Source organism: Artemia sp. Qi Xiang Cuo, chromosome 2 (genome assembly GCF_049724085.1).
Source record: "Artemia sp. Qi Xiang Cuo chromosome 2, ASM4972408v1, whole genome shotgun sequence".
Lineage (NCBI taxonomy): Eukaryota > Metazoa > Arthropoda > Branchiopoda > Anostraca > Artemiidae > Artemia > Artemia sp. Qi Xiang Cuo.
In genome coordinates, this window is record NC_142795.1 from 85,903,189 (window position 1) to 86,047,367 (window position 144,179).

A 144,179-nucleotide genomic window follows, 5' to 3' on the forward strand; every position below is an offset into this window, starting at 1 on the left:
TTCCCTTGTTTTGCCCTTTGGAAAAACCCAATGTAGTTTTATCCCCCCCCCCCTTTGGAAGGATAAAAATCAATGCCTCGGAGGACCATCATCAAACTACAAAGCCACAAGGACCCTAAGGAACGGAGTCCAATTGCTCTCTGCGGAACAAGAAGGAGATTAGGCAACTGCAGTTTATATAAATTTTCTTGTGAATTTTATCTCAATTAATCAGCAGTTGTACCGAACCAATCCTGCTCAATTCATCCTCAGGGCTATACTGTGGTGTTTCTCCTCCCCATAGTATAGTGCAGACGGCTTGATATCATTCTATTATCCCTTCTTGTTTTAGTTTTGTTTTTGTTTAAAGCTTTTTCCAATAGGCAATGATTAGAAGTCCTCCAAAAAAAGGTCCCCCCAGATCCCACTTCAAATAACAGTGAAACTGATACCCATCTCGGCTGGTCAAGCTCACTATCTCAAAATTCAAATGATAGCTCAAATTCTGAGAATAGAACAATGATAAGTGTAGGGGCTAATGTCACCATAAATGATGATAATGGGTTTCAAGAGGTTCTTTCTAGAAGCTCTAAAAAAAGAAAAAAAATCTCCCCAATCAAAAGCATTTCCCCTCTCCCTGCCCAAGATCCTCCCTCCCAAAACTTAGGGATCTACCGTAGAATTACTCCTACTACCTTCTGTGAAATAGAAAAGATTGCTGCAATAAGAGTTGCAATTTTCAAACTTCTAAAATCAATGTTCTCTCTTAATATTTGCCGTGATGGATCTCTGCTAATATCTGTCCAAGATCAGAAATCAGCAGACACAATAATTAACCTATAATCCCTTCTGAATACCCCAATTAATGCATCTAAATGGAACCCAAAACAATCACCAACAAAAATAGTAGTTTATAATGTTCCCCCAGAAATATCCATTCAGGAGTTAAAAGAAGGGCTCTCAGATAGGGCTGGAAACACATTCCCAGTTTAGGATGTTACCAAACTTGGAAAACCTAACTCTAATGGTCTAAAAAATAGTAGACCCGTCTTATTCACACTGAGGGAAAAAATAAATATCCCAGAAAAATTATTCCTATTTGGGCAAATCAAACCACACAAGGAATACAAACCTAAGCCTATCCAGTGTCAAAAGTGTCTCAAACTGGGACACACGACAAATAAATGCAATGAAATTCTCCTACAGTGTAGTAATTGTAAAGTATTCCATCCTAAAGAGTTGACAACTTGCAACAACACTCAGCCTACATGCATCAATTGCAAAGGCCCACATAAATCTACAAATAAATCACTATGCCCTGCATATAAGAAAAGACCTCTAACACTCCAAATAGTAACAGAGAAGGCCATCCCATGCCCCTTTGCAGCAATGGAAGCAAATGCTGCCCAACAATACCAAATAAAGCCTGTAATGTAACCAACCAACACCCTCCAGTCAAACGCCCCTCAAGCAGCCAGTACCCCAGATGACACATCATCTTCTAAGCCCTCTCGCTCACATCCCTCTCAGAAGGACTCAACAAGTCAACAAGCCTCCTTGTCCGGTGAGATGAGGTCAGCCTGCCCCCCTCTCCCAAGAAGAAACAAACCAGAAACACTACCAGGAATTAATTCCTTAACTGACAAACAGGATGCACAACCAAACATGCAATCCCCAAGTATATGCTTATTCATTCTAAACTGTAATGCAGTTCAGGCCATGAACATACATCAACTACAGAAAACAAAAATCATTGCAGAATTGGCAAAAATCTACATCCCTGATGGTATGCTCATTCAAGCAAAAAAAGATCTTGCTTTACTTTCAACAAAGCTGAACATTGATAAACAGTCATGTGAAAATTAAATCAACTACACAACACATATCAATACTCCAGTGGAATGTAAGATCCCTCACAGAAAATAAGTTAAATGAACTAGTATCTTTGATGAATAATAATTCCATTAATATTGCTTGCCTCCAGGAAACTCATTTAACCCAAAAACAACAAACTAAGTCTCTGGGATATACTATCCTGAGAACGGATAGATCATCAGAGAGAAAAGGAGGTGGGGTAGCTTTATTAATTAAAAATAATATAAAATTCTGTGGCATCAATTTTCCAGATTTTGCAAATGATGTTGATGCAATTGGTATCAGTGTTTGGCTGAATAATATAAAAACCTACATAATAAGCTTTTATAACCCTAATGGCCAAACTACAGATGCCATGGATTTCTTCAATTATATAAATAATTCTGATATGTTAAAAAATATCAATATTTGTGGAGATTTCAATGCCCACAGCCTTTTGTGGGGGAATAAACCAGCAAATAAAGCTGGTAAATTCATTGAGCTTATGACTTCAAATAATAATGAATTAGCTGTTGCTACCCCTCCAAACCTGAATACATATTTCAACCCCAAAAGTGGTAGATTCTCCACAATTGACCAACAAATTGTGTCTTTAAATATTTTGAATAAAATTTATATAACTAAAATTGATAGTCTCTGTACTGACCACGTTTGCTCCCTAAATGAACCTGCTGAAACTCTATCACATACCTCCAAATATATCAACACTAAAGCAAATTTGTCTATGTTCCAAAATAAGCTAAATGATGAAATTACAGGTTTCACCCAAAATTCATGCATTTCAAACACAACTGTTGACACACATGCTGAAGTCTTGACATCTTTACTAATAAATACAGCTAATCATGCTATCGCCTGGACAACCCCTAGGAGAACCTTCCCTAAGAAAACTTCTAAAGTATGTTGGACAAATGAGTGACTAAATAAATGGAGGATAAAAAAGGCAGCTAGGAGAGTATTTATAAAAAAAAGCATCACCTATTACATATTTTAAAAAATTACAAGTAGAACTTAATCTAAAAAGGGCTATAATAGATGCTAAATATAATTACTGGAATAATTTTGCAAATAATCTCTCCAGAGAAATACATGAGCCAATTAAACATAAACTCGTAAGCCACATCTGTGGCAAAAAAACTTCCCCCAACCCAATCCTGTATGAGCTTATACATAATAATACCCATTAGGACAATGATAATGAAAAAGCAAAGCCATTTGCAACTCTTTTTGTTAATAAGCTAACATCAAATAATCAAAGCAAAATTTCCCCATTTCCTATGAACCCAAGTTACCAACCACACCCAGGATCCAAGTATATAACTAGCCCATTTTCAATCCAGGAAATGATTAATGCAATAAATCATATTAGGACCAAAACTAGCGGAAGCTATGACAATATACACCCTACATGGATAAAGAATCTCACCCCTTCATACAAACAAGAACTGCTAAATTGTTATAATCACACTTGGGCACCTTCTATGATCGCGAATATATGGAAATGTTCGTCCCTCCTACCAATCCTAAAGAAAAATAAACCCAAAGATAACCCTGAGTCCTATAGGCCCATAATGATTACTTCTGTGATGGGGAAAATAATGGAGAAAATGATATATCACAGACTCCTCTGGTTTGTTGAAAAAAATAATATGATCCCTCACACTCAAACTGGATTCAGGAAACACCATTCCTCAACAGATGCCTTCATTTTGCTAACAAATGCAATCAATGAATCTTTCTCAAAAATAATGTCCTACTTACAGCTTTCCTAGATTTTGAAGGGGTAAATGACAATGTGAACCACCAAATCCTTTTAAACAAACTTGCAAACCTTGGAGTACCCCCTAACCTAGTATCTTTTATTAAATCCTTCATAGAAGAGCGAAGTTTCATCGTTTGTGTTGGTTCAGCCTCTTCACCCCAAATGACAACAACCAAAGGCCTACCTCAGGGAGCAGGCCTTAGTTACCTCCTGTTTGCCCTATATCTCTGGGACATGAACCTACCCCACACATATCTACAATATGCTGACGATCTCGTGCTATGGTCATCTGGCAACACCTTTGAGATAGCACAGTCAAATCTGCAAAAGTCACTTTTCCAATTTGAAAAATTCTCTCAACATTCGGATTTACCCATTGCACCTACCAAGTCAAAAATAATCCTTCACCGAAAACGAAACCATCTTAATACAAAACTAACTCTAAATAGAACAATTATTCCGGAAGATAATCGTATTAATTACCTAGGTTTAATGCTTGACCAAAAACTTAATGCCCACATACTCATTCCGAACTCAATAAGAAAATGCTATAGAAAAATAATTATACTAAAAAGACTTCTTTACACACCCTAGGGAAGTGAGGAGAAGACCTTAATCCAGTTTTATAAAGCACATATACGACCCCATATTGACTATGTGTTTATATTGACAATCGGGTACGGTGCATGTGCAAAGACGCATATGCAAAAAATTGAAACGACACAAAAATATATAATATGTTTCATTTTTTGCCTTAGGAAACCCACAAGAACCAAGTTTGCTTATGGAAAGTGTATTAACAACAATAAGGGAGAGACGTATCTTTCTCTTGACAAAACATCTTAAAAAAATGGAATCAAATAGCTCACACACCCTACACAATTGGCTAAGAAATCCAGTCATGTATAGAGGCATTGCAGATGAGTATGCCAATATTCAGAAGAGGTTCCCCATACCAGCAAAGTTTATTGCGCCCACTTTCCCCCAATCCCCTCCCTTGAATTGGTCAAGTCCCATAATAAATACTGACTTCTCAAAGTGGAATAAGATTTAACCCCCATTGCTTTTGTCCAGAAAAAATTTGCAGAACTTGATACAATTACCTATAAAAATCACTTCCAAATTTTTTTTAATGGGTCAAAAATGAATGAGAAGGTTGCAAGTGGTGCTTTCCTTCCTCACCTGAAAATTGCAATGGGCGAGAGATTATATAATTATTTATCTATAATGTCTGCTGAGCTAAATGCCATAATCATGGCATTAGAACACATTAAGGAAAACCAACCTTTGATTGCAAATTCAAATAATATTATCTTATATTCCGACTCTTTATCAAGCCTTGAGTTGCTGGCCTCAGCTCCTCAGTATAAGTCGGACATTGATACTTATCATTGTCTCAGTATTATAGATAATATTGCTTCAAGTGGCATAAAAATTTATTTTCAGTATACTTCTAGCCACTCTGGTATAAGTGGTAATCATCAGGTTGATGAAATAGCAAAAAATGCTATAAAAATTGACCAGCCAAGTGGGAGACGAATCCCAATTAGAGATATTTACCGATGGAGGCTATCAGATATTAATTTTAATATGATTAATCCTATCCTTTCCCCCTTTCCCAATAAGTATCTTTCTAATATTTATCATAGAATTCTTTCTGGAACAAATGGACTAAATTTTCTTGCATTCTCATATAAGTTTTCTAATTCAAGTGGTTCACTTCCCCTGTCCCCTCTTTGCAGGCATTGTAATATGAATAATGAAACAATTGACCATTGCCTATTTGAATGTAATATGCTCACGTCTGCACAACATACCTTGCATTGTAAACTGTTAAAATGCTTCAAACACCATAAAATCTCACTATCAGCCAAGAGCCTAGCCAACTATACCTGCACACTCAGCACAGAAATTGATATCTATCATCTTATATTTGAACTCATTGAGTTGAAAGATCTACTGAAAGATATCTGAGAATATCTAATAAGTAAGAGACAACCAAGCCAGTAGCTCTGTTGCCCACAGAGTGAAGCAAAAAGAAAAGGGCTAAATAGTATCAACTGAATAGCCCGCCTGCTGTGAATTAGAAGAAGAAGAATAGCTTCTTGACCAAAAACGCTATTTCATGGGGCGTCATTTTTTTGGCAGGGAGGGGAGGGGGTAAGGGAGCAATCTGCCATAACATACAATCTGTCATCTGTAGAACGTGTCCATGCAATATCAAACTTTTTCTTATTATACCCCTAGAAATCTCGATTTAACCACACTTTTCGTACAGCCTACTTTTTGAAATACGGTCCGTCAGCCGGGTGCCCAGAACAATCCGTATGCAATTTCTCTGGGAAACATCTAGCAAATCTTCATCAGCTTTTTGTAACGCCCATGCTTCAGAACCGTATTTGACCACTTTTATCACTTTAGCTTCCAACACCCTAATCTTGGTTTGTAGACTTGGTTCCTTAAGGTGTTCTAATGCCATGATTATGGCATTTAACTCAGCAGACATTATAGATAAATTATTATGTAATCTCTCGCCCATTGCGATTTTCAGGTGAGGAAGGAAAGCACCACTTGCAACCTTCTCATTCATTTTTGACCCATCAACAAACATTTGGAAGTGTTTTTTATTGGTAATTGTATTAAGTTCTGCAAATTTTTTCTGGACAAAAGCAATGGGGGTTAAATCTTTATTCCACTTTGAGAAGTCAGTATTTATTATGAGACTTGACCAATTCCATGGAGGGGATTGGGGGAAAGTGGGTGCAATAGACTTTGCTGGTATGGGGAACTTCTTCTGAATATTGGCATACTCATCTGCAATGCCTCTATACATGGCTGGATTTCTTAACCAATTATGTAGTGTGTATGAGCTATTTGATTCAATTTTTGTAAGATGTTTTGTCAAGAGAAAGCAACGTCTCTCCCTTATTGTTGTTAATCCACTCTCCATAAGCAGAAACTTGGTGCTTGTGGGTTTCATAATACCAAATATGAGACGTATTATATCATTTTGTGTTGTTTCAATTTTTTGCATCTGGATCTTTGCACATGCACCAGAGACGATGAGCCCATGGTCAATATGGTGTCTTATATGAGATTTATGAAACTGGAGTAAGGTTTTCTCCTTACAGCCCCAGGGTGTGGAAAGAAGTCTTTCTAGTATATTTGTTTTTCTATAGCATTTTTTTATTGTGTTTGAAATGTGGAGGTGAAAATTAAGTTTTTGGTCAAACATGAGACCTAGGTAATTAATATGATTATCTTCTGGAATAGTTGTTTTATTTAGAGTTAGTTTTTCATTAACATGGTTTCGCTTTCGGTAAAATTGGATTATTTTTCACTTTGTAGGTGCAATGGGTAAATCTGAATGTTGAGGGAATTTTTCAAATTGGAAAAGTGACTTTTGCAGATTTGACTGTGCTATCTCAAAGGTTTTGCCAGACGACCATAGCATCAGATCGTCAGTATATTGTAGATTTGTGTGGGGTAAGTTCACGTCCTGGAGATGTAGGGCAAACAGGAGGTAACTGAGGCCTGCTCCCTGAGGTAGTCCTTTGGTTATTGTCTTTTGGGGTGAAGAGGCTGAACCAACACAAACTATGAAACTTCGCACTTTTATGAAGGATTTAATAAAAGATACTAGCTTAGGGGGTACTCCAAGGTTTGCAAGTTTGTTTAAAAGGATTTGGTGGTTCACATTGTCATATGCCCCTTCAAAACCTAGGAAAGCTGCAACTAGGACATTTTTTTTTTAGAAAGATTCATTGATTGCATTTGTTTGCAAAATAAAAGCATCTGTTGAGGAGTGGTGTTTCCTGAATCCAGTTTGAGTGTGAGGGATCATATTATTTTTTTCAGCAAATCAGAGGAGTCTGTGATAGATCATTTTCTCCACTATTTTCTCCTCATGGGAGTAATCATTATGGGCCTATAGAATTAAAGGTTATCTTTTAGTTTATTTTTCTTTAGGATTGGTAGGAGGGACGAACATTTCCATATATTGGGGAACATAAAAGATGCCCAAGCGTGATTATAACAATTTAGCAGTTCTTGTTTGTATGAAGGGTTGAGATTCTTTGTCCATGTAGGGTGTATATTGTCATAGCTGCCACTGGTTTTGGTCCTAATATGATGTATTGCATTACTAATTTCCTAGATTGAAAATGGACTACTTATATACTTAGAACTTGGGCATGGTATGTAACTTTGGTCACTGAAACATGGGAACAGTTAGTTCCTGTTATTTTATGTTAGCTTATTAACAAAAAGATTTGTAAATACTATAGAATTTTTATTATCGTTGTCATAGTGGGTATTATTATGTACAATCTAATAATAGAGTAGGTTTGAGGAAGTTTTTTCCCCACAGATGTGGCTTATGACTTTATGTATAATTGGCTCTTGTGTTTCTCTGGAGAGATTATTTGCAAAATTATTACAGTAGTTATATTTAGCATCTATTATAGTCCTTTTTAGATTAAGTTCTGCTTGTAATTTTTTTAAATATGTAGGGTTTTTTTGAATGAAATTTTTAATTTCATCATTTAGTTCGTTTTGAATCATAAGACCAATTTGCTTTAGTGTTGATAGATTTAGAGGCATGCGATAGAGTGTCAATAAATTTATATAAGTATAAAACTATTAAGAAGTGGTCAGTGCACACATTGAAAGTTTTGTTTATATAAATTTTATTCAAAACATTTAAAGACACAATTTGTTGGTCAATTGTGGAGAATCTGCCACTTTTGGGGTTGAAATATGGATTCAGGTTTGAAGGGGTAGCAACAGCTAATTCATTATTAATTGAAGTCATAAGCTCAATGAATTTACCAGCTTTATTTGCTGGTTTATTCCCCCACAAAAGGCTGTGGGCATTGAAATCTCCACAAATAATAATATTTTTAACGTATTAGAATTATTTATATAATTAAAGAAATCCATGGTATCTGTGGTTTGGTCATTAGGGTATAAAAGCTTATTACATAGGTTTTTATATTATTCAGCCAAACACTGATACCAATTGCATCAACATCATTTGCAAAATCTGGAAAATTGATGCCACAGAATTTTATATTATTTTTAACTAATAAAGCTACCCCACCTCCTTTTCTCTCTGAAGATCTATCCTTTCTCAGGATAGTATATCCCAGAGACTTAATTTGTTGATTTTGGGTTAAATGAGTTTCCTGGAGGCAAGCAATATTAATGGAATTATTATTCATAAAAGATATTAGTTCATTTAACTTTTTTTCTCTGAGTGATCTTACATTCCACTGGAGTATTGATATATGTTGTGGAGTTGATTTATTTTTCATATGACTGTGTATCAATGTTCAGCTTTGTTAATAGTAAAGCAAGATCTTTTTTTGCTTGAATGAGCATATCATCAGGGATGTAGATTTTTGCCAATTCTGCAATGATTTTTCTTTTCTGTAGTTGATGTATGTTCATGGCCTGATCTGCATTACAGTTTAGAATGAATAAGCATATATTTGGGGATTGCAAATTTGGTTGTGCATCCTGTTTGTCAGTTAAGGGATTAATTCCTGGTAGTGTTTCTGGTTTGTTTCTTCTTGGGAGGGGGGCCAGGCTGACCTCATCTCACCGGACAAGGATACTTGTTGACTTGGTGATTCTATCTAATAGGGATGTGAGCTAGGGGGCTTAGAAGATGGTGTTTTATATGGGGTACTTGATGCATTGGGGGCGTTTGACTTGGGGTTTTGGTTGGTTTTGTTACAGGCTTTATTTGGTATTGTTGGGCAGCATTTGCTTCCATTGCTGCAAAGGGGTATGAGATGGCATTTTCTGTTGCTATTTGGAGTGTTAGAGCTCTTTTCTTATATGCAGGGCATAGTGATTTATTTGTAGATTCATGTGGGCCTTTGCAATTGATGCAAAGGCCCACATGAATGTTGGCCACAAAGGCCCGCTGAGTGTTGTTACAAGTTGTCAACTCTTTAGGATGGTATGCTTTACAATTACTACACTCTAGGAAAATTTCATTGCATTTGTTTGTTGTGTGTCCCAGTTTGAGACACTTCTGATACTGGATAGGCTTAGGTTTGTATTCCTTGTGTGGTTTGATTTGCCCAAATAGGAATGAGTTTTCTGGGGTACTAATTTTTTCCTTCAGTGTAAATAAGAAGGATCTACTTGTTTTTAGACCATTAGAGTTAGGTTTGCCTAGTTGGGTAAAATCTTCAACTGGGATTGTATTGCCAGCCCTATCTGAGAGCCCTTGTTTTAACTCCTGAATGGATATTTCTGGGGGAACATTATAAATAACTATTTTTGTTGGTGATTGTTTTGGGTTCCATTTAGATGCATTGATTGGGGTATTCAGAAGGGATTTTAGGTTAATTATTGTGTCTGCTGATTTCTGATCTTGGACAGATATTAGCAAAGATCCATCACTGTTAATATTAAGAGAGAACATTAATTTTAGCAATTTGAAAATTGCAACTCTTATTGCAGTAATCTTTTTTATTTTAAAGAGGGTAGTAGGAGTAATTTTAAGGTAAATTCCTAAGTTTTGGGAGGGAGGATCTTGGGCAGGGAGAGGACAAATGCTTTTGATTGGGGAGATTTTTTTCCTTTTTTTAGAGCTTCTAGAAAGGACCTCTTGAAACCCATTATCATTATTTATGGTGACATTTACCCCTACACTTATCATTGTCCTATTCTCAGAATTTGAGCTATCATTTGAACTTTGAGATAGTGAGCTTGACCAGCCAAGATGGGTATCAGTTTCACTGTTATTTGAGGTGGGATCCGGGGGGAATTTTTTTTGGAGGACTTCTAATCATTGCCTATTGGAAAAAGCTTTAAACAAAAACAAAACTAAAACAAGAAGGGATAATAGAATGATATTAAGCCGTCTGCACTAAACTATGAGGAGGAGAAACATCACAGTATTACCCTGAGGATGAATTGAGCAGGATTGGTATGGTAAAACTGCTGATTAATTGAGATAAATTTCACAAGAAAATTTATTTTAAATTTCTTGGTTGGTCGATATTCTTCTTATGTTTCAGCAAACGTTCGCTTTAAAGTCGAGACTATTCAGCCCTTTTCTTAAATAACAGTGCTAAATAACAACTGTTTACTGTAAAAAATAAACAACAGTACTTGAATTTTTCTACACCTTCTTTTGTTCGTTACCTGTTAGTTTTGTAGAACCGAAGCAATCTGTACTTTTTCGCTCGGCTCCTGCAATGGAAAAAACATGTGGAATACAGAAGCCCAATTGAAGCAATCCTATGCATAGTTGCCAGGTGGTGCGCATTTGCGCACCACCACCCCCTAGGTGCCAGGTGCTGCACATTTGGGCGATTTTTTGAGTTGACCGCGCATTGAATTTTTCAAATTGGCGCATTGCGCCAATTTTGCGCATGTCAAAAAATTCGGCGCAAAGTGGGCGCACTTTGCCTTCACAATAACAATGACAAAAATCAAAATTTCAGAGTCTAGTGTTTACTGACAACTTCTACTGACAGATTCAGAAGTCAAACAGTTTGTGGTAACGAACTGTAAGTAAGGAACGACCCGACTCAATGGTAACCGAAACTGTAGAAAACGGAATTTTGATACCAATAGATACATCAAAAGAATCAGATTTTAATGCTGATTTCAAATATATAAGTTTCATCAAGTTTAGTCCTATCTATCAAAAGTTACGCGCCTGAGAAAATTTGGCTGATTTTCGGAAAAAGGGGGAAATACCCCCTAAAAGCTATAGAACCTTAATGAAAATCACACCATCGTATTCAGCGTATCATAGAACCCTACTGCAGAGGATTCAAGCTCCTATCTACAAAAATGTGGAATTTTGCATTTTTTGCCAGAAGAAAGATCACGGATGCGTGTTTATTTATTTTTTTTTCCCCAGGGGTGATCGTATCGACCCAGTGGTCCTAGAATATCGTGGGAGGGCTCATTCGAACGAAAATTAAAAGTTCTAGTGCCCTTTTTAAGCGACCAAAAAAATGGAGGGCAACTAGGCTTCCTCCCACGCTCATTTTTTTCCAAAAGTCACCCGATCAAAACTTTGAGATGGCCATTTTGTTCAGCATGGTCGAACATATGATAAATATGTCTTTTAGGATGACTTAATCTCCCGAAGTCCCCGGGGGAGGGCTGAAAGTTATGAACTTCACCCAATGTTAACATATAGTATTGGTTATTGGGAAGTATACAGACGTTTTCAGGGGGGATTTCTTATGATAGTGGGGGTGGGTCGAGGGTTATGTGGGAGGATCTTTCCATGAAGGATGTTTGCATGGGAGAAGGGACATTGCTATGAAGGGGGCACCAGATTTCCCAGAATTACTTAAAAAAAGATCAGAAATTATATATAAAAAAAAAACAAGTTTTTCAACTTAAAGTAAGGAGCAACATCAAAACTTAAAACGACAGAAAACATTACGTATATGATTGGGTTCACCCCCTAGTCAATATCTCACTCTTTAAGCCAAAGATTATTTAGTACTTTCATAAGAGCTATTTATTCTAATTAACGGCATTTGTGATTAAGGGGTCATTTTTAAAGAATTGGAACAAAATTCGAACTTTAGCTTAAAGAGCAAGGTATTGACTAGTGGGCGAACCCTCTAATATACATATTAAAAATATATGAATATAGAAGTTCGTTACGTAAGTTAATTCGTAAGTTACGTATATTTATTACTAATAAAAACGTGTCGTAAATAAAATTAAACAAGTTTCGAGAAAGCCATTTAACCAAATAAAAGTAAAATTAATATTCAAATTTTGTTTTAATTATTCATTTAGGGTGAGCCAAAATCAAAACCTGCATTAATTCAAAAACGTTCAAAAATTAAATAAAAAGAAACAAGCTTTTTTAACTGAAAGTAAGGAACGACGTTAAAACTTAAAACGAACAGAAATTACTCCGTATATGAAAGGGGCTTTCCCCTCTAATTGTTTTAAAAAATCAATTTGTGTGAAAGATTCTAAACTTTAGCGTAAAGAGCGAGGTATTGAGGAGGGGACAGTCCCTTTCATATACGGAATAATTTATGTTCGTTTTAAGTTTTAACGTCGTTCCTTATTTTCAGTTAAAAAGAACTTTTTTTTCTCTCTATAAAGACAAGTGGAATTTTCAGAACCCCGTAGGGATTCTCATATCGCATTCCAGGCTCCATGACGACCTAAATTCAAATATTAAAGCGTGTATTATCCTTAACGTGAAAAACCAAATGGGAAGGTGGTCAAAGTTCGAAAAAAAAAAATACAGAAAAGAGTGGGAAAAGCTGACCTTTGTTCGACATAGCTCAAGCAGCTCTTTCTGTCTTAAGCTTACCCATCAGCAACCCCTTCGTCAAGAGAGTGTTTTCTGTCATGAATCTTGTCAAGTACAGAATTCGAAACAGGATGCACCTTTAAATGCTTAACTCTACTGTGACCATCCGACTTAGGCTAAATTGCCAGGGAAAGTGCTGCAGGGACTTTGATTCTATACCCGCTATGCTTAATAGATTTACCATTGACATGTATGACATAAAAAAACCATCCAATGACAATGAAGATGAAACTCTAGAGGAAATTTTTGGGCGATATAGAAGGAAGGTTTGCTGTTTAACTTTGAAAATGATCGTGAATACTATTCGAAGATAAATACAATATATGATTAAAAATGTACCAAACTAATTCGAAGTTCATTAAAAGGAAAACAAAAATAAAATAACAATCGGAACTGTTGAAGGACCTTGCCAAGTACAATTTTGTCTCATATGTATATTTCTTTGGCTTCTATTTCATGGCAAAATCTCAGAACGTTGTCCTTAGGCTGCAATTTTATAGATAGTTGCATTAATAACGGCCAGTCTAATTTCTTATCTTTAACTTGGTCGTTCTAAGTTATATTTTGAAAGCTACGAAACATTTTGTTCTCATAATTAAGTTTGATAATAATACTATCTATTAGTTATCTTTATCAAGTGCGCCTTTAACTTTCACGTTTCTGTATAAATTATCTGTATTGCAAGATCAGTATACTGAGTACTTATTTCTTTTTTTAGTTCCCTAATCACAATTTCTATTGTTGGTAGGGAATAATTCAGCATGTTAGCCAAAAAGTAATGTGAAATTCCACCTTATATATTGACAAGTATTTTTTTTTTGTTAGATCATCTGTAATTTCCTTTTTTATTTAATTCTCTAACATACCAGAGAGCAGGAGAAAATATATTCCTTGTCAACCCAAAGACTGCGAATAGGAAATTTCGACCACAAAAGCGCATGTAATAAGTCAAAAATGCTTCACTGTTTCAGATTTCAGAATATGGTGCCAAAATATGTCAATGAAGACTGAATCCTACCAATTTTGAGTTCTAGTATTCTGAAAAGCAAAATTCACACTTTCTGGTAACATTGTCTCTGAATTTTTTTTTTTTTGCACTCATCCCTGCAAGATCTAATTTACCCTGAATTTCGAAATCCACCCAAAAAATAGATAGCAAAAATGCGCCGATGGCGCGTTTTCGCTTCCCTTGGTGTGCATTCTTAAGTCAGGCACCTGGCATCAGTGATCCTATGGTACCAGTCCATTTGGTGCTTGTGCTCGTCCATCACACGCATTAACATCATCACAGATAGCCTAAATGCACCCAGATACACAGCCCTTTTTTTACTTCTTAAGGATAGGGCACATAGACATTTGTCTCCTTGACTCCCGAAAAGTTTTTGTACATAAACGTGCCTTGTGTTTCAGACGTCAGGAAAACGTTCGAGCGTCAGAATAATGCCAATAAATCTATATAAATTTAGATTTTTGTGAAATTAAATGTTATAAATCAATACCTTCAGAATACTTTACTTTCAAATAGTGGATATATAAACGAATGGTATGTTTTAAACACTTTTGAAACCCATTTCTAACGAGGGTCACACTGCATTGTGACCAAAATAAGTTAGCCTACTAATTAGGCTAGGGCTCATCTAAAAGCTCAAAATGCCATGTTTAGGAAAAATCCATTTAATAAATATGTTTTTCTGAGGCTAGGTGCTTTCAGATTAATGGGGGTATATATTCTTTTGACAACATTCCTTATATTAGGCTCTGCTCCTTTTCAATAGGCCTAGTCATTTCCCAAACATTAGCCTATAGGCCTAGGTAAATTTCTAGGTGGTACTATAATTTAGCTAGGATGAAAATGAAAGGGAGTATACCCAATGGATATTATCTAAAAATTTCTATTCTATAGAATGTAAAAATAATATCCAACCATACTTAGTTATTGCCAAAATTATTCAACTAATTAGCTATCTGAAAAATCCTTTTAAGCAAATAAGAAATTATCCAACTAGGAAAATAATTAAAATTTATAAGAAAAACTGTTTTATCTTGCTAGCCAAATACAATAGGCCTAAAGCATAAGAGCCAACTTAGTATCTCTAACTAGGTGGATAATACTTTAACTTAATACTTGTGATATATATCTAACTAGACAGATAAGTCAATTCTTCATACAAATTAGTGATAATATCCAACTAGTTAGACAATTTTTTCTCTTAGACATAGCATAAACATCTAACTTGGTGGATAATACTTTATCATAGCCCTTCTGATATTAATCATACTAGGTAGGCTAGTTAAGTAACTTCCTGCCTAGTTAAATATATATCAGAAGATCTAAGATTCAGCATTATCCATTTAGTTATATATTCTTGCTGTGCCTAAGAGAAACAATTTATCTGGCAAGTTGGATATTATCCCAAACCTGCACAGCTTAATGGAATTTATGTATCTTCCTTGTTGGAAGTATAGGCTATCAGGAGTCTTAAGACTTGGTATTAACCAACTAGTTAGATGATCATGCTATGGCTAAGAGAAACACTTTATCTGCCTAGTGGGATTTTTACCCCAAACTGCTTATAGACTCCTCTCATTTGCCTAGTTGTATATGTATCAGACACACTAAGCAACATTATTATACAACTAGGTAGATATTCTCTCAGCCTAAGAGAAGCCATTTATCTGGCTAGTTGGATATTATCCCAAAACTGCATAGCCTAATGGAATTTACTTATCCTCCTAGTAGGATATATATCAGGAGTGTTAAGACTTGGTATTATCCACCTAGTTAGATATTCATGCTGTGCCTAAGAGAAATGATTTATCTGGCTATTTGGATATTAACCCCAAACTGCTTAGAGAATCTTCTTATCTGCCTATTTGTATATGTATCAGAAACACTAAGCAACATTATTATTGAACTAGGTAGATATTCTCTCTGCCTAAGAAAAACAAATTATCTGGCTCGTTAGATATTAAACCCAAACTGCTTAGAGAATATTATTATATGCCTAGTTGGATATATATATCAGAAACACTAAGTTACGTTATTATCTAACTAGTTGGATATTATTGCTGTTACTAAGAGAAATAATTTGTCTGGCTAGTTGGATATTAACCCAAAACTGCTTAGAGAATCTTCTTATCTGCCTATTTGGATATATATCCAAAACACTAAGCTATGTTATTATCCAACTAGGTAGATATTCTGTATATTGCATAGACAGTCAAATATTCAGCTAGGTAGGTAAAGGTGTAAGAGTCTTAAAAATGTTAATATCTGTCTAGCATGATATTTTATCTTGATACTAAGTGTAGTTGGATATTATTTTTACATTCTATAGAATGTAATTTTTTTAAGAATATCCATTGGGCACCTTCCCAGCCCTTAAAGGTAGGCCTAGGCCTATTTCATTTTGTAACCACACAGAGAAGTTATCAACAGTAGTTAAGTTATTGAAAAGTGGTTAAATACAAATTACTAGTTTATAAATAAGCTGTTCAAGAGTAATATTTCCAAAAATCCTTATTTTTGGAATCTCATTTAGGCTATTAGGCAACTGAAATATAGGCCTAAACTGTTTTCCTGCAATTTGAAGGGTAAACTTCTACTTTAGCAACTTTTGGCTATCTTGGAAAGGGGTTAGGTCAGGAAAATGAAACTTTCAGGGATGGGTCTATAGGCTAAAGTATGTCCCTGGACGGTATTTTGAAGGGTAAATTTTTACCAAACCATATTATTGACTTACAAATAAAGTGAATATACCACTTGATGCCCTTTATTATGCTCTTTCCAAATATAACAATCACTTTTGTTGGAAATGAATTTTACCCCCATCCATATATATATATATACCAATTCAGGGTATATATTTGCACATTAGGGGGTGGGGGTAAAGTTTAAACTTACCTCTCATTTGCATCAGAAATAAAAGGTATTTGTTTAGCCTTGGGACACCTCATAAGGAGACATGTTAAGAAAACAATTCTTACTTTAAAATATGTATAATGATCCTAGTTCTTATATTATCCAAGGGTAGAACCATTATCATCAAGTCTTTCCTCTAAAAATCCTCAAAAGTGAAAAAGTTTCCTAATATCACCATGTTTTCAATTCAATGCTTAAGTCTTTTTAAATTGCTGCTTTAAATTGCCGCCTAATAAGTTCTTTTATAGATAGCGTTCATGCTGGTCTTTTTTTTTTTTTTTAAAGAGCAGTGGCGAAGGGCGAATAGCAGTGGCAAAGGGCGAATAGCAGTGGAGTAAATACAAAATATTAATAGCAGTGGCAAAGGGCAAATAGCAGTGGCGTAAATACAAAATATTAATAGCAGTGGTTAGGTTAGGTTAGGTTACAAAAGATGCACGGAATTTCAAAGGGCGAATAGCAGTGGCATAAATACAAAATATTAATAGCAGTGGTGAAATATTTTGTTTTAATGAGCACTGGCAAAAATACTGTTTTTTTAATAAATTTTTTGTTAATGGCATGAGTTATAACAGAATTCACAATTTCTATAATCTCAATATACCACTACTTTTTCTTTAAACACATTTTTTGACACACGTGCTAAACGCTATCTATAAAACAACTTATTTGGCAGCACTTTACAGTGGCAATTTCAAAAGACTTAAGCATTTAATTAAAAATGTGGTGATATTTGGAAACTTTTTATCTTTTGAGGATTTTTAGAGGAAAGACTTGATGATAAAGGTTCTACCCTTGGATAATATAAAGACTAGGATCATTATACATATTTTAAAGTAAGAATTGTTTTCTTAACATGTCTCCTTATGAGGTGTCCCAAGGCTAAACAAATACCAAATAAAATTTGCCCCCCCCCCTAATGTGCAAATAGGGTAAGACACCCAGTAGTCAGCGACCTGCCTATTCTCGGACAGAATGTAACTAACAAGGAACCTAGCTCTAGGCTAACGTGCTTAGAAAGTTTTTATACAAAGACAAAGCTGGTTTCCCTGGTCACTAGCCTATTAGATATCCATATGGATTTATTGATTATTGGATTTTATTGACCATATGGATTTTATGACTATTAGATATCCATATGGATATCTAATAGTGACCAGGGAAACCAGCTTTGTTTTTGTATAAAAACTTTCTAAGCACATTAGCATAGAGCTAGGTTCCCTGTTAGTTACATTCTGTCCAAGAATAGGCAGGTGGCCGACTACTGGGTGTCTTACCCTATATACCCTGATTTGGTATATATATGGGTGGGGGTAAAATTCATTTCTGACAAAAATGATTATTATATTTGGAAAGAGCATAAAAAAAACATCAAGTGGTATATTCACTTTATTTGTAAGTTAATAGACCTAATATGATTTGGTAAAAATTTACCTTTTGAAGTACCTATCTCTACTCCTTTTCCCTCTAGAGGGTTCTTACCTTTGATGACCTTTAAAAATCTGTGTGTTATAAAAGTGAAACCTTGCAAAATATATTGGTAAAATTCTACTTTAGCTACTTTTGGCTATCTTGGAAAGGGGTTGGGTTAGGAAAATGAAACTTTCAGGGATGGGTCTACAGGCTAAAGTATGTCCTGGGAAGGTATTTTGAAGAAGAGGCAACAACAACAACAGCAACCGTACAAGAAAATCGAAATATATTTTCTTGATTATTATCGCTTCTAATCAGTAGTTGTACCAAACCTATCCTGCTCAAGTCATCCTCAGGGCTATACTGTGGTGTTTATCCTTCCCATAGTATAGTGCAGACGGTTTGATATCATATATTTTCCCTTCTTATTTTAGTTTTATATTTGTGTCTAAAGCTTTTTCCAATAGGCAATGTTCAGAAGTCCTCCAAAAAAAAACGTCCCCCCAGATCCCAAATCAAATTCCATAGTGAAAGATACCCATCCTGGCTGGTCAAGCACATTATCTGAAAGTTCTAATGATGGCTCCAATTCGGAGAATCGGACAATGATAACTGTAGTTCCTAATGCAACCATAAATGATGATAATGGGTTTCAAGAGGTCCTCTCTAGAAGCTCTAAAAAAAGGAAAAAAATCTCCCCAATTAAAAGCATTTACCCTCTCCCTGCCCAAGATTCTCCCTCCAAAAACTTAGGAATTTACCTTCAAATTACTCCCACTACCCCCTTTGAAATAAAAATGATCACTGCAATAAGAGTTGCAATTTTTAAATTGCTAAAATCAATGTTCTCTCTTAACATTAACCGTGATGGATCTCTGCTTATAGCTGTAGAAGATCAGAAATCAGCAGATACAATAATTAACCTTAAATCCCTTCTGAATATCCCAATTATTGCATCTAATTGGAACCCAAAACAATCACCAACAAAAATTGTAGTTTATAATGTTCCCCCAGAGATATCTACTCAGGAGTTAAAAGAAGGCCTCTCAGATAGGGCTGGAAACACAATCCCAGTTGAGGATGTTACCCAACTTGGAAAACCTAACTCTACTGGCCTAAAAACTAGTAGATCCTTCTTATTCACACTAAAGGATAAAATTGATATCCCAGAAAAATTATTCCTATTTGGGCAAATCAAACCACACAAGGAATACAAACCTAAGCATATTCAGTGTCAGAAGTGTTTCAAACTGGGACACACGACAAACAAATGCAATGAAATTCTCCAAGAGTGTAGTAATTGTAAATCTTTCCATCCTAAAGAGCTGACAACTTGCAAAAACACCCAGCATACATGCATCAATTGCAAAGGTCCTCATGAATCTACAAATAAATCATTATGCCCTGCATACAAGAAAAGAGCTCTAACACTCCAAATATCAACAGAGAAGGCCATCCCATACCCCTTTGCAGCAATGGAAGCAAATGCTGCCCAACAATACCAAATAAAGCCTGTAATGAAACCAACCAAAACCCCCAAGTCAAATGCCCCAAATGCATCAAGCACCCCATATAAAACAACATCTTCTAAGCCCTCTAGCTCAAATCCCTATAAGAAGGAATCACCAAGCCAGCAAGCCTTGTTTTCCGGTGAGATGAGGCCAGCCTGGCCCTCCCTCCCAAGAAGAAACAAACCAGAAACACTACCTGGAATCAATCCCTTAACCAACAAACAGGATGCACTACCAAAAATGCAATCCCCAAATATATCCTTATTCATTCTAAACTGTAATGCAGTTCAGGCCATGAACATACATCAACTACAGAAAACAAAAATTATTGCAGAATTGGCAAAAATCTACATCCCAGATGATATGCTCATTCAAGCAAAAAAAGATCTTGCTTTACTTTTAACAAAGCTGAACATTGATACACAGTCATATGAAGAATAAATCAACAACACAACATTTATCAATACTCCAATGGAATGTAAGATCACTCACAGAAAATAAGCTAAATGAACTAATATCATTTATGAATAATAATTCCATTAATATTGCTTGCCTCCAGGAAACTCATTTAACCCAAAATCAACAAATTAAGTCTCTGGGATACACTATCCTGAGAAAGGATAGATCTTCAGAGAGAAAAGGAGGTGGTGTAGCTTAATTAGTTAATAATAATATAAAATTTTGGGGCATCAATTTTACAGATTTTGAAAATGACGTTGATGTAATTGGTATAAGTATTTGGCTGAATAATTTAAAAACCTACATAATAAGCTTTTATAACCCTAATGGCCAAACTTCAGATGCCAAGGATTTCTTTAATTATATAAATAATTCTAATATGTTAAAAAACATCATTATTTGTGGTGATTTCAATGCCCACAGCCTTTTGTGGGAGAATAAACCAGCAAATTAAGCTGGTAAATTTATTGAGCATATATTTCAAATAATAATGAATTGGCTGTTGCTACCCCTCCAAACCTAATTACATATTTTAACCCCAAAAGTGCCAAATTCTCCACAATTGACCTACAAATTGTGTCTTTAAATTTTCTGAACAAAATTTACATAAATAAAATTGATAGTCTGTGTACAGACCACTTTGCTATAGTTTGCTCCCTAAATGAACCTGCTGAAACTTCTTCTCATACTTCCAAATATATCAACACTAAAGCAAATTGGTCTATTTTCCAAAATAAGCTAAATGATGAAATTACAAGTTTCACCCAAAGTTCATGCATTTCTAACACAACAGTTGACACACATACTGAAGCCTTGACATCTTTACTAATAAATACAGCTAATCATGCTATCCCCAGGACAACACCTAAGAAAACATTCCCTAAACAAATTCCTAAAGCATGGTGGACAAATGAGTGCCTAAATAAATGGAAGATAAAAAAGGCAGCTAGGACAGAATTCATAAAAAAACCAACACCTACTACATATTTAAAAAAATTACAAGCAGAATCTAATCTAAAAAGGACTATAATAGATGCTAAATATAAATACTGGAATAATTTTGCAAATAATCTCTCCAGAGAAATGCATGAGCCAATTATACATAAAGTCATAAGCCACATATGTGGGAAAAAGACTTCTCCCAACCCACTCCTGTATGAACTTATACATAATAATACCCATTATGACAATGATATTGAAAAGGCTAACCTATTTGCAACTCTTTTTGTTAATAAGCTAACATCAAACAATCAAAGCAATCTGTCCACAATTCCTATGAACCCTAGTTACCAACCACGCCCAGGATCCGAGTACATAACTAATCCATTTTCAATCCAGGAATTGAATAATGCAATACATCATATTAGGTCCAAAACTAGCAGCAGCTATGACAATATACACCCTACATTGATAAAGAATCTCACACCTTCATACAAACAAGAACTGCTAAATTGTTATAATCACAATTGGGCATCCTCTAGGTTCCCCAATATATGGAAATGTTCGTCCCTCCTACCAATCCTAAAGAAAAATAAACCAAAAGATAACCCTGAGTCTTATAGGCCCATAATGATTACACCTGTGATGGGGAAAATAATGGAGAAAATGATTTATCACAGACTCCTCTGGTTTGTTGAGAATAATAACATGATCCCACACACTCAAACTGGATTCAGGAAATACCACTCCTCAACAGATGCTTTCATTTTGCTAACAAATGCAATAAATGAATCTTTCTCAAAAAATAATATCATAGTGGCAGATTTCCTAGATTTTGAAGGAGCATATGACAATCTGAACCACCAAATCATTTTAAATAAACTTGCAAACCTTGGAGTACCTCCCAAGCTAGTATCCTTTATTAAATCCTTCATAGAAGTGCGAAGTTTCATTGTTTGTGTTGGTTCAGCCTCTTCACCCCAAAAGACAATATCCAAAGGCTTACCTCAGGGAGCAGTCCTCAGTTGCCTCCTATTTGCCCTATATCTGTGGGACATGAACCTACCCCACACGAATCTACAATATGCTGATGATCTGGTGCTATGGTCATCTGGTAACACCTTTCAGATAGCACGGTCAAATCTGCAGAAGTCACTTTTCCAGTTTGAAAAATTCTCTCAGCATTCAGATTTACCCATTGCACCCACCAAGTCAAAAATAATCCAATTTCACCGGAAGAGAAACCATTTTAATGCAAATCTAACTCTAAATAAAACAACTATTCCAGAAGATAATAATATTAATTACCTAGGTATCATGCTTGACCAAAAACTTAATTTCCAACTCCACATTTCAAACACAATAAAAAAATGTTATAGAAAAGCAAATATGCTAAAAAGACTTCTTTCCACACCCTGGGGTTGTAAGGAGAAAACATTACTCCAGTTTTATAAATCACATATAAGACCCCATATTGACTATGGGCTCATTGTCTATGGTGCATGTGCAAAGACCCAGATGCAAAAAATTGAAACAACACAAAATGATATAATACGTCTCATATTTGGTCTTAGGAAACCCACAAGCACCAAGTTTCTGCTTATGGAGAGTGGATTAACAACAATAAGGGAGAGACGTAGCTTTCTCTTGATAAAACATCTTACAAAAATTGAATCAAATAGCTCACACACATTACATAATTGGTTAAGAAATCCAGCCGTGTATAGAGGTATTGCAGATGAGTATGCCAATATTCAAAAGAAGTTCCCTGTACCAGCAAAGTCTATTGCACCTACTTTGCCCCAATCCCCTCCATGGAATTGGTCATTTCCCATAATAAATACTGAATTTTCAAAATGGAATAAAGATTTAACCCCCATTGCTTTTGTTCAGAAAAAATTTGCAGAACTTAATACAATTACCTATAAAAATCACTTCCAAATATTTGTTGATGGGTCAAAAAGGAATGAGAAGGTTGCAAGTGGTGTTTTCCTTCCTCACCTGAAAATTGCAATGGGCGAGAGATTATTTAATAATTTATCTATAATGTCTGCTGAGTTAAATGCCATAATCATGGCATTAGAACACCTTAAGCAAAACCAATCTTTGATTGAAAATTCGAATAATATTATCATTTATTCCGACTCTTTATCAAGCCTTGAGTTGCTGGCCTCAGCTCCTCAATATAAGTTGGACATTGACACTTATCATTGTCTCAGTATTATTGATAATCTTGCTTCAAGTGGCATAAAGACTTACTTTCAGTACATTCCTAGCCACTCTGGCATAAGTGGTAATCATCAGGTTGATGAAATAGCAAAAAATGCTATAAATATTGACCAGCCAAGTGGGAGACCAATCCCAATTAGAGATATTTACCGATGGAGGCTATCAGATATTAATTTTAATAAGATTAATCCTATCCTTTCCCCCTTTCCCAATAAGTATCTTTCTAAAATTTATCATAGAATTCGTTCTGGAACAAATGGACTAAATTTCCTTGCATTCTCATATAAGCTTTCTAATTCAAGTGGTTCAATTCCCCTGTCCCCTCTTTGCAGGCATTGTAATATGAATAATGAAACAATTGACCATTGCCTATTTGAATGTAATATGCTGACGTCTGCACAACATACCTTGCTTTCTAAACTGTTAAAATACTTCAAACACCACAAAATCCCACTATCAGCCAAGAGCCTAGGCAACTATACCTGCACACAGAGTATAGAAATCGACATCTATCATCTTATATTTGAACTCCTAGAGTCGAAAGATCTGCTGAAAGATATCTGAATATATCTAATAAATATGAGGCAATCAAGCCAGTAGCTCTGTAGCCCACAGAGTGAAGCAAAAGGAAAAGGGCTAAATAGTTATACTGAAAAGCCCGCCTGCTGTTAAATAGAAGAAGAAGAAGACCTATCTCCACTCCTCCCTCTAGAGGGTCCTGAAATTTGCCTACAGGACAGGTCTATTGCCTATTAAAATTTTTACAAAACAACATTTTACCTTAATTTTCAGTTATCAGTTTCTTTTTCTCTAGGTTTAGTTCTGAAAATGCAATTCCTGTTATTTGAGTAGAATTTTAAGCCATATGAATTTTTTTTTCACAATTTAGGAAATGTCTTTGCATATCTTTAAAACCTTATAAATTGGGATTGAGCAAAGTTGTGAAGCTGAAAATAATTTTGTTGTTCTTCATTTAAGCAGAAGATCTATTGGTAAAATTCTACTTTAGCTACTTTTGGCTATCTTGGAAAGGGGTTAGGTTAGGAAAATGAAACTATCAGGAATGGGTCTACAAGCCAAAAAATGTCCAGGGAAGGTATTTTGAAGTACCTTCCTCTACTCCTTCTAGAGGGTCCTGACCATTGATAACCTTTAAAATCTGTGTTGTTATAAAAATGAAACCTTGCCAAATAGATCTTCTGCTTAAATGAAGTACAGTAAAATTGTTTTCAGCTTCACAACTTGTTCAATCCTGATTTATAAGGTTTTAAAGATATGCAAATACATTTCCTACATTTAAAAAAAAACATCATTGATACAGCTTAAAATTCTACTCAAATAGCTGGAATTGTATTTTCAGAACTAAAGCCAGAGAATAAGAAACTGATAACTGAAAATTAAGGGGAAATGTTGTTGTGTCAAAATTTTAATAGGTATAGACCTGTCATGTAGGCAAATTTAAGGACCCTCTAGAGAGTGAAGGAGTAGATGACTAGAGGTAGGTACTTCAAAATACCTTCTCAGGACGTACTTTAGCTTGTTTTTCCAAGATAGCAAAAAGTATCTAAACTAGAATTTTACCCATTTTCAGAACTAAAACCAGAGAAAGAAACTGATAACTGAAAGTTAAGGTAAAATGTTGTTTTGTGAAAATTTCAATAGGTTTAGACCTGTCAAGTAGGCAATTTTGAAGACTTAGAAATCCAAAGAGAATTAACATGGAATCTTTGCAATACCTTCCCAAAGTATGTTTTTGGCCCTGGGTTCATAATTGAAAGTTTCATTGGTACTTATCTGTTATAGCAACCACACTCAAGAAGTGAAGTTAGGTTAATCCCAAAGAAAAATATCAAAACTTGATGAAAATATAATACCGTAGTAACAAATCTGGGCTATATATTTGCACATTATGGGGGGGGGATAAAGTATAGTGGGTCTACATGCAAAATGTGTTAGCTACAATTAATCTGTATATTGTGAAGTAAGAATTGTAACATTATCTATTATATTTGCTTGTGCTTGCTTATGTATTACTTGTGTATGCTTTTGCTTATATTGCTTGCTTGTGCTTATTGTGCTTATTTTATTATAGGTGCTTGGGTCTAAATTAAACTATTGAATCAAAGAAATCTACATGGTGTCAGAAGTCATGGATATAAGTCAACCGTCTATCAATTGAACCACCAATGATCTCGCTTCTGAATGGACCAAGTTCGAGAGTTATGCAACACTGATGTATAAAGGTCCCCTTGCTAAAAAGTCAAAGAGAGTGCTATGTGCATACCTTCTCATACGCGTTGATACTCAAGGGCGAAAGATTTTCAGCACATTTAAGCTCACAGAAGCAGATAAAGACAAATTCAAAGTGTATTTGAAAAATTTCAGAGAGTATGCAGCTCCTAAGAAAAATCAAGTTTTCTCACGCTACATCTTCCAAAAGCGAGACCAAAGAGACACTGAAAATGTTGAGAAATACATAACAGAACTAAAAATTCTAGTCAAACCAGCTGGATATACTAACGAAAGTGAGATGGTGAGAGACAAAATAGTATGTGGAGTGACAAATCCTAGACTGTGTGAGAAACTCTTGGGAATTGGTGACACTCTCACACTTATCCAAGCTGTCACAATTTGTTGTGCACATGAATCGACCCAAGCGCAACTCAAAACATTTGAACAGAAAGAAATCAAGCAAGAAGTGGATGCCATTTCAAAAAGCAAATACTATCTGCCTCATAAGAAAGCTGAGTGCTACTTCTGTGGTGGCACATACTCTCCCCAACACATATGCCCTGCTAAAGGAAAAACATGCGCAAAGTGCAAAAAGAGTAACCACTTCGCCAAAGTCTGCAAAAGCAAGGCAGTGAATGCTGTTGGCAATGGTGCCCCAGAGAGCCCTAGTTTCACTAGTGAATTGCAAAATCAGGAAGAAACCGAGATATTTCTATATACAATTGGAAAAGACTCCAGCAGTGATGAAGTCTTTGCAGAAATATCTGTCAGTAGAGAGTTGGAGATCAAATTTAAGGTTGACACTGGTGCTCAGGTCAACATACTCCCATCGCAATACCTAAGTAAACTGTCAGAAAAGCCAAAGCTATCCAAAGCCACTCAATGACTCACCAGCTACTGTGGATTAGCCATACCCTACCTTGGGGTATGCAGCCTGTCATGCAGCTACAAAAATGGACCTATACAATCACATGTATTCTACATAGTCAAAGCAAATACCACACCCATAATTGGCCTCAAGACAAGCAAAGACCTGAACCTGATCAAGCTTGTTTTGAACATTGAACAGTCTCCAGAAGCTGAAAATGTTGACGTGTTTAAGGGCATATGGAAAGTTGAAATAGAATGCAAGATACGTTTGAAGGACAATGCAACCCCAAATATACACCCAGGTAGAAAAGTACAACTAGCAATAAAAGAGAAGCTTAAAAAACTAACTAGATAGGTTGGAATCCCTTGACATCATTGAAAAGGCTAGTGAACCAACAGATTGGGTAAATGCCATGGTAATGGTTGAGAAAAAGGATGGAACTGTCAGATTATGTATTAACCCCGTGGACCTTAATAAGGCCATAAAACTCCCACACTACCCTATCCCAACCTTCAAGGATGCTGTTGCCAAGATAGATGGAGCAGTTGTGTTCAGAAAATTAGATGCTCGCTCAGGTTATTGGATACTACCACTCTCTACCCGATCTTCATACCTAACAACCTTCAGCACAATATTTGGATGTTACAGGTGGAAGAGATATCCTTTTGGCCTTGTGTCGGCGCAAGATGAATTCCAGAGGAAAATGGAAGAAGCGTTTGAAGGTCTTAAAGGCATCAGAATACTTGTGTAGTATATGGAAAATCCCGTAGAGAGCATGATGAAAGGCTTACTGCAGTTCTCAACAGAGCTAAAGAAACAGGAATTCGATTCAACAAAGACAAATGCGAATTTGCAAAAGATCAGGTCAAATACTTTGGACATATCATCAGCAAAGAAGGAATAAAGCCTGATCCTGAAAAAAATAAAAGCGATAAGGGATATGCCGAATCCCAAGTCAAAAGAGGAGCTTCAGACGTTACTTGGAATGTTGAATTTTCTATCAAAATACATACCTGATCTATCTTCAAAGAACAAGCCATTGAGAGACCTGACAAAAGCCACAGAATTCAAGTGGGAAGCTGTCCACAAATCATCAATGGAAGAAATAAAAAGGTCCATATCAGACAGCTTATCTTTTTTTGAACTTGATTGCAAAACACTGGACCTTAAGGTAGATGCATCAAAACATGGGCTGGGAGCCGAACTATCCTTGAAAGGTAAAATCTTTGGTTTTGCTTCTCGGGCGCTAAGCAAGACAGAGCAGAACTATTCACAGATAGAGAAAGAGCTGTATGCCATCGTTTTTGGATGCAAACACTTCTACCACTACATCTATGGTCGCAAAGTCTTTGTTACAACTGACCATCGCCCACTAGAGACTATCCTGTCATGCCCACTCCATGATGCACCCGCCCAGCTTCAGCAAATGATGATACAGGTTCAGCCCTACGACTTAGAAGTCCGATACAGCCCTGGAGCAGAAATACCAATACCTGATGCACTGTCACATCTTCACTTACCTGACATGGACACTCAATTACAGAACGACATTGAAGTTTATGTCCATACAGTGATGAAATCCTTACCAGTGAGCGACTCTAAACTTGAGGAAATCCGGCATGAGACACGCCAAGATGCCCAACTAGCGACACTCGCATCCCTTGTACGTGATGGCTGGCCTTCAAAACTTTAGTCATGCCCGATGGAAGTTTTGGCCTTCAGGAATATCCAGCACAAACTGAGCGTCCACGACGGTCTGCTATTGAAAGGCCAGCGGATCATCATACCTCACACGCTAAGAACTAACATTCTACACCAACTCCACCATGCTCATCTGGGAATAGATAAAACTAAAATGCGCGCAAGAATGATCGTATACTGGCCAAAGATGAATGCTGATATAGAGAGGTTTGTCCAGAATTGTGAAATATGTTTGAAGTTTGCTGCCAACAACCAGAAGGAACTGCTAAGAAGCAGCCAGATACCATGAATCCCATGGCAACACCTCGGTATTGACCTATTTGAGTGGAACAGAGCATGCTACCTCATAATCAGTGATTATTATGGCAGGTTTTTTGAAGTTGAAAAATTGCCAAGCCAAACTTCATCCACCATTATAGAAAAAATGAAAACCATTTTTTCACGTTTTTGGATTCCCCAGCTAATATCTTCTGACAACGGTCCACAACTGTTCTCCCAGGAATTCAAAGATTGTGCTCAGTCATGAGGAATTAGCTTGAAAACATCTAGCCCCATATACCCAAGATCCAATGGCGTTGTAGAAAAGTCGATCCAAATCTGCAGAAGAAAATACTTACTAACGCAAAAGAAGCTGGAGCTAACCCTCATATTGCTCTTTTGGAATATAGGAACAGCCCAGTTAACAATTATCCTTCACCAGCCCAGCTTCTAATGAGTTGCCAGCTCCAGTCAATCCTACCATCAACATACCAACAGCTAAAACCCAGAATTGTCCCAACAAAAGATTTCATGCAGCACAGTTTGGTTGAACAGAATAGGCATAAATCTTATTATGGCAAATAAGCAAAGAACCTCCCAGAACTCGAGACAGGTGAAAAAGTTTTATCCAGAAAGTGGCAAATAGCTTTTGGATAAAATCCAAAATTATTTCGCGATATGACAATTTTAGATCCTACGTTGTTGAAACCGCTGATGGATCTAGGCTGCGAAGAAACAGAACCCATATCTCTCGACGCCGTTTCCCTACCCCCTCATCACCAGGCACCCCAACAACTCGAAACGAAAACAATTGCACAGCCTATCTGGACACCTCCCATGCAGCAAATCCGCACATTGATTCTTATCCAACAGAAGAAGCCCGCAAAATTGATCAGGAGTCACACAAAGAAGAGGCGCCACTGGCGCAAAATTCATCACCAAACATCAGACCTGCCTCCTCGCGCCATATGGAAGTTACACCACTCCCTCCTGTATCAGTGAACTTGCCCCGGACCCGCAGTGGCAGAGTGATTAGGCCAATAACACGGCTTGATATATAGACCTTGTTAAGTGTGAAGAAGGGAGATGTAGCATTATCTATTATATTTGCTTGTGCTTGCTTATGTATTACTTGTGTATACTTTTGCTTATATTGCCTGCTTGTGCTTATTGTGCTTATTTATTATAGGTGCTTGGGTCTAAATTAAACCATTGAATCAAAGAAATCTACAAGAATTGTTTTCTAATTTCATGCTTTCCAAATACTTTGCCCCACCCTCCTAATGTGCAAGTATATGGCCCAATTTATATAAGTCTGGTGACAATGTATTCTGTCACCTGCCATGTGTTTTCCACTTAGCATAAGTTAATTGTCTCTTAAGACAGACAGATGAAACTGGTTCTGTCTTGAGTTTTAAACAGAATAATTCTTGAGTGTTGTTGCTATAACTGATAAGTACTGTTTCATTAAGTAATGTTAAAGAGATATTTAAGTAAAGTTTCAATAACATAACCCTTCATCCCTACCTGATGTTCTCAGACATGCTGCTACTACTAATAACAACTCACCACAGCACCAAGTTGGCTGAGGCCAACACAGCTACACATGCTCCTCCTCCATCCCAATCTATTCAAAGCTTCCCTTTTTACATTCTCCTATGAAGTTTCAATTTCCTTTAAATCTTTCTTTATGACGTCCTCCCACCCCAGATAAGGGCAGTCTGCTTTCTGTTTAGCCCTACACAGTTTGCTGAAAAGAACAATCTGTCATCTTTCATCCACACAATGTGCCCTAGCCACCTCAACCTTTCTTTCATTATAGCCCTATAGAGTGGTATTGAACCACATTTTTTGTACAGTCTATTGCTTGAAATACAGTCAGTCAGCTGGGTACCCAGAACAGTCCTTAAGCAATTTCTCAGGAAAACATCTAGAAAATCTTCATCTGCTTTTCAGAGTGCCCATGCTTCAAAGCTATCTTTGACAACTATCATCACTGTAGCTTCTAATATTCTGATCTTGGTTTGCAGACTTATCTTCCTGTACTTCCTTTTACTGTGAAAAAGTATTCTTTAACTGTGAAAAAATACCCTGAGACTAGGCTATTCTACTTTTAACATCTTCACTGCTCCCACCATCTTTGCTAATAATACTACCAAGGTAAGTGAAGCTGCCCACCCAATCAATCTTTTCATTACCAAACATCACCTTTTCATCTTCACTTATTCCTAGCCTTAGTGACTTAGTCTTCTTAACAGGGCAGCCTACTTAGGAGTGCATCAAACAAACAGCAACAAATTGAAATTTTTGTGGAATTAATTGTTATAAATCGATACCTTCAGAATACATTACTTTCAAATTAACTGATATATAAACAAATGGTATGTTTTTAAACACTTCTGAAACCCATTTCAAGCAAGTGTCAGTTGCATTGTGACTAAAATAAGTTATTTTTTTAGTGCCCCTCTAAAGGCTCAAACTGCCATGTTTAGGAAACATGTATTTACTATATTTTTTTTATGAGGTTCAAGGGCTTTTGGAGCAATGGGGGTTATACCTTCATACCTTTTTAAGCCCAGATTCCTTATATTAGGCTATGCTTCTTTTCAATAGGCCCTATAATAGTCAATTCCCAAACAGTGAAACCCTCCCTGATGTTCTTGGACATATCCCCAAAAATGTAGAAAACAGCTAAAGAAACACTAATATAACAAAATTCTTACTTTATAATTTGTACAAAGACAATGTTGTAATAAAACAAAGTGGCACATTTATACAAAATTTTATAACTAACTCAGGGACAAGGGGAATGTCCTTTTAAGTTTGGTTTAATTCTAGTTTAGGAACCTTTTGCTGTCTTTAATTGGCTTTGTTAGGAAAATGAAACTTTCAGGGATGGGTGTACAGTCAAAAGTATGTCTCAGGAAGGCTAGACAAATTGCCAGTTAGACAGGAAACACTGTTTAAAATGTATGGCACAGCATAATAATGGTAAACAAATAAGTAGAACAACAGGGAAATTTTCATACAAGACAGTGGAACGCAACTTTAAATGAATATTTCGACCCTATATCCAAGGGTCGTCCTCAGCAAAACAGACGACGAGAATAAAAACACTATAAAAGAAACTTACATTAAAATTCTTTCATTAAAACTGTTTAAAAAAATGTTTTAAAACAGCCCTAATATCATTACTTCAAGGAAGTTCAACAAGGACTGGTACTCCAAACGAAATGGACAGAGAACAATTCATTCAGATGGAATTAAAATACTTACAAACAAGCTTTTAAAGCTAATCTCGCCTTCTTGGCAGCCAGCCTAGAAGGTCTATTTGTAATAGGTTGAGTGGAGTTATTTACTGGTTTTTTAATATAATTAGTCAAATCATTTTTAATTAAATTTGTGTATAGGGCATTTAGCGAATATTCCCCCAAATCTCTATTTAAAGAAATATTACTATTTATTTTGATTTTAATCTTAATTGCCTCTCAAACAACCTGTTTTATGCCTAAATCATTGCTAATAAGGCAAGTTTCTTCAAAAAGCATTTTATAACTAGGGTTATCATATATGGGACTGCTTAAAGCAGAATCAAAGGAAATATTTGTACTATTAGGATATAAAGCTTTAGTTATGTCATCTTTGTGTTGTTGCAGGCATTTTTCTAAATTTTGATGGGTTCTACCAACATAAAAATGGTCAGTCACATGGTATTTGATAAACTCCTCTCTGGCGAGTAACTGGGGTTAATTCTTTGCCAGAATTTATGAAATTCATGATTTTAAAATTATTTGTAAATACAACATAAAAATTATTTTGTGTGCAAACTTTTTTTAAACTTGCAGTGACTTTTGGAATATATGGAAGGTAAATTATATTTGAGGGCTTGGTGGGAACTTCACATTGTAAAAGACCCTTGATTTTACGGGAGTGTCTTGCCAATCTTTGGCTAATTGTATTGTTAATAAAGACAATAGGATAACCGTTTCCAAAAAGTATATCTCTAATAAAATTTAGTTCATCTGTGATGTAAGATTCAGAGCAAATGTTTAGGGCACAGTCAACAAGAGATGTAACAACACCTCTTTTACACCTCTTGTGGGGGGTGATTGGATGTAAAATGTAGATATCTGTTATTTTGTGTGGGTTTTCTGTAAATTGTAAAATCCAGTTTATCAATGACACAAATAATTAAAACATCCAGAAACGGTAATTTATTTGCATTTTCAATTTCTAAGGTAAATTGTAAATTTTGGTCATATGTATTAAGGTGATCTAGAAAGCCCCTAAGTTCATTTTCCTAGACAAACAAAAATCGTGACTAAATAAATTCTTTTCCAATCGTACAACCTGAGAATAATCAACCGTGGACAGATTTTCACATAAAAATTTTTCAAGACATTTTCTTTCTGAGTAAATAATATGTCGTTTTTGTTTTTTGTGCTTAATAATGTGGACTAGAGTTTTTAAATGTAATATGTGCGCGAATTGCGCTTCTTTCCGGGTATTTAATATTCACTTAATGCCCTATTCACAAATTTAATTAAAAAGGATTTGACTAATTATATTAAAAAACCAGTAAATAACTCCACTCAACCTATTACGAATAGACCTTCTAGGCTGGATGCCAAGAAGGCTAGATTAGCTTTAAAAGCTTGTCTGTAAGTATTTCAATTCCATCTGAATGAATTGTTCTCTGTCCATTTCATTTGGAGTACCAGTCCTTGTTGAACTTCCTTGAAGTTATGATATTAGGGCTGTTTTAAAACATTTTTTTAAACAGTTTTAATGAAAGAATTTTAATGTAAGTTTCTTTTATAGTGTTTTTATTCTCTTTGTCTGTTTTGCTGAGAACGGCCCTTGGATATAGGGTCGAAATATTCATTTAAAGTTGTGTTCCACTGTCTTGTAAAAAAAATTCCATGTTGTTCTTCTTATTTGTTTATGATGGAAAGGCAGTGTGGTCTTCGTTACTATTTGCGTCTAGCTTAGGGGGAGCAGTTGACTTATGATATCTTTTATTTTATTAGCTTATGGAAGAAACATGCTAATATTATCAATCAACAAAAGTTTTTAGAATCTTGTAGAAATGAAAATCTTATTCCTAAGTCTTTAATATATAAATTGCATTTAAATACCCGTAAAGAAGCGCAATTCGCGCACACATTACATTTAAAAAATATAGTCCACATTATTAAGGACAAAAAATAAAAACGACATATTATATCCTCAAAAAGAAAATCTCTTGAAAAATTTTTGTGCAAAAATCTGTCCACGGTTGATTATTATTCTCAGGTGGTACGATTGGAAAAGAATTTATTTAGTCACGATTTTCGTTTGTCTAGAGAACGTCTTTATAAGAAATTGGAATGTCTGAGGTATGAATCTTTGATGAACCTTTGCCCAACGCAAAAATTAATCACAACAGCAACCTTATAAGAAAATCGAAATATATTTTCTTGTGATTATTATCTCTTCTAATCAGCAGTTGTACTAAACCAATTCTGCTCAACTCGTTCTCAGTGCTATACTTTGGTGTTTATTCTCCCAATAGTATAGTGAAGACGGTTTGATATCATCTATTTTCCCTTCTTGTTTTAGTTTTATTTTTGTGTTTAAAGCTTTTTCCAATAGGCAATGATTAGAAGTCCTCAAAAAAAAATCCCCCCAGATCCCAAATCAAATTCCTGTGAATGTGTCATAGTGAAAGATACCCATCCTGTCTGGTCAAGCACGCTATCTCAAAGTTCTAATGATAGCTCCAATTCGGAGAATAGGACAATGATAAGTGTAGGGGCTAATGTAACCATAAATGATGATCATGGGTTTCAAGAGGTCCTCTCTAGAAGTTCTAAAAAAAGGAAAAAAATCTCCCCAATCAAAAGCATTTCCCCTCTCCCTGCCCAAGATCCTCCCTCCAAAAACATAGGAATTTACCATAAAATTACTCCAACTCCCCCCTTTGAAATAAAAATGATCACTGCAATACGAGTTGCAATTTTTAAACTGCTAAAATCAATGTTCTCTCTTAACATTAACCGTGATGGATCTCTGCTAATAGCTGTAGAAGATCAGAAATCAGCAGATACAATAATTAACCTTAAATCCCTTCTGAATACCCCAATTATTGCATCTAATTGGAACCCAAAACAATCACCAACAAAAATAGTAGTTTATAATGTTCCCCCAGAGATATCTACTCAGGAGTTAAAAGAAGGCCTTTCAGATAGGGCTGGAAACACAATCCCAGTTGAGGATGTTACCCAACTTGGAAAACCTAACTCTATAATGGCCTAAAAACTAGTAGATCCTTCTTATTCACACTGAAGGATAAAATTGATATCCCAGAAAAATTATTCCTATTTGGGCAAATCAAACCACACAAGGAATACAAACCTAAGCCTATTCAGTGTCAGAAGTGTTTCAAACTGGGACACACGACAAACAAATGCAATGAAATTCTCCAAGAGTGTAGTAATTGTAAATCTTTCCATCCTAAAGAGCTGACAACTTGGAACAACACTCAGCCTACATGCATCAATTGCAAAGGCCCACATGAATCTACAAATAAATCATTATGCCCTGCATACAAGAAAAGAGCTCTAACACTCCAAATATCAACAGAAAAGGCTATCCCATACCCCTTTGCAGCAATGGAAGCAAATGCGGCCCAACGATACCAAATAAAGCCTGTAATGAAACCAACCAGACCCCTAAAGTCAAACGCTCCCAATGCATCAAGCACCCCATATACAACACCATCTTCTAAGCCCCCTAGCTCAAATCCCTATCAGAAGGAATCACCAAGCCAACAAGCCTGCTTGTCCGGTGAGATGAGGCCAGCCTGGCCCTCCCTCCCAAGAAGAAACAAACCAGAAACACTACCAGGAATCAATCCCTTAACCAACAAACAGGATGCACTACCAAAAATGCAATCCCCAAATATATGCTTATTCATTCTAAACTGTAATGCAGTTCAGGCCATGAACATACATCAACTACTGAAAACAAAAATTATTGCAGGATTGGAAAAAATCTACGGTCCAGATGATAATGCTGATTCAAGCAAAAAAAGATCTTGCTTTACTTTTAACAAAGCTGAACATTGATACACAGTCATATGATGAATAAATCAAAAACACAACATTTATCAATACTCCAATGGAATGTAAGATCACTCACAGAAAATAAGCTAACTGAACTAATATCATGTATGAATAATAAATCCATTAATATTGCTTGCCTCCAGGAAACTCATTTAACCAAAAATCAACAAATTAAGTCTCTGGGATATACTATCCTAAGAAAGGATAGATCTTCAGAGAGAAAAGGAGGTGGTATAGCTTTATTAGTTAATAATAATATAAAATTTTGTGGCATCAATTTTCCAGATTTTGAAATGATGTTGATGTAATTGGTATAAGTGTTTGGCTGAATAATTTAAAAACCTACATAATAAGCTTTTATAGCCCTAATGGCCAAACTACAGATGCCAAGGATTTCTTTAATTATATAAATAATTCTAATATGTTAAAAAATATCATTATTTGTGGTGATTTCAATCCCCACGGCCTTTTGTGGGGGAATAAACCAGCAAATAAAGCTGGTAAATTTATTGAGCATATGACTTCAAATAAAAATGAATTAGCTGTTGCCGCCGCTCAAAACCTGAATACATATTTTAACCCCAAAAGTGGCAATTTCTCCACAATTGATCTACAAATTGTGTCTTTAAATTTTTTGAACAAAATTTACATAAATAAAATTGATAGTCTATGTACAGACCACTTTGCTATAGTTTGCTCCCTAAATGAACCTGCTGAAACTTCATCTCATACCTCCAAATATATCAACACTAAAGCAAATTGGTCTATTTTCCAAAATAAGCTAAATGATGAAATTACAAGTTTCACCCAATGTTCATGCATTTCTAACACAACAGTTGACACACACGCTGAAGCGTTGACATCTTTACTAATAAATACAGCTAATCATGCTATCCCCAGGACATCACCTAAGAAAACATTCCCTAAACAAATTCCTAAAGCATGGTGGACAAATGAGTGCCTAAATAAATGGAGGATAAAAAAGTCAGCTAGGACAGAATTCATTAAAAAACCAACACCTACTACATATTTAAAAAAATTACAAGCAGAATCTAATCTAAAAAGGACTATAATAAATGCTAAATATAAATACTGGAATAATTTTGCAAATAATCTCTCCAAAGAAACAAAGGAGACAACTATACATAAAATCAAAAGCCACATATGGGGGAAAAAGACTTCTCCCATCCCCCTGCTGTATGAACTTGTACATAAAAATACACATTATCACAATAATATTGGAAAGGCTAACCTATTTGCAACTCTTTTTTTTAATAAGCTAACATCAAAAAATCAAAGCAAACTGTCTACAATTCCTATGAACCCTAGTTACCAACCACGCCCAGGATCCGAGTACATAACTAATCCATTTTCAATCCAGGAATTGAATAATGCAATACATCATATTAGGTCCAAAACTAGCAGAAGCTATGACAATATACACCCTACATGGATAAAGAATCTCACACCTTCATACAAACAAGAACTGCTAAATTGTTATAATCACGCTTGGGCATCTTCTAGGTTCCCCAATATTTGGAAATGTTCGTCCCTCCTACCAATCCTAAAGAAAAATAAACCAAAAGATAACCCTGAGTCTTATAGGCCCATAATGATTACACCTGTGATGGGGAAAATAATGGAGAAAATGATTTATCACAGACTCCTCTGGTTTGTTGAGAAAAATAATATGATCCCACACACTCAAACTGGATTCAGGAAATACTACTCCTCAACAGATGCTTTCATTTTGCTAACAAATGCAATAAATGAATCTGTCTCAAAAAATAATATCCTAGTGGCAGCTTTCCTAGATTTTGAAGGAGCATATGACAATGTGAACCACCAAATCCTGTTAAATAAACTTGCAAACCTTGGAGTACCTCCTAAGCTAGTGTCCTTTATTAAATCCTTCATAGAAGTGCGAAGTTTCATTGTTTGTGTTGGTTCAGCCTCTTCACCCCAAAAGACAGTATCCAAAGGCCTACCTCAGGGAGCGGTCCTCAGTTGCCTCCTTTTTGCCCTATATCTCTGGGACATGAACCTGCCCCACACGAATCTACAATATGCTGATGATCTGGTGCTATGGTCATCTGGCAACACCTTTCAGATAGCACAGTCAAATCTGCAAAAGTCACTTTTCCAGTTTGAAAAATTCTCTCAACATTCAGATTTACCCATTGCACCCACCAAGTCAAAAATAATCCAATTTCACCGGAAGCAAAACCATGTTATTGCAAAACTAACTCTAAATAAAACAACTATTCCAGAAGATAATAATATTAATTACCTAGGTCTCATGCTTGACCAAAAACTTAATTTCCACCTCCACATTTCAAACACAATAAAAAAATGTTATAGAAAAACAAATATACTAAAAAGACTTCTTTCCACACCCTGGGGTTGTAAGGAGAAAACCTTACTACAGTTTTATAAATCACATATAAGACACCATATTCAATATGGGCTCATTGTCTATGGTTCATGTGAAAAGACCCAGATGCAAAAAATTGAAACAACACAAAATGATATAATACGTCTCATATTTGGTCTTAGGAAACCCACAAGCACCAAGTTTCTGCTTATGGAGAGTGGATTAACAACAATAAGGGAGAGACGTAGCTTTCTCTTGATAAAACATCTTACAAAAATTGAATCAAATAGCTCACACACATTACATAATTGGTTAAGAAATCCAGCCATGTATAGAGGTATTGCAGATGAGTATGCCAATATTCAAAAGAAGTTCCCTGTACCAGCAAAGTCTATTGCACCTACTTTCCCCCAATCCCCTCCATGGAATTGGTCATTTCCCATAATAAATACTGTATTTTCAAAATGGAATAAAGATTTAACCCCAATTGCTTTTGTCCAGAAAAAATTTGCAGAACTTAATACAATTACCCATAAAAATCACTTCCAAATATTTGTTGATGGGTCAAAAATGAATGAGAAGGTTGCAAGTGGTGTTTTCCTTCCTCACCTGAAAATTGCAATGGGCGAGAGATTATTTAATAATTTATCTATAATGTCTGCTGAGTTAAATGCCATAATCATGGCATTAGAACACCTTAAGAAAAACCAACCTTTGATTGAAAATTCGAATAATATTTTCATCTATTCCGACTCTTTATCAAGCCTTGAGTTGCTGGCCTCAGCTCCTCAATATAAGTTGGACATTGACACTTATCATTGTCTCAGTATTATTAATAATCTTGCTTCAAGTGGAATAAAAACTTACTTTCAGTATATTCCTAGCCACTCTGGCATAAGTGGTAATCATCAGGTTGATGAAATAGCAAAAAATGCTATAAATATTGACCAGCCAAGTGGGAGACCAATCCCAATTAGAGATATTTACCGATGGAGGCTATCAGATATTAATTTTAATAAGATTAATCCTATCCTTTCCCCCTTTCCCAATAAGTATCTTTCTAAAATCTATCATAGAATTCGTTCTGGAACAAATGGACTAAATTTCCTTGCATTCTCATATAAGCTTTCTAATTCAAGTGGTTCAATTCCCCTGTCCCCTCTTTGCAGGCATTGTAATATGAATAATGAAATAATTGACCATTGCCTATTTGAATGTAATATGCTGACGTCTGCACAACATACCTTGCTTTGTAAACTGTTAAAATACTTCAAACACCACAAAATTCCACTATCAGCCAAGAGCCTAGCCAGACCTGCACACAGAGCATAGAAATCGACATCTATCATCTTATATTTGAACTCCTAGAGTCGAAAGATCTGCTGAAATATATCGGAATATATATAATAAATATGAGGCAATCAAGCCAGTAGCTCTGTAGCCCACAGAGTGAAGCAAAAGGAAAAGGGCTAAATAGTTTTACTGAAAAGTCCGCCTGCTGTTAAATGGAAGAAGAAGAAGATGAATCATTGTGTTTATACCCCGAGGTTTACTCCAGGACCCGCTATTGTTAATCTCTCCTCTAGAGCTCTTGAACCTAAGGAAATCCAAACTCTTGAAAAAGGTCCAAAATTTTCTTTTCCACCAAAACAAGTTCCTATGACAGATATAGTTTCCTCCTTAGAATCTTCTTTGCACAAACACTACACATCCATTTCTAACCCAGATGAAGTGAGGTCTTGTTTTATTAATACACTTTACGGCAGCCAAAAAAAGTTACATCTCATACTAATTTGACACCAGAAATTTTGCGCGACATGAAAATTGTGTCTAATCTTTGCAAAGACCCTTCAATTATAATAACTAAAGCAGACAAGGGAAATTCACTTGTAGTCATGGATACCTTAGATTACAACAATAAAATTTATTCACACTTAAAAGACACAAATACATATACTTCCATGACTCACAACCATACTGATAAGTTTGCGAATAAAATTATAACCGAAATAAAGAATCTAAAACAAAATGGCAAAATCATCCCATAATTGTATAATAAATTTCTCCCCTGAGGTAGCTTTTGCCCAAAGTTTTACGGTTTACCGAAATTACACAAGCAAGCTATTCCCTTAATGCCAATTATAGCATGTACGAAAGCCCCTGCTTCCAATATTGGAAAGTGGGTATGTACAGCCTTCAAACCGTTACTTTATTCCCAGAAATTGTACATATGTAATTTGGTAGATTTAGTAGAAAAACTTAAAAGTGCAAGCATTTCAGAAAATACAATAGCAAGTAGTTTTGACATAGTTTCTATGTACACAAATATTGTATGTAGCAATATGTGACCAGTGACTAAAAAATAAAATAGAAGAAACCTATCATGTCATTAAAGATGCAACGAAATGAACAGACTACGAGGTTTTAATCTCCCTATTCAAAACTCTTAATAATCATTAAATTTTTTTTCAGTTAAGTAATTCTTTTTATCAACAAAAAATGGGCTCCCTATGGATGCGCCGCTATTTGGGTTATTAGCAAACATTTATGTAGAACTCTTTAAAAATTGGACCTTAAATTCATATTTATTAAAACATCTATATTTGGGGCGTTATATGGATGATGTAATATTGCTCTGGAATTATGGGGAAAATGAACTTAGGGGATTTCTAGATCACCTTAATACATATGACCAAAATTTACAATTTACCTTAGAAATTGAAAATGCAAATAAATTACCGTTTCTGGATGTTTTAATTATTCGTGACGTTGATAAACTGGATTTTACAATTTACAGAAAACCCACACAAAATAACAGATATCTACATTTTAAATCCAATCACCCCCTACAAGTTAAAAGAGGTGTTGTTACGTCTCTTGTTGACTGTGCCCTAAACATTTGCTCTGAATCTTACATCACAGATGAACTAAATTTTATTAGAGACATACTTTTTGGAAACGGTTATCCTATTGTCTTTATTAACAATACAATTAGCCGAAGATTGGCAAGACACCCCCGTAAAATTAAGGTTCTTTTGCAATGTGAAGTTCCCGTCAAGCCCTCAAATATAATTTACCTTCCATATATTCCAAAAGTCACTACAAGTTTAAAAAAAGTGTTCACACAAAATAATTTTTATTTCGTTTTGACAAATGATTTTAAAATCATGAATTTCTTAAATTCTGGTAAAGATATAACCCCAGTTATTCGCCAAAGAGGGGTTTATCAAATACTATGTGACTGTGTCCATTTTTACGTTGGTAGAACCCATCAAAATTTAGAAAAACGCCTGCATCGACACAAAGATGACATAACTAAGGCTTTAAATTCTAATAGTACAAATAATCCTTTTGATTCTGCTTTAAGCATTCATATCTATGATAACCGTAGCCATAAAATACTTTTTGAAGAAATTTGCCTTATTAGTAATGATTTTGGCATAAAATATGTCGTTCGAGAATCAACTGAAATTAGACCCAAAATAGATAATAATATTTCTTTAAATAGGGATTTGGGGGAGTACTCGCTAAATGCCTTATACACAAATTCAATTAAAAATGATTTAACTAATTATATTAAAAAACCAGTAAATAACTCCACTCAACCTGTTACAAACAGACCATCTAGGCTGGCTGCCAAGAAGGCGAGATTAGCTTTAAAAGCTTGTCTGCAAGTATTTTAATTCCATCTGAATGAATTGTTCTCTGTCCATTTCGTTTGGAGTACCAGTCCTGGTTGAACTTCCTTGAAGTAATGATATTAGGGCTGTTTTAAAACATTTTTTTAAACAGTTTTAATGATTGAATTTTAATGTATGTTTCTTTTATAGTGTTTTTATTCTCTTCGTCTGTTTTGCTGAGGACGGCCCTTGGATATAGGGTCGAAATATTCATTTAAAGTTGCGTTCCACTGTCTTGTATAAAAATTTCCCTGTTGTTCTACTTATTTGTTTATGATGGAAAGGCAGTGTGGTCTTCGTCGCTATTTGCATAATGATGGTACATTTATGCCATTTCCTTAAAACAGCTTTCCAAAAAAGAAGTTCTTTCAAAGAAAAGCAAAAGAGCCATCATCAGTTGTGCTGGGACTTGGACTGAATTCTAACCCATTTTGGGGTAGCTTACCACCTCTATGTTGAAGATGCAGTTACAAGGTGTGTTGGCAGGTGACAGTGTTTCCTGTCTAAGGATGCATGGCAATGGATGTATAGGTTTTGTTGGGCTAACCACCCAGTAAAGCTTCTTTTACCTGGTTAAGATTGGCAATAATAAAAAGCCTCAGATCAAATAGACATTTTGTAGACAACCTGTAGCATGTCCACCAACCATCCAAATGGACCTGTTTATGAAATATATATATATATATATATATATATATATATATATATATATATATATATATATATATAAAACAAACATGCATCCTCAATCTCTCTTATGGCAAAAATTACAGAATTTCACATTTTATCAGATGCTGATGCTGTGAATTGTAATAAGATTCTTTTACTTTTCAGGGATTATTCTGCCCTTTCAAAAGTCATACAAATTTGCTAAGACTTCCATGGCTTTTGATGTGCACATCTCCATATATCTGGAGTTGGCATACAAGCAAATTCGCTTGATGTACCTATTTTTATCAAAATTCTGTGCTTTAGAGTTTTGTTTGCTATTTGGCCAAGCTGCTCCTTACTTACAGTTTGTTATCACGAACTATATGATTTACTGATCAGGCTTGGAATCCACTCTTAGAAAGAATATTGGCGGCGGACATGGACATTAATTCTATGAAAAATTGCTATAGGTATTTCTGAGATCTATATTACAATACTTCCATGACTTGAGTGGATCAGTATTTCTTGGAACTAAAGACTGCATACTGAAAATCTGGAAAGCCGTGACAGATGCATCTGCTTACAAAGTTGGAGAAGATTGTCAGGATTAGTATATAATTTCTTGAAGCGCGAATTGAAGTATGTAGCAATAGTGACAAGTGTGATCTGAACAAAGCCTATAAGTCTAGAAGGTATTATATCTAGCAAAGCCTTTCAGAGGTTCTCAGCAAAATTTGAGAGTTCACCCTCACTAAACATAGTTTGCAAACAGGTTATGCCAACTTCTGGAAAGAACTGTGCATGATGTGTATCAGCATAGATGAGTCAGTGAATTGAATAAATTATTCTTCTTCTTGACCATATACAAAACAATTTTCTCTGTTGGGTTTTTTTCTGCTGGACATACACTGGTAAATACAAAAAAAAAACTAAATAATATCGTTTTCAATATCGATATTTACGTTTTGATGTCGATATTTGGTGCGATATATTGATATTCAATATTGCCCAACCCTACCCAAAATACAAAGAACCAGCACAATCCTCCCTTCTTCTATAGATGGATCTCATTAAGATTGAAAAGTGGTCTGAAGCATGGATGATCAACTTCAATGCATCAAAAAGTATGGAACTTCTTCTTTCCAAATCAAAGGTGCCATGAACATCCCAGTTTTCATTTTCAAAAATGAAACTATAAAGAGTCAATAAGCTTTATCTACTGGGGAGTCATTTCTCAACCAATCTCTCTTCGAATAACCAGCTTGATGGGGTGAGAACTTCCTGTGCAAGAAAGATGGGAGTTATTCTTCTCTGCAAAAATATTCTTCCATCCAGCTCAATTATCCTACTCTGCAAATCCCGTATCACACCTACAGCTAAATATGGATACATGCTATATGCTGGTGCTCTGAATACACTGTTTGCACTGCTTCAGAAGATCCAGAATAGGGCAAATAGACTAAGCTGGGCATCTACATGTGACTTGCTCCAGCCTCTAAATATAAGGTCTGATGTAGCATTGACAGCTGTTTTCTAAAAGTACATGAATTTACCTTCCTCAGACAAGCTCTCTTGCATTTTTCCTTGCTTTGTCAAACTGACAGGAGGAGGACATGCCAAGAACCAAGTACTTGAGGAACAGCTTCATCTGGTGTTCCACTTCTATCTGGAACAATCTTTCTGGGGCTATTATTTCTAAAAAAAAAAAAAAAACCTCTGTTGTTTCCTTCAAAAGAAGGTTCAAACTTAAAAGGTACAAAATATTTACAAAGAATTGTTTGGTTACTAACTCCTTACCCTCCCTTAACTTTAGAAGTTCCATAGCCTATTGTATCATTTACATTTTATTGAAAATTATGTATTTTGAACAGTAGGCTACTTTAATACTTTTCTTTGAAAACTTCTTTTTTGGAGTTTTTTTTTTCAAATTTGTTTTTGCTTGTTTTTGATTGTCAACGTTCTATTATCGGTTAATACAATGTATATTTCTTCTGTTTTCTATGTTTTTGGCTTAAGAATTAGAATATCTGATTCTAATTTATTAGTTCTAATTAGTGTCTTTTTATATAGTTCAATATTCTTCTTAATGTTCACTGAAAGTTTCAACTAATTGCCATTAGCCAATCCTGAAATATTGCAGATTACCCTTATGACAACTGGGATGCACATAGTGTTTTTTGATCAAGCTCAACATCCCACTCAGTATTCTCTGAAGGCTTCAACTTTCAGTTTGACCTGGTTATTTATTTTAATTTCTATTTGTTTTTGGGTATCATTTATTTAGTCGTGGTCATTTTTGATAGTTTTATGCTTGGAAAGTTATTTGACTTTGTTTCTTGTAACTTTTGGTTTAATGAACTTACTTTGAACTTTTCTATAAATTTATTTCATGCAAAAAGTTTAAGTCAATATATGTTTGTTTCTATTGAGATAGTCTTTTTCATTGGAAAGCAAAAGAATATTTTACATTTTTTTTTCTTTCAGAATCCCCAATTTGTCTTACTATTCATATACTGGAGAAAATTTTTCAACAATTTTTAATAACATGTCTTCTTGAAAATCTGGACACAAATAGTGTTGTTTAATTTAGTACTATTACTAACACCAGCAGTAGCAGCAAAAGTTATGCACATAGTGTTTTTTTTTTATTAGCTCAAGATACCTTTCAGCATGCTCTGAGAGTTTCAACCTAATACTCTAACTAAGCTATTCTTGGTATTCTGATGATATAGCTTTTTGAGAGCCTACATACATACAGCATGCATTAACTTAATATAATAATCTCCCCAACATTCTCTAAAAATGTATCCCCTTTAACATTCACTGAAAATTTCAACTTAATACTCTAAGCTGTTCCCGAGTTATAGTTTTTACAGCCTTTTAATAACCTGCATCCACATAATTTGTTTAATATAAATCACTATCCTCTTCTGTGAAACACTAAAAGTTTGACAGTATTACCCTTAGCTTCAGTAGTACTAGTAGTAATTGTTGTAGTAGCAGTTGTAGTAACATGCACATTTAGCATTTTGCCTAGTTCAACATCCCCCTTAACATGTTCTGAAAGTTTCAAATTAATATTTTAAACCATTCCTAGGATACTGCAGATATGCTCTCTTGATCACCAGCTTGTGCAATGTGTTTTATTTAGCATGGGGTTTAACGTTTTCGCATCATTTCTATTGTTTATTATGACAGTTGACATTATTATTATTATTTAGGTTTTATATAGCATACATGCCATTTTAGCTTTAACTGGGATGGCTTCGCCATACTGAATGTACACATTTATAAGATATTAGATTTCGTTTTTTTATAAGGTTATATCCTTTTTGCAAGTTTGCTAATAATCTGATGAATGTTGGATTTATCTAATTTTCATTTTTAATTTTTCTTTTAGAACGCTGCTGATCTTCAATGCATGGTATTTTATGCAATGGAGCAAAACGAGTTTTGTTTGAAATGGACTAACTATGCTGATGCATATAAAGGAAATTTTGCTGCTCTTTTGAATCATGAACATTTTACTGATGTGACACTTTCTTGTGAAAACCAGAGCATAAAATGTCATAGATTAGTTTTATCTGCCTGCAGCTCTTACTTTGAGAATTTACTTATCAGCCATTCACACTCTCACCCCATTATAATTCTAAAAGATATTAAATTTGGTGACATGCAAGCTTTAGTAAAGTTCATATATACTGGAGAAGTAACTGTTGCACAAGCGCAATTTAAGTCTCTGCTGAGTTTGGCGGATATGCTGAAAGTCACAGGACTTGCAGAATCAGCAGAATCCCCAAACAAGGCGAATAATACTTGTTACCTTGTTGAAGGAACTGAATTGTCTGAAGCATCTCCATCCATGGAAAGAAGAAGACATGGCAGAGATTCAGAAAATGATGTTTTAATTCGTGACTCATTGCTGGACAGCGTATCTTCTATTCCTCCTTGCACTACTGGTATCCTATTAAACAAAACAAATGAGACCAGGTCTTGCTCATCCATGGCTCAACAAAACGATGTCGTTGTAAGTTCAATACAATTTCTTTTTTCTGATTACCAAGACAATTTTTTCTCAAAAGATGATGTATATTTGGATTATAGGCCTACATTTGCAGGTGTTCTAGTTACATTTTATAATATTAGTCCAAGGCATAAGTTAGAACTGTGTGATTAATCTACATCCCAAAATATTTGGTTTCCCAAGAGTTTGAAATTGATTGATTACTCAACATTGTAAAATGGGTAATTTCCAAGAATTAGAGAATTGGGCTTACAAAATTCCCCACAATTTTTAAATGATTGTTCTGTCAAATTTAATAGGAATAGTCAGGGTTTAAGTTTAGCCTCATTCTCTTACTTTATTAAACTGCTTATTCAGTGTAGATCCTAAAATTGTATGCCAATCTGAAGAGTCGGTTTCGGTGTACATTGGAAACCATATGTTAAACATGCTAGCAGATTTATAGAATCTTCTGAATGTATGCACTGCTACTTCATAATGAAAGAGTTATACACTTTCAAAATCATGGTAATTTTTTTCTTTCATGGAATGTCATAACTGTATCACATAATCCAGCACTTTTCTGTTAAGCATGTACAGGACAAACTGACAATGTCTATGAGGATGTTATAGTGCCTAAATTTATTAATTCTACATTAAAATGACACTTATTATAAGGGTTAGTTATTTTCCTCTTGGACCAGATAAAGTTTAGTTGGCCGTTTCCTGCTAATGGAATATAACACTAACTAACTCTGTAAGGATGTCCCACTTTATGAACCTTTACTTATCCTCAATAAAATCCCACTTTATGAACCTTTACTTATCCTTAATAAAAATAGTATGTATTATCAGGATTAATTTTCTTCCTTGTGGACCAGAAAAATCAGTTGACAATTTCCTGTCAGTGGATTACAACACAGATAATATCTATGAGGATGTCAAAGACTAACTTTGTGGACCTTAAGTTATCTGCAATAAAAAATTTTATTTGTTTTAGGGTTAATTAAGTGTATCAGAAAAAAAAATAAGTTGTCAATGTTCTGTCAGGATGATACAACACTGACAGTTTCTGTAAAGATGTCAAACTGACAAAATTTTATGCTGTAAATTATCCTTAATGAAAAAATATTTATTGTCCTCATGGATGGTGCTCAATATCTATTTTCCTCATGGATGAGATAAAGTTCGGTTAACAGTTTCCACAGTCAAAAAAATTCTTATGTGTAGTATTAATCATTTTCCTCCTTGACCAGAAAATTTTGAATTACTATTTCTTGTCTGCAAAATTCAGTGCTGGCAATTTGCAAAAGGATGTTAAACTGACTAGCTTCATGAACCTTAAATCAGTAAAATAATGCTTATTATCAGGGTTAGTCGTTTTCATCAAGGACCAGAAAAAAGTCAGCTGACAATCTATTCAAAAACCAAAATAATTTTTAAACAATAAGTCAGGTATCAGGTATAAAACCTAAAAACAGGAGAGCTCTCCTGAACATATCCTTTAGGGAAATTAAACTATATTATGTCCATGAATCTTATTTATGTGTGATCACTCTCCTCTTTGAAAACTATCCACCACCCTTCCCCCCAACAACCAGATTTTGCAAATAGACAAGAAGGATTTTATTTACTTTGTTAAGTTGTAAAGTCTCTTTGTTGTTTTTTCAGTTAGGGTAGTTGTATTCAATCAGTGGTCGTTATGTTTTGGGCGATATTTCTTTTAAACAGAAACCCTGAGTTGAGATGCTCTTTTAACGGACTGAATGACAAAGGTGACTTGGCTTTTCCTTCTTCATTTTTTGGCCCTGGGGTCAATCATGGTCAAAAGTATTGTATCAGAATTCCAAAACTGTGACTGTACACAAAAAGGTTGGAATATAAAAATTAAAAATAATTTCTTTTGAACTAAATGTCTACAATAAATGTGAACAGGCAGATATTTCCCAATATTCTTCCGAGAACATCACATCTCCTGTTGGGAACTTTAGAGAAAATACAATATATTCTCAAAAATTTGGATATCTATGCAAAAAAAAAAAAACACTTTCTTTTTCCAGGATTACGTCCTAACTTAGAAACCGACCTGACCAAATGTCAGCCTAAAGTCTATACAAGACAAAGAGAAAGAATATCCCACATCAACTAATCATGGCTGAATTTCAGGCAGAGGGGAGGGGGTTATGTGGGAGGATTTTCCTTCGGAGGAATTTTTCGTGGGGGAAGGGATTTTCCATGAAGGGGGAGTTAAATTTCCTTGCATTATTTAAAAGACGATCAGAAATTATAATTAAAAAATATGTTTTTTTTTCAAGTGAAAGTAAGGAGCAGCATTAAAACTTAAACGAACGCAAATTATTACGAATATGAGGGTCTGCCAAAACAAGTTAATCAAATTAATCATTACATAAAACAAGTTTCATAAATAACTTTTAGGAAAGGAAGGCCAGATATATACACTATAGAACTCAGAATCTCAAGTTTTTTTTTGTTTTTTTTTTTCCAATGTATATATTCCAGGGAAAAAATCTATCTTTGCAAATAACAAATTTAGAAATGAAAATGTTTATTGGTGAACTGTGTTTGAAAAAAAAATAAGGAATCAAAGATCTTCCTTTGATCCTGCAGATGAACAAGTTATGTGAGCAGTGTATTCCAAGTCAAAAGGCTATTTGGTAAATGTAGGGGAAAGTATGTTGAGCTTTTTTTAATTTGAACATTGGAAGCAAGTGTATGTCTTTGTGGAAGCACATAGTATATGCTTAGGTGATTGCATGCCCTCTGTATTCCTATATTTGGCCAAAGGTACAGTTAATGGGGCTGCTAAAATCAGCCTAATGGTTGTAAAGGTATGATTTCCCGTTGCTCCTGAGAACTTTTTGATATTTATAACTAAATAGTTACTCCATGGATCAAAATCTACAAATAGGCGTTTTTCTGGAGGAAAACTCCCTGAATTTTTTTTAATGTTATATTGAAAATAATCAAATTTGATCAAAACAAGTTGTATTTTTGAGTTAATAGACAGAGACAGAATTGTTAAATATCGTTGAAATGAAGATCGTACATATATTATTACCTAGACCGTTTTGGGGTTTTCTAAAGACATTCCAGGGAAACAACCCTAATATGTGTAAGTGACTAATTTGAACTTCAATAGTTTATCAGAGAATGCTATTAGCAAACCGTAAATGTTGGTAAAATTTAGATTGCACAGAAATTTCATTAGCACATTTGGAATTCAGAGGACAATTTTTTTTTTTAATGCAAATGAACAAATTATGTAAATTTCATATATTCTAGGCCTATGGGCTGGTGAATAAACTTTCGAAGTAGTGCAGCCATATTGTACCATTTTGAATAGAACATAGGGATTATACCTTATTCTCACTGATTGATGGACTCAATATGTTTCCTTCTATGCCCTTAAACAACAGTCATAAGGACTAATCAAATCGATTCAATCAAATGTTGATCGTAAAATATCGGAAGACTGCTCTTTTTTCGAAGTTGTTGTGCCCTTTTTTACTATATGGAAGTGATTGGAGGGGCATAACATGGCTGATTTTTGAAGTTATTGCTTGGCCCCCTTCACTGCAACAAATTATGTGAAATCGAAATTTAGTATTAATCCTAGTCATAGTTACTCTGATCACTGAAAGGAGAAACAATGTAATATTTACGGATTTTGCTTCAGAAAACAAACTCCCAGGAATACCCTAAATTTAATCTTAAAACGAGAGAAATTGAATTAAAATATGGAAGTAAGCTTTGCAATGAAATTAAAGAATGACATTAAAACTAAAAAGGAACTGAAATTATCCTGAAAATGAATGACCTGCCGATTCCGATACCCCTCACTCTTTTTGCTAAAGTTTTACGTTTCCAATCAATATTTCAAGATGGAATTGATTGTTAAAAGAAAACACGTTAAAAGTAGGCCTACTCTTGTTTTTTGTTCTCTGTCGACCTAAGAAACCATATACACACCGGGTACCATCGTTGCTTTCAAGAATGACTAAAGTCACTGAAATCAAAATGCTCTCGTTTGAAGAAGGCGGTCTTGATGTATGATCATTAGAGAAAATCGATGCTGGATCAACGTCTGTCCATGGAAACGTCAGAGAAAATTCCGATTGGAACATAATTGATAATGTCATAATTCATTATTAGAACAGATGAAGCAGTTCTTGGTAACAAACTCAAATTAAGCAGTGAGTCGAGCCAATTGTAACCAAAACTCTTATACTACAGATTCTTGATGAAAATTCATATATATATATATCAAAGGAATTGGCTTTTTATGCTGATTTTAAAAATATAAAATTCGTTAAGTTCAGTGTTACCCATCAGAAGCTACAAGCCCAAGAAACTTCATGATTTTCGATAAAGGGATGCCCCCACGCCCCAAAAATAGTCTAGCGATCTTAATGATGGATTCAGCATATCAGCAAACTCTAATATAGAGGTTTCAAGATCCTATCTACAAAATCCGAAATTTGTATTGTTTGCCAAAAGAAAGATCACAGATTCGAGTTTTTTTTTTATTTTATTTTTCCAGGGATGATTTTACCAAGCCAATGATCTTAGAAGATCTAGAAAGCTCTTAATCGAACAGAAATCAAAAATTCTAGTGCCCTTTTAAGACACAAAAAAAACGACAACTACCCTCCCTTCCATGCCTGTTTTTTCTCAAAGACATCCAATCATAATTTTGATAGTCATTTGATTTAGCATGGTTGAAAGGTCCAATAATTATGCCTTTGGGGAAGAGAAGACCCTCCTGGCCCTAGGAAAAGGGCTTTAAGTTACGCAATGTCTCTTCGCATATAGTATTTGTTATTGCATGATTTTCCTTTTGGGAGGGGGAGGGGAGGAGATATCCACATGAAGAATTTTCCAAAGAAATTGTATAATGGGGATGAGAATTTCCTGGCATTGTTTGAAGAACAGTGAGAAAAAAGTTTTTAAACTGCACGTAAGGAGCAGCATTAAAACTTAAAATGAATAGAAATTATTCCATATGAATGAATGAATTAATTTTATTAATTACCTGTCTTACAATCAACAGAAAAAGACAGAGCACAAACAAGAAAAGAAAGAAAAAGCAAAACTGGCGAGAAAAACAGATACAAACAGAAAGAACTACATAATAACATAACTATTTGAGAAGGTGGGCCCACTCGTGATCCAGAAGCTCTAGTTTTTTCACGTAATTCTGAATTACCTCCTCCACGGCCTTCATAAGCTCAGCAATTCCATATTTCGCAACAATATGGCGGTTTCTAACAAAAGGCGGCACTTGAAGAAGATATCTGGCATACTTGAAAAATACCGACCTTATGTCTTTCTTGTTTCGTGCACTCATGAGCTTCCAAAAAGGAGACAGGTACAAGACATGAGGCAAAGCTACTGCATTATAAAGACGAGCCAAATATTTACGGCTTGAATTACGACGGCTAGTGACAACACCAGCATAGGCAATGAGCACTTTTTTAGAAAGGTGTTCAATAAGCAAAGACTGGGTCTCTCGAAGATTACGACCAATCGGCAGGCCAAGGTACATAATGTGACTAGACGGTGTTACGGTAATTGCACCTAGCCTAACTGTAGAATTTTCTTCAGGGCAATTAAAAAACAAAACAGCAGACTTTTCTACATTAAACTGCAAACCATTATCAGCATAACTTTTTTCAAGACGCGAGAAATTATTTTCTAATGAAGAAAGCAACCGAGACAAATTTAAAAGATCATCTGCGAAACCCAGAAGTGACAAGTCAATATGCTTGCAAATATAACTCGGAGAGATAACCTGTTGTGCATCATTAACACTGTTATTATACAAAGTAGGAGACATTATAGCCCCTTGCTTAATTCCCTTATGTACGGATATCTCCCCACTAAGCTCACCATCTTGCAAACGAACACGAAGCTTGAGGTTCGTATACATATCACGTAGTGACCTTACAATGGAAGAACGCACGCCTCGCTTACACAGCTCAACCAAAATCTGGGCATGAATCCCAGAGTCAAAAGCTCTCCTGACATCATACTGACCTAAGATCAAAGTTTCTCGCGACATATGAGCATCAAGTAATATGTTATCAAGAAGATAAAGTACATGGGTGCACCCGAGGCCTTTTTCGAAAACCAAACTGGTGTGGAGGCATCTCACACTTATCATAAATCTCATCAAACAAAACAATCTAATAGTTTACAAAATACTGAAGATATCGTTACTGGCCGATAGGAAGAAGGCTGTTCGGCTGGCTTCCCTTTCTTTAATATCAGGATAACCATACCCACACTAAAGCAACTCGGGACTATCCCTTGCGTCAAAATCATCTGAAACAGAAGGGCAATGTGATGATAAAGAACATAACCTCCTAAAGAAAGATGTAGATCACAAATACTATCGCAGCCTTTTGAGTATACCCTTTTCAGCTTTTTAATGGCCTGGCAAATTAAGACCGGTGACACTGAGAATCGTCAAAGATATCGGTAAGAATGGAAACCAGCTCATTCTCGTAATTAGACTGCAGAACTGGATCAGGCGATTTGAACTTGGACTCAAAGTAAGCACAAAGTAAGCGACCAAATAAGGTTCGGATTCTTACTGAGCTTTTGCACAAAATTTTATTTGAGGGCTGCACGGTGGGCATATAACGCTTTATTGAACTTTCGTTTAGTATGGATTCGAATCTCGTTCACTATTCCACTTCGTGGCTTTCCGCTATCATGCCCAACTTTCCGCCACAGCTTCGCCGACGCACAAGCCGCCGATAGCTCCGGATTTCTAGACCACCCTTTCACCTGCGATCTATTACGGATACGCTTCACAGGAACTGCTACACTCTCCGCGACACTCAGAACATGCGATATTTCTGCACAATACATGTTTATCTGCAGACGTATTTCACTTTCACTGCAATGCGAGTTTGCATTTCTCTGCAGCAGATGAAAGGGAACTTTTATTTTACTCAGGATATCGCCAGAAGTAGCCGCAAAGAGATCATTCGACACTTGTTTCCAGTCAGTGTATACTCTCCGTTGGGATTTACACGGACCCAACAACCTTGGACAGTCCAGTGTTATTGACAATGACAAAGGCAAATGGTCAGAGTATGAACCATCAGCTGCAACTTTTACTTCGTCACTCACCGGGAATTTCGTTAACACATGGTCAAGATTTGAGACGGTGTTGGCAACACTGATAAGCTTTGTGTAAGCTTTGTCTTTATCAACGACATTTAACTGATCAGGAAGGGAACCTATAACGATTTAAGTCCTTTCAGATTCAGTATTAAGTAGGTCACAGTTGAAGTCCCCTATTAATAGAACTTTTGTATATGAAAGGGGCTGCTCCTTCCTCTACCCTCACTCTTTACGCTAAAGTTTGACTTTTATTACAATTCTTTAAGAAAGACTGCTCAAGCACAAAGGAAGTTGAATTTGAAGGAGTAGTGTTTTAAAAAACTTTATGACTTTAGCGTAAAGAGCGAGGGTTGAGCAAGGGGTAGTTCCCCTTTATACTTAACAATGTCTGCTAGTTTTAAGTTTCAATGATTCTCCTTACTTTCATCTGAATAATAAATTGTTGTTGTTGTTTTTTTCAAATTTAATCCGGGTTGCAGCAGTAGCTAGCAACCTAGTAAGAGGCGATCACGTCCCATGCTAAGAAATATAATAACCCAAAACTCCTAAAAATGGTGTGCGTGTAACTGAACCCCCGTGCTACTGAACCCTCATGCAACTGAACCCTAGTGCAACTCAAGCTCCGTGCAAATCAACCCCATTTAACTAAACCCTGTGTAAGTGAACCCCCATGCAACTCAACCCCGTGCAACTGAACCCTCGTGCAACTCAACCACCGTACTTACATTGGGTAAAACACGATAGGGTTATGAACCATAGTGATTTAGCTATGGTATATTTATTTAACCTTTAAACTGTTGTAAATAAAATGTCCGTCCCAAAATTTAGATCGGATGTATTTGGGGGAAAAATAGGGTGGGGTGGAAGCCCTCCGATCACTTTTAACTCTGAAAAAGTGCACTGGAAATTTTGATTTTCAATCTAATGAGCCCCCCCCCCCCAAAGTTCATACAAAATATTTTCTACAAAAACCTTGTGTGTTAGCAATGAGCAACTAGCTTAACTTACAGTCCTTGCCCCAGATGCTGCTGGTGGGGTTGTTAACCCCAAAGGCATGGTTATCTGATCTTCAGACTATTTTGAACAAAATGTTTATTTTTATTTTGATCGGATGTATTTGGGGGGGGAGGTGTCGGTTAAGAGGGAAAGGCTGATTGTCCTGTGATACCTTTGATTCTTCGAAATTGAACTTGAACTTTCGATTTCCAATCGAATGAGCCTCCTTCAAAGTTTTTACGATCATCTCTTCTATAAAAACCTTAAATTTTAACAATTGGTAACTTGCAATAACATACAGATTGCTGATACAGGTGTATCAGCATTTTTTTTTTTTTTTTTTTGAACAGCTTAGCGTATCAAGATGAAACTTCTGGGGCATCTACCTGCTACTACTGCTATTAATACTGCTACTACTAATTCAACACTATTATCACTTCTACTGCTCCTACTACGACCTCTGCTACTATTAAACTAGCACTATTAAGCCTACGCATATCAAGTTGAAAATTTGACAGAATGAGGTATTTGAGGTGGAACTTGAACTAAATCAAAAGACACTATGTGCAATGCAGATTTTCAAAATGGCATATCTCAATAAGGGATTTGTGTATTAAGTTGGAACTTTCAGAGAGTGCTTAAAGGGAAAGTCATTTCACCAAAATGAAATATGTGCACGCTCAGGCCTGGATTTTCCACTAGGTCCCTAGGCACGGACCTAGAAGCGCATATTGCTAGCGGGAGCAATAAATTATCACTGAGTAATTTTTTCCTGACAAAAACTGGACTGGTGTGATTTATCGTCGCCAGGTGCACTCTGCCGCCACGCTGCCTGTTCAGAGAAAAGTCATTTTACAATAGCACAGGTATTCCATGGTCACTTATAAACTGTCAGATGTCTCCCAAGAATGGCAGCTGGGAGTTCGGTATTACCCCTCTCTCATCACTTTTCACTCATCAGCTGTGTTCTGTTAACACACAGTTACATGTTACATGGGGGTTCAGTTACACGGGGGTTTAGTTAAATGGGGTTGAGTTGCACGGGGGTTCAGTTGCACGAGAGTTCAGTTGCATGAGGGTTCAGTTCCACGGGGGTTCAGTTGCACGGGGGTTCGGTATACGGGGGTTCAGTTGCATGAGGGTTCAGTTGCACGGGGGTTCAATTGCACGAGGGTTCAGTTGCACGGGGGTTCAGTTACAATGGAACCCCTAAAAATAGAGTCAGATCAAAACAAAAAGTACACCATTAGAACCGCCTTGTCCAAAACCCCTATACAGGAAACTTTCTGTCCCTTGGCTTTAACAGCAAGGGAAATAAAAAATTGGGTTGAAAATCAAGAAAAGTGGCAGCTACTACACCATTCTGTCTAAATGGCATCTTTGTTTTTTTGTTTTTGTTTTTTTTTTTTTTTTACAGATAGCTTGGCACTGGAACATCGTAGAGAGTTGTTCAATGGCTAATTTTAAAGGAAATTAATGGGGTTAAGAATTTCTTGTTTAAAACAAAACATTTTTAAAATAGAATCTGTTTTTTACGAAAAACTGTATATTTCATGTTAAAGATTGATCAATGACGTCATAATCGTTGGTTGTAGCCAGTATCATAAAGGAATTGGCCTTTGGCTTTTTCTTAGCTGGAACCTTGTAAAGAACGAACTACATTGTAAATGATAGCTTTGCTACCCAAAAATGACGGGTTTGTCAAAGATTATGTCCTGTTTTAGTCACCCTTTAAAGCTTTCTTAATCAAGAATTTTAGGCTCTTTCTTTGTTAGGCTCTTTGCTGAGTTGGTAGAATATTTGGTCTTAGTCAAGATGCATCACACAGGAAAATGGCTTCAGATTTTCTTTTGTTGGACCCTAGCAAAGATCAAACAAAAGGGTAAACAGACAGCAGAGATACTCAAATAAAACATCATGTCCTAGTAAGCAAATTTGCAAACGATATGTGTGTTGCATCATTTCATACTAAAAGAAACATTTGTTATATTATCTCATTTGTGAATAGTCGGTTTTGTTAAAAATTGCATGTGTAAGGAATGTAAAAAATGTCAAATGTGACTTATAGGTGTGACAGTAACGTAATGAAGTGATTCGAATTGTCTTTTACATTAGTTAGTAAGAACTAGTAGTAAAAAGTATACCTAAATAATTGTTTATTTCTAGACTGTTAAAAGTGAGTTGACGTCAAATGATGAAACAAATGTCTCTATGAGTCAGTTTGTTAATAGCTGCCAAGATCTCAGTGAACGTGCTGGTACTCCAAGTCCGTTCGTCGACAGTGCTGCCAGCTTCAACTGCTCGAATGTAAGTTTTTTTGCAGTCCTTTGGAATATAATTTGATTAATTGCACTTTTTACGATTTAACTTCAAAACAACTTACTGGCTCATACTTTTGTTTATTTCACACGGTTGTTTTCTAAAACTTTAGATCGATTAATAAACAAATGTCTTTCTTTACTATTGAAAAGTGTATATTGTTAACTGTTTAAAAAAAACTGAAATGTTTTCAAAAGTTTGTTGATGCAAGAATTTTATTTTTTAATGTTTTTATACCAATAAATAGAAAATTGGAAGCAGGAAGGGAGATATCCCACCAAGTTCTGGGTGGCTGACAGGTATTTTCAGAACTCTCACGTGTTAAATTTCTCGGAATTCATTATAACTAGAAAAAAGTGTACCAATAAATAGGCTACATGCAATTGCACTCACTAGGAAAAATTACTTCCAAGTTATAAAAACGCTTATCAGACTAAAAAGCAAATGCTATATTCCTTTTCTAGACCTCATTTTCTATCAGTTAGGTTCAAAACCTCTACATAGAAATTTGATATAAAGTTAAGGGTGTACCTTTCATAATCTAATTAAAGTGTGTCCAATTATAAAATTAGAATTGCATCTGCTACATTGTCTGAGGTTTGACATAGTATGATCTAGGGCAAAAACGGGTTTTGATGGTTTTACATTGCCAAAACCTCGAATAGAGGCACTAGTATTCTAAATCTAGTATCTACTTCTAGGAGCTTATTGTCGAAATAGTTATTTCGCTTATTCTAACTATAAAGAATGATACACAGATTAGGCTTTAGAATGAAACCTCCCTCAAATGCTCTCAAATAAATATGTTATTGAAACAAGCCGAAATTAAATTTAAAAACAAGCCATTCTTTTTCAAATGAAAGTAAAGAATAATACTTAATCTGGAAAGGAGCAGAGATTACTCTGAAAATGAAACATTTTGCTGACCCTGCAACCCCCACTTTCTTGCGCTGAGGCTTTACTTTTTCCGTCAATACTTCAAGCAGATGTTCTATATTGTTTGGACAAAAAAAAAATCGCATTTTTGAGGTACAACCAATGTTTTCTTTTTTAATTTTTTTTTTTTTTAGATCATTGAAGTCATCTTAACCTAAAGAGTGAAGATATTAGTTTTGAGTCAATCAGACACAAATTTCTTTAACTTTTTTTCCAATTTATATCTTAGCTGGAATCTGTGACTGTAAGCTTCTAACTGATGTTTTCGGCCACTTGTGTTTTTGGCCTTTCCTTGGCCCCTCTTAGTCGTGACACCAATTCTAGAAAGTTTCAAACCAACAAAATAAAGTTTTTTTTACGATTTTTATTTCATGTGTGGAAGGCCTGAACTAATAAAAAGGGCCATTATTCTGACTTTATTTAATGCTCTTTTAAAGCGTCAAAAGGGATCGGAAGGAAACTAGCCCCCTCCCCCTTCCACCCCGTTTAACATGCAATCAAAATTTTGAGATAGATAGCAATTTTGTTCAAAATGGTTCAAAGATCATTTATACAAAAAAATATAGGGTAGACACAACCCCCAGAGCCACAGGACCCCCAGAGCCAGAGCCACAGTACTACTAACGACTCACCACAGCACCATGCTTCCTGAGGCCAACGCAGCTACGCATGCTTCTCCTCCATCCCAATCTATTCAAAGCCTCCCTCTTTACACTCTCCCAGAAAGTTCCCATTTCCTTTAAATCTTTCTTTACGACATTCTCTCCCCCCCCCCCCCCCAACCGCGGACGACCTGCTTTCCGTTTAGCCCTAGACGGTTAGCCATAAAGAAACATCTTGGTAATCTGTCATCCTTCATCCGCAGAATGTGCCCTAGCCATCTCAACCATTCTTTCATTATAGCCCTAGATAGCGGGATTGGGTCATACTTTTCGTACAACCTACTGTTTGAAATACGGTCAGTCAGCCGAGAACCCAGAACAATCCACAGGCAATATCTCTGGAAAACATCTAGCAAATCTTCATCCGCTTTTCGAAGCGCTCATGCAGAGCCATATGTCCTATATTCTAATCTTGGTTTGCACTTATCTTCCTATTCTTCCAAACTTTTTTTTAACTGTAAAAAAAAACACTGGGCCTTGTCTATTCTACTTTTAACATCTTCACTGCTCCCACTCCTTGACATTTATTTTCAAGCCTGTTCTAGCACCTTGAACTCGCAAAATATCTTAAAGTTCATTCATTTTGCTCACACTTTCGTCTAGGATGCTTAAATCATCAACATAATCTAAATCCAGGAGAGTTTTATCTCTCAATTTGATTCCGTGGTCTCCCATTGCCTTTCCTGTGCTTCTTAAGACAAAATGCATAAAAATGATCCATATAAAGAGGGATAGAACACAACCCTGTCCAACCCCTGATTTATACGAAACCAGCTGCTAACCTCATTTCCTACCTTAACCGCAGCAGTGTTATTTTCTTAAGTAGCACTAGTCATTTTAATATTTTGTCTGGTAAACCATACAAGGAGAAGGCTTTCGAAAAAACTCTTCTGTCAGCTGAATCAAAAGATTGCTCGTAGTCTTTAAAACTGAGGACCAAAGGTGTTTGATAACTTAGGTACCTCTCAAGTAATAGCCTAAGAGTGACAGTTTGGTCGACACATCCTCTACCTTTTCTAAAACTGCACTGTTCTTCTCTCAAAACTTTGTCTTCAGCATCTTTCAGTCTAAAAAGTATCATATTACGAAGTAATTTGCTACCTACAGAGACCAGACTAATGCCTCGATAATTCCCACACTCACTCTTATCACCTTTCTTATAGAATGGTTTAATTAAGGTTTTCCTAAAATCACTTGGTACTTCCCCTTTTTCAAAAATCATATTCATAATCTTCAGTAACTTATTTCTAACCCTAAAACCACCATATTTAAGAAACTCATTTACCTCACTATCAGCACCTAGACCCTTATTATTTTTTAATCCTTTCAGTACTGTCGGCTAATTTTTCATCACAAAATAAAACTTCCTTCACATCCAAGGTATCACTAACTTTTTTAGTTTCCTCTATATGTTTTTCTTTTTTTAGCAACTCTATCTCGGTTTTAGCATATTCTCAAAATGTTCTGCCCATCACTCTTTAACTCTTTCCTTATCACTAATTGTAGCCCCGATCTTATGTTTAACTGGGACAAGTCCCCTATCAAGAGTAAAAAGTGATCGGAGGGCAACTACCCCCCCCCCTCCCCGCCCTCTTTGCCCCTAATGAATCCAATCAAAATTTGGATACAGCCATTTTGTTCAAAATAGTCCAAAGACCAGATAACAAAACTTCAGGGTCAGCACCATCCTTCAGAGTCCAGGGGCGAGTATTATAATTTATGGCCCAGGGACATATAATGTTTTATATAAGGGTTGGTCGTATAAACTTTGGAGGAAACAATGGAAATTGAGAGTTCTAGTTCCCTTTTTGAGTCAAAGTGATCAGAGGGTACCCAGACTTCCCCCCTTCTTTTCCCCAAGTGCATCCAATCACAATTTTGATATAGCCATTCTGTTCAAAATAATCCAAAGATCATATAACAATGCCTCAGAGGATGACTCAACCCCTCTCCCCGCGCCCCCCCCCCCAGATCATGGGGGCTAGGATTGTAAGTTATGCCCTGAGGGCATAAGTGTTTTGGAACTTTCATTCAAATTAATTTGTTTGTAAGGAACGCATTATCAGAGGCGGAACTCTATTGTTGTCTCAGTAAAATGTCCTAGCCCCTATGGTTGCAAGTATAATTTTTTTTCCACCTACCATTTTGTATGGAAGAATTGGTTTTATGGACTTCAGAAGGGACTTGTTCGATTGAAAGATTAAAATTTAGTTCGATTTGGTGCTAAGCGTTGGCTGGCTTAATTTTGGTTTGTTTTTCAGAAGTTCTGTTTTAATTTTTCGTTCAAAATCTGCCAGCAATGGTCAAAACTCTCAGAAATATGAATGGCTGTAAAGCCAGAAACAGAAAGGGACTATAAAATTTTTATGGTTCATCGTTTTAAAAATCCTACAATGTTTGTTTCAGAATCTAAAACACGGGGGTTTCAATTCTTGATTGATTTAATGTGGAATAAAACAAATAAAATCCTTTGATGCAACTTCAAAAGTCAAACTGAAAGAGCTTTGGAAACCGGCTGTAAAATCAATGTTTGTATTTGCCCTTTGGCAAATCCTTACCTAAGTCCTTATTGAAAAGCTCACAGTTTGCAATAATACCAAACAAACACTTTATCATAAATACAAACAACAGGGTTTTTTTTCTTGTAGCCCCATTTTTTCTGTTTCCCCCAAAATCCCCGTGCTATGATCGTTTATTTTAATTTCATTTATTCTTTATTAGTGTTTTCTATTCATTTTGAGTTTGCCTTATTGTAAGAATGTATTTCTGCTGGTGTTAAATTTAATATGGCTTTTTAATTTTCTTTGAAAACTTTTTTTCTGGGAATGTTTTTCATTAATTTAAAGAAAGCACACTTAATATATTAATTAAAAAGTTTTAAGTTAATTACGGCTGGTTTGGTTCTTGACACCCCGAAATGGACCGAAAGTTATTTTTCTCCGATTCATATTTAACTTTCATCGTGAGAAGACTGAAACCAGGAGACTTTGACGAAGACAACCAGCTCAGGGAGAAAAAGGATTTTTGAGGTTTTAAAATTTTCCAAAAATCGTAACGACTTTGTTATGAAATACTAATTTTTTCGCTCATCTGCTTAGCAATTTTATAGTATGCTTGGGAACCTTTGTCGCAGGAACCAGAAATCAAAACGCAAGTCCTAAAATCGGTCTGAGCTCGTGAGCCCTATTACTATCTGATTCGTCTAAAAAGATTCATGTTAAAAGATTAACACACAAAGAAAATAGCGTTTCCACCCGTCAAAACAGATAGCTTAATTAACCTTTTTCAAACCAAACGCTAACGAACTGCGGTGGATAAAGTATCACAAAGCGAAAATAACAAACAAAGGGATAAAAAAACCACTACAGTATATAAACAGGGAAAGGGCCCAGGGAACCCCATTAACAGACATAAAAAAGGAGAAATAAATCATGCTTTAATGGTTTGTGACTTCTTTTTTTTTGTGGCAATAAAACAGAGCTCTTTTATGAATGATCTTGACAGACACTTATTTCATGACTTTAAAAGTAGGCTAAATAATTATAACTAAGTAACTTTGTTTTTACCCTATGATATTGCCTCATTTTTGTAGAATACTTCAAAAGTGAGTACGGGGGCTCAGTTAAATTGGTTTCAGTGGCATGGGGCTGAGGTTGTACGAAGGTTCAGTTGTGTGAGGGTTCAGTTGAATATGGTTCAGTTGCACAGGGGTTCAGTTACATTTGTGTTAAAGTTAAACGAAGCTGAGTTGCACGGTGGTTCAGTTGCACGAGGGCTCATTTACAAGGATTCAGTTGTACGGTGGGTTAGTTGCAATGGAACGAGTTAAAATTGTCCTCTGAATTAGTCATTTGGAAGCTGGAGTAAAAAGAAAACTTGAATATGTCTCTCTTTCAGGTTGTTAAAAGTGAGGTGATCTCAGATCCTTGTGAAGAAACAACTGGACCTATAAGTAATTTCGTTAACAACCTCCAAGATTATAGTGAAGAAGCTGGTACTTCAATGCTCTCTGATGACAATATCGCTAATTTTAACTTCCCTGGTGTAAGTTAGTGTTAGTCTTTCAAAAGTCTATTTGATTAAGTGTAATTTTTATAATTCACTTTCTTTCTTTAGTTTATATATTTTAGTCATTCTTCCTAATATTTTTTTTTCTTTTTTCTTTCTTTCCTGCTTTACTTACTTTCCTTAGATAAAAAATAATTCAATATCCTCGATTATTTTTTTTTTTGCTATTGAGTGGTATACCACATACTTCTTTACTGTTCAAAATATCATTCATCTGAAATGCTATTTGAAGTTTACCATTGTAGCAGTTTTATTTGGTAATGTTTTATATGATACAGAAGAAAATTTAAAACAGTAATGGAGCTATTCCAGTTATCTTTTGGAGGTATTTGAAAATTTCTCGAAATTCTTAATAACTAGAAGAAAAATGTACCAATAATGAGCATTAAGATTAAGTGACTACATTAAGATTCATTACAAAAGAGAAATTTTCCATTACTTATAATTCTCAAAAATGTCACCAGCCTAAAAAAGTAAATACACAATTACTATTTAGTTCTTTTTTTTTTCGACTTGAATCAAAATCCTTGGCTAAATATGGCGCCTAATTTGTTGAGCGTTTAATTTTTGAATACCAATGAATGTGATGGCAACAGTTTCTGTCTTAACATTTTCCAGTATTTGACAAGAAGACCATGCATTTATCTATTTCAACCCTCGGCTTGTGTATTTATGTGCCAAATTCAACTAAGTATATTACTTTATCATCTTAATCGGTCAATTTAACTTGTTTGACTCGTAACAGCTTGTTCAACTGTTCGATTAAGCGCTTCTGTCTGTTTTAGAGGAATGGCAAACATGGTGTTTCTAAACCCCTTTAAGGCATGCAGTTCTAAAATACTACTTAACCTCATCTGATAGAGTCCAGTAACTGCAGGCTATTATACAACTTTACCAACTTAAAATACAACTTAGTCTAACCTGATGGAGTCCAGTGACTACCAGCTATTATACAACTTAAAATACAACTTAACCTCAACTGATGTATTCCAGTGACTAGTGACTGTTATACAACTTAACCAACTAAACCTCAACTTAAAATACAACTTAACCTCACCTGATGGAGTACAGTGACTACAGGCTATTATAAAACTAGTCATTATATCTGAAAGGATTGCAGCTGGGTAATTTATAATAGTTTATTATTTTATTTCTTCTGTTTTTTTCTCTTTTATAATAATTGTTTTTTGCAACGCTGGATAGTTTTAATTTTCTCAGTGTTTCATAATTATGTATATCATCTGAACAAAAAGTTAAATAAAGTACATGCTAATTTGATGATTGATAGAAAGTTTTTTTTTCAGTATATTAAGGATGAATGCATTGAAAGTACAACTGAAGAATTCACTGATGAACCTAGTCTACTAGAGGAAGATTTTGAAAACTATGACTCCACCAATGACAGGGTAAGTCAACTTTTATTTGTTATATCGGTAGTATATATTTTTGGAGTATTTATGTAAAACTATTTATAAAACTATTCAGGATAGAGGGAAACCTCTATCCTGAGCCAGGGTTTGTCCCCCAATAGAATGGCATTTTAAATTGTACTTATAAAATTTTACTGCAGAGAATAAATAGTGCTATCCATTTTAAAACAGGTGCGTATTGTAACATGCTGCAATAGTGTTTAGTGTGGTTTATAGCCTTGAGGTTTTATAAAACGCTGTTGGACGTGCATTTTTACAGGGCACCTATTCTGATGGAATGTAGATGATAACCCCCGGTCCCTCTTCTAAATACCTTTATATGTATGATTCCTAGTAAAATCCTGTAATGTACTTAGTGTTTCCACTTGTTGCATAATAAAATCTCCTCTGCTCTTGTTGCTCATATTTATTTTAATTTCTACCTAGAATTGCTTTTTCCTACTGCTTTGATGAATTTAACCCCTCCAAAAAGGGTTTTCCTTAGTTTGTAATAATATTAAAATATTTATTAGATTAACAATATTTAAACTATCCTCTGGGTCAAACCCAGGATTGAAACTTATTAGCCACACGGAGATTTAGTGTTCAGTGTATTAACATAGATCTTCACTGTCTTAATAAGGTTAATCCATTACTTGGCTTGACTTAACGCTCTTGCTGAGCAGGGTCGCCAGTGTTGAAGGAATTAGTTGACAGCACCGTCAGTCTTATTTAGGTGGTCGTGTCCCGGGATAGTGATGGGACCTCGTTTTTTAAGGTTGATATTGCGGCTGAGGAGTCATTGGTCTATTTCATCAATCCACCTGGTGTCCGATCTCCCTCTAGGACGTCGACAGTCATTTTCCGAAGGGTTGAAATCCGTGATGATGGAGAATATAGCATGATGCTTTTAACTGTGGCGTTGTAAATTCCAGCTTTGGTTTGGCGAATAATTTGTGATTTGAAGAAGACTGCTCTTGGGAGTCGTCCAAATACAGAGTTTGCCTTGGTTGATCTGGTACAAATTTCGGCGTCAAGTGTGCCATTTAAGGATATAATTGATCTGAGATATGTGAACTGTCTTACCAAGTCCACAGCTTGGCCGTTAATTTCAACTATTAAGAGTAACGTTGAAGCGGTCTTATCTATGGGCATTACCTTTGTTTTCTTCCAATTAATTTGCAGTCCTACTGTAGAGGCTGTTGAGGGGAGTGTCCAGACTGTAATTGGTCAATATTTTCACTAAGGACAGCTACATCATCCGCAAAATCAATATCAGAAAGGGTCTTCCCGGCAAAACTGATGCGATAGGGTTGACACGGTGTGTCTTGTTCAGAATATGGTCGATGATGCAGTTAAATAGCTCAGGTGCAGCAGCGCATCCTTGCCGTACTCCGGTGTTGATATAAAGTTCTTTAAAGAGGCTGGCTATCTTTGCAGGTAGGCCCACAGCTTCCAGGATTAGCGACAGGGATCGTCTGTCTACAATATCACTGGCAGAACGGAAGTCGATGAAAGCTGCTGTATATACGTTTTTTTGTTGTATTCCAGTGTCTTCTCAACGATCTGTCTGACTGTGTGTATCTGCTCAGTTGTTGATCTTCCTGGCATGAAGCGCAAGAGTGGCGCAAAGCATGTAGTAAACTTTTTGGGAATTTTAGCAGCAGCATCGCAAATATGTTTCCTGAAACAGGCAGTGGTGTGATATCACGATAGTTGCTGTATTCCGTCTTGCTGCCCTTGCGATATTAGACTTGTCCTATCTTCTGTGTTTTTGAGCTTTGACGTAATATCTACAGGGCTAAAGCGGATTCTAGTAGTTATCCATAGCCAGGACATAGGAAGGGTGTTCTAATATTACAAATCTAGTAACTGTGTCTTGTGGAAAAGGGAGTGCCGAAAGCCTGGAAAAAAGGTATTAAGAAAATTATTTGACGAAATTATATCGTATTTTAGACATCTTAACTCCTAATGTACGCAATGTTTTCCTTTATTAGCCTTACGTCTTGTGTCTACCATTTATGATCTTTCTTTCGGTTGTATAATATCCTGCCAGGACAGGCTAATCAACTTCCGTAAAGGCTAGATGGGTTTATCTCAACTAACTCTCCACTTCACGATAAATGCTCTGCCCAAATTTTCTACCTCTCAATCTAGCTTCATTGTTTGTATTAGTTAAAACAGTTTTAGAGCTTAGACTGGTTTTTAAACTTGTTTTGCTGAATGAAAAACTAAAAAAAAATGATTTTCTTCTTTTACCATCCCTTGTTTCATTTAATTTTTTATGAGGTATTTGTTTGTACAAAGAAAACTAATTAGCCAACTAAGAACGATCTACGTCAAGGCTCAATATCTGAGCTTTTGCTAGCTAGTCTTGAGCTACTTTATCCGCTATCGGAAGGAGTGAATGCTCATTAAAAAAGAATCGAAATTTGAACGGGCAAAACTAAAATACACAGAAACAGCTTGAAATTCTGCTACATATCACGTGACAGATCACTTGAGAAGATTTTCATCACATACAATAAATCACGAGGGCAGATTTTCGATTCAACGTTATTTGAAATTCAATGTCATTAACAGTGCTCAAGTACCATTTTGCGTGATAAAAATTTCATTAAAATGGAAAAGAAAAAAGCGAATATATTTTCCTGTTTTATTTCAGGGAAGTGTTTCTGGAGTGCCAGATCACAAGAAACGACTTAAGAAGGCGACAATGAATGAACCAGGTTAGTTAGCAGTTTGATTACATAAAATATTTTAAATTCAGATCTAATGATAAATTTAGCCAATGGATATTTTGAATTGCGGTTTGGGGAACTTTTTAAAAGTACACACAAACCACGAATAATTGTAGTGATAATTTTATTTATTTATTTATTTATTAATCAGAAATGGAATAAGCCATAGGAATAGCCACAATGTACGTAGCACACTTAGAAGCATATTTTTTGTTTTGTTTACGAACTTTTTATGACTTCTATGACTAGGACTAAATTTCTGTAATTTCAATGCATAAAGGCGATAGAGGAGAAGCACTCAGCCAAATTTATCAAGATGCAACGAAAATTCACCTCATTGAATTAGCCGGACTATGTGGATTTTTAAATCTTATTTTAATAGTCCTTCCATTGATTTGTGATTCTTTGTGCTATCAAATAATTTGTTTGACCCCACATACGTAAATATCCACCTGCCATCCTCCATATTGTCTAGTACAAAATTAAAACCTATTCCAAATAGATAGGTAAGCAGACGAGAAGGCAAAAGAGTTCCGTAGAGAGGCTTATAAGAGAGAACAGAAAGCTCATATGGGAGCCTTTATTTGTTAAACTCGTTGGGGGATTTCTAAGAGTAATATCTCATCACATGCAACATAAAGGTCGTCAATCTTCAAAATAATTTTGTTATGGATTAGTTTCGAGAGATTGAGACACATTACACCTTAAATTCTGAATTTTAGACATATGTAACTTCTATGACAATGGGAGTGGGCGTGACATTCTATAAGAGAGCTTTATGACATAGAAATGGTTTGGCCATCCAGTCTAAGGTAGAAAACGAATGATACTTCAGTGGCAGAGGGAGTAGGTGGTGTATTCTTTTTGAGGGCAAGCGAGATGGAATTATCCTGGTCATCCTGTCCAGAAAATGAAACACTAAATATTTCGGTTTCAAATAAAAATACTTCTGAAGCTCATTGTTTTCTACGTCCCCCAAACTTGAAAATTTGTATTGCCAAGATATGGCACCGATAAGTTTGTCCTAAGATGAGGTATTTAGTGTGCCAGAGAAAATTGGGGATAAGCTTATACTGGATGCTTTTCCTCAGAAAATTCGAGATGATAAAGTTCAATATAAAAAACCTTATGCGGGAGTTCAGTTTTCACTCAGTGACGATCTATTTGTTTCTTCGGCTAAATAAAGAAAATAAGTTTTGGAGACAGTGTGTTTAGTAAGCTAGTGTGGTAACTTGGTTTCTATGGTATTTAAGTGATGTTGTTGTAGATGCCTTTATTCTCCCTTTAAAGGGGGGATAAACTATGGCCCTAAGGTAATAAAACGTTCGTAGCGTGCCTTAGACTATGACCTGACTAATGAGATGTACCAGCTGGGTATATTCGACAGACTAAATGTAGATTTTAGAGAGGTTGGCTATAATACAATTCTTTTATTCAGTTAACATAGACGAGTACACGGTATAATAATACATATATTATTCTACTGGGACTGGTTGTCCCAAGTAGACCACAAGTATCAGAAATCTACAATAATATATAATAAAATACTTAGACACTTACAATAATCCGACAATATTCCAAGGTACTTGTAATAAGATAACAAACGGGCAGAGGTTCGCCCTGCAAGTCAAAGAGTGTGTCAGTAAAAGAGTGTTTGAAAAACCAACCGCATCCATCCAACTCATTGACGTGCTTAGCCAGGAAATTGGTTATTGAGCAAGTTCCCTCCAAGCTTACACATTCCAGGACGTGTTCCTTTATCTTAATAAAAAGTGGTATTTCGAAACTTTTGTATTTGCGTCTTGATATTTTTACTAAATTCCAAATTGACTCAATTAGAAAGCTTCACCACAATACTCCCTATTTAAAGAAGAGTTGTCCCAACTCTCAATATTTTACTTTTAAAACAACATAATTATGTACACAGTTACATGCTGCCATCTTTGGGTCATTCTGTGCATATACCCTCAATGGGTTTCCTTAGGGTCATGTTTATTGCCAATTATATACCATCTCCTTTTTTTCCAAAGATATTAATTTTGAAATTTATCCTTGTTTCTCTTTTTCTGTATCTCTAAGACTGGAAAATTCTCTTTTTACCTTTTCATATGCATCTTTTGTTTTAGCTTGACCCCCAGTGGCTTAAGCATTATATAAGTGGTTCTTCTTAAATTAGATTTAAAGTTATATTTGAAATGTTTATAAATTATTTGAGTTTAAGTTTAATGCCCGTTAATAATTTAATTTATCTGGGTGATGTGGTTGATTTACCTGTTTATTTTTCGGGGTTAGAAATGCCTTGGATAAATTACGTATAACAATTTTGGTTTTTAAATTTTCACATATTTTTCCAGCACAAAGCATATTCACATTCTATCAATAGTATAAAGCTTTTGAGGCTACTTATCACATTTTATAGGCCTAATTTAAGTTCTGATTTTATCTCACTTTATGATGAACTGGTAGTAAAGTCTGTAATAATGCGTAGAGTTTCCAAAATATTAGTTGACCAGTTGTGTTTTGGTTTCTGATGGTATGAGCTGTTAGTATAAGGATACAATTGAATTGGCTTTAAATTTTGTTACTTTCCAAAAATGGCTCAAAAAATGATTGAAAATGTTTCCGAAAGGATGTCACAAAAAAATTGATTTCCAACAAAAACTAAGGCTGTATCTAAAATAAATATTCACATTAGAATACGTATAAAGCATAAAGTGTTACATATATAGTTACATATAGTTACATATATATATAGAAAGCTTCACCACACTAGAGCCAAAAAATAACCTCTGAAAACGAACATTAACTTAAAATCAAATCTTGGTTCAGAAGCTAGCTTAAAGTGCTACCATATTGAATAGGTAGTATCCTTTTCGCTTGAAAACAGCCACTCTTTGTTGGCCATGGAAGACGCAGTGTTTACTTCCGGAGTTTTGAAAGCTCATACATATGGATGATAAGATGTTCTTAGTATAAAAGATGGCATGAAACTTGGCCATGTTGAAAGTATACGACCATGTTTGAATTGAAAAGGAGTTCGTTTGTTCAGCCTTTTTTTTCAAATCACGTTGATTAGCGATTTTCCTGAAATAGTTATCTAATTTAGTAAATAAAACAAATTAACCACGGAAACAATGCTTTTATAATTCTGTGAAGGAATTTCATTGATCACCTATGTATAATCAACATCCAACCTTTTTCAACTTTTATTCTAAATGATCTTCATTTTAGATTATAAGGATGGACTGCAGTTTCAGGGTGACAGGAGAGAATTGAAACGACCTTGCACTGTTCTTATATCCCCACAGAGGGACGATGATGTCGTTTTACAAGCACAAAAAAACTCAAAACGTCTTATTCACGAAGGTGAAAGGCCTTTCGGGACACAACCTGATGATACAATCATTCGCAAGTACCGGGAAGAAACTTGGATACAGTCGTTCGAAAGTAGAAACTTCGGGAAGAAACTTCTTGAATGTTATATATGTGGGATGAAAATTTGTAATTATTACACTTTGAAGCGCCACTATCGTGTTCACACAAAAGAAAAACCATTTGAATGCCCCAAATGCGGCAAAAAATATTCAAGAAAAGATCATCTGAAGTTGCATTCGGATCGCTGTTGCTTAAAAACAGCAGCTATGGGATCCGCCTCAGTGTCTCAATAAAAAGAAAAAGCAAGTTCAATTTCAAAACTTTACACCATTTGAGTTAAATTGTATTGTTTTATATCCTTCTGCGTTGACGTGCATATGAATGAAAGACACCCCAAAATTTACCTCCTTTTTAATCTATTTTGTAAATTTATACTCGTATTTTGTCAATTAAAAGAAGCTTCTAGTGTCTCAACTTGTGTTTAAAGATACACTTTTGTCAGAAACTGTAGTTATTCGAATATTACCATTTGTAAGTTAAACAAGGGCCTTGATACGGCAATTTCCCTTGAAATGGGCCCTCTCAGCTTTCTGCGATCACTGATTTGGTAAGACCATCCCTGAGTGAAAAAAAACGGGGAAAAAAAACATCAGCTAATTTCTTAAACCCATAAATGGTTCTCCTTGTTGTTCACTCTGGAAGATTGTAAGTCTTTTATAGGGGGGGGGGTATACAATTGTAATTTAGATAATGGAACTTTCCTTTCGAGATTCGACAGCAATTTCAGAGGGGTTCTGACGGTTTTCGAAATTCCCATAAATTTGTTTTTGCAACAAAACTTTAACTACTATGATTAGCCGAAATCAACTTACTGCTAAACCTAACGCTATCCTAAATCAGCTTTAACTGACATTTCTTCTTAATTCAATATTTGTTTTTCTTTTGTAAAACTGGCTTTTGAATGTTCGGTTGCTATGAGCCAGAATTCATTATTTGCTAGGCTGTAGCTACTCCCGCAACCATGATATATACATAATATATAGCTCAGGGAGTTCGAGCTTTGTTCGGGCTATGGCACTCGGAACGCGTTACACTCAGTAGAATCAGTAATTTCAGTTGAACTAAGAAATCCTGGTGTGAATTCAATTTCTCTTTTCTGTTTATCCTTCCACAGAACAAAATAAACCATGGTTGCAACGATTGCTACGAACAAACGAATCACCACCCATACTAACCATAAATTCAAAAACGTGCTTTAAGAAAATGTTCAGTTTGAAAAAATTTTCCTTTGTTTCTGATTCAGAAATGGTAACTCTTATTTTGATTTGTCTAATAGCAAAAAATTGTTGCGAAAACAAATTGATGGGAATTTAAAATAAAATTGAAACGTCTTGAAAATGGTCTCAGATCAAAATGGTCATTACAGCATTGGAACTGCCATTGTTGAAAATCAAACACAGGAAACTTACTGCTCCCCACCTTTATCGAAAAGGAAATTTACTTTTTTGCATGGTTAGCCTCTTTGTGATTCTTTTGGAACCGCTATTGTCGAAAACTCCACTCAGGAAAGTTGCATTCCCCCTCCCCCCCCCCATTTATAATAATAAGAAAAATCTGTTACGAGCATGGCTAGCATGTGTCCTCTTCTTATTGTTTGTTGTCCTTTTTTAAGGTAAAAGCCGTCGCACAAAAATGACACCAAGGCGAAAATCAAGTGACAGAGAGAATCCAACCATCAAGATAGAGCGAAACAAACAAGCCGCCAGAAAGTATAGACGCAAGCAAAAGGAATACTTTCTGCAGTTGAAGGACGAATTTGAAAAATTGGGAGAAGAAATTCCACCCTATAAGGCTAAAGTGACTGAAACGCTTGAAGATGATGAAATAACCTGTTTGGCAGATTTAAAGAAAAGGAAGCTGAACAAAAGGGGTACATCTGACCAAACTAATTTGAGTCCTGCTGAACGGTCTAATCTTGCAGCTAAGAGATACCGGGAAAGAAAGAGAAAATATATTAAGCAACTTGAATCAATTTTAATGCAAAAAAGAGGATTCATCTTAAAGTAGTATTAACTATATTGGGCAAATTTTAACTAATATACATTAAACTCCTTCTAATGACATTATCCATTAAAATCTTTTGATATATCCAAGGCCGTTCCTAGGGGAGGGGGGGGGATGGGGTTTTGAACCCCCCCCCCTCGCCGGGAATGTTTGTCTGACTCGTAAGAAACAGAGAAGTGGACGAACCCCATTGACTTGGTTGCAGTCTACTTTTGGACAGTTTTACATACGAATTATTTAAGCAAAAAAAGTTAATGAAAAAAGTACATAAACATTCTTTCCCCTGCATTCCCCCTTCCTGGAATCCTGTATCAGTTCGCTACAGTCAATCGTAAAGAATTCACAAATCATATTCAGAAAATGATGTCTTGTCTTGTCCTAATTTATAGGGAAATGTGAAAACGAAAAATTATTCTAGTTAACAATTATGAATTTTCAATGAATTGCACCAATTGTGTTCGTGTTTTATTTGAATAAGTGTTACTAAGGAATTTGTGTTTTATTTAAAATAAGAAAAAGGATCTATTCTTAAAGAATAGGGATCCTTTGTATTTTCAAAAACTTTATTGAGTGACCATTTTACAAAGGGTAACGTGATATCGCTGAATTTGATATCCCATCCTTTAGAATAAGAGAAGGGTTAGGTTCTCAAAGAGGCTAGATTTATTTTGAAGCTCCAAAGAGAGTTTCATGGCAAAATTGTGTTCAGAATAATGTGGTGTTTTTGAAACTCAAATGGTGGCGATAGAAAATGGGTCTGCTCCCCAAAGTATTATTGCTCCTTTACTGTTAGCCTCTTATGACAACCTAACTGAACAAAAATGCAAGCAAGTTGGTGATTTAAAAATATGTAGTCATCAGCGTTTTCGATTGAATATTATCTTTATTGGATGAATTGAATAAAGTATTAATAGTTTTTTTTTGTAAATCGTTTATGAAATTCAAGAGAAGCAGATAGCGAAAACTTAGTTAGTAGAGCCTTTGCTAAAAAAAAAAACAAATACTGTGCAACTTAAGTTTGGTACAGATATTAAAAAAGAGGCATCCTGTGAAAAGCCCTATAATATCCAGTATACATTATAAAACAAAGATATTGGTAAATACATACTTCAAAAATAGTTATCAGAATCTGAGTAACATGCACAGCCACAACTACACCAAAAACTATAGTTTTCTTTACTCTTTCACAGCCACAGTGAGACTTACAACCATTTGTACAAGTGTAGTGTGGCGAGATTTTCTATATTGAAAGTGTACAGTGGGCAAAGGAATTAGTCAATGGTATGACCCTTTGGGTTTCGCTGAATATCCATCCAAAGTTGAAGGCGCTGTGGATAATTGGAAAGGTTTCCAGAGCCTGAAGCAGGGCATGGAGTTGGTACAGAATACGATTTGTGTGGAACTGAAAAGTGTTCTCGGTTGGTGGAATCGCGTATTCTTATGTATTCCTTCCTGTGGAAAACGTGGATCCGAAGATAATTGAGCGACTTAAAGTCACCAGACTTCTTACTGTATGTTGCAACAACCAACTTCCTGTACATCTGTGTCATTTCTTTTTCAAACCAAGCTGTTTCAATTCTCTTTGCTAAATTAGCCTTCAATAATCTCTATTTACGCTTATGCCCAGAAATGTTTTTTTCCCATGGAGAAAAAAAACTGGTCGCATCGCAACCACTCAAACCATGGAACAAAGCCACCGAGGTTCATAATGAAGCTGGTTCCGGTTTTGCCACACAAAAGACTGGATTTTTTTTTTTTTTTAAACTACACATAGACCTCGCGATTTTGGTGCTGAAATAATAAAACAAGCTGCTCATAAAGGTGAACAAAATCTACAATCATGTCTGTGTCTCTTTTTTTAGGGAGAGAAAGACAACTTTATTGAAACAACAACAACAAAACCTAGACCATCAACAGCACTACGTAAGGTTTTAATATATACAAGGAAAAATAACTGGTCGAGGGAAGATCCTTGTGGGACTCCATGTTTCTAAATCCTTATATTTCACCATTAGTGGCCACACGCTGAATTCTATAACTGAGAAAAGATTGAATAAATATCAAAGCCTTGCCGCGAACACCAGTATTGGCCAACTTCTGGAGCAATATTCTGTGGTTAACGCAGTCAAATACTTACTATTTAACGAATTATTTATTCTTCTTGTGAAAAACCTAATCGCCTGTTCTGTTGACATATATTTTTACGAAATCCAAATTGGTTTTCATCGAAAAAATTTCGGGTGTCCAAAACACTTGACAGTCTCCTACAGAAAACTTCTTCAATAATCCTAGAAAACTCTGTTATTAATTAAATTGATCTGTAATTGCCAGGGGTGGACCAATCACCACTTTTAAGTAAAAGAGTAATCTTTGCCCGCTTAAGACAATCCGGAAACACCTTTCTGAAAGCACTGATTAATCAAAAATATATAATCTGACCGAATCGAAATACAAAACAAACTTAACAGCTTTTAACGGAACAAGATAAATACCGGCTGCAGAATTACTAAACGATGCAAGCAGTTGCTTTAACTCCGTCATGGTGATTTGTTTTAGACATAGCGAGACGTCGGTCTCTTATGGTAGATATCTCTCAAATTTGTTTCCTATTGCATAGCTACTATTATTCGCAGTTACTTTTTCGGCAATATCGATAAAATGGTCTCATATCTGACTCGAGCAAATTGTATTTGGCAACCTTTCTTTTTTTTCACCTCCGTAATTATCCTCTTAAACTTATCGTTATAATAATCTTTTTCAACTTTTCTCAGAATGTTTTTCAAAAAATTATTTACATGCAGTAGCGTCTTCCTTCTATATTCGTTCCTTTTGCAGCCTTCTTCAAAAGCTTGTGATGTTCCTCTATATAATTAACGAGAAAGCTACTAATCAACGGTTTGATGGGAACAACGTATCTACACTCCTTTTCTCCTGGACACACGTTGTATTGAAGCAATTTAAAATCACCATGCACCATACTATTCATTAATGTGAAGGTTCTAATGCGTCCAGGTTTTTAAAAGAGCATGTAAGCAGTATCATAGGCAGCACCGCTCTGTAATAGCTAGAAATATCATTAAAACTTTTAGAGGAGCTCATTCGATTCGAAAGTAAAAGTTCTAGTTCCATTTTTAAGAAGAAAAAGAGATTGGAGGACAAGCAGCCCTTCTCTCAACTCTATTCATTTTCCAAACACATCCAGTCAAAATTTTGTGACGACCCTTTTGATCAGCATAATAGAACGGTCCAGCAACTACATCTCCAAGGATATTGGGCATGTCAACCCACCCACAATTATACAGTTGGTCCTTTATGCTGTAAAACAAAATGTTGCTTTAAAAAAAATCAAAAGGCATTATGTGAATGGTTACCAATAAGACACCTCAGCAATATATTGATAATGACTGTGGGCATTAAGTTGAAACTTTCGGGGCTACTGTTATTACCACTTCTGCTCTTACAATATAAATAAATAAAAAGAGAGTAAGTGTATCCGAGTTGGCAAAGAGCATAGATAGAATATTTTGGGAATCATATTAGATTTTTTTTTTCATGTCAACTTGAAGAAGTTTAAAATTAAATTAAAAAACACTATTTGGGTCAGGATTAAAAATTGTTGAAAAAGGTTCTCCAGCATACAAATAGCAAGCCAAACAAAAGATTCTGGTAGAATAAAACCCAAAAAGATATAAAATACTTTTTTCCTATGAAAAAGACTAAGTCAATAAAAAACGAACAGAAATTAATTTAAAAAAAAAAATTCTACAAGACAAGTTTTTCAAAGAAAAGTAAAGAGCTGCATTAAGGCAAAAATGAACAGAAATAAAGTCAAATGATTTTCCAAGGGTAAAACTACCACAAACCACTATCGATAGATAAATAGAACTCAAAACGAACAGAAACTACAATAAATAGCGAGTCAAACTCAAAACGAGCAAATATGACATTAGTAGGGCTGATAACCCCCATGCATTCTCAAGACCACAACACAATGTGCACTCTACTGAAAACTAAATATATTTTACGTGTTTTCAATTTTTTAATTTAATAGATTAAAAATTATTAAAAGTTTAAGTAATAAATGATATATAAATTAAACTGACAATTCACGGTCTTTTTTTTCAGTAAAGTGCAAATTCTGTTCTGGTCTTGAGAAGCCTTGGGGGTTTTCAACCCCACTCATGTTAATTTTAGCTCGTTTTTTAGTTTGACTTGCTATTTATTGTAATTTCTGTTTGTTTTCAAATTCAGATTCATTTAATTCAAAAACAAGACATAGCTCTCGTGGGCAAAGCCCAAATATGATGTCTCTTAGTCATAATTAGCGAAATAAAGTTGTCTGATAAAACTTCGTCAGGATAAATAAACTAAATGATAAAAACACTTGAGATTGAGAATAAAATTGTCTGATAAAACTTCGTCAGGACAAAATAAACTGAAGAATAAAAATACTAGAGAGCATTGTAATATTTCACAAAGCTTGGCACAATGCTTTTACTGTAGCGCATGGTGTTACAGTAGACTGGGGTCAGTTTCGGAACCTTCTCAGCCACTTCCCTGGGGGACGAGATCTTTTAGGGGCAAAAGGTATGGGAAGAAATGATCTGTAGATGGGATGTTGGAGGAGGGAGGAGCCAAATCTTTGGCATAATTTTTCTCGGCGGGAAGAAAAGGGATTCAAGTTTAAATTCTTTGAGGTAAAATGAGTAAGGTAGAAGGGAATCGTCATAAACGATTTGGAGTGATCTATTCTGAACTTGTTCTATTTTATCAGTTTCCTCCAGCGTAAAGGCAAAGTGTCAAACCGGACAAGCATATTCAACTAAGGGGCGGATGAAAGTGCAAAATATTAGTTTCAACTTGTCCTTAGGAACTCGAAATTTTTTTCTCTTAAACTCGAAGTCTTTTTAGCATTTGGATTGCGCCGTTAGCTTTTTTACAATTGTCTTTGTATTCTCCCACCATGACAGGTCAGAAGAAATCACCACACCAAGTAATATTATTTTATGACTTATTAGCTCGGAAGCGATAGGAGGTTCGAAAGACGGTTGAGCATTCCGAAGAAAAGAAAATGTCGTGACCGAGCATTTGTCTTTATTCACGACCATGTTTAGTTCAGCCGCCTCTGAGGTAACTTGGTCGATGAAACCAGCAGCATTGCTCGTAAAATCCTTAGATACGATTTCCGTTAAGGACAAGTCGTCAATATATTTCCATCTGTTCTCCAGCTCAGCAACAATTTCATTTATCATGAGGAGGAAGCCCAGCGACCTGATCACAGTTCCTTGTGGAAATCCACAAAAAAACTGGCAGAGAAGTGGAAAATTGGTCTTTATACTTCACAGATTGCTCTCTATTTGTTAAGAAGCTCTTGATGATTTTAATAATGAAGCTGGGTTTATTTTTTTCCGCCATTTTTTCTAAAAGGATTTTGTGATCAACAATGTCAAATGCTTTTCTGAAATCAATTGCAATTAAATTTATCCATTTTCCAGGTTCATCCAGGTGTTTTTAATAAAATCAATTAAATTAACGAGGTAGTGAACTGTCGAACACTTAGGGATGTTACCAAATTGTTTTCGATCAGTTACTTTCAAAAGATATTTTTTCAGCCATGCGGCAACAAAGCTTTCGTATATTCTGCTAAAAACTGACGTAACTGTGATCGGCCAGACACACGAAAATCATTAGCTGCTCCTTTCTTTGGAATGGGGGTACTAAACCCTTTCTTCCGTTTCTTTGGAAAATATCCAGTTTTTGTTATATTATTGAAAATGATCTGAAGGGGAAATGATAATTCTTTAGCAAATTCTTTAATGAGAGTAACTGGAATGTCAAAAGGGGCAACGGAAGTTCTTTTTAACGAAGAGAGTTTACGGATTATAATTGCCTATGAAATATTAGCAATTAAATTATCATCTGAAGGAGTAGTTAAATTTACTGGAGGATCCCCAGGTGGAAGAGGGGGTAAGACTGCACAATTGAAGCAAAATGGGCATTTAAATCTGTTTTCTCTAGAGGCTCCTCCTTCATGAAGTCAACTGGTTGAGAACTTTTGCCAGTCAGACATTTTACTTTACTGAAGAACTGCGAAGGCTTGGACTCCAAAAGATGGTCAACTTCATTTTCATAGTAATTTGCATGTGTCTTTGATTTTTCATTTTATTTGGTTTGCCAACTGTTTTGCTTGGTTCTCTTGACCTTTTCGTATTAGGTGTAATTTATGTTTTATCAGTCGCTTTATTTTTGAATTTACGTATGGTTTATGACTAGAACAAAATTTAGAATTACGTTTGTGAAAGCACTCGAGAAATTTTGAATTTACCTTATTATGGAATTCTTCTACTTGGGAATCAAAGTCTTTAGCTGAAGAGACTGCGACCCAGTTTTCTCTCGTTATCCAGTCACCGAATTGCAGCAGACCATGGTCAGTGATCGGCCTTGAAGTAACTTCGGTTACTGAATATTTAATTTTTACTTTTTCCAAGGGGTTCTACTGTAACATATGATGATAACTTCCACCAAGTGGTGCTAGTTTACTTCGCTTCTGGTAATATTCTGAAAGATTTGTCAGGATTACATCCAGAGAAGTACTCCCCTTAGTTGTTGGGAAATCGACTAGAGTTTTAAGGTTAAGTGACCGGGCCAGAGATTTGCTATCGAGTTTGTTAGCATCTCCTAGCATTACTTCTCCAAAATATGGCTGAGTTCTCTGGACGTAATCTGTCGATTCCTGCAGCTTCTCCCAAAATGCCTTTCTTGCCGCAGCTGGCTGACCAGGTGAATAATAGAAAACGCACACTTCTATGGCAGAGAGCAGCCTAGGGAGTCGCTTTTGTTGGGCGTTGTACCAAAAAATTTCAACATTATCATAAATAAAATGTATATTTACAATCAGAGGTTTAAAATATTCGTGCACGAGTGTCATAATTCCACCTCCTTTTTTCCCAAGAGGATGGTCATCAGGCCGAAGTTTAATAAAAGAAGAAAATTTAGGAATCCTCAATAAATTAAGATCTTGCTGGTGGGCCTCGGAAACACAGATAACGGAAGAGCCAAGCGTTTGAGCCGTTGTGTGAAGTTCAGGAAATTTCTCTAGATTTATTCTCATTTATTTATTCAGATCTCATTTATTTATTAATAGCGATTTGTGGTAGTTTTACCTTAGAAAATTATTTGACTATTGCTGCTCATTTTTTGGCTAAATGGAGCTATTTAATTTTCTTTGAAAAACTTGTTTTGTGAAGAAAGTTTTTAATTAATTTAATCCTGACACAAAAAGTATTGTTTAATATATTTTTAACCTCCTCAAGGTGACCTGAAAAATAAAGCATAATATCATTCCCAAAAAATTCATTCTATGCTCTTTGACAACTGGGATACACTTACACTCTTTTGATTTATTTAAATTGTTAGAGCAGAAGTATTAATAGTACTAGCCCCGCAAGTTTTAGCTTAATACGCCCAGTCGTTCCTGATATATTGCTGAGATGTCTTATTAGTAATCATACTCACAGTGCCTTTTGATTTATTCTTAAAGCAACATTTGGTTTTATACCATAATGAGCCAGTTACATAATTGTGGGGAATTGACATACCCGATTTCCCTAGAGACATAGTTACTGGACCGTTCTATTATGATGAACACAATGGCTGTCTCAAAATTTTTACTGGATGTGTTTGGAAAGTGAATAGGCTTGTAAGGAGGGCTGCTTGCCCTCTAATTTCTTTTGACTCTTAAAAATGGCCCTACAACTTTTTGATTTAGTTTAACATCCACCTAAATATTACTTGATAGCTTCACCTCAATACTATTGGCTTGTGCAGGAGCAATAGTTGTTGTAGCATTAGTGGCAGTATACATATAGCACCTTCGGTTCCTTCAACATCCCCTTCAACACATGCTGAAAGTTAAAACTGAATACCATCAACCGTTCTTAAAATATTTCTTGTACGTCCTTTTGACAACCTGTATGGGCATGGTGTGTTTTACTTTAATTCCATACAGTTTCAATTTTTCCAAAAATTTTCGCCTTAACACCCTTAGTTCGAGTAGTAGCAGTAGAATTAAAAGTGGTAGCCTTTAGCTTCAGTTGCATTAGCAGTAGTAGAAATAGCAATAGAAGCAGTAGTATTAGGATGCAAATATTTTCTTTTGGTTAGTTCAACATCCCCCACAACAAGCCCGGTTAGTTTCAACTACAAACAACAGACTGTTCCTAAAACATTACCGTTACGCCCTTTTGACAACCTGCATACAGACGCCGTGATGTGATTAAGTTCGCACTCTACCCCCCTTCTCCTCCCGAATTCCTTGAAAAATCCATCTTCATACTTTTAGGCATTATTGTAATAATAGTCACAGTAGCAGTATTGGTATTACTGGTAGTAACAATAATAGCGGTAGTTCTAGTAGCAGCAGTAGCATCAATGTATTACCTTTACAAGTAGTTGAAGTAGCAGCAGTAGTAGTAAATGTAGCAGTGGTAGTAGTATATAGTTGATAGCAGTTATGTAGCAAGGGTGGCAAAGGCGAATACCGTTGTCGGGCTTCTTCTGAGGACAATATTCCTCTTACCCCAGATCACCCGTCTCACGAAAGCTTGTAGCTACTCTTCCTCTGTAGCAAGTGTCATGTCGTACTCGTCAGAGACTTGGTCTTTGATTCAGTGGCAGATAATGAAGATAGATGTTGTGCAGACGAAACGTCTCCGCAAAATCACACGAGCTAAATGGCTTGACAGAGTGTGGAGCATGAAGACCCCCCGGTCCTTTAAATTGCCACCTCAGTCCCAAAAGCTTAAGTCCCACTCGCTGCGCTGATATTATCATTAGCTTTGCTTACCCACTCAAACATCTTCCTGACTTATATTTGACTTTGATATAACTGCAAACTATTGGAAACGCCCAAGAGGTAGACCACGCACGAAATGGGCGAATATCATCCACGACCGACTCACTGCATGGTACGTCTACCCCAACGAATTTCCTACTCTTGCCTAGAACAGGCCACTCTGGAGACGACTAACGGTGCTGACGTCTAATTCTATTTACGCTGCCGAGCAAGAGCTGTAAGTAAATTAAGTCAAATCAAAGTGCACATATTGCCCTTTGGATCTTCTCTTTTTAGCATTCTCTAAAAATTCGAACTTAATAATCAAATCAATTCTTGAGATGCACTCTTTCAACATTGTATATGCACAGAGATTTAGATAGCACATTTAATTTAGTTCAAATTTCCCCTTACTATTGTAAATGGAGTAGTGTTGTAGCAGTAGTGGTGGTAATTTTAGCAGTAGTGGTAGCATGCAAATATTCCCTTTTTGATCATCTCCCTTATGGTTTTCTGAAAGTTCCAAATTAATTTACCAGTTATTTTTGGATTACCCCCTTTTGACAACCCGTATAGAAATAACTTGTTTTTGTTTAGACCGACACTCACCTCAACACTCTCTGAAAGGCTCTCCTGAATGTTCTTCGTCTTTTTGGAAAGTAAAGTTCCAACATGCATACCTTTCTCAATAGCATATACTATACATAAACAATGAACGAATTGCCTAACTTACAGCCCTTGCCCTGAGGACTTGGGGGAGGTTGACATACCAAATAACGTAACTTATGAACCTTTCAACAATGCTGAACAATATAGCTCCCTTAAAAATTTCGATCAGAAGTTTATTCAGGAATGATAGGCTTGTAGAGGAGGGGCTGGTTACCCTCCATTTACTTTTGACTCTTAAAAGGGGCACCACAACTTCCGACTCCTAATCAAATGAGCCTATCCGATTCGAAGTTTATACAAACACCCGTTTGATAAAACCTTATATGCCCCGGGGCATAAATTACAACCCTTGCCCCTGGGCTTTGGGGGATTTTGTCCACCCTTAAGGCATTGTTAAATGCTCTTTGGACTATTGTGATCAAAACGGTTATCTCAAATTTTGATTGGATGCGTTTGGGGAAATGCGGGTTTTAGGGAGGGAGCGGGATAGTTGCCCTCCATCATTTTTTACTCTTAAAAGGGATCTAGAAATTTATGTTTCCAATGAAATGAGCCTCCTCTAAAGTTCACACGACCACCCCTTCCTTAAAAACCTTAGATGCCTCGGGTCACAACTTACAACCCTTGCCCCCAGACTCCGGAGGATTGTGTCAACCCCAAAGGCCTTGTTATGTGATCTTTGGACTGTTTTTGAACAAATAGCTATCTCACAATTCATATCAAATTCAGTTGGGGAAAATAGAAGGGGGGGCTAGTTGTCCTCCGATCACTTTGACTCCTTAAAAGGCACAAAACTTCTGATTTCCAATCCAGTGAGCCCCCTCCGAAGTTTATACCCACCCTTTCAATAAAGTCCTTATATTCCCCCCAGGCCATAACTTAAAACCTTTGCCATGAGGGCTGTCGGGTGGTTGTGGTCTTTAAAGACATAAGTACTGGACCTTTCAAATATACTGAACAAAAATGGATAGCTTAAAATTTAGATTGAATGTATTTGGGAAAGGATAAGCCTGGGAGGCTTGTTTCCTCACCAAACACTTTCGAATATTAAAAATGGCCCTAGAGCTCGCAATTTCCAGTCGAATGAGCCTCTTTCGAATTTTCTACGACAACTCCTTCAAAACGAAGGGCCCTGGTATAAAACCAAAAAAAAAAGCGTTGTGCCCACATCCCTCTTTACTTAGGCAGCACTATTGGGCTTGCGCTGCCTATGGTACTCTTTAATACCTAAAATCACAAGTTAGCACATACTTACTATTATCAATCCTGAAAATGATAATACATAGATCGCAATAAAAAGTTATGGAGATTCACCACTTGCGGTATGTCACTACTAATACCGTGATAAAATGCACAAAATGAGCATATGTTTTTCAAAGAAAATTTCCTGATTGATTGGCAAAATAAAAGAATGAAAATTACAGGTGGATGGTTTCTTCTAGCACCACAGTGCTAGTTCATTCTTAAAATTGAGTTTTTTTCGTATTTTGTCTTCTGTTAAATCATAAAAATGCTCTCTTAAGGGCTGAATAAATTTTATCAACCTTATTTCATAATTGAACGAGTTAAAAAGGAAGCATGGCCTAATGCTGCTTTTGGTACAGATTTATCTCGGGAACAGCTAAGGTATTAAGCTTAGTCTTTCAGGAAATTAAAAAAAAAAAACAAGTTTTTTAAACTGAAAGTAAGGAGCAACATTAAAACTTAAAACGAACAGAAATTATCCCGTATATAAAAGGGACTGTCCCCTCCTCAACGCATCGCTCTTTACGCTAAAGTTTTTTATTGTTTTAAAAAATAAAGTTGTGAGACACAGTCAAACTTTAGCGTAAAGAGTGAGGCGTTGAGGAGGGGACAGCCCCTTTTATATACGGAATAATTTCTGTTCGTTTTAAGTTTTAATGTCGCTCCTTACTTTCAGTTTAAAAAACTTGTTTTGTTTTTTTTATTTAGTTTCTGATCGTTTTTTAGTTAATGCAGCTTTTATTTTGGCTCACCGTCATTGAATAAGTAAACAAAATTTGTATAAAAATTTTACTTTTCTTTTGCTAAATGGCTGTCTCTAAATTTGGTTATGACGTAATTTACAAATTAACTTACGTAGCAAATTTCTATATTCGTATATTTTTCTTCTGGCAAAAAATACAAAGTTGCAGATTTTTGCAGATATGAGCTTGAAACCTATGTAATAGGGTTTTCTGATACGCTGAATCTGACGGTGTGATTTTCATTAAAATTCTTTCACTTGTAAATCACAGGTAAATTTTCTTAGGCTCGTAGCCTTTGATGAGTAATACTAAACTTAATAAAATTTATATATTTAGAATCAGCATTATAAGCCCATTCTTTTGATACATTTATTGACATCAAAATTCCGTTTTTAAAAGTTTCGATTACTATTGAGCCGTATCGCTTGTTTTTTTTTATTGTTTTGTTTATTACGTATATGTTATTACGTATATAATGGGGTTCTCCCCTTAGTCAATACCACTCTCTTTAAGTTAAAAGCTAAAAAAAAATTTAATTTACAAACCCTTGAATCACAAAGGCCGTTTAATTAGAGTAGATAGCTTTTTTGAAAGCACTAAAAAAAACTTTAACGTAAACAGTGAGGTATTGACTAGGGGGAGAACCCCTCATATACGTAATAGTTTCTGTTCGTTTTAAGTTCTAATGTTGCTTCTTACTTTCAGTTTAAAAAACTTGCTTTTTTTTATTTAATTTCTGATCGTTTTTTAAATAATGCATGGAAATCCGGCACCCCCTTCATAGAAATGTCCCTTACCCCAAAGAAACATCCTCCACGGAAATATTCTCCCAAGTAACCCCCTCCTCCAGCCCCCCCCCCCACCAGAAAAAAAAATCCTTCCTGAAAACGTCTGTATACTTCCCGATAACCAATACTATATGCAAGCAATGGGCAATGTTCATAACTTGGAGCCCTTCCCCTGGGAACTGTGGGGAATTAAGTCTTCCTTAAAGACATATTTATTAAATTTTCGACTATGCTGAACAAAATGGCTATCTCAAAATTTTAATTGGGTGAATTTGAGAGAAAAATGAGCGTGGGAGGGGACCTAGTTGCCCTCCATTTTTTTGGTCACTTAAAAAGGGCACTAGAACTTTTAATTTCCGTTCCAATGAGCCCTCCTACGATATTCTAGGACCACTGGGTCAATACGATTACCCCTGGAGAAAAGAAAAAAAACAAACAAATAAACACGCATCCGTGATCTTTCTTTTTGCAAAAATGGAAAATTCAACATTTTTGTAGATAGGAGCTTGAAACCTCTACAGTAGGGTTCTCTGATACGCTGAATATGATGGTGTTATTTTCATTAAGGTTCTTTAACTTTTAGGGGGTCTTTCCCCCTTTTTTCGAAAATGAGCCAAATTTTCTCAGGCGCGTAACTTTTGATGGGTATAATTAAACTTGATGAAACTTATATATTTGAAATCAGAATTAAAATCTGATTCTTTTGATGTATCTATTGGTATCAAAATTCCGTTTTGTAGAGTTTCGGTTACCATTGCTCCTTACTTACAGTTCGTTACGACGAACTGTTCGATATTTAGAGGATGTGGAACTGCATCAAAAGATATTCTGCGCACCCATGGATTTAAAATAATACATCTCTAGTGTCTCGGGAGTGGCTAAGGGTATTAAATCGAAACTTTCCGTAATTTTTTGTGGGGGATATTGAAGAAAAACAAAGTCTTTATGTGAATACAAGCTATGGAAATGGCGCACCTTCTGTACCTCAGGGAGACTTCAGAATATAAACTTAAAAGTTTTAGGAGATGTTAAGGAGAACTTTGTCAAAATGAAATGACGCAGGGTGGATCCATTTAGTCAAAATACAGCATTTGCAATGTCTCATAATTAGATAAAGGTATGAACTCAAAAGACACTATGTGTATCTAGTTTGTATAAATGAGCGTACTGGCAATATCCCAGGAACGGCTAAAGACATTAAGTTGAAATTTTCAGAGAGTACTGAGGGTAGCATTGATCTAATTCAAAATACAGTGACTCATGATATTTTTTTACGACTGTATCATTTTAAAAAATAGTACTTTATTGAAAATACAAATTCAGCTCCAAAAAGCGGAATGTTTTTTTAAGTGCGGATATTTCCATAAAATGCCTGTAGAAAATCAAAAAGATTGATTTCAGTGGTTATTGACGGGTCCTGATATCGACAATTTTTAGCATGCAATTATAATTCTCATATAACAACAGCGGCGAATACACTGATTTTATAGCCGTTATTTAAAAAAGGTGACCGCATGATGCATAGTAATTATCACCTAATTACCGTGGTGTCAACTATTAGCAACTTATCAGAAAAGGCTTCAAATGTTACATTAGGGTGCTGGTTAAATGAGGGTAATATTATCAGCGAGACCCAAGGTGGATATCGGAAAGGCTATTCAACAACAAATCGTGTTTTGTACACTCTATGCTCTCATAGGAAAACACTACAGAACAAAGGGTATTCTATATATTGCCTTTTTCGACATCAAACTTTGGGACCAGGAAATAAATCTAGAAGGACAAACGTGATGATTGAAGAAATTTTCAGAAAACTGGGAGACATGCAACAATCTACATTAGTAATATTGACTGCTATCTGTCTCTCAGTTTTCCAGAAAACTTCGAACGCAGATGCACTCTAATGATTTGCTCTTCTGAGTCCAATCTAGAATGGTCTCATCTTGAAGTTTGTTTGTGAAGTTAAGGGCTGGGCACACGTAACTGATTTCGGGAACTGATTTCCAAATCATCGCCGATTTTAAAAGAAATCGGCGTCGATTTGAGCTTGAAAATTCTTCTAGTTTAAGGCGCCGATTTACAAATCAGTGCTGATTTTCAGATCATACCAATAAAATAGGGATACCAACAAATAGTCAGCCAGAGGTATCTGTGGTGAAAGACCCCACTATTGAGCTGAGAAGTAACCTGAAATCAATCAAGCAACCATTAATAAACTCCAGTTGACTATATGTGTCCATGATCTTGTGTTTTTAAAATTTCACTACTGAGCTAAGAATTAAACTGAGAACTAAGCTGAGATCAATCATGCAAATATTAATAAACTTCAGTTGACTATTTGTGTCCTTGATGTTTTGTTTTGAAAATCTCGCGAAATAAATTTTTCTTTGGACGAGTTTTTCTTACCGCTATCGTTTGTCCACTGATGTTGAAATCAGTTCCCGAAATAAGCTACGTGTGCCCAGCCCTTTAGAAGTGAAGTTAGTTAGCGCTGTTTTTTGACTATTTTTTGACCCAGCTTAATTCAATTAAAATGCATGGGAATGTTTCAAGCTAGAAAATTAATCCTTATTAATGAGTGCAACTTTCGTAAGAAGTGAAGGTAATAGTCTATAGTTTTTGCCCTTCTGAAGGAAACATCCTTATGAAATTAAATAGTGGGCTACCATTAAGCCTGGATTACTTAGCCTATTTTATGCCCTTTTTTGATAAAATAGTGTTACCCTGACATTTTACCTTCCCCTTAATGTTCCTATATAAGGACCTAGAAATGTATGAAAAAATTAAAGGCACTAAAATGACAAGACTTTTAGGCTACTTTACAGGCTAATAGCCGTGTCTAGGCTATTTCATAGCCTAGCCTAATGCAATATCTGCTTCTGTTGCAAATTACATCTTGAGCCCTTAAAGGGGCCCTCTAGGTATTTTATATGAATTATGAAAGAGCATAAAAAAAAGCATCAAATGACGTTTTCACTTTCATCCTAGCCTAGCTAAATTATATGGCCCACTGCAAATTTACCTTGAACTTTAAACCCCCACCCCTGTAATGTGCAAATATATACCCTGATTTGGAATATACAGTACCATGAATTGTCAACAGCAAAATTTCAAATTGCAAATTTCAGCGCTATTTTTGCCAACAGCATATGAAAAACTTGAAACAGTTGGAAAACAGTTTGGATTGAGTTGCTTAATAAATAAGGTTTGAATTGTTATAAATAAGTATTTTGGGAATATAATACTCTTGAACAACTTATTTATAAGCTAGTGATATGTTTTTAACCCCTTTTCAATAACTTAACTAGGCCTAGTGTTTATAACTTCTTTGTGCGGTTACAAAAACAAATAACTTTGGGGCCCCTTTAAAGGCTCAAGATTCAATTTGCAGCAGAAGCTATTATTGTATTATGAAAGAGCATAAAAAAGCATCAAACAGTATTTTCACTTTCATCCTAGCTAAATTGTTGTGCCACCTGCAAATTCCCCCCCCCCTCCTAATGTGCAAATATATAGCCCAAATTGTATATTTCCTGTGTATTTTTTATTTCTTGATTTCATCTGTAGCCTATTGATTCCATTTACAGATGTATAGGTTAAAACAAGAGTGATGCATGGCTAAATACATGAAAAATATATAATTCAGGCTTTAATTTTGCACATTAGGGAGGAAAAGGGTGTTAGGGATAAAATGTAGTGAAACATTCTCAAAATATATTAATCACAATTTCTTTTTAATATTACATTATCCTGTGGTGGTACAGTGGGTTTAACCTTATGGTAGCTTGATAAGACAGGACCCAGAGATAAAATTTTTCTATAGCAATGCTGACACAGGGACCTTAGTAGTCAAGAAGAATCACTGTATATATAATTAGCAGTATGATTTTTCCCTATCTCACCCATTATAAAAACCCAGACCAAGGTGTGAGGGCTCCAGAGAACATATAAACATAAGCAACATTATATCTTTTCACAGGTAGACAAGTCAGATTTATCTTGAATGCAAAACTTGGCTTCAATGTTGGAACACTAAATTTTGAAGAAACTAATTTTAAATTAATTTATTCCAATACATATATGAAAATTGGTAATTAGTAGTGCAATGTTATTATTAGATGTTATAAGGAATTATAAGTAGGCTTCGAAGTCTACAGTTAGTTTCAAGGACATTTTGAGAAAGTTCCTGTCAAAATAAAGGTTCCAGAGTAATTGGACTGCTGATTGCGGATCAAATAAGAGGAGCTGTTTGTATGTGCTGATATATATATATATATATATATATATATATATATATATATATATATATATATATATATATATATATACTAAAAAAACTTTACAAAAAAAGAAAGTTTTTTTTAAAGAAAAGTAAAGGCCATATTAAACTTAAGATCAGTAGAAATAGAAGCCTACAATAACTCAAAATGACCAGAAATTATTATTAAATAATTTAATATTAATACTGTTAGCCGTTCTGTTGCCCTGGAAAATCAAACATAAAATTTAGCAGCTGAAATCTTTGAAATATATAGCTAGAAATGTATTATTTCTTGTAGTTCCCCTTTAGAAAAAAGTTTTAGAAATATTTTACAAATTGTGCCATAAAAGGTCTAAGATTATACAGACTCAGCAGTAAGAGATGCATTTTATTTATTTTCTGGTAAACAAACTGGAAGAATATTCTATAATAGGAGCTCCTCTAGCATAAAGCCCTGTAAAATTTTGGATCTGCCACTAAAATGTGTTATGTCCTTCAATTTTCTGAAAATTCTCCAAGAATTTTACAAAAAACACTTCTTAACAGACATTTGGTATATTCTTGGATAGGGCTATTGTGGCAACTTTTACCACAGATACCAATAATTAGAACCAAAGTCCTAAAATTGGTCTCAATCAGGAACCCTTATCACTATCTGAATCCACAAAGTGCAAAGATTTTCAAACAGAGGTGTTTACATACAAAACTGCCCATTACATACAAAAACATTGATTGAAGATGAAACTAGTCTTATCTCCGCTCTCCGCCAAAACAGGTAATTAGCCTTTTTCAAGTTTCACAGGAACTAGAGTCTGAGAAAATAAATATCACAACAAGAAAAAAAAATGATAAACCATCCAGTGGTGGATCCAGAGGGGGGTGAGGGCCCCACCCTAACATAGTCTAAAGTAGTGTAATTTACCTAGGCTAATTAATGCAAGTTTGCATTAATTAAACTTGCTCCTAACACAAGTTTATTGGATCAACCTATTTTGCCCCCCCCCCCCCTAAAAAAATGCTGGATATGCCCCTAAAACCATCACATCTATTCCACCAGTTATTAGAAGAAAAAAAAATTCCTTATTTTCACAAATTTCATCAACCCCCCGCCCTCTTTTTTAGAAATCCTACATAGGCCAATCAGTTAAGTCCACTGTATATAAATAATAGATTAAGTCATAATTTGTATATAAATTAAGTCATACCTGTGAGATGGGACAGTTGCAAACCACTTTGCCGGCTCACCAAGTTTCTTTCTGCTTCCACAATTATGAATAATACAATTTTGAACCATTTCTCATTGATTGACGCATACACACTACCCTGCTAATGCATGAATAAGTGGGAGGAGCTTTTGTTCACACCAAGAATGAAGAGCCAGAAATCATCTGCAGTAGACTTACTGCCTAATTATATATATTCAGTGAGAAGCATTGTTAATCTGGTTACTTACTTGTATTTACTTTTGAATATTATAAAGTAAGAATTGTTTTCTTAACATATTAACAACTGAGTTAGTTCTTAACAACACCCTATCAGTTGTTTCAAAGCTTTTTAAGGGTTTAATTTGGCTAAGCTAAAGTTTTGTATGTGCATTGCTAACCCAATTATCAAATCAGACCAAGAAATTCTAGAATTAGTTGAGCGGTATACAACTAAAAACATCAGAGGTCTCTGTGACATCCTGGTACTTATTTAGTAGCTGGTAAGCATGTGAGAAGTGAAGTTTGATTACTGCTAATGAAATAAACAAAATATGATGAAAATATAATAGTTTAGAAACAAATTTTGGCTATATACTTTAATATTAGGGGGATTGGGGTAAAGCATAGCATATATTAAATGCATAACCTAACCTAGGTCCCTTTCGCCCCCCCCTAAACGCCAGAAAGCTAAAGTTTAAATATAGTTCTTGGAGTGGGAAACCCCTTGTTTTTTCAGTGTCTCATAGGAATCACCAGGTAATGTCTATTTGATTGTTGCTTTTCTTGAGTGGCTGTCTTGCATTTTTACTGGCTACTAAATAAGTACCAACATCCCCTACCCATTGGCTTGACACATTGAATTCACCTGCACTGGCTTAGGCCTTATTGCCTAAAGAGGGGATATGATTATGACATTCAAGCTGCTCAACCATGAAAAGCTTACCCAAAACATCTTTCAGCTGTATAATCTTTTAAGAAAAATAGGACATGATAAAAAAAAACTTTTCAAGAAGCATGCCAACTCAATATTGCATTGCAAATTCTTTTTCAGCTGGGTGGTGAGTCTGTATAACTTTTTAGACCAGTAAATGCAGTCTCTTCTGCCATTGTTGAGTCATTTGAATCATTGGTTGACAAGGAATGGTGCAACAAGCCCTGGCAATTCGTTTGCAACTGACCTGATCAGTCAGCTCACTATCTTTACTGACTGGAGACTGCAGGATCATCTTATTTCTGGCAAGTGTTATTTAAGGTAATTTAAAGGAACGTTTCCTTCTCTAAAGCCCCAATTGTAGGATAATACCAAACACAATCAATATGTACAAGATCTACAACTGACATAGGGATAAGGTAAACTCACTACTCAATTCCTTTTTCTTATGCTCTTTCCAAATATAACATATCAATTTACTTGCAAATAACCCTTATCTTATGGCCCCATAAATAGTCTAAGAAATATCTGATGACTAGGCAATAGAAAAAATAATGAAATTTTACTTTATAACTTGTAAGGGGATGGTAAATTTTCCTATTGAACCATTCCAATTAGGCTATCTATCTATTTCAAATATATCCTAGGGTTATGGAGGAGGAATGGGCTGATGATGGATTGTCACAAATACAAAAAAAAAAGAATAAAACTTGCAATCTAAAAATGTCTCTGTTTTCATTCTAATATGTCTGCTTCTAGAGAGATGCTACACTGCAACTTTGCCTTATTTGATATGACTTTAAAAAGTAGATGATAATGGAAGGAGACATGATAATGTGATTAATAAAAGCATCTAATAAACTTTTCAATTAACTCACTAATGGAGATAGCTAAGAAATAGACACACCTTTAGGATCATCCTAAATCCAAGTATAACATTCATTTCTGTAGTAAGCAAATTGTACCCTACCTTCCAACTCAATGAACTTGGGGATTTGCAGGAGAGATGCAATGTAAGCCCACTGGGTAATGATAATGACCAGGAAAGGCGTAGAGAGTCCACCTCCAGCAGTTTAAAGCTGACACCATAGCACAGCATTGACTTGGTTGCGAGTGTACAAAATTGTTTACTAGTGAAGCTGATACTAAAAGACCTTTGAGGTTAGCTGCTAAAAAGGCAAGAATACCATTGAAAGCGTGTTCTTAATTATTTTCATTTAACTTGAATGAATTGCCATGTTTCACCTTGTTTTATCTATCAGCCCTGGTTGAACTTTGTTGAAGTGAGGATTCTGGGAAATATTTTCAGTTTTAAAGGTTGTATTTTAATGTATAATTTTTGTTTTATATTCACTTGTGTTTTTCTGTGGACAGCCCTTGGATTGTCTAAATATTTATTTGAGGTTAGAGTTTCACTGTCTTACAAAAGATCTCCTATTGCTCTACCTGTTGTTTGTGTTTATGATGGAAAGGTACTATGGTCTTTGTTGCTATTTACAAAATTACAATGGAATGAAGGAACTTGATATTATATTATGTGAAAAGGATTAACAGGAAGGAGAAATTGAGTTTATGCCAGGCTTTCCTAATTCAATTGAAATTACTGATTTGCCTCCTTATGACTTAAAACTAAAGAGTTACATGATAGATATGCTAATATGTGGTTTAGACTAAGATATTTCAGAGGGTATATGCAATGGAGCATGCCTGGTTGTCACTGAATTTTATATGAATACCAACTGCTAAAGCAAAGGATATGGAAAAAATGTATGAGGTAATGATGAACATAAATGAAACAAAACAAAATCTGCAGTTAAGAATTTTGCAATTCAATTGAAATGACATGATGAACAGAAGTGAAGCAGAACTAGATCTGTGGTTAGGAGACAAAGTATGGAACCAGCAATAGTAAGAATCAAATTGAATTACTAATAAAAATGTTGCACAATGAGATTTGCAGTTAAATGACAAATTAAAATTACAATGGAATGATGGAACGTGTTATTTTAGTATAAGTGAGGGATAAACAGGAAGGAGGAATTGAATTCACACCAACATTCTTTTAACTCAAAATAAATTACTGATCACAACTCTAAACAGCTAAAACAAAAGTTATGGAACAAGCAACAGTGAAAACTACATTGAATTGCAAATGAAAATCTATCACAACAAAATATCTAGTTAGAAGCAGAAAAAGAAGTTTTTTGGTATAGGTACAACATGCAAAATTTATATAAGATGATGAATGAATCCAAACAGATAAAGGAAATGCATGGAAAAATGTCTGAGGTAACAATGAACAAATATGAACAACAAAATGTATGTTGGATGACAAGCAACAGTGAGGATTATATTGAGTAGTAAATGCAATGTGGTTAGAAGAGAAGCAACAACAAGAATCACAATGGATCCCAGGAAAATGTAAATCCTATTGTGGTTGCAGTGGCAGCTGCTACCCAGTAAAAATAGCATGAAAATCCCCTAAAAACGGCACCAGATCGAAACAAGATGTATACCATTGAATTGCTGTGGCCACAAATTCTATTTAGGAAAATTAAAGTTCCTAGGTTTGAACAAAAAGGAAAATCACCTTTTTTGCATTGGAATCAATGAATTGTCCTCTTTTTATCCTCTGCCACTCTCTATCCTCTGGGCACTGGAACATTACAGAGAGCTGTTCAATGGCTCATTTTAAAGGAAATTGCTAAATCAAATGCCTATTGTAATTAAAAAAACATACAATGTTTAAAATAAAATTTTTGACAAAAAACTGCATCTTTGTATACAAGATGACGAATGGCATCATAATTGTTGGTTGCAAGTGATGTTAAAAATAAAGACTATATGACGACGTTAGTCATAATGACGCCAGTACCTTTCAAACAGTTTCTGGTAATAAACTGTGAGTAATGAGCAACTCGTCTCAATAGTAACCAAAACTCTAAAAAAAACTTGATATCAGTAGACACATAAAAAAATAGCTTATTACGCTGATTCCAAACATATAAGATTCATTAAATTCAGTGTTACCCATCAAAAGTTACAAGCCTGAAAAAATTTGCTGAATTTTCAAAAAAGGGGGAAACATCCCCTATAAGTCAATCTTAATGAAAATCCCACCGTCAGATTCAATGTATCTGAGAACTCTAGTGTAGTAGTTTCAAGCTCCTATACAAAAAAAATGTGGAATTTCGCATTTTTTGCCAGAAAGATCACAGATGCATGTTTATTTGTTGTTGTTTCTTTCAATGGCAATGGTATTGAAATAAGGGTCCTAGAAGATCAAGAGAGGGTGCATTTGAAGCAATATTAAAAGTTCTAGTGCTCTTTTTAAGTTACCAAAAAGATATTGAAGTGTATTTTGTCGAGTTTATTGATTGAATAAATTGATTGGTTTATTAAAGGGCAATTAGCCCCCTCAGAGGCCCCTTTATTCCCCAAAGTCACTCAATCAAAATTTTAAGATAGGCCTAGTCATTTTGTTCAGCATAGTTGAAATATCCAATACCTATGTTGTTAGGGGTAATATGACCCCTTACAGCCCGTGGGCAGAGGCCTATATATAGAATTTGCCCATTGTTTACATATAGTATTTGTTTTTAGGAAGTATACAATTTTTTTTTGGGGGGGGGGGGCTTGGAGTGGGTTACCATAGGGAAAATTGTCCGTGGGGAGGGAAACTTCTGGGGGTGAACTTTCCAGGGGAAGTTTGACACTGGCGGTATTTCACAGAATTCCTGTATGAAATTCTTTTTATTTATCTTACTTGCTCTTTGCCAACTCAATTTTGCATATAAAGATGTTCTGGGGGAATTATTCAGGGCTATTTTCAGCGTGTTTGGAGTTCCAGGGGAAAATTTCCATGGAAGGGGGGAATTTATGGATTGATTGGAAAAATGATACAAAATCAAAGCCTTTTTCAATGAAAGTATGCTAAGGAGAATTTTTCAGGCTGAATTGTCCACAAGAAAGTTTATGGGGGGGATGGATTTTCAGCGAAGATGGAATTGTCTGGAGGGAATGTCATGTGGGGTGTTTTTTACGCGGGAGGAAATTTCCACGGAGTTTCCCGTGAAGAGAGAGGTTATTTCATGGAAGATGGGAAGGGTTTACCAGCAATACGTGAAAAAAGTTCAGAAATTAAATTAAAAAAAAATAAGTTTTTTGGAACTGAAAGTAAGGAGCAACATTAAAACTGAAAACGGACAAACATTATTTCCTATATGAAGAGGTTCTGCTCCTCAATACCTTTATAATCACGCTAAATTTTGCCTGCATGTCCGAATTTTTTTTGAAACGGCTCGTGAAACACAAGGGTCGTTTAAATAGAATAGGGACCTTTTCTATATTCCGAGTATTTTTAATTAAGTGTTTATTTGTTGTTATTTATTGTTTCAATGCTTTATTAAATTAAGACCCGTTTTTCTTGCTGAATGTTTCGTAAATGGAAAAGCAGTGTGGTCTAAGAAATTATTTGGTTTTGTAATAAATCAGGAGTTAAGAATGACTGTGTTCTATTCCCCTTTATATGGATCATTTTGATTGACTTTTTCTTAAGGAGCACAGAAAAGGCAATGGGAGAACATGGAATCAAATGGGGAGTAAAAACTTTTCTAGACCTAGATTATGCTGATGATTTTAGCATCCTCGATTTAAGTGTGAGCAAAATGGATGAACTTAGTCCATCCATTTAGAGGTTTTGCGAGTTCAGGGTGCTAGAACAGGTTTGAAAATTAATGTTAAGAAGACTAAGTTGCTAAGGCTAGGAATAAGTGAAGATGAAAAGGTGACGTTGGATAACGAAAAGATTGACCAAGTGGACAACTTCACTTACCTTGGTAGAATTATTAGTGAAGACGGTGGGAGCAGTGAAGATGTTAATAGTAGAATAATCAAGGCTTTATGCGTTCTTTCACAGCTGAAAAAAGTTCGGAAAAATTGGACGATAAGTCTCCAAACCAAGATGAGAATATTGGAAGTTACAGTGATGATAGTGGTCAAATATGGTTCTGCAGCATGGGTGTAGAAGGTTTGGTAGGTGTTATCCAGAGAAATTGCTTACGGATTGTTCTGGATACCTGGCTGACAGACCGTATTTCAAACAGTAGGCTGTACGAAGAGTATGGTTCAATCCCGCTTTCTAGGGCTATAATGGGAGAAAGGTTGAGGTGGCTGGGGCACGTTCTGCAAATGAAGGACAACAGATTCCTGACGATTTTACTTTTTGGCCAATTGTCTAGGGCTGAATGGAAAGTAGTTCGTCCGTGGTTGGGATGGGAGAATGTCATAACGAAAGAATTAAGAGAAATGGGAACTTCTTTGGACGGTGTAAAGAGGGAGACTTTAAATAGATCAGGATGGAGGGGGAGCTTGCGTAGCTGTATTGGCCTCTGGTGGCTTTTTTTCTGCGGTGAGTTGTTAGTAGTAGTAGTAGTAGTAGTACAGTATCCTCTAACTTAGTGTTTTGACACCGGCATGCTCAGCAAAGAAACAAGTTACAGGATCTGGAATATACCACAGCTAGGGTACTATAGTTTTTTTGTCAATGCAAATGGTTAGCAACAAAAAAGAAAGTGATTGCTGAGTCTCTAAAATTGAGGTACTATCTACAAATAATCTTTCGATTATATCATCGTCTATTGGGCGAAATTTTTCCATGCGCTACCCTTAAGTTCACAGCATACGTTGTCAGCATATGCAATTCATGACTGACCAAATTCGCCATAAAACAATGAAACTGGCGGAAATGTCATGCTTTGACCTAACACTTATTTAAACAAACTGGGCTACAATAAAAATAAACTACGAGATCCTTCACGGTGTATGGTGAATTCCCCCTCCGCTAATAAATCCCCCTACCCCCCATCCTGTGAAAGAAATACAACCCGGAAAATCTCCCTGTAGAAAATCCCCCCTCCCTCTGATTTCAAAATTGAGCGGCCATAGAGACAGTGTGACAGATAAAAATAATGAAGGAAAGCAAGAATGTGGGATATTCTTCCTGTATTCCAAAATATAGGCAGAATGTAGGGTGTATTAAATATCCAATAGTATTTTAGATAATTGGTTGATATTGTTATTATTAACTGTTTCATTTTTTGTTCTTTGCTGACTGAGACTGATCTCTTTTCTTTGGATTTTACGTCTTGTATTTCCATCAGTCCATTGTCCCTAATAAAAAAATAAAAATAAAATAGTGGTGCTTCACACTACCATTTCACCGCGTAAAATTTGTATCTGACTGGCTGAAAAATTGGGGGAAGGTATTTCCCCCCCCTCCGTATGTGATGCCCTTGCCAATAACTATAGTTCACGATACCAGATCATCCCTTGAGATCATGAACGCGTCAACTAGACGAACATTAGAAGGTCTAAAGTCTGAAGTATATTTAAAGTGCATTTTTTTTCTCTTTATAATCTAATTTAGACAGCTATCAGCCAAAATCTATGTCAGAACTGTGCAAATTTAAAATGAACAGAGCTTTTTATTCCAAATAGGTAATCAATAGCATAAGTAAAGAAAGTTTTCAAAAAGCCTTGTTCCCATTTGGGCTCTCACTAGGCGTAGTGGAAGCCCAAATGGGAATCAGAAGGTTTTCCTGTCTGAAGTACTTGTATTGACTACGTGAATTTTCAGGATCGTATTTGCATCCGTGAGGCATTCCTTCTCCATCTGGGAAACTCAACATAATGTCCGTTGATACTTGTTTAATTGAATGCTCACATAAGAATATTCAATAGACTACAACTCGGTTCACCATAGCGTAAAATATTAGTTTTGTGCCACAAAATGGCAGGAAACGTCAATTTCCCATGGCACAACCTGTTTCGTAAATTTTTAAGTGATATAGAACTGTTAATATCCGTTCGAAGGAGCCCTCTTTTTGTATTCCAGGATCATCGGTTCGTAACGATTGATCCTGGGAAACAAAAAAAAAAATTAATTCGCGTTCTTTCTTCCGAGAAAAAAAAAACAATATTCTCCATTTTTTAGATAGGGTCTTGAAACGTCCACCGTAGGGTTTTCTAATATCCTGTATCTAATGTTGCAATTTTTCTCAGGCTTGTGGCGTTTGTTTTGTAACATTAGGCTCAATAAACTTCATGTATTTGGAATAAATATAAAAATCTTACTCTTTAATTCGTTATTTGTTATCCAATTTGCTTTGAGTTTTCGTTACCATTCACCTGAGTCGCTCCTTACTTGCTTTTTGTTACCACGAACTTTTTGATTCTACACCATATATTCTACATGTATTTGGAATATTGGTAGAATAGTTCATAAAAAATTTCTTTTCTTCATTATTTTTATTTGTTTTAATTTCCGTTTGGCTGCTCAATTTTTCCTGTGTGTGGGGGGGGGGCTACGCCCGACCCCCTCCTTTGCAAACAGTAATTACGATTGAAAGTTTGCCTTTCCACTTTGCCTGCACATTGGCACCAGAATGCCACTGGCACAAAATTACCTAGAGTAATTTTTTTACTCCGGATGAAGCAAGTTAATTTATGGTATTGAAATGAATAATGTTACCAAGGGCTCAAGAGATATCCACTGCTAGGCAATAAAATGGATCTTTGGTTTTAATCTCTTCTTTCATAAGGCGCGTTCGAGTATGCTGGCCCTTAACACCTACGTCGAGATTCTACAATGCACCACAAAACTGCCCGGAGTAATTTATTTACTCCAGATGAAGCAAGCTAATCTAAAGTATTGAAATGAATAACGTTACCAAGGCCTCTAGATATCCACTGTTAGGTAATAAAATGGATCTTTGGTATTAATCTCTTCTTTCATAAGGCGCGTTCGAGTATGCTGGCCCTTAACACCTACGTCGAGATTCTACAATGCACCACAAAACTGCCCGGAGTAATTTATTTACTCCAGATGAAGCAAGCTAATCTAAAGTATTGAAATTAATAACGTTACCAAGGCCTCTAAATACCCACTGTTAGGTAATAAAGTGGATCTTTGGTCTTAATTTCTTCTTTCATAAGGCGCGTTCGAGTATGCTGGCCCTTAACACCTACGTCGAGATTCTACACTGTACCACAAAACTGCCCGGAGTAATTTATTTACTCCAGATGAAGCAAGCTAATCTAAAGTATTGAAATGAATAACGTTACCAAGGCCTCTAAATACCCACTGTTAGGTAATAAAGGGGATCTTTGGTCTTAATTTCTTCTTTCATAAGGTGCGTTCGAGTATGATGGCCCTTAACACCTACGTCGAGATTCTACAATGTACCACAAAACTGCCCGGAGTAATTTATTTACTCCAGATGAAGCAAGCTAATCTAAAGTATTGAAATGAATAACGTTACCAAGGCCTCTATATACCCACTGTTAGGTAATAAAGGGGATCTTTGGTCTTAATTTCTTCTTTCATAAGGTGCGTTCGAGTATGCTGGCCCTTAACACCTACGTCGAGATTCTACACTGCACCACAAAACTGCCCGGAGTAATTTATTTACTCCAGATGAAGCAAGCTAATCTAAAGTATTGAAATGAATAACGTTACCAAGGCCTCTAGATACCCACTGTTAGGTAATAAAGTGGATCTTTGGTCTTAATCTCTTCTTTCATTAGGAGCGTTCGAGTATGCTGGCCCTTAACACCTACGTCGAGATTCTACACTGCACCACAAAACTGCCCGGAGTAATTTATTTACTCCAGATGAAGCAAGCTAATCTAAAGTATTGAAATGAATAACGTTACCAAGGCCTCTAAATACCCACTGTTAGGTAATAAAGGGGATCTTTGGTCTTAATTTCTTCTTTCATAAGGTGCGTTCGAGTATGCTGGCCCTTAACACCTTCGTCGAGATTCTACAATGCACCACAAAACTGCCCGGAGTAATTTATTTACTCCAGATGAAGCAAGCTAATCTAAAGTATTGAAATGAATAACGTTACCAAGGCCTCTAGATACCCACTGTTAGGTAATAAAGTGGATCTTTGGTCTTAATCTCTTCTTTCATTAGGCGCGTTCGAGTATGCTGGCCCTTAAAACCTACGTCGAGATTCTACAATGCACCACAAAACTGCCCGGAGTAATTTATTTACTCCAGATGAAGCAAGCTAATCTAAAGTATTGAAATGAATAACGTTACCAAGGCCTCTAAATACCCACTGTTAGGTAATAAAGTGGATCTTTGGTCTTAATTTCTTCTTTCATAAGGTGCGTTTGAGTATGCTGGCCCTTAACACCTACGTCGAGATTCTACAATGCACCACAAAACTGCCCGGAGTAATTTATTTACTCCAGATGAAGCAATCTAATCTAAAGTATTGAAATCAATAACGTTACCAAGGCCTCTAGATACCCACTGTTAGGTAATAAAGTGGATCTTTGGTCTTAATTTCTTCTTTCATTAGGGGCGTTCGAGTATGCTGGCCCTTAACACCTGCGTCGAGATTCTACAATGCACCACAAAACTGCCCGGAGTAATTTATTTACTCCAGATGAAGCAAGCTAATCTAAAGTATTGAAATGAATAACGTTACCAAGGCCTCTAGATACCCACTGTTAGATAATAAAGTGGATCTTTGGTCTTAATGTCTTCTTTCATTAGGCGCGTTCGAGTATGCTGGCCCTTAAAACCTACGTCGAGATTCTACACTGCACCACAAAACTGCCCGGAGTAATTTATTTACTCCAGATGAAGCAAGCTAATCTAAAGTATTGAAATGAATAACGTTACCAAGGCCTCTAGATACCCACTGTTAGATAATAAAGTGGATCTTTGGTCTTAATCTCTTCTTTCATTAGGCGCGTTCGAGTATGCTGGCCCTTAAAAACTACGTCGAGATTCTACACTGTACCACAAAACTGCCCGGAGTAATTTATTTACTCCAGATGAAGCAAGCTAATCTAAAGTATTGAAATGAATAACGTTACCAAGGCCTCTAAATACCCACTGTTAGGTAATAAAGTGGATCTTTGGTCTTAATTTCTTCTTTCATAAGGCGCGTTCGAGTATGCTGGCCCTTAACACCTACGTCGAGATTCTACAATGCACCACAAAACTGCCCGGAGTAATTTATTTACTCCAGATGAAGCAAGCTAATCTAAAGTATTGAAATGAATAACGTTACCAAGGCCTCTAGATACCCACTGTTAGATAATAAAGTGGATCTTTGGTCTTAATCTCTTCTTTCATTAGGCGCGTTCGAGTATGCTGGCCCTTAACACCTACGTCGAGATTCTACACTGCACCACAAAACTGCCCGGAGTAATTTATTTACTCCAGATGAAGCAAGCTAATCTAAAGTATTGAAATGAATAACGTTACCAAGGCCTCTAAATACCCACTGTTAGGTAATAAAGGGGATCTTTGGTCTTAATTTCTTCTTTCATAAGGTGCGTTCGAGTATGCTGGCCCTTAACACCTACGTCGAGATTCTACAATGAACCACAAAACTGCCCGGAGTAATTTATTTACTCCAGATGAAGCAAGCTAATCTAAAGTATTGAAATGAATAACGTTACCAAGGCCTCTAAATACCCACTGTTAGGTAATAAAGTGGATCTTTGGTCTTAATTTCTTCTTTCATAAGGCGCGTTCGAGTATGCTGGCCCTTAACACCTACGTCGAGATTCTACAATGCACCACAAAACTGCCCGGAGTAATTTATTTACTCCAGATGAAGCAAGCTAATCTAAAGTATTGAAATGAATAACGTTACCAAGGCCTCTAGATACCCACTGTTAGATAATAAAGTGGATCTTTGGTCTTAATCTCTTCTTTCATTAGGCGCGTTCGAGTATGCTGGCCCTTAACACCTACGTCGAGATTCTACACTGCACCACAAAACTGCCCGGAGTAATTTATTTACTCCAGATGAAGCAAGCTAATCTAAAGTATTGAAATGAATAACGTTACCAAGGCCTCTAGATATCCACTGTTAGGTAATAAAATGGATCTTTGGTTTTAATCTCTTCTTTCATAAGGCGCGTTCGAGTATTCCGAGCCTTAGGCCCGAAACGCTCTTGGGCGGCTTTTACTGAGCGTCTTTTTTTTTTTTTTTTTTTTTTTTTTTTTTTTTTTTTTACCGAGCGTTTCTTAGTCGTGTATAATAGTATGACTTGCATATTAGGTGGTATTAAAACGCTCGGTAAAACAAACGCTGGTGGAAGCGATGAACCATCCATTGTCACTATGGGCTCAATAAACGAACGGTAAAATAAACGATCGTTTATTTTAACGCATACGCCAAGATGGTGACCTATAGAACTAAGAGCATGTTCACGCACTCGGCGTTTTTTTTTTTTTTTTTTTTTTTTTTCACTGCTGGTGACTACTGATGAGAGAGAGTGTTTGCAGGACATATATCATAATAAAAAAAAACTGAATTTGAAGTCATAAATGAATTTCTTTCCCTGGGATAGGAGAGGCCAATTGTAAAAAAAAGGAGGATAACTTGATTAGGAAGTGCCTAGGTGCCTAGTTATCCTTGATTAGGATAACTTGATACAAGGAAGTTTGAAGTGTCAAGGGGTTGAGGCCAAACTAGCACCTACCTTTGACCCTAAACAAATCAAAGCCTATTTATCATTAATTAGAAAATGAGTGTTTCTGCAATTTATGTGCCCTAAACTAAATGTTATTTAAGAAAAAAACTGGAATTCATTTACATGAAGAAAATTTCTTTGTTATGGCTTTCAAAAAAGCTTAAAAGCCCCTTCCCCCCATTGAATGTACGTGTAATAAATTCATACGAACATGAGGAGGGCATACTATGTATTTTTCAATGTGAAGGGAGGGGGGGGATTTGTTGACTTTTCAATTGGTTTCAATGAAAATACAAAATGGCTTGTTCAGTAAACAAATACGAAATAATTAGCCCCAAACTTGCATTTGCTTAACAGAAAACTGCTTGAAAAATCCAACTTACCTCAAGAATGACACCAATTGAAGAAGTAAAGCCAGTTTTTGCTACGTGGGAGGGGGCAAAGTGATTCCAGCTTGCTTCAGACTCCTCCTGCTTCATTAGATAAATGCCTCTTCTCCATTCAAATTACAAAAGGAATTAATTGCAAAGACAGTTAAGAACTATTAAGTTTGACATATCTTTTGTATCCCAGCCACGGTATAAGGATTTTTCTTATTGCTCAATCATATGATTAACAGTAATTGTTAATTAGAATTGATTGTTTGGTCAGGCCTCTGATCGACGAAGTGTGTGTGGGTAGAATGTTTAGCGCCCAGTGTGTAAGCGCTAGAGTAGTAACGGCAAAAAGAAAGTTCGGCTGAACAAACGCTTGGTAAAATGAAACGCAAAGTTTGTTTTGGGCCTTAGAGCAACCAAAATCACTTCGGAAACTGATCTACATAGACGTAAAACCACGCTTAAAACTAATTTCCAGTAATAATAAATATTCAAACTGTTTACTCAAAAATACATCGCAGTATTTTGCTGGTAGGTACTACAATTTTCTGGAGCTTTTCCACGCTGCAGAATATATGACCGACTAAACAAATATATGGTATTTTAAAATAAGCAAGGCACGCTTGCAATAGCAGTTGCAAATGAATCAAAAGAGCTGGCTGTCGAATCAGAGATAACTATGACAAATGTCATTATTGTCAAGATTCCTGGATAATTCAAATTTTAGTTAGAATAGAACGAGCATCATCTGAGACACGATTAAAAGATCAAATTGTTGAATATGATTGTGTAAAAATGGTCTCAGCTTTACAAGAAACATTGTTCGGAGGGTCGTTTTAACAGCACTAAAACTGATATGTACTAATTTTCAAAATCAAGTTGGTTCTAACTGGAATGAGTGACTTAAAAAATTCTATTTTTTATTTTGTGTTTCGTCTTGTTACGCAAATTACAAGCTTGGATTGGATAGAGGTTTTTTTAAACTTCACTATTAAAACGATTTTATTGGTAGATGGTGTTAAAGGCTTCTGCCTTTTCTTTCATTTCCTTTACATCCCTGTGAAAATATAAAGCATAAATGGAAACACAAATGAAAATGAAAAATACCAAATATAAATGAAATTATATCGTACTATTGTACAGCTCTTGCTCTTGCGACCCATTTCGCTGTTGCATTTTTCTGAAATTGTTCTAATTCTTTCCTTTTATGTGAAAGTTGCCTTTGATTGCTTTTGATGAAGAAATACGTCTATAGCCCAGCTAAAAAGTTATTTAGTTCATCGTTTTTGTAAGAATTTAGCTAAGAATTTGTACAAATAGAATCCAGAGAGTTGGACATCTGTAACGAAACTTTTTGAACATCCTAGTTGCTTAAAATCTGACTTGAACTACGGGTGGGAATGCTAGTCCATTTATAGCGGAATTGTTTTTAAGTCAATTAGAATATGAATATATGATAAATAAAAATAGCCCAAGTAATGTAAAATATTACCTTTCAAATATTAAAAGATATCTGGATGATCTCTTAGTAATAAATTGCGTGGAGTTTATTGAGATTTCAAAAAATACAAACAAATAAACACGCATCTGTGATCTTTCATCAGGCAAAAAATACAAAATTCCACATTTTTGTAAATAAGAGCTTCAAACCTATACAGTGGGGTTCTCTTATACGCTGAATCTGATGATGTGATTTCCATTGAGATCACTTGACTTTTAGGGCTGTTTACCCCTTTTTTTGAAAATCAGGAAAATTTTCTTAGGATCGTAACCTTTGATGAGTAAAACTAAACTTAATGAAATTTATATATTTGAAATCAACATAAAAATTCGATTCTTATGATATATCTAGAGTTTCGGTTACTATTAAGCCGGGTCGCTCCTTACTTACAGTGCGTTCCCACGAACTGTTTGATATATTTAAACGATCCGTTTTTTTTATTTTATTATTATTATTTTTTTTTGCTGCCATGTGTGTATTTTATTTGTTCTAACATCAAATACAACACTACGGCAAAACATAATCACAAGGCTAACCAAGGTTTGAAAATAAAGTGTGAGGCCACTTCTTTTTAAGCCTTTTAAATATTCTTTATATTGGAGGGCCCCATTGTAGTTCCCTAATCATGTAGGTTGAAAACAAATAATTATTTTTTTGTCTTACTAAAAGTTTATAGTTATATTTCTTTTCTAGTGTGTATTGGGAAAATTATTAATATTGTTCAAATCTTATGTAGTATATATGTCATTTTAGCTTTAACTGGGGAGGAGACGTTGTCCCATCTTAAAATTTTTAGAAGATGTTAAAGTACTTTTTATTATAAGCTAAATCCCTTTGTGCAAGTTTGTTAATAAATGATTGGTGACGAATTTATTTAACTTTCATTTTTTTTATTTTTTTTAGTGTGTTGCTGATCCTGAGTGTACAGTGCTATATACAATGGAGCAAAAAGAGTTTTGTTTAAAATGGAATAACTACACTGATGTATATAAAGGAAATTTTGCTACACTTTTAAATCGTGAACATTTTACTGATGTGACGCTCTCTTGTGACAACCAGAACATAAAATGTCACAGGCTAGTTTTGTCTGCATGCAGCTCTTATTTTGAGAATGTACTTATTAACAATTCACACTCTCACCCTATTATAATTCTAAAAGATGTTAAATTTTGTGACATGCAAGCTTTAGTAAAGTTTATATACACTGGAGAAGTAACTGTTGCACAGACACAGTTCAACTCTCTACTAACTTTGGCTGATATGCTGAAAGTCACAGGGCTTGCAGATCCTGGGGAATCATCAGACAAGACAAAAAATGCGGCTTATCCTGTTGAAAGAACTGAAGTGTCAAAAGCATCCCCCACCCTGAAAAGGAGAAGAGTGGACTTAGACTCCGAACACAGTGTTTTAACGCATGACTCATTGCAGGACAGTGTATCTTCTATTCCTCTTGCAACTAGTGGTACCTTATTAAACACTAAAAATGAGACCAGGCCTAGTTCATCCCCTGTTCATCAGAAAGATTCACTTGTAAGTTCACTGCAATTTTTTTTCTGATTACAAAGACAATTTTATCTCACCAGATATAAGGATATCAAACTGATTCACTTGACATGAAACTTAAGTTATGATTTAACTTATGACTGATAAACTTTTTTTTAAACTTAAGTTATGACTGATTAACTTTTTGTGAAACTTAAGTTATCCATAGTTACATAATGGACGACATGAGGGTTAATTATTGTCCTTATGGACCAGAACTGCCAATTTCTAAAAGGTTGTTAAAATGTCTAACTTTATGGACTTTAAATTATCCGTGATAAAATAATGTTTTTTTAAGGGTTGATTATTTTCCTTGTGGGCTAAAAGCTTAGTTGGCAATGTTCTTTCAAGGCAAATTAACACGATTATTTCTATAACGATTTTAAACTAGTCAACTTTATGAAACTTAAATTACCATAATAATTTTTTTTTTAGGATTAACCATTTTCCTATCATAACAATATAGCTCTAACAATTTCCCTGAGAATGTCAAACTGACTAACACTATAAACGTCCAATAATCCTTAGGGAAACAACATTTGTAGTTAGAGCTAGTTATTTTCCTTATGAACCAACAAATACAACACGACTGACTAATTTTAGATGCCATAAATTAGCCTTAAGAAGATAATACCTATTATTTACTTGTTCAATTTTTTTTTTTAATTGGTCGTATAAAATTCAGATGAGTAAAACGACTCAGCGACTGACTAATTTTAGAAGCCATAAATTAGCATTAATAAGATAATATGCATTATTGTTTACTAATTTTTTTTTTTTTTTAAATTGGTCGTATAAAATTCAGATGAGTAAAACGACTCAACGATTGACTAATTTTAGGAGCCATAAACCAGCCTTAATAAGATAATACCTTTATTATTTATTTATTTTTTTTTTAAATTGGTCGTATAAAATTCAGATGAGTAAAACGACTCAACGACTAACTAATTTTAGAAGCCATAAATTAGCCTTAATAAGATATACCTATTATTATTTATTTCAATTTTTTTTTTTAATTGGTAAAATTCAGATGAGTAAAACGACTCAACGACTGACTAATTTAAGAAGCCATAAATCAGCCTTAATCAGATTATACCTATTATTAGTGTTAGTTATTTTTATCATGGATGTGTAAAAATTCAGATGACTATTTCTTGTTATGGGAACACAAATGCTGATAGCTTCTATAAGGATCTCAAACTGACTAAATTTCTGAACTTTAAATTATCTTAAATAAAATAATACATATTATTAGCAATAATTATTTTCCCCATTGACCAGAAAAAATGCAGTTAACAATTTCTTGTAAAGAGAAAACAACACAGAAAATTTCTAAAAGGAAGTCAATCCGACTAATTTTGTGTCCTTTAAATTATCCTCAATGCAATGACACTCATTGTTTGGGATGTTTTTTGTTTTTTTTTACTTATGCACTCGAAATATTCATTTGACAATTTCCAAGGTAAGACATCAGTGATAATTTCTATTTGGATGTAAAACGGATTTACTTTATGAACCTTTAATTATCCTCAATAAAAAGAATACTTATTATTAATGTTAACTATTTTTGTCACAGACTAGAAAAAACTGTTGATAATTTCCTTGCAACAGGATACAGCACTGACATTTTCTGTAAGAATGTCGAACTGACTTAGTTTTTGAACTTTAAACTATTTCCTATAAAATGATACTTATTGTTAGGGTTAGTTATTTTCCTAATGGACGAAAAAAAAAATCGGTTGACAATGAATTCCAAAAGTAAAATAATTGTTTAATAGTAAGGTTTTCTTAACAGGAATGATAACTGAAAACAGGGGAGGGGGAGGATCCCCTAAACATTTCCTCCTGGCAAAATTGAAAAAATAATGGCCTAAAAGTCAGTTTTTCTGTGATCACCTTCCCCTGGCAAAAGTTTTCGATACTCTTTCTCCAAATACCAGATCTTGTAAATAGATAAGAGCAATCGTTTACTTTAATTAATTAAAAAAAAAAGTCCGATAAAGAAGCTTTTCAAAGAAAAGTAAAAGCCATATTAAACTTAAGATCAGCAGAAATAAATTCCTATTATAATTCAAATTCAAAACGACTAGAAACTACTATTAAAGAATGAATGAAACCCAAAACGAACAAAAATTAATAAACAAACATACTTCAGGTACATACATATACATAAATGAATAAATATATCTTTAAACGAGTTAAACTTAAATTGAATGTGCAAATCAAGCTTAAAACGAACAGAATTTACTACAATTAAGAGTTCGGCTACTGCCCCATCTCCGAACAGTAAAAGTCTAAAGCCTATTGCGTCAATTGTGCTTTACTGAAGACAAATTATATTACAAATATTTTCTTTTGTACTTACAACATTGAAAACAAAAATAAAAATTACAGTGAAATAAAATATTGAACTTCTGAGCTTTCATCAATTATTTCATTGTATTTCACATATTGAGTTTTATTTTATTAGTTCTTTCCAATGACTTTTCAAGACACATACAGTTTTCATTGAAAATAAAAATAAGAATTACAGTGAAATAAAATCTTGAACTGCTAAACTTTCCGCAATTAATATCATTACATATCAAATATTCAGTTTAATTTTATTTGTTCTTCCCAATACTGTTCAAGACACATATAGTTTTCAATAAACTGCCAATAACACAATCGGCTTTAGTCTTTTACAGTTAGGGAATCTTAAGTTTAACATGGCCTTTACTTTTCTTTGAAAAACTTGTTTTTCGGAGAATTTTCTAATTGATTTTTGTTTGTTTTTATCACCAGGTATTCCTATTTGGTTACTTGTAGCCTATATTTTAGGGAGTAAAGATTTACATCACTTGTCTCGTTCCCAGACAATACCCCCTTAACATTACCCGAAGATCTCAACTAAATGCCATTATCCGTTTCCTGGGATATTTCGAGTACAACTTTCTGACAACCTAGATGTACATAGTATCTTTTGATTTAATATTTTAGCCCCTAGCCGCTCCTAAGATATTGAAGATATACTCTATTGATAACATGGGTGCACATAGTCTTTTATTTAGTTTAAAATCCCCTTAAGCATTCCCTGAAGGATCAAGCACTGTTCAATAACAACATGCCTTTGAGGCCTTTGAAGTGAGCTTCCAAAAAGGGAAGATTAGCATTCAAAGCGTGTATTGAATTATTTTCATTTCGTCTGATTAAATTGCATTGTCTCACTTCACTCCTTGGACTCCCACTGTATTATAGAAAGAACATCCATCTGGTTCTACTTGTTATTTGTTGTTTATGTACATTATATCTTTTTATTTAGCCCATTATACCCCTCAACATTCCGCGAAATTTCACCTCATTACCCTTATTCTTTCCAGACGTCCCCATGATCAGACATTCCCCCCTTTCCCAATGATAAATCCTTCATGTTAAAAATGGACAAATTGTGTAATTTACAGTAATTGCCATGGGCTGTGGGGGCTCAATCGACCTACAACCCTTGCCCTCGGACTCTGGGGGTTGTGTCAACCCCGGAGGCACTTTATATGGTCTTTTTACAATTGTTTACACAATAGCAATCTCAAAATTTTGTTCTGATGCATTTGGGGAAAAATAGGGCGTGGGATAAGGGGCTACTTGCCCTCTGATCACTTTTGACTTTTAAAAAGAAAACTACAACTTTCAAATCAAATAAGCCTCTTCCAAATTTTATATGACCATCCTTTCCATAAAACCTTTTATTCCATCGGGACATAACTTACAACCCTAGCCCCGGGCTCTGGGGGGAGGGTCATGTCAACCCTAGAGGCATTGTTATATGATCTTTGGAGTATTTTGAACAAAATAGTCATCTCAAAATTTTGATCAGACGCATTTGGAAAAAAGTTGGGGGGGGGGGGGCTAGCTGCCCTTAGATCACTTTTGACTCTTAAAAATGGAACTAGAACTTTCAATATCCTATCAAATGAGCTTCCTCCAAAGTTTATACAACCGCCCTTTCCATAAAAAACTTGTCTGCTCCGGGGCATAACTTACAACCATTGCCGTGGGCTCTAGGTAGTTGTGTCCACCCCTGAGGCATTGTTATATGATCTTTGGACTATTTTAAACAAAATGGGTATCTCAAAATTTTTATCGGCTGGATTTGAGAAAAAGAGGGCGTGGGGGGGACTAGTTGGCCTCCAGTCACTTTTGACTCTTAAAAAAGAACTAGAACTTTCAATTTCCAATCGCTTGAGCCCCCTCCAAAGTTCATAAAAGCACACTAAAGCGTAGCCTCCGATATGTAGTAGCCTAAGGTATTTTGTCGTCTTTTCTTCTAGCAAGGGTGGTTGTATTGAACCAGAGGTCGTCACATCTTGGGAGAAGTCTCTTCCTAGTACCACCTAGTCCCTCTCCTTTTCCAGTTTTGGCTCTGGAGTCAATGTCCAAAAATATCATTAAAAAAATAACATTAAACTTAAACTAATGTTAAAGAAAAAAATAATTTCAGGAATCAAAGATCTTCCCTGATTCATACAGATGATCAAATTATGTCAATACCGTGTTCCAAGTCCTAAGGTTAGTCCGTAAAAATTTAGGAGAAAGGTGAGTATGTTGTGGCATTGGGAACTGAACATTGAGAGCAGATGTATATGCTTAAATGCTTGTATACGCTCTGTCTCCCTATATTTGTTCAACACTACAAACGAGGACTGCTGCAAATTGAAGTATCTGTAGTAGAAGTTTTTTTTTAAAACATTTTGCGACATTTAAAGTAAAAATAATTATTCCATTCAGAAATATCGAAATGCATAAATACCGTGTTTCTGGAGGCAAACTCTCTGAAAATTCCAAAATGCGGTATTGAAAATGAACAGAAATCTAATTAAGTAAAACCAGTTTTTAATAAAAAAAAATAGTAAAGAGCAGAAATTAGGATTGCTAAACATTATTGAAGTAAAGATCATATCGATATTTTGATCGAGAGGGTTACAGGACTGATTTTAAGTCGCCGTTGGATAGCGAGAATGTTGATCAAGTGGATTGCTTTACTTATCTTGAAAGTTTTATTAGTAAAGACGGTGGATCCAATGAAGATGTGTAAAGTAGAATAGCCAAAACCCATCAGTTGACAAGCCCAATTTGCGAACCAGTAGTGGAATATTGGAAGCTATACTGATGACAGTGACCAAGTAAGGTTCTGAAGTGTGAGCGCTTTGAAAAATAGAGGAGGATTTGCTAGATGTTTTCCAGAGGAATAGTCTACAAATAGTTTTGTATACCCGCTTCCAAACAGTAGGCTCTACGAAAAACCTGTTTCTATCCTACCTTCAAGGGCTACAATGACAGAAACGTTGAGAGGGCTAGGACACGTTTTCCGGATAAAGGATGACATGTTGCAAAGATCGCCCTTTCGACCATACATCTAGTGCTAAGCGAAAATCAGGTCGCTCCCGAATGGAGTGGTAAGAAGTCGTAAGAAAGGACTTGAAAGATATTGGAACTTCTGAGAAGGGGTTAAAAAGGACTTGAATTGGTTGAGATAGAGAAGGAGCATGTGTAGCTGTGTTGGCCTGAGACAACATGGTGCTGCTGGGAGTTGTTAGTTGCAGTAGTAAATTGTCAATGAACTATATTAGAAAAATGGAAATCTAAATTTGATCGGAAAGATCGCACAGAAATTTCACCAGGAAAAAAAGTTAGGATCTAGAGTTCCTTATCTCTTCTATACATTTGAGCAAACAATGCACATGTTATGTTCTAGTCCTGCAGTAAAGGCTAATTGATAAACTTTAGAAGGAGCTTTACCATATTGTTGCATATTTAATTGACCTCTTCCCAATAATACCTTAAAGTTACAATCATAAGGAGTACTCAAATTGATTTATTGTCGCCAAATTTCGGAGGGGGTCCTGTCTAATTAAAAATTTCAGTTCTAGTGCCCTTTTTTATTATTTGGAAGATGTAGAGTGGGGGGGGGGGGTATCATTGCTCTTTTGTTGCCTCTTTGGTGTCGGGCTCCATTGCTGCAAAATATGATGAGATTGAAAGCAAAACTACTTATTCCAAATGTTTGAATGAGAAATTTTGAAATGACAGACGCATTATGCTTCAGACGGCAAATTCCATGAAATACTCCAAATTTGGGAGTAAGAACTATCAGAAATTAAACAAAAAAGAAACAGACTTTGTTTTGAACGAGAGTAAACTGCGACATTAAAACTAAAACAAGCTTAAAATAGCCTATAAATAAGACGGTGTGACGACCCTGTGCGTAGTGCCTCACTCTTTACGCTAAACTTTTACTTTCCCTTTAAGGCTTCGAGATTAAATTGTTTATTAGAAGAGCAATATGTTAAAAAGTTCATTTATCTTTTGCATTGCCTCCAGAAATGAAGGTTTTCATTTGCATGTTTTTTCAACAATTAGTTTTCCAGTTTAAGTGCTTTAAGTGGAAAATAAAACACTTGCAATCATCAACTGGCAATATTTTCTGCACCCTAAAATGTTTTTAGTTCAGTACTTATTCAACTTGTAGCATAAAAAGTTAGGATATAATGGAAGTTGCTTCTCTACACTGTAATTACAGTTCATTTTGGGATTTAATGTTGCTCTTTCCTTTTCTTCGAAAAACTTCTTCTAAACTTCTTCTATTCGAAAAACTTCGGCAAAAACTATTTGCCGAAGACTATCCTCCTGGGAACTTTTTTACTTTATCTTAGCTGCTCTCAGGAAGTTAGATTTGTATTTTAATTACCTTCACATTTTCAAATTTTCTTTTTCTGAGATTTTACCATCAAAAATGTGTTTTTATGCATTTGTATTACCAAAAATCATTTGCTAAACTGTTCTCAAAGGCAATAGCAGGGGCTATTAGATAAAGGTAAAATGCAACGTATAGATACGGCAGTGAAGGAACGGAGTGACTCAAATTGTACTCTGCGATTGTCAGTTGGAACCAGTAGTAAAATAAGTTCTAAATAATTTGATTCTTTTTAGCTTGTTGAAAGTGAGGCGACTTCAAATAATTCTAAAGAACCAACAGGCACTATAGGTCAGTTCGTTAACAGCCTCCAATATTATGGTGAAGAAGCTGGTACTTCAAGTCTGTTCAGTGACAGTGCTGCTAATTTCAACTACCCTAGTGTAAGTTTGAATTTTTGTCTTTCAAAACTCATTTTACTGTTTCAGAAATATGCTATTTCAGCTGTATTGGTCCGTTGAGTTTTTTGGACTTACAAAGCTTGTTCAACTGGTCAGCTCAGTGCTTCTGATGGGTCAGAGGAACGGCAAATATGTTGTCTCTAAACCCCTGGGATATATATCTAAAATACCACTTTACATCAACTGATGTTATCCAGTGAATACTGGCTATTCACTATAATTACAGTTAATTATTTTTTCAATTATTTAATTTCTTCGCTTTCGTAACAGCTATTTTTTTCAATTTTTCATAATTATTTTGTTTTGTTTCTAGTAAAAAAGGAATTAAAGATTATTTATTTGTTTTGTTTTCAGCATGTCAAGGATGAATGTGTTGACAGTGCAACTGAAGAAGTCGCTCGTCTCGAGGAAGATTTGGGAGATTATGACTACACCAATGAAAGTGTAAGTCAACTTTCAATAGTTACATTCAAGTCAAAGTTCAATTTCTATAATATTTTTCAAATTTCATATGCACTTTTATCAAGTTTGGAATTTATATTATACTTGTTTTTCCTCTTTGTTTTTTTTATTTGTTGGGTATTTGCTTAAAGTCATTCATTTGATATATTATTGTATAAAAAACGGTAATAAGCCTCCTGAAACTTTTGTTTCGGCTTTGGCTAAACATATTTTCTGTCATCCTGAACATTTTGTACAATTTGGTGAGGCCACGGCTATTTATAATGATCGGGGTTTTTCTTAGTGGGCGAGGGAGGCTATAGAAATAAACAAAAATTATTTGCTAATCTTTCAACAAACAGGGATACGGGAAATTTAAATAATGACCCAACTTATAATATTCTTTTGAAAAATGAACCAATAGTTAATAAGGGAATTAAGATTTTATAAGATCACCAGGGAACGAGATTACATACCAGACCAAAAAGAATTGCTTCAATAATAGCTAACAAGAGCATTATTTTACAACAGAATGATTAACTTCATTTCGATTTTTGTACTTTCTTGCTCAGTCGCTTTGGTGTTCTCATCGAAGTAACTCTATTAGCTTCTGTGACCTCCATGGATCAGTTGCGACAATTGTATTTTGTTAATATTGGTGGTGGTTTTATTTGTTTTTAGTTTATTGTATTTTTTATCTTTGTCTCTTCTGTGCTGAAGACGCCTCGTTTACATACAGGCGAAATCTCCGCGTCGTTTTAGTTTATTCATTTTTCTCTCTACCAGCCGCAGTCTCGTTTGTTGTTTTTCATTGAGTTTTTCCTCTCTTTGCTGTTTTTCTTCTTTTGTCAAAATTTGTTTTTTATTCTTGTTTTCTTTTCTTAAAATTAGATTCCGAAAATTAAGAATAAACTTAAAACTAAGGTCAAACATAGCCAAATATGAAGAATAAAGGATATGGTGTTATATATGAACAACTGATTTTAAAGAAATAGTACATTGTGTTTGGATTCGACACATCCAGAACACGGAGGAACATTTCCCAATTTTCCAACAGTAAATTCCGTCTACAGCTTGTGGATTTAATGTCGTTTATAGTTCCATTTCAGTGCCATTACCAATTCTCAAAGAAAACTTTACGTACTAAGCACTTTATAAAAGCAGAAGAAGAAGAGAGGTGAACTTTTCCTGTTTTCCTTTTATATTTTCCTGTTTTATTTATTTATTTTATATTATTTTATATTTATTTTATATTTTATATTATTTATATTTATTTCCTTTTATATTTATTGTGTCTTTTATATTTTCCTGTTTTATTTCAGGGGACTGCTTTTGGAATGCCAGATCATGAGGAAGGATTTATGACGGCGCCCTTAAATGAATCAGGTCAGTTTACAGTTTTGAATATGATACAATAAAGACACAAATCTAATGATAAATTTAGTAAGCCGGCTATTTTAATTTGCGGTTTGAGGCTTTTTTCCCACAATTGATAAAAAATTTTTTACGAGAATCACAATCTTAGAGTAGGTAGATTGACCCCTTCCTATTAGTACCTGTTTTCTGATCGCAAAGGATCGAACTATTAGCGATCTAAATTATATAAGATAAGGTTTTGAACCAAGTTTGAATTTTGACAAAGCTATACCTCATCTGTCGTGAGAACACAATTCCATAAAAAAAAGCACATAAATAGGAGAAACATTAAAAAGTAAATTACAGTTATGAATTGGAAACGACCTTGAGTTTTTTTTTTTGGGGGGGGGGGGGAGGGGACTTCCTGAAGTGCACAGGCGCACGGTTGATCTATCTGTTTTCATCTGGATACGTTTAAAGCAAAATGTTAATACGACTTGTAACTAGAAAGGTCTGATGGTTAGTTTAGCTTAGCGAGTGAGCTTAATGGGATGCATTTTGGCAAGAAAAAGGAAAAAAAACTGAAAAATCAAATAAAAAAACTGAATGAGCTTAATTAGATACCTTTTGACAAGACAAAAGAAAAGGAAGAAAAAAATCAAAGAAAGACACCGAATGAGCTTAATTAGATAGTTTTGACAAGAAAAAATGAAAAGATAAAGAAAAATTGGAAAAAAAACTAAGAAGAAAAACTGAATGAACTTTTGACAAGAAAAAGGAAAGAGAAGAAAAAAACTGAAAAATCAAAGAAAGACACTGAATGAGCTTAATTAGATACCTTTGTCAAGAAAAGGAAGAAGAAAAGCTAAAAAATCAAAGAAAAAAACTGAATTCTATGGATTTTCTCTAAGGGTTCTTTCAGACGGCGAATGGAAAACAGATGTTAGTAGGTGTTGGCCCCTAAAAATCCTGAATTATATTTTTATAAATATATCAAATAGATATATTTTGCCTTTCAATTAGATTTATGTTTTTATTGTAGCAACGCCAATTAGCAATGCCTTAAGAGTACAATTTTCTGTTTGCTGACTTTAAGATAGAAAAGTTTATAATTTATCAAATATTCTTCAAATATAATTTGCGTAGAGAACCCAGCCTGCATCCATTCTGTAGTTTACTTGTGCTTGGATTAGTTGCATTCAATCAAAATATTTAAAGTATCAATTGGTGAAAGCTGACAAATTCTCTACTAAACAAAGTCTCGTAGTTCAATGGTTCCGTTTTACTGAATCCGTTTAGTCAGATAGTAGATTTTATAGATAGGAAATCCTGTCGAGGAACCTAAACTGTGAAACATAAACCAACTCAACTTCAACTGTGAATTAAGTACCAACTCCTCCCCCTTCCCCCCACACACACAATGTTTCCTTGAAAAAGTTGAAGCAAATCTAACGTAAACAAAACTATTAACTTCCTTCTATGGAATAAACAGTAAAATCCCTCAAACGAATCCCATTTTCCACATTTTGGTTCATTTATTATGAATTTTTCTCAAACGATTTCAAACTTTGAAGCTTCTAATGTCTTTTGCTTAGCATCATATGCTATAAACATACAAAAAGTACTTATAGAAATACAAAGCCACTTGAGACTAACACTGCAGCGCAAAGCCATATCAATGCCTAGGCTATTTTTGCCCTCGAGAGCTCCCACTCTTCGATGGAAAAGACTTTGATGACAGGCAAGTTAAAAAAAAAACACTCCTTGGATTTGTTATGCTAGGGGTAGGTGGAATCTCTATAGTGCTTCAACAAATCACTAACCTTTCAACAACTAAATATGAATATTCTAGTCCAAAATTGACATCAACAACTTTGCAGTCAATTAGGGGGAAGAGAATGATTGTGATTTAAGTAACGTTTTACAGTTAAGTTAAGTACAATTACAGTTACAGTTTAAGCAACTTTTTACAGTTAAGTTAAGTTAATCAAAGTTAAGTAACTGTTATATAAGAACTATTTAAATTATGGGAAGGACTCTTCGGGTGAATGTTTGCGTAAAGTTTTTTTTTAATCAATGATCATTGAAAGTTATTTGTATGACATCCAGTCGTCTCTTTGTCGCTCTTCTTCAAATTTGAATTGCTAAGTGGAAAAATTCAGGCTTGTCATTTTGGTATTTGGGACCTTTGAATTGTGTTAAATTCTTTAAACTGTCAACGATTGTTGGACACATTTCTCGAACTGTCAATGATAGTTGTCAGTGTGTGTATAAAATGTGATCCTCGTGCATTGTATTCGGAACTGTACCGACGTTTAATAATAATATTACAATAAAATATTTCACATCTCATGACCGTTGCGATTATATAGCATAATGTTTTTTCGTCGGGAGTGATTATATTGAGCTTAAGGTAGTAGTAGAAAGGGGGGACATTTTGAATAGGTGTTTCCCGTCTTATCCCGCTTATCCCCCTCCCCCAAACTGATAAACATGTACCAATTTCAATGTCCCGTCTTATCCATTTTTTGTTTAATGGAGTTCTTTACTTTTCTTTGAAAAACTTATTTTGTGGAAAAAGTTTTTTTAATTAATTTCTGTTCGTTTTATAATGACTTAGTCTTCTTAGGGAAAAGGAAAATTCTAATTTAATCATTTCGTTTTGTAAGAATTTATAGTTTGACATGCTATTTGTGTGCTAGAGAAAAGTTTTCAGCAATTTTTAACAACATACACCCTGTTAAAAATCTGGACACAAATAGTACTGTTTGATTTAGTTTCATACCTCCTCTAGTTGACCTTAAATGGAAAACTTGATACCATTTGCAAAAAAATCTGTTTACTTTCTTTGATAGCTTGGATACACTTACGCTATTTTGATTTGGTTAAATTTTAAGAGCAAAAGTAGCTCCGAAAGTTTGAACATAATGCCCTCAGTCGTTCTTGGGATGCTGCTGATATGCCTTGTTGGGAATTGGCATTATCACAGTGCATTTTGATTTTATCTTAAGGCAACATTTAGTTTTTAAACATAATGGGCAAATGGGAGGTTGGAAGTGGAAGGGGGATTAGTTGCCCTCCAATCACTTTCGACTATTAAAAAGGACATCAGCCCTTTCTATTATCAATCGAATGAGCCCTTTTCGAAGTCCCCATGACAACTTCTTCGATACGCAGTACCTTGGTCTAAACAACAACAACAACAAAAAATAATACATTATACCCACATCGATCTTTACTATAAAAATGAAAAGCCTTCCAATCACTTTCGACTATTAAAAAGGGCACTAGGCCTTTCGATTTCCAATCTAATGAGCCCTTTTGGAAACGACAACGCTTTCTATAAACACCTTATATGCCCCTATAAACACCTTATTTGCCCCGAGGTCATAAATTATAACCCTTACCCTAAGGTCTGTTAGGGTGGTTGTCATCCTCTAAGACCAAATTTCCAGAACTTTCAAATACGTTAAACAAAATGGCTATTTCAAAATTTAGATTGGACGTGTTTGGGGAAATGGCGGGCGTGACAAGGGCGGTAGTCGCTCTCCAATCACTTTCAACTATTGAAAATGGCACTAGCCCTTTCAATTTCCAGTCAAATGAGCCCTTTGGAAGTTTCTACGACAACGCTTTCAATAAAAACCTTATATGCCCCCAGGGGATAACTTACAACCCTTGCCCTGAGTGGGGGGGGGATGTCATTCTCAAAGACCTAATTTCCAGAACTTTCCACTACGTTGAACAAAATGGCTGTCTGAAAATTTTGATTGGATGTGTTTGGAGGAATGGTGGGCGTGAAAGGGGGACTAGTTACCCTCCAATGATTTTCGACTATTAAAAAGGGCAGTAGACCTCTCAATTTTCAATTGAATGGACCCCTTTTGAAGTTTTACGACAACTCTATCTATAAAAACCTTATATGACCTCAGGGCAGAACTTACAACCTTTGCCCTTGGGGCTAAGGGGGGTTTGTCATCCTTAAATACATAATTTCCAGAACTTTCAACTATGTTGAACAAAATGGCTATCTCTAAACTTTGATTGAATGTTTTTGGGGAAATGTTGGGCATGAGAGGGGGTTAATTATTCTCCACTCACTTTTTACTACTAAAAAGAGCAGTTTTAATTTTCAATCCAAATGAGCCCTTTTTGAAATTTCTATAACAACTTTCTATATAAACTTTATATGCCCCCAGGGCATAACTTACAACCCTTGCACTGAGGGCTCTGATGTGGTTTTCATCCTCAAAAACCTAATTTACAGAACTTAAAACTACGTTGAATAAAATAGCTATCTCATGGATGTGTTTGGGGAAAAGGTGGGCGTGAGAGGGGGGTTAGTTGCCCTCTTATCACTTTTGACTATTAAAAGGGCACTAGCTCTTTGAATTTCAAATCAAATGAGCCTTTTTTGAAGTTTCTACGACAAAGCCTTCTACTAAAACCTTATATGCCCCCTGGCCATAACTTAAAACTCTTGCCTCGAGGGTTGTGGGGGAGTGTCCCCCTCGTAAACATATGTTCTATCTGGAAATCAGCTACGCTGAACAAAATGGCTATCTCAAAATTTTGATTGGATGTGTGTGGGGGAAGGATGGGCGTGGGGGGGGGGCTAGTTGTCCTCCAATCACTTTCGACTATTAAGAAGGGCACTAGATACTCCAATTTCCAATCGAATGAGCCCTTTTCGAAGATTCTACGACAACTCCTTCGATACGAATTGGCTGGGTATGGAGGAAAAAAAAAACAATACATTGTGGCACCATCGTTCTTTACTTAGATAGCGCTATTGCGCTGACTATGATATTACAATAAAATATTTCACGTTTCATGACCGTTGCGATTATATAGCATAATGTTTTTTCGTCGGGAGTGATAATATTGAGCTTAAGGTAGTAGTAGAAAGGGGGGACATTTTGAATAGATGTTCTGAGCTAATGTTCACGTTTTGATTAGTGAAAAATGGCTTCTTACGTCAAAGCTAAATCTTGCGCTAAATACCCAGAGTTTGGGCTTAAGACTCCCCGTGAAAAAAAACGTTTTGTAAACCCCCTCCCCCCCCCCAAAAAAAAAAATGTGATTATATGTTCTCTGTGATGCATCTGGTTTTTGAAAGGTCTGTAGCTGTAACTTACACTGATAGGACATGGTACTTACATTATCGGATTCTTTATCTTGACATCTAGCTATTCATTAAGCCAGAATTATTTTTTCCTAGGAAGCGATCTAAACTTGCTTAAAAATATAAAAAGTTTTTTTTGAATGTTTTTCTTGTTTTTTCAACTTATTTTTCATTAAAAAAAAATAAAGGAAATTAAAAAATTTTAATTTTTGGTATATGGTAAAACTAAATATCAACTAACAAACGATAACAAGCCTGTAGTTTGGTGTTGGTATACTAAAGCCGTATAACTTCAGAAAATAGCATACCAAAAACTTTTATTTGTTTACAATAATGTAAAATTCATATTATAATATTACTTAGGCTTATTCCTAGTTAGTGATCTAAAGTAGATACAAATAGAAAATTATTGTATTCAATGTTTTCCTTGCCTTTTTAATGTATTTTTTTCAATCCTAAAAAATAACGGGAATTTTCAAAAATTTAATTCGGTGCATATTAAAACTGGATACCAATTATCAAATGATGACAAACTTGTGTTGTGTTGATATATCAAAGCTGTATGACCAAAGAAAATTAACATACCAAAGACTTGCACAGAAAACAAAAACCTTAAAAAGGGCCAGATCATCCAGATGATCCAGCTAGATGACATTGACTTTCTCAGATAGCCATTTAATGTAGAAATGGCAGAATTTGTAGAAGGTGTCTCGAAATGTCGGTGTACTCTGGGGCATGATGGCACTTTTTGTTTCAAAACTTGCATAATAATATCCAAAGGTGTGCTTTTAAGAAAGCTCAAAGTCTTTTGTGTGACACTTTTGTTGGTTTTGGCAAAGTAAGTGTTGTATTTTAAATATAACAGTGTAGGATTTTATCCGTGACAGAAACATGAAATAATGTAGGATATTTTCAACGGTTTAAAAATTAGGCTTTTTTTCTTGTGCTTGGTATATACTTGTTTCTAAGGTTTTGTGTTTTCAGTAAGGTGCTGGTTTTGCATAATGCTACAAAGGCAGGGAAATGTCATCAGTCAGTTTATTTGCACTGGTTTTATAGATATACGTTTCATAGGTTGTGAAACAATAATTTTTGTTTGTTTTAACTTTCAACTTGCATCCATCAGAATGGTAGTAGAATAATGCGTTTTTTTTTAAATTAGTAACCCTAAGAGTAGACAACTTGCGAGGGTATTAGGTAAGACCAACGTGAGGATCAATGGCCTTCCAAACATTTATATTAACACTTTTTCCAGCAAAAAATTGATATAAAAAAGGAAAAAACACCGTATTTTTTGGGAGGCAATGGCTCCACATAAACACTGGTAATTTGTTCTCGAGTTTTCGATCTCTTCCTAGGACACTTTGGTCGAGTTTCTTGCTTCAGTTGTTTAAGTAATAGCTTACTTGGGTTATACAAAAACATACACAAGTGATTTTTAAGAGTAAATTATGCTCTTAAACGAATTTCGCAGAGGGGTTTACGCCTTCCATGGAAGGTATTGCTTGTTTAAATTGATCGATGCAACAAGCTTATAGCTGTAACTACCACCAAAAGGAAAATATGTCTTTAGTTTTATTAGTTTCAGAGCTATTCATTAACGAAGCCAGAACTTTAATATTACTTAGTCTTTTTTTTTACAGATTGATCTAAACTTACTAAAAAAAATTGTATTTTTTTCTATTCTTGTTTCCTATACTCAACTTTAACCTAATAGTTACATTTTTAATAATCAAGTATTGATCTATAAGTCTATTTCTTTACTTCTTTCTACACAGAGGGCAGTCCAATATCTGAAAATGGGCCGGGTCCCAAAATTGAAGATATCTGTAAGTAAACTAAACTCTAGTGTGGGAAGGTGTCTTGTCTTACAGACATAAGAGTTCGATTACGCTGTTATATTCAATCTTCCCCCTAGTTTTCATGAAAACACTGAACTTGGTGGATTCAAATAACTTTCACATGTCTTCTGAGTGGTCCAAATACAGAAAATTCTTGCATAAATTTAATTTCGTTACCGCAATGGATTGACTGGTAAGGTCGCCTTTCCAAGAAGGATTAAAACTTGTCATCCCAACCTTGTAAACTGTTGCAGAATGTTGCTTGATTATGAACTTAGTAATACCCAGTAGCTCCTTTGGTCTGGACTGCTTGAGAATATTTCAAGCTTCATTCAGTCAGCATTGATGGAAAATAATCTGTTTGGTTGCAAAAAACAATATTATACCCTACCTAGCCTTTCTATTCGCATCGAAAACCGGAGTATCTTGTGACCATGAATATTATAGTTTAATGATGATGTTGCTGTTTGTGTAGGGCCCCTTAATTGTTTTCTGTTTTGATCTAAACATATAAATTTTTTGCCATCATCAATAGCAGCTTACAATATTTTGTAAAAACTTCTTTTCTCCTGGAAAACAAACAATTTTGGACTGAGAAATTTTTCAAGTGATTTTTCGAAGCAACTTTTGTTGGAACTATTTTTATAAGCCTTAAGAATTGGATTCAAAATAATTTAGTACTGTTAGATGAGACGATTTCTATATGCGTTGGCATTTTGCTAGTTAAAGCCATCATTGTTACTGAAAACCACAGTAGAGAGAATATACAGTATCGACAAAGGATATACTCTCCATTAAAAACAAGTGACACAGATTTAAAACCACACAAGGTTCATACTCCGGTCCCGCGCATGCGCGATTCTGATGCACACATCACGGAATGCCTACGGAAAAACCTGATTGAATGCCAAGTAGCAACTGAACTAGGCTGTGACGACACAGCTCAGAGCGTTGTGACGCGGTATCAAATGTGTTTCATGTTTGGAAAAAGAAGACGCTATAGTCTACTGTGCTTAAAACGGAATGTAAAGTGTCGATTTGGCTTTTGTGCTGTGACCATCATTACACTCGTGCCGAACTTTTGCTCTCTTGGATTTTTACCGACGTCTACGTTGCTACACCAAGGAATTTCTCTGTGGCTTTGTCTATGCATTTGATTTCAGTCAGCGATGTCGGGCGAGAATCTTATCAGGAATACACTTTTGAATTTCTAATTTCAAGCAAGAAAAGCAGGGAATGCTTGCATTGATATTGCGAAGATTGCTTGTGACTGTTTTGCCACAAATGGAATACTAAAAGCCAAGAATTTGCTGTAGACTGAGGCTGCCATTTCTATACATACTACAGATAAGCAGAAAATGATTGATAATGTCGGAGATATGATTAGATGTCTTGGTTTCTGTGATAAACGCAAAGTAGTCCTACCCTGTTTTGTTATTTTTTAACGCGATGAGGTGCCTGTAGTGCCCGGTGAAACAACTGCTGCACCTACTCGAAAAGTTGATGATATGTGCCCAAAGTTTAATAATCTAGTTGCTTTGGAAATGGTAATAACGGTATGTCATATAACGGGTTGTCCCAAGCTTCAAAACTAATCTATGCGGTCGTCTTAAAAAAAAAAAAAAAAAAAAAAAAAAAAAAAAAAAAAAAAAAAAACTTAAGATCTGAACGATCCAGAATCGCAAAGGGACTTTCCTAGTAAAGTTTGCGGCCATAATAGTGATCTCATCGTTGAATTAAAGCCTCGTAAGAATGCCAATCGTCTCGTTTTGTTTGGCAAAGATGCTGTTCAGTCGGTAGCGCAGGCACTCTACACTTAGGGTCAGTCTTCGGAAGCTAAAGCAAAAAAAAAAAACATTATACTTTGGAATTGTTCGCCAGATCCCTGAAAATCTTACATCCCTGAAAAATATTATTCCTCTAGTAGCAATCTGCTTTGAAGTTAAACACCTAAATAGAACACGCTTATTTTGGCTCAAATTGGCTGAAAAGGCACGTCTCGAGCAAGTCTCGTGTGGAAATTTATTGGTTGGTTATGAGCGCCTACCTATTGGTGAGTTCAAGTTTCTGCCGATGTAATGCTATAATATCCAGTGATGCGGTCAGGCTGCCAAGCTTTTTGAGAATGCTCCTAAATGTGGAAGATGTTCCGGCGATCATTAAAAAAGCTGAAGACTCTTTCGTGCAAGAACCCTATGAAGTGGAGCCTATTTAACTTAGCTGACAACCCTTTAGACGGGTTTGAATGTCCAGTGACGCAGGCTTTACTTCATAATAGATTCTATGATTCAAATTCTTTCCTGGAAAATAAATAGTAGTGCTCTACCGAAGCACCCTCTTCTAGAAGAATTTTTGCATAATAGATATGATACTTACAAGGGCATTTTCTCTTGAAAAAGGAACCTGGTTTACTTTAGCTGAATGGTTGAAATAAGCAAAATTCTCCGGCGGTTGGTAGCGGAAGAGGCAGGCCATCTGGTGGCATGGTAGTTTCACCAAGAGCTGGTCTAATGCCTTTAGTTAATGCTACCACGGACATTTTCGTTACAAGTGAAGATCAGTTGTACGGTTGTATATACTGTCTACTCGCCAACTGATTATAAAGATGAAAAGTCTGACAGAAATCTGAACATTGGGTGTAGCAAACTTGCTAAATCTATGTCAGATGCTCCACATACATTTTAATTCTAGGCGAGGATGTCAACTGAATTGAAGGCAAAAATGAATCTGGCCCTCGAGTTCAGATTATTTGTTCTTTGGGCAAGGATCTCGATTATCCAAATAATGATATTGACTTCATTGACAGTCCCAACTCTGACTCAACCTTTTGTCCGTACTTTTTCTTTATTTCTGCACAAACAACCACTGAAGCAATCGCTAAAGCGATGACTGACATTAGCACATTCGACCATTTCGCAGTTGTCAAGACATTTGATAATTGATTAGTCCTATAGATCTGAATAAGATGAAACAGCTGTTAGTTTGTTTCAGTCAGTCTGTGAGAATATACTTGCGAAGATTAAATACCATTCAAGCTACTTCAAAAAGGGCCGTCACCAGCTATGTCAGAGAAGCAGGTTCTGCTGAATATCTATACAATCGAGCTAATTTACGCAATGCATTGGACAGAAAAATGGGATGTTCCAATCAGAAAGGTCCGCGTTTGATTTAAACTCCCTGGTCGATCTAAAAACACTTTGTTAGAGGGTACTCGGCGTGTCTCTGGGCTCTGGTATTCCTTATGGAAAGCGTGCAAAAAGACTCGTATTGGTCCCGTGAACGAAGCCCGTTTGTATACTAAACGCCATTTGCCAAGCGTTTGTCGAAACATCGCGCGAGCATAGTTCATCAAAACAGTGACTTGGTCTGTTCAAGTCCCAATTCGGTGTGGGATTTGATAAATAGTTAGAAATCCTGTGACCTTGCCAATGCTCTACTTATAACTGAATCTGAGTGGATCTCCTGCTTTGAATCTGAGGTTTAGCCACCGGATCAAACACCCCAATTACAATGTGAATCAGAGCTCGATGCTGCAGTCGAGCATTCAGACCATGTTATAGATTTCTTAGAGCCAGTGTCAATGTTGAAGGAAGTTACAAAAAAGCTAAAGAAAAAAATATTCGAGAGGGATTAATGAACTCTGTGGTATGCATTTTTTGTATGGTAATGCTAAGCTCATTGAACAACTACTTTGCTTTATCAACGTTATTTTTCTTTGGATCAGTCCTGAATTTTTTTTTTTTTTTTAATGGTTACCATAATCCAAAAATGGTAAAGAGCCATAAAAATGTACTTCATACCCTCCTCTTCCATACTATTTTGCAAAAAAAGCCGGCCGTACCTACGTACTCCTTGTTGGTAGTAAATTGTTGCTTAACCGTTTTTATTTGAGCGTCTATACAATGTTTTTGTTATCTTGCACATTCTGTCATTTTCTCCCTTGTGGCCCATCCTATCGGAAGAGGATAAAAGACTTCTGCGTTCTTATCATTACCAGTATTTTAGTGACTTCTTAATATCCCATTGTGGGTCGGAAATTTCAGAGTAACACCAAAATATGGAGCTAGAGATCAAGACCGTACCCAGGATTTTTTGGAGGGGGTTTTTCTAAAAAAAAAAATCGGGGGAGGGGGTACAAAAAAAAACTCAAAAACGCATACAAAATTTGTTTATATCCATTTTTGTTACGTTTTTACAAGTCAGACAAACATTTCGGGGAGGGGGCGGGTTCAAACTCCCCTCTGGGTATGGCCTTGCTAGAGATCCTCTTACCACCGGTTTTGAAAGACAGAATAAATTTGGAAGTTTGCTTGATCCGAGCCATGATTTTTACGTGTTATCTTATTAAAGTATAATCTATCCGTTTGGTTTTAGTTGATTTGCTGGAGGATCCTCTTTTGTGTCGTTGTGTATATTGTGTTCCATATCATTATTTCTCTTTTCTTCTTTATTTGTCCTTCACTCCATTTGTTTGATGATGTTTAAAAACGGGAAATGAATTTCACTCATTCATTCAAAGTACTTAGCAACAGCAAGAACTAAGTTTAGAATTTAAAACCACCTCAGATCTTTTTCTTTGGTGGTTCGGCTGAACTGTGCTACTTTCTGAAGGCTGACCTAAACTGAACTGTAATTATGAGACTGACCTGACCAAGCCTGACCATTGAAAACTTGTTTCAAGGTGTTAGGCTAGATTCGGAGGAAGGTCATGCCGGGGAGCCAATCAAGATTTGTACTGGTCAAATTAACATATTTTGTTTGAAGGTTTTGTATAGCCCAACTTTATTGGCTGTTATCATGAGTAATGTTATTGTTATCCATACCAGTGACTCTAGTCAGGATTGAACTTAAATATAAGAGGAAAAAGGATATATAAACCTACAAATAAATTGACTTTCAAGACCAGGCTTCATATAAATTATATTTTTCATACTTTTATGCTCATAAAAAACTGAATGGTAGAGGACTTTATTCGCTCTATCTTTTTCCGTCGATTCATTATGGAACATAGCGTAAAAAAGCCAAAATATAAATAGATACTGGCAGGGGCGAATCTCCAGTATTTTTATTCGGGGGAGAGGGGTCCATATCCATATAGTCAAGGATATATGATATTTTTTTGACGTCCCTTGGTACAGGAATTTCAAATAAGTAAAATAAGAAGAGGAGGAATTTGGGAAATATTTCTCCCTTTGTACTTAACAAAAGAAAACAAGTTGAAGAAAAGGGCTGAAGTTGGTCAGAATGATTAGGAACCTATTTCTGTACTTTCAACGTTTTCATTTCAAAGGAATTCGTAACAAACCAATTGCAGCAGAAATTTTAATTTTTAGATGGCAAACCAGGCAACGTACGAAGAAAATACAAACACAATAATAGAATCATAAAAGCTGCTTTGATTGAAGTCCAAAGCGGATACACAGTTTCGGAAACGGCTTTGAAGTATTCTATACCGAGGACTAGTCTCCATCACTACGCAAAAAAGTTTGGAGTCGAGTCTCATTTTTCGAAGAGGAAGAAAGATTACCCTAGTCATAATACAAGTGCGGGGAGGGGAGGGTGGAGTCAGGTCTAAGCCACTTGCTCTCAAAGAAATTGCTTTGAACATTGAAGTTGACCTCTTTTAAAACAGTTCTTTTTTCTCTTTTTATTACCCCGGAATCTTGGACACCTATGGATATTCATATTTTTATTTGTACGAGGGTTATATTGAAAAAAAAAAGTTATAAAAAGACTTAAAAACTCTTATGTGTTAAAAAAAGACACAAAAAAATAGTGACGTATTGTATGAATATGAAAATTAGCGTTTCAAAGTGGTTGCAATGCGTATTCAAGCACTTATCGTACCTCTATACTAGCTTAGAAATTTGATCAGCATAAAAATCTACCCCCTGTCCCTTGAACCAACCTTTGTCCTCATCGCCCCCAAAGTCCTCAGATGTAAGAAACTTCTTCAAATGGAGGAAGAAGTGATAATCTTCTGCATCACAGATCTTGGAACTAAGGTGGGTGATTGAAAATGTCCCATTTGAACATTCCAGAAAATATTTTGCTATCGAAGGAGAGTGAAGTCAAGTATTGTCGTGCATAAGTACGGCACCCATACCAAGCATACCACGGGGTTTGTGTCGTCTAATCCTTTTTGATCTTTTCAACATTTCACAGCCAAAGCTCCTGGTAATCGTTGTTCCTCGTTCCATGAGTTGAACCAATACCTATTTAGCATCCAGGAAACGCGTGTTATAAGTTTCCTGCTAGAAAAGGTTTTTCCCGTGCTTTCTCGAGATTCACCCACTTAACCCGAGGTATCATCCCAGTTAGAATCCTCTTTAACAATGATGTAGTACTTAAGTGGTGACGAGGAGCAGTAAGATGCCACTGACTCACTCAAGGCACAGATGGCAGAGGAATTTCTGAGATGTTGCGGGAACTGTGTCTTAGAACTAAGATGCAGTTTTCAGATTGCATGGTACACGCTTGGTTTATTTTGAGCTTTTTTATATAACCAGTTAAAACTTACAATGACGAATCTCTATTGTTTTTATCTATAATCCTGGATAAAATATATTTTATATATGTTTAACCTTTAATTTTATGTATGTTTCTTGAAAAAAAAAACAATGTAAGTGATGCAATATTTCCTGCCAAATTTTGAGCATGTTATTGTAATTCTTTATCGATGTATGAATAGTAACCTTTAAGAGATTATTTATTTATCGAGATTGTTGTTTTAAATTTGCATAATTGACTGTTAAATTAGGTTCCAAAAGAAAATTTTATTTGAGCTTATTAATTAAACTGGAGAAAGTTCATACATATCAGCAAGGAATTTGCAAGAACTATTAGGTACATAATCTGTTTATAGCATGCATGTTAAATCTAGCATGGTGCTCATCATTGGTTATAACGGGGAATGCATGGGACCTAGAGAAAATTACCCCTTCCCCTTCCCTCTCTGTCTCTGAGTAACTAGATGACTCCGGCATTAGGCCCGTTTTTTAGCACTAAGATCTTACATCTAAGATCTTGCATCTTTCTGCAAAGATTATCGTTTTTTAACTCATCTTTGTTCTAAGATCTTACAGCTCACTGATGTTAGCAAAAAGTGTGAAGACCGCCACTGTTCTGCCATATAGAACAATGATAAGAGAACTTTGATGATATACTCATCATTGTTCTCAGACCGCTGATCAGAGCATAATGATGAAAGACGTTTGCAGAAAACGACAAAAAATGTAAGATCTTAGTTCAAAGATTTCACTTTTAAGCGTTTTCTGACAAAACATGTAAGATCTTAGCAAATTGATGTGTGAAAAAACAGCCCTATTAAGTTTAGTATCTTAAAATAACTCGCATGTTTAGGCGAATTCTTCCTCCCCGAAGAAAATTTTTGTTTACGTGCCCGGTGCTAACATTAAAGTCCCGAAAGACCTTATTGAATAATTTACCAAATTACTGAAACACAAAAATTACTACTGTTTACTCACAAATGGAGAACTTCCCAACAGAAAAGACACAACCTTGAAGGATTGAAATTTTTTTATTTCTGGACTCTGTTACATGCATTGGAGTGCTTAATTAGCCCTTATGGAATCTATAAGAAAGCTCTTATAGGATACTGCAAAAATATTACCGTAATAAGTAGTGCAGCCGCTCTCAGTTGCAATTTAGAAAAGTGTATGAAGCTAAATCGCTCCTGCAATGCAGGGCTGCCAGAAAGTCAAACAAAAGACAAGCCTGAGCCTTTGAAAAACAAGCCAAAATACGCCCGAGCCTTTGAAAACCAAGACTGCCATCATGGTCATTTCATAAAGTTCTAAAATTGCCCATATTTTCGGTGCTAAAGTCAAAAATTTTGCGCGTGCGCCGCGACACGCTCAAGGCCCAATAAGTTTAGTTGGATTAGTTCTAGATCAGTTTTTTTTATCCGGTTATTTCAAACTTACCACCAATCTTTCGAAACAAACACGGCAAAAAGATGGTCCTGGTTAAAATCAAACTTCGCACAAATCTTTCGAAACAAATACGGAAAAATGCGGTCCAAAATTTTTGTTAATTCCTTAGCCTTTTTTAAAATCCACATCATTTCGTCAATGATAAAATTAAAAAATTGTATTATGAAAGTGCTATAAATTGAATCCCATGCTACAGTGATACACATGATGAAATAGTGCTAAAATAGTTCTTTTTTGCTAGAATCAAGTGTTGCCCCTAATCTAATTTTACTTTTACTTTGCTTGCTTACCTTTTGTTCATCCTGTTCCACTTTCACGGAAGAACAACGATTTATGGGAACTTCCAAAATTCATCTGTTTTTAGCTGCAGCTTATTGCGTTGTAATTGTTAAACAGCTGTGAACTCTTATTATTAACTTTTAGAATTTAATTTGATTTATTCCACTGAATACGCTAGTAAAAACCACAAGCCGAAGACATACAATATCTTTGATTTATTATCGCATACAAATTTTTGTTACACGTTATTTGGTACAGTTGCAAGACAATATTTAAAGATATCCATATGAGTAAAGTATGGCGTCAAAATAAAACATGAGGACAGTGCTAATACAAAAGCCTTCGTAATCCCAAGATGAAATAATACGTACAGATAAAAACAAAAACAAAAAAGAAAGGCACTTTAGATCCAAAAGGTACTAAGAGATTTAAGACTCAAAGGATGCTAGGATATTATCTAGATCGACTAGATCAGTTGTTTGGTCAGTTTTTTCGACTTCAAAACCTTATCAATATCACTATTAAAAAGCAGCATAGGCTTTGTAGGCTCAAACGTCGAGCAACAAGAGCCCAATGCTGACAACCACAGCCTGAACACAAGTATTGAGTTCAACATGGGCAAGAGAAAACGGTTTCGGAGCTTGCTCTTAATGACATTCATCATAGAAAAGGACCGTTCCACTATCGCATTGCTAATTGGAAAATTCAACAGGGTCAATGCCCACTTGGGTAACTCACGAAAAGGAAATGCCCCAACAGCATCAATTTAAGCGCAGGACAGCTATCCAGAACTGAGAGGAGTCCTTGGGGATTGTTCCTCCACACACAAATGACCAATTAACGTCCAACAGTTTTATCCACTGATTCTCTAAGGTACTGAGATCAGTGGTAGCAACAATTCTCAATGACAAGTCTCCAAATCGGGGTCGAAACTGAGACAAGCAAATCACAGGGGATAAAAATGTCAGCTTTAGGAGCGAATCCAGGGCAGGATGCATTCGTTTAAGCACCGTTTTAGCCGTGGTTTTCAGGAACGCAAAACACCGTATTTTGATTTCGCTCTTCTGTGTGTCTGAAAGTTTAGATTTGGCCAATTTAATCAGGAACTCGTGTCCGTAATCATCTTGATCTGGCGGCAAATAATTGATTTCGAAGTCCATATTAACCATCAAAGACAATGCAGATGAGCAGAGTATCCTACGCAGGAGACTTAGTATCAAACCCTGCAGATCTTCAAAAAAACAAAATTGGTCAGCGTGTGTGTGCTGAAACAGCAAGTTGACCCTTTGAAATTCGGACAGCAATGGCTTCAAGAACACAATGAAAATTCTGTCCGCACAGACGGCCTCTGAAGCACTATTCTAGACAAGCTGCTTTTTAATATCTGGGAAGAGTTAGGTTAGGAAAACTAAGCTTTCAGTGATGAATCCAGGGCCAAAAACATACTCTGGGAAGGTATTGCCATTCTACTAAGTTAACCCCCTTCTGATTTCTAAGTCTTTGAATTTTGACAAAACAACATTATATCTTAATTTTAAGTTTCTTTTTCTCTGGTTTTAGTTTGAAAATGCAATTCCTGTTATTAGAGTAGAATTTTAAGCCATATAAAAGGTTTTTTCCTAAATTTAGGAAATGTATTTCCATATCTTGGAAACTTCGCAAATTTTGATTGATCAAATTTTTAAAGCTGAAAACCATTTTTTTTTTTCTTTTTTTAATCAGAAGATCTATTCTGCATGGTTTCTATTTTATAAAACAAAGGTTTTTAAGGTCATCAAAGGTCAGTGCCCTCTATTGGGGATAGGAGTAGAGATGGGTTGGCTAATTCAAAATATTTTTTCAGGACATACTTCAGTCTGTAAACCCATCCCAGAAAGCTTCATTTTTGTAACCTAACCCTTTCCCAAGATAGCAACAAATAGCTTGTCTAGAATTTTACAATATATAATTCAGACTATATATTTGCATGGGCGCCCATAAGGAGGAACAAGGGGGGAGCGCCTTCACCTTAGTACTCTTAGCATCAATAGTTACAGTGAATGTAGTTGTAGTACTAAAAGTATACACATAGTGCCTTCTGGATAGTTCAAAATCCCCCCAATGTACTCCTAAAGATCCAATTTATTAATATAAGTTGTTCTTGAGATATTGCTCTTTCACCTGTTTAAGAGTCAACGAGCTCATATTTTGTTTTGATTTAGTTCAACGTCTGCCTAAATATTTTTTATATTTGATTACTGAGGATGTTGTTATATTCTCTTTGGACTATTGCTCTGAGGGTTGTGGGGGGGGGGGGGGGGTGGCATTCTCAACGTCATAATTTCGGGACCTTTAAACTATGCTGAACAAAATGGCTATCTCAAAATTTTGGTTGGATTTGTTTGGTGAAGTGATTGACGTCGGGGAGGGGGAGCTGGTTGCCCTCCATGAACTCTTTTTGAAGTTCCTATGACATTTTTTTGTATAAGAAGTACCCTGGTCCAAAAAACAGAACAATATATTGTGCCCACGTTGCTCTTTACTTAGGCAGTACTATTGTGCTCCCTATAATATTTTGTCTTGAGATTTTAATTATACAGCACTGGAAGTGCCAATTAGACCAGGTAAGCCCCCCCCTATAATTCAGCCTATGGGCGCCCATGTATATTTGCACATTATGGGGGGGGGGGGGTAAAGTATAATAAACTTTCAGTTAAAAAGTTTTAATTACAACAGTCTAGAGAAGGACATGTAGAGAAGGAAATATGTTAAGAATACAGTTCATAATGTGCAGAATAATTGTAGATAACACATATTGCATGTATCTCAGCTATACTTTATCCCTAACTCCTTCCCCTAATGTGCAAATACTACTACTACTACTAACAACTCACCGCAGCACCAAGCCGCCTGAGGCCAACACAGCTGCGCACGCTCCTCCTCCACCCCAATGTATTCAAAGCCTCCCTTTTTACACCCGCCCACTAAGTTCCCATTTCCTTTAAATCTTTCTTTATGACGTCCTCCCACCCCAGATGGGGACGACCTGCTTTCCGTTTAGCCCAAGATGGTTGGCCAAAAAGAACAATCTTCGCCAATCTATCATCGTTCATCCGCACAACGTGCCCTAACCACCTCAACCTTTCTTTCATTATAGCCCTAGAGAGCGGTATTGAACCTCATTTTTCGTACAGCCTATTGTTTGAAGTACGGTCAGTCAGCCGGGTACCCAGAACAATCCTTAAGCAATTTCTCTGGCAAACATCTAGCAAATCTTCATCCGCTTTTCGGAGCGTCCATGCTTCAGAGACATATTTGACCACTGGCATCACTGTAGCTTCTAATATTCAAATCTTGGTTTTCAGACTTATCTTCCTATTCTTCCAGACTTTTTTTTAACTGTGAAAAACCACCCTGAGCCTTGGCTATTCTATTTTTAACATCTTCACTGCTCCCACCATCTTTACTAATAATACTACCAAGGTAAGTGAAGCTGCTCACCTGGTCAATCTTTTCATTACCCATCGTCACCTTTTCATCTTCACTTATTCCTAGCGTTAGTGATTTAGTCTACTTCACATTAATTTTCAAACCTATTCTAGCACCCTCAACTTGCAAAACCTCTCAAACTTCATTCATTTTGCTCACACTTTCATCTAGGATGCTTAACTCATCAGCATAATCCAAGTCCAGGAGACTTTTTCCTCCCCATTTGATTTCGTGGTCTCCCATTGCCTTTCCTGTGCTCCTTAAGACAAAATCCATCAAAATAATCCATATAAAGGGGGATAGAACACAACCCTGCTTAACTCCTGATTTAATACAAAACTAGCTGCTAACCTCATTTCCTACCTTAACCGCAGCCGTGTTATTCTCGTACATAGCACTATTCACTTTAATGTATTTGTCTGGTATACCATACAAGGATAAAACATTTATTAAAGCTCTGTTATCAACAGAATCGAACGCTTGCTCATAATCTATAAAACTGAGGACCAAAGGCGTTTGAAAACTCAGGCCCTTTTCAATTATTAGCCTAAGAGTGAAAATTTGGTCGACTTATCCTCTACCTTTTCTAAAACCGCACTGTTCTTCTCTTAAAAATTTGTCTACGGCATCTCTCAGTCTAAGAAGTATCATATTACTTAGTAATTTGCTACCAGACTAATGCCTCGATAATTACCACACTCACTTTTATAACCTTTCTCATAAAGTGGCTTAATTAAGGTTTTCCCAAAATCGTTAGGTACTTCCCCTTTTTCAAAAATTATATTCATAATCTTCAATAACTTATTTCTAACCTCAGAGCCGCCATGTTTTAAAAACTCATTTACCACACCATCAGTACATGGGGACTAATTATTCTTTAATCTTTTTAGTATTGTCGCTAACTCTTCCTCACAAAACAAATCTTCCTTCACATCCAAGGTATCACAAACTTTTTCACAAACCCGAATTATATATTTCCAATGCATTCCGCCAACCATCAGTAACTTGTTTTTCTGGTTTTTGTTTTGTCACAGTTGATTAAATTTACTGGTACAATGGAGGAATTTCAGCCATGTATTTGCAAATTAAGGGGGAGGGCCTGGGGGTAATGTATAGCAGGGCTACAAGAAAGATATCAGCAACAGTTATTTCTGTATATTAATTATCAAGTATGAAGTTTTCTTAACATGTTTCCTTCTCTGGGTATATACCATTACAAGTAGGGAAATCTGCACATTACAAAGTATAAATTGTTTTCTTAACATGATTTTTTCGCAACAGCCCCAATTGTAGACTAAGCCTAGGCTACAAAAAGGTTGGGCCAGATCTGTCAAATATATCAAAGAAGGATAGATCTGTATAAAATTCAAGTCTTGCCTTAATCTCAGCAGCAATAAAATTCCTTGTAAGACTCCTAACGCAGAGCCATCTCAGCCATGCAGATATAAATTCCTAATGGGGAAGCGTTTCAGAATAGAAAGCGTTCCACACGCTAAAGAAGGGCTCTTGTCTTTTTGGTGCATAGCCACGGCTGAGCCACCATGATTTTGGAATTTTTGTCTGGTTCCAAACTTCCAGTCAAAATAAGCACATTTAAAAAAAAAGCCCACGTTCCCGCCACACGGCCCCCAAGTCCCCTCCAAAATTCAGCCCGTCCCTGACGGCTAAAGCCCACGGGGCGGAAAACAAGCCCATCTGGCAACATAGCTGCAATGTCGTTGTAATAGACGGGGCGCTCATAGATGGCGTTGGTGATATTTTCCATAGGAACAGCTTGAATCTCCAGTCTTCTCTGTTTTTCATTGAACTCTTTGATTTATATTAGCTCTGTTCCAGCTACAAAATATTTCATTTAAGTTCAGTAGAAATTTTCATTTTTAGACAATGAAACAAATCGGGGACATTGGAAAGCTAAGTACAATAATAGCATGATTGCAGCTGCATTGAACGAAATACAAAAAGGACACAGTTTCACGGAAGTAGCTTTGAAGTTTTCCATGCCAAGGACCAGTCTCCATAATTACGCGAAGAAATTTGGAATTGTCTCACTTCATAAAAAGAGAAGAACTTCTCTCAAGTCATCTTAATTCTATTGCCCTCTGAGCTGAGTCTATTTTGGCTATCTAGGCCCTGTATAAATATGGTACAGAAAATGATTTATGCAATTCCACTGTGAAGTCGCCGAATCGGCTAGGACAAAGCTCATTCTTTAGACAAAGCGAAACAGTGGCTTCTTCCTTTTAAGACACTTCTCTTCATAAATTTTGACACAGTTTGTTGAAAAGAAAAAGGATTTTGTGATGGTACCCACCGAACTTTGAACCTATGTTTATGTATTATTGTTAAATAGTTATATTTGAATGTCTTTCTTAATAATTGTTTAGTTTCTAATTTTACTATTTGGGCTGTTTAGAAGAAAAACTGATTTACGAACCAAACAAAGGGGAAACTCCAAATGAGAGCATGTTGCTGATCCGTGGAAGAATTTTTTGACTTTTTACATGTCCGTTTATGTGTTGAGTATCGAGGACTTATTTAAAAATCCGTTATTGGCACAGTCAAATTGATGTCCATAAAATTTGTTAGAATTTCCTTTTCAAAATTTTCTTATTTCTAATTATTACTCCTGCTTTATACTATAGGCCTACCTAATTATTACTCCTACTTAAATCACTTCTACTTTCTAATTCTTACTCCTTATGGGAATCAAACAGTTGTAACGAACTGTTTGTAAGAGCGGCTCGTCTCAATAGTAGCCGAAACTCTAAAAAACGGAATTTTAACATAAATAGATACATCAAAAAAATTGAATTTTTATGCTGGTTTTAAATATATAAGTTTCATCAAGTTGCCTCATATCCATCAAAAGTTACGAGCCTGAAAAAATTTGTCTTATTTTCAAAAAAGGGAAACACACCCCCTAAAAGTCATATAATATTAATGAAAATCCCACATTCAGATTCAGCGTATCAGAGAACCTTACTGTAGAGGTTTCAAGCTCCTATCTGCAAAAATGTGGATTTGTTTTTTTTGTTTTTTTTTTTGCCAGAAGAATGATCACGGATGCGTGTTTATTTGTTTGCCTTTTTTTTTCTTTTTATCAGGGGTGATCGTATCGACCCAGAGGTCCTATAATTTTGCGAAAGGGTTCATTTGAACGGAAATTAAAAGTTCTAATGCCTTTCTTAATCAAAAAACAAAAAAAATTTAAAGATAGAATCACTTTTTACAAAAAAAAACTGCATTTTTGATGTCTTTTTATAATGCCGTCTTTTCAAGGATATTTGATTTTTTAAGCATTATATACATTAAAAGACGATCATTAGAATAAAAAGCCATTGCATTAATTTGACTTAGTTAGCTACTTGATTGTTTGAGGTTCGTCTCTTACTATCACAAAGAAGAAAAAGCCGTAGGGTTTTTTCCTCTTTGAAATTTACATAGAATTATTATAAAGAACGAACTCTTGTCCCTATAACTTTTATAGGCCACTTAACTAAAGTATAGGCTTGTAAAGTTATATTTAAGGTAAATATGTTAAAAATTCCCTCCAGCGGGGTATCGAACCCTGGTCACCCACGTGACAAGTGGGTATGATTACTATTGCACTATCGGATTACTATTGCACTATTATGAAAAATATGCATCCTTTCGTTTTTTCCGTTTTTTTTTCCTCCTCAGCTAACTGGGCACTGGAAAATCATTGAGAGCTGTATAATGGCTCATTATAAAGGAAATTGCTACATCTAGTGCCTTTTTTGCTTAAAAATAAAATAGTTTTTAAAATAGAATCAATTTTGACAAAAAAAAACTGCATGTTCGTGTACAAGCTTGATGAATGACGTTATAATTGTATAGTTACATGAAGGATCGATATTGTAAATGGGAACTTTGTGTTTATCATCGGTATCATGGTTTTATTGATAGCTGAATTACACTAAAGGATATCCTCCCCGGGTGGCCTTGAACCACCAACCTTTTGGTTAACGGCCGATCGTGCTTGCCAGTTGCCACCACGATGTCACTCATTAATATCACTAAAGGATCAGTGAAGGCATTTTTAGTCTCCACATAGTAGGAAACTTTTCAAACAGAGAAAGTTGTTTTCCGACACACAGTTGAAATTCGTGTTTATTTAACTGTGTGTTGTATATACAGAAATTGTAACTAGAATAATTTATGTGGTTTCTTGTCGATATCACAATGGAATTCGTCGACATGGCTTCTGAATGGGCCATGAAGTTCAAATTGAAGTTCAATTCAGTGTTACAAAATAAATAAAAGTGACTAAAAAATGTTTTTCTGTTTACCGTAGGAAATGTTTAAAATGCTAGCAAGTTTTTGTCTTTCCGTTCTCAGAGAAGGTAGGATTTGTCTGATTGAAAGTGAAACTCCGCAAAATCTTCTCAGAAAGCTTATTGAAAAAAATATAACTGGTTTATATAGCTACTTAAAAAAAGAATGTTGATAGTATATTTTTTCGATATTGTACGATCAGATAATTCATGTTTCAAACAGGGAGCTTTTATTCATTATAAGCAAAACTTTGTCACCCATAAAAATCTTTCAAACGAATTGAATAATTTACCAAATTACTTAAACACAAAAATTACGACTGTTTACTCACAAATGGAGAACTTCCAAACAGAAAAGACGCAACCTGGAAGGACAAGAATTTTTTATTTCTGGACTCTGCTACATGCATTGGCTGCGTATGAAGTGCTTAATTAGCCCTTATGGAATTTTAGAAAACTCTTGTAGGATACTACAAAAATATTACCGTAACAAGTAGTGCAGTGGCTCTCAGTTGCAATATAGAAAAAGTGTATGAAGCTAAATCGCTCCTGCAATGTCGTTGTAACAGACGGGGTGCTCACAGATGGCGTTGGTGATCTTTTCCATAGGAATAGCTTGAGTTTCCAGCCTTCTTTGTTTTTTCATTGAACTCTGATTCATATTAACTTTGTTCCAGCTACGAAATATTTTATTTAAGTTACAGTAGAAATTTTCATTTTTAGACAATGAAACAAATGGGGGACATTGGAAATCTAAGTACAATAAAAGCATGATTGCAGCTGCATTGAACGAAATACAAAAAGGACACAGTTTCAGGGAAGTAGCTTTGAAGTTTTCCATGCCAAAGAGCAGTCTCCAAGATTACGTGAAGAAATTTGGAATTGTCTCACTTCATAAAAAGAGAAAAACTTCACTCAACTCATCTTAATTCTAATGTCCTCTGGGTTGGGCTTATTTCGGCTATCTAGAGCCTCTATAGATATGGTACAAAAAATGATTTGTGCAATTCCACTATGAAGTCGCCCAGTCGGCTAGGACAAAGCGAAACAATGGTTTCCTACTTTTTCGACACTTCTGTTCATAAATTTTCACACAGTTTATTGAAAAGAAAAAGAACTATGCGATGGTACCCACCGAACTTTGAACCTATGATTATGTATTATTGTTAGATAGTTATATTTGAATCTGTCTTTCTTAAAAATTGTTTAGTTTCTAATTTTACTATTTGGGCTGTTTAGAAGCAAAACTGATGAACTCTACAAAACAAACAACGAGGAAAACTCCAAATGAGAGCACGTTGGTGATCCATGGAAGAAAGTTTTTGACTCTTTTACATGTCCGTTTATGTGTTTAGTATAGAGGACTTATTTAAAAATCCGTAATTGGTACAGTCAAAGTGATGTCCATAAAATTTGTTAGAATTCCCTTTTCAAAATTTTCTTACTCCTAATTATTACTCCTGCTTTGTTTTACCTAATTATTACTCCTACTTAAATTATTTCTTCTTTCTAATTCTTACTCCTTATGGGAATATCACTAATGGAACAGTGAAAGCATTTTTAGTCTCCGCATAGTAGGAAAATTCAAACAGAGAAAGTTGTTTTCCGACACACAGTTGAATTTCTCGTTCATTCAATTGTGTAGTGCATACAGAAATTGTAACTAGAATCATTTATGTGGTTTCTTGTCGATACCACAATGGAATTCGTCGAAATGGCTTCTGAATGGCTCATTGAGTACAAATTGAAATTCAATTCAGTGTTTCAAAATAAATAAAAGTGACTAAAAAATGTTTTTCTGTTTATCGTAAGAAAAGTTTAAAATGCTAGCAAGTTTCTGACTTTCCGTCCTGAGATAACGTAGGATTTGTCTTGTTGAAGGTGAAACTCCTCAAAGTCTTCTCAGAAAGCTTATTGAAAAAATTATAACTGGTTTATATGCCTACTTAAAAAAGAATGTCGATAGTATACTTTTTCAGTATTGTACAATGCGATAGTTCATGTTTCAAATAGGGAGCTTTTGTTCATTATAAGCAAAACTTTGTCACCCAGAAAAATCTTTCAAACAAGAAGTTTTATTTATTGCAAACACAGCTTTATCGCCTGGAGAAACGAAAATTTCAATGCCGATACTATATAGAAACCTATTCTGTATAGAATTGGTATGACGTGGAATCCAGCTGCAGACGCAGAATTTGATTTATGTCAGAACCTAGCTTTAGCACTAATTTGTCCTAGTGAAAGTGAGTTCAGCCTGTATGAAAGTCAGTACAGACTGATCGCCATCAAATTTATCACCATATCCCTAGAAAGTGAAGTAGGCCTACGCTTACTTTTCGGATTGGAGTAGTTTTTATGCGACAACCTTTCATTGACAACTATGAACAATTTGTGAAAGCTTTTGGTTGACTCTCCATGTGAAAACAAATTTTGAAACCTTGAGGTAGAGCTAAAGTTAAAAATCATTTTTGAAAATTATTGTTTAAAGAATCTGATCAGTAAACTGGCTGTCAATATGGCCCAATCAGGCTATCATTAAAGTCGATCTTGATCAGTAAAATCAGTAGAAATATGTTAGATTTGAAACTGCTAATACAGCTACTAATAGCGCATTATAGGTTTTGCCAGGCTTTTAACTGTTCCTTCCTTGATACTTGGTTTTTATCCAACCGCTTTTAAGCGAATATCCTGGAACTAAACTCGTTTGAGTGCAAATTTTTCAGAATATGCCTTTGGGATACCAAAATTTTTTCCTGGACTACCTTTTTTTAAATACCACCTTGTAAGGTATATATAAGGACTATATCACAATTCTTTCTAAAACTACTCTCTTAAATCCTTTCTCACGCCTCTAGAAGTGCCTTCACCCTCAACTGAGAATATATTGCTTTAAACATGCCTTCTATAAAAGTTCTAATCCTATTGGATCCCTGCTAACTGTTCCAATGTCAGGTGTGTGAAGGTTTATGCCTTTTTGTTCGTTACGGGTTAGTCGACTAAAGCTAAATTCAGACGAACAGGCTTTGAAGGCATAGTTCAAACTGCGTTAATTGACCCTTTCAAATCTAAGACCTCCGTTTTGTTAAAAAAAAAAATCTAAACCCCTAAAATCATGGGCGCCGGCAAAAAAAATTCCAGGGGAGGGGGGCAGACACCAAAATAGCAGTGGCGATTTGGGTGACAGGGAATATATTTCAGAATTTTTTTGTAGGAATAAGTTTATTTTGAATACTCTTAAGAAACAACTCTAAAATAAAAAGAAGAATTAAATTGCATGCAAAATGAAACAAAATACAGTAAATTTTAAACGACAAGTATTCCTGGGAAAGGGATCAATTTGTTTAATCAATAATATATTGAATTATTAAGGATTTAGTATTAAAAAAAATCAGATCCAAACAAAAATTACAGAAGGATTTATTGCTTCCGTAGATTATAACAGATGTAGACTTGTCTTAATGCAATTTCCTTTGCCTTAGAATTGTTTACAAAAAGAGTAGAGATACTCGAAAATCATCCTGTCACCACGTTTTGATTTTATACAGGCTATGTAAAATGTACCTTTTTCATAACAGAACAATTCTCAACCTCGAACTTAAATCCCTTATACATTCAGACATTTAAAAATTACGGAATATCGAAAGAAAAACAAAATTTAAACTTACTATCCAGCTGTCAAAGTGACCATCTTTCTTTTTATTAGTCTATTCAACTAAATAAAATGAAAAGGTTAAAAAAAAATTCGTCACAGGAGAATCTTATCAAATAGTTTGGGACAAAAACTGGAAGTAAAAAGTGGATTGGGACAATATTCACCAAAACTAAAAATGGAATTCTCATGACAATTGCTAAACCAACAGTATTGGCTTTTTCTGCTGATTCTAAATATATAAAATTCTTTCAGTTTATTGTTATCCATCCAAAACTAAAAATTTGCGAAAATTTGCCTGATTTTTACAAAAAGGAGAAACACCTCCAAAAAAGCAAGTGATCTTATTGAAAATCTCCTTATTAGATACGTCATATTAGAGAACCCTACCGTAGAGATTTCAAGCTCTAATCTTAAAAATGTGGAGTTTCGCATTGTTTTTCAGAAGAAACAGTTTTGATTTTTCCCAGGGGTGGTTGTATCAAACCGAAGGTCCAAGATAATTGGGAGGGAGCTCATTCAAACGTAAATTTAAAGCTCTTTTTTAAGTGATCATACATGCTGGGTCAGGGGAAAGTTTTTTTTTCTGTCATTTTATTAGGGCACCAAACTACGACTTTGCCCCGAAGAGGACGGATTTGCAATCAATATAAAATTATGAAAAGCTAATTTATTTAAAAGTATCAATTACTATATCTTAGGCTTCCCAGTTGCAAAAGAAGTACTGCCACGCGGTGGCAGTACTAGATTCAACCAAGTGAATACACTTTATTTGTAACGAAATTAGACTACGTTTGGTGGTGTGTAAATGCATATCAGCTATAATGAGGGGGGAGTTCGTCATTGTTTAGGTGGGGATAGGGTAGATTCCTAAAAAAGTACATTTTAATGGACAAATTGCTTACTCTTCATGAGGCTTCAGATGAATGTTGAAAGAGGTAGAGGGGGTGGTAATTAATTAAAATGTTTCTCTATACAGCTAAAGTATTACAATCTCAGATCTACCAGCACAGAGGTGGAAAATGCAGGGAAGGTTATCATCAGCCCCAACAGGAAATTTCTTTGGGGTGGCAAATTCTGCTAGGAATCTGGTTTTTAGCAATTTTAAATGGTAATATTTTTATATTTATATGAAGTACTTCAGTGTATTTACAAAAATGCATGTAATGTATGTATCGATGACAAAATCCTATTGTAGAGGTTGTGATGGCTTCAGATATGTAGTAAATCAAAAGTCTCACAGAATTTCCATCCAAACAAACAATAGTACTCCTTTTCATCCAACCGAAACTCTTTAGTAGTAATATTAACAAGGACTTTTCACCAAAATTACTGTTCATCACCAATTTTTTAAGAATATTCAAACTTTATTTGAAATTGCAAATTCAAACGTAGGACGGTACTAATCAACGTATAATATTGCTTTACACATTTTAAAAGCAATTAGCCAGGGATTTAAGGGACCGGTATCTCAAACCTTATCTTGGTTAGGCTTGGGTAGGATTTGGAAAACAATCAGAAATTGAATAGAAAAAGAGCTTTTCAACAGAAAGCAAGGAACAGTTTTGAAACCTATTTGAACAGATTATTCTTTATATGAAAGAGGCTGTGTTCTCCTTAACTCCTTATTCTTTACCATGAAGTTTGGCTTTTGTCTAAATGTTTAAAGAAAATTTTCAATTGGAAAAAAAAAGATTTTTCAAGGCACTAAAAAATTTTGTTTAATGAGCAAGGTGTTGAGAAGGGGGCAGTCCTCCTTATATACAGAGTAATTTCAATTTGTTTTAAGTTTTGAATTTTTTTCTTACTTTGGTTAAAAAATCTTTTCTATTTGTTTAATTATATTTCATGAAACTGTAAAGAATTATGAATACAATTAATTTTGGTAACGCAGAAAAAACGATCAAAATTTCAATGATTTCTGTTTTGATTTTGATGGGTAATCAAACAGTTCGCTGTAATGAACTGTTAGTAAGGAGGATTATTACGCATATGAAGGGGGTTGCCCCCTCCTCAACACATCGCTCTTTACGCTAAAGTTTAAATTTTGCCTCAATTCTTTAAAAGCGACTCCTGTAACACAAGGGTTGGTTATTTAGAACAATACGTAACTTTGTTAAAGTGCTTAGAAACTGTAGCGTGAAGATCAAAGTGTTGATGAGGGAGCAACCCTGCTCATATACGTAATAATTTCTGTTCGTTTTAAATTTTAATGCTGCTCCTCATGGGCGTAGGCAACATCTTATGTAGGGGGAGCAGCCGCTTCTGTGATGGAAGGGGGAGGGATCTTACTAATACTTCCCGAGGTCCTTTGAATATAGGTCTTTAGAAACTAGTCATTCTGTATTTCACTAAAACTCGGTCTTTAACATTTTCCATGTTCCACTTTTCCTGCAACAGTATAACATAAGAGACCCACTATCCTACTTCCAATTTCCAGAAAACATAAACACCACAAAAGCAATTTGACACAAATCACATTATGGTTAGATAACAGCTTCTTCTAAGAATTCAACTCAAAAGTTTACAGTTGGGCAAAATTAAATGTTAAAATTGGTATAGGGCCCACGTCTAGCAAAAGCAAACAGTTTCAATACAAAAACCTATGGGGCTTCTGGAGGATTATAAATGCTCTGGCAGATTGCAGTGTATATTTTTAAAAAGTCTGGCCTTAATTAACTGTTTTACCAAAAATTTCAGATTGGATCAGGTTTTATGGTGATTAACTCTGGAATTTTGTTCAATTTTGTCTGAAAGCCTACGCCTAATTACGAAGACTAGAAAGCTTGCGTTGTAAACTCACATTGTATTCTCCTATTATTTGCCTGTTTTTGGCAGCTTCCGAGACGTGCCATCTTCACCAGTTTGCTGTTAGTATTTCTTCATCCTGTGGGATAGTGAACTCCCATGTTCGGCCCCAATACCCAGGGTAAATTCAGCATGCCGTACCAAGGTGTCCAAAAGTGGGCTATGCTTGTAAAAGCTGTGTAAACAGCATATTTAAAGGTTGAAGGCAAGCTT

At 35.4% G+C, this 144,179-nt stretch overlaps 2 protein-coding genes across 9 annotated transcripts in view; both read left to right on the top strand.

Moving 5' to 3' along the window:
• Positions 1 to 14,338: 14,338 nt before the first annotated feature.
• On the top strand, positions 14,339 to 72,931 carry LOC148955737 (uncharacterized). 2 transcript variants are annotated; one of them, XM_089103995.1, is made up of 7 exons: positions 14,339 to 14,484; positions 45,688 to 46,314; positions 56,608 to 56,748; positions 62,256 to 62,402; positions 63,731 to 63,832; positions 66,501 to 66,564; positions 71,624 to 72,931. In XM_089103995.1, exons 1-7 carry the CDS (start codon positions 14,482 to 14,484, stop codon positions 72,016 to 72,018), a joined length of 1,479 nt encoding a protein of 492 aa, XP_088960121.1. In that variant the 5' UTR covers positions 14,339 to 14,481; the 3' UTR covers positions 72,019 to 72,931. The 2 variants fall into 2 exon arrangements, with proteins under 2 accessions (XP_088960121.1, XP_088960112.1); XM_089103986.1 differs by lacking the exon at positions 71,624 to 72,931 and adding an exon at positions 69,808 to 70,600.
• A 13,831-nt stretch (positions 72,932 to 86,762) lies between these two features.
• The window catches only part of LOC148955738 (uncharacterized), a 109,685-nt gene continuing 52,268 nt past the window's right edge, over positions 86,763 to 144,179 (top strand). For 2 of the 7 annotated variants that reach the window (XM_089103929.1, XM_089103955.1), the window contains exons 1-6: positions 86,763 to 86,895; positions 90,811 to 91,011; positions 104,983 to 105,609; positions 112,585 to 112,731; positions 113,104 to 113,193; positions 114,513 to 114,576. In XM_089103929.1, coding sequence (XP_088960055.1) covers positions 105,019 to 105,609; positions 112,585 to 112,731; positions 113,104 to 113,193; positions 114,513 to 114,576 — 892 coding nt within the window. In that variant the 5' untranslated portion in view covers positions 86,763 to 86,895; positions 90,811 to 91,011; positions 104,983 to 105,018. Of the gene's footprint in view, positions 86,896 to 90,810; positions 91,012 to 104,982; positions 105,610 to 112,584; positions 112,732 to 113,103; positions 113,194 to 114,512; positions 114,577 to 126,845; positions 128,321 to 135,095; positions 136,333 to 138,232; positions 139,249 to 144,179 lie in introns of those variants that run through there. The other 5 variants (XM_089103947.1, XM_089103939.1, XM_089103906.1 and 2 more) reach the window with 5 other exon arrangements.

Excerpts from the sequence above, each read along its gene's own strand:
- LOC148955737 (XM_089103986.1), top strand. Across the intron at positions 46,315-56,607 it reads CTCAACAAAACGATGTCGTT|ACTGTTAAAAGTGAGTTGAC; the intron begins GTAAGTTCAATA and ends GTTTATTTCTAG. Across the intron at positions 56,749-62,255 it reads CCAGCTTCAACTGCTCGAAT|GTTGTTAAAAGTGAGGTGAT; the intron begins GTAAGTTTTTTT and ends TCTCTCTTTCAG.